This window comes from Lygodium microphyllum, chromosome 19, assembly GCF_053477565.2.
Source record: "Lygodium microphyllum isolate KBCC chromosome 19, Lygodium_microphyllum_v1.1.10, whole genome shotgun sequence".
Classification (NCBI taxonomy): domain Eukaryota; kingdom Viridiplantae; phylum Streptophyta; class Polypodiopsida; order Schizaeales; family Lygodiaceae; genus Lygodium; species Lygodium microphyllum.
Window position 1 is genome coordinate 103,500,566 of NC_141153.1, and position 144,179 is coordinate 103,644,744.

The following is a 144,179-nucleotide window of genomic DNA, read 5'->3' on the forward strand; positions in this document are numbered from 1 at the left end:
ATGACTTAATCATTACATGAGATGATGAAAATGAGATTGCAGAAATAAAGACATGTTTATAGGCTGAGTTTAAGGTCAAGGATCTTGGAGAGCTGAAATATTTTTTGGGGATTGAGGTTGTCTCTACACCTCAAGGCATATGGCTGCCACAGAAGCAGTATGCTCATGACATGTTACAGAAATATGTTATGGCTGATTGCAAGCCTATAGATACGCCTTTGGAGCAGAATGTCAAGCTGCAGATTGATGTTGGGACAGAGATTGAGAATGTTACTATGTACAGACAGATGGTAGGCAGCTTGATCTATCTCACGATCACTAGACCTGACTTGAGTTATGCTGTGGGGCTGATCAGTCAGTTCATGGAGAAGCCTCGCAAACCACACTTGGATGCAGTCAGAAGAATTCTAAGATATGTAAAGAGTACCACAGATCATGGGCTGTTTTATACATATGGGAAACCCCTTGACTTGATGGGGTACACTGATGTTGACTGGGCTGGTTACACGTATGACAAGAGGTCAACTAGTGGCTATGCATTTGGATTGGGTAGTAGCATGATTAGTTGGCAGAGTAAGAAACAGCCTATAGTTGCATTATCTAGTACGGAAGCAGAGTATCGTGGTGCGGCCTTAGCGGCCTGTGAAGCTAAGTGGTTACAAAAGTTGCTGAATGACTTGGGAGTACACTTGGACAGCAAAGTCAAGCTGTACTGTGACAATTTGAGCAGTGTTATGTTAGCAAGCAATCATGTTTATCATGCAAGATCAAAACACATTGAGGTTCACTACCATTTCATCAGGGAAATGGTTTTAGCAGATCAGATTGACTTGGAGCATGTGAAGACTGAAGACCAGGTAGCAGACATCTTTACCAAATCACTTGGTAAAGATAAGTTCGTTCACTTTAGACAGCTACTTGGAGTGATGCAGATGATTTGAGTTTTGTTTTTGAGCTTGAGGGGGAGTGTTAGAAATCAAGCTCACCGTCAGTATGTCTTCATCTATGACCGACATCTATGACAGCTAGTGTGTACAGCTGTCTACATGTGACTACATTAAATAAGTCGGGTTAGTAGTCAGTTAGTGACCTGACTAGAGTTAGTATGTCTAGTCTACATTTACACTAGGTCAGTTTATCTTGTAGGGTGTGTGCTTTTCAGTTTAGTGTGTGGAAATGAAGGAATGAGCTTGAGAGCCTGAAGGCTCATTCATATGGTGCTTTCCCTATCTCTCTCTCCTCTTTGAACAACTCTAGTAGTTCTAGCAAGTTTATTGGGGGCATCATGACCATTGGTGGTTCTGTAGCAATAGGAGATTCTCGATGGGGTGTTTCTAATTGCAATAGATGAATTTCCTTTAATTCTTTAATCTCATATTTCTTTTCCTCAAATGATGGACCAAGTCCTCCTTTGTTTGCTCTATAGACATCAAATCGATTTTATGGATCTTGTCTCCATGCTCTCCAAGTTTCCAAAAATTGATGTCATGGATCTTGTCCATGATCTCCAAGGTTCCAAAAATCAATTATATTTGAGTTTTGAGCTCCTTGAGATCTTCCATTTGTGGAATCTATATACTTCTAATTGGACCTTGCACTAACTTTCATGGTATAGTGCTACTCCTAATTTAGTCGATATCTTCATTAGGCTTCCTTTCTATAGCCTCCTCTTGGTCTCATTCTCTACTAGGCCCAAAGCTCCTACCATGCTAGTAGCTATGGTCTCCTGTAGGCCTAGATGTATAGCCTTCCATTGGCTTGCTAATGATCTTGGCTTTCTCTCTCACAAAAATATATTTTTGCCTTCTTTGGAGCAAGCTGGAGTGTGATGTCTATCAATTCATGATTTGTTTCTAATCGTTGTTTTCATAGCCCCTCCACTTCTTCCTACCTAGCCTTAAGTTCTAACTGGGATTGCAACTCTTGTACCTACTCATCAAATTCCACAATGAACTTCTTAACACCGTGAGTCTCATCCAATATTTCTTGAAGTTTCTATTTGATCTTTGTTATCTTTGCTTTATCCCTTTTGAGCTCTTCACAAAACTACTCCAAAGCTCCAAATCTACTAGAGCCATGTCCTGTGGGAGGCTCTGATGTACTCTTGGAGGATTTGTCAATGCCTTTTCTTTCTTCATGGTTTATAATGATGTCTTCTAGTGCAAGTTTAGTTTTAGTGAGCTCAACAATTTGTGCCCACATGTTCCCTATATAAGTCATTGGTTCAAATTTCCTCTCCCTATAGAAAAGAATGCAAGCTTCCAAGCTTGAGGACTTAGTTGAAGTGTATGCATGATTTTTCTAATTTTTAGTTGGTTTAAGGATGAGTGTTTTATTGCTATTTATAGTCAATGATTGTTTATTTATATATAATATTTGTTTTTAGAGACCCTTTAGTCATAGAAGTTAGGGTTATACTTGAGCTTAGTAAGAGTGTCTAGGTATGAAGCTTGAACCATGAGTACACATAGGTAAGTCATTATATTACTGTGAGCAATGAGGGACTATTAAAGTGATTGGTGATGTGTAGCTCCTCTTTTTAGTTATGACCCTATCTAGGAGCGAGTAATGAAGAAACTCTTTAAGTGCATCTAGTTGGTGGGATCGTAGCAAATCATAGCAAATAGTTTTATGAAAGTACCAAAGTTTGAGTTTAATAGCCCTTGAAACTACTAGGTAGATCCTAAAACTAATACCTCTAGTTAGTAGTCAATCATAGCAAATAGTTTTATGAAAGTACCAAAGGATGAGTTTCTTTTTTTAAGTACTCAGAGGTATTGGCATATGGTCTCTAATCCTAAAGGGGACACATCAGGATTTTGCTCAGCAACCAAACTACTTGGGTTCTGAGATGCATTATGATTGTTTTCTTGATGTGCTAGGACAATCAAGCCCGATTGTGAGAGTAGTGGGATGGCAATGCTATTTGGTCTCCTAGGCTTTCAAATCCTATCATGGTAGGCATCTCTTCCCAATGGGTTACTTTGGCCTAGTGCTCTCCTTGTTGAGAAGGGGCAAGCTCAACACATGCAGACATTGATGATGGACTGCATGGTTAGATGGGTCTATACATCTACACTTAGTACATCAATTGTCATTATAATCCTCATATGACCATTGACTTATAACTTATCATATTTGGTTAGATACACTTATCTACAATTAGAGTACCACAATCGATTAATATAGTCAATTATGCACTATTTGAATTAGTTGGCCACTTTCCTTATGTTGTATCTTATCTATACTTTGTGTACATTATGTTGTACGGGGAAGAAGAAACAAAACTAGCAAGAAAATATTTTGGCCTCCATATCTCTTCTTGGGTTCTTGAGTGAGCTTCCTCTTGTGTGTATGATGTGTGTTTGGTATAATAACTCAAGCAAGTCCCCGCACCATACAAATTGTGATATGGTGTGTGTGGTGTATGTTTGGTATAATAGCTCAAGCAAGTCCCTAAACCATATGAATTGTGAAATGGTATTCGAGCAGTGCCACTAAGAGAGACTAGTTTTGAAGGTTGAAATGAAGGAGAATGAGAAAGAATTCAAGTAATCAAGCAATCGATAAGAAGCTCTCCCATTATTTCTCTCTTTCTCTTGGATGGTGTGTGAGGAGACACAAGAAGGAGAGCAAAGAGATAGGGGCAACAAAGAACAGACAACTCTCAATGTTCTTATTCTTCATTAGTCACCACACTTTCTCTAACCGAATAACACACAGTACAATGTGCTACAACCTAAGTCAAGTCGTGTAAAGAGACTTAGTCTAATTTTCCTAGCTAAGTCTGACTGCCTTTATTACACATGCATGTCATCTAGCTAATCTACTGCTAGATAGAGTCGATAGGTTGTAGGTAGACTAAGCTTGCATATCTTAACACTCCCCCTCAAACTCAAGTCACTTCCTGTATCCCAAGCAATGATCTGAAATGAGTGAACTTATCTCTACCAAGGGATTTGGAAAGTTATCTTCCACTTCGTCTTCAGTCTCCACATGTATGAGGTATATCTTGCCTCCAAGCACCATTTCTCTGATAAAATGGTAATGTACCTCTATGTGCTTTGACCTGGCATGATAAACTGGATTGCTTTCCAGAAGCACACTACTCATGTTATCACAATATCGCTTGACCGGTTTATCCACACGAATCCTCAAGTCATTCATCAACTTAAGTAGCCAAGCTACCTCACATGCAGCCAATGCTACACCCCTATATTCTGCTTCTGTACTTGAGAGATCCACAGTAGGTTGTTTTGTACTACTCCAATTGACCATGCTCCTTCCAAGACCAAATACATATCCATTGGTTGATCTCCTATCATACAGAAAGCTAGCCCAATCTACATCACAATAACATGTAAGTTCAATAGGCTTACCATGCTCATAGAATAGTCCATAAGACAATGTACCCTTCACATATCTCAAAATCCTCCTCACAACATCTAGGTGTGCATAAAGTAGCTTATCAAACCAACTACATAACTCAAGTCTAGTCTAGTGATTGTGAGATAGATCAAACTACCAACCATCTGTCTATACATAGTCACATTCTCTATCACATTTCATGTATCAATAGCCAGCTTTACATTTTTCTCAAATGGTGTGTCCATGGGTTTGCATTCTAGCATGCCATACTTCTCCAACATATTTTGTGCATATTTTTTTTGTATCATCCATATCCCATGAGGTGTACGCATAACTTCAATGCCTAAGAAAAAATTTAGCTCTCCCAAGTCTATAATCTGAAATTCTTTTTGCAACATAGCTTTTATGGCATCAATGACATTATGTCATCAGCAGGTGATCACCAAATCATCTACATAAAACACCAAAATCACATAGCATGTCTCTGTATTCCTGGTAAATAGGCTGTGATCACCTTTTCCTAGCTGAAATCCAAGTGTCTATAAGTAGGAAGTAATCCTAGCATTTCAGGCTCATAGAGCTTGCTTTAAGCTATAGAATTATTTCTTCAATCTACATACATACAACGGATAGTCGGAATGCACATAGCCCTCTGGCTAATCCATATAAACTTCTTCTTCCAAATCACCATTTAAGAAAGCATTTTTAATGTCCATCTAATAAAGATTCCAGCATTTGGATACAACCAATGCTATAAAGTCCATACATTGCCATCTTCACAACAACTAGACTAAAGGTTTCCTCATAATCTAGCCCATACTACTAGGCATATCCTTTCACTACCAATCTGGTTTTGTACCTCTCTAGTGAGCCATCAGACTTACATTTTAATTTATAGATCCACTTGCATCCAATAGGCACTTTGCCCTCAGGAAACTCAACCAAATCCCATGTTCTATTTCTCAACAAAGCCTCATATTCATCATCCATAGCCTTGCACCAATTCTCATCCTTAATTGCTTCTACAAAAGGTGTAGGCTCAGTGCATTTCAGCACTTCTGTCATGTATGCATAGTGTCTCACATTGAGTATCCACTGTAGGTAAGCGTATCCACAGTCTTCCTTTCTCTCTGCGATCTCCACAATGGAGGTGAACTAGATTCTACTCTCTCATGAGGCGGGTACATATCTCTACTTAACTCTAGGTGTGACCACTGCAAGTATGCCAAACTCGCTATCAAGACTCTCACTAGAGTCATATCCTGAAATCAATGGACTTATAACAACATTAGAAACCTTCTCTTTTCTTATATCTCTCCCCCTCACTGACATATCCATGTTAGTGAATGGAGACTCGTGTGGCCTACATGTCTAAGGACTTACACTACAAATGCATCCTAAATAGATCCATTGATAGAAGAAGTGCTTTGCTGTCCATTTTTAGCATACATACCATGTGAAGTGTCATCATATACTGTAGCCTTCTTAGCACCATACCAAGATGCTAACTCATCAAATACAACATCACAGCTTAGCAATATCTCTCGTGTAGTCAGAATAATGCACTTATATGCCTTTCTTTCTTATGAGTCTCCAATGAAAACACACTTCACTGCTTTAGGGTCAAGCTTCTTCCATTTGTCATTGGGAACATGAACATAAATAATACGGCCAAATACTTTCAAATAGTGTATGTCAGACTTGTAGCCATATAGCTGCTCATAAGGTGTCTTTTCATATATTCTTGCAACAGGTATTCTATTCATAGCATAAAAAACTATAAGTGTTGCTTCAGTCGGCATATCCTTCTCATTTAACATGGCCCTGGTGGTTGCCTCCATAATCACCTTGTTCTTTCTTTCAGAAACTCCATTCTGTTATGGGGTATAGATGAAAGTCAATTGCATCCTAATCCCATGCTTCTCCTTTTGAGACATACTCTCCACCATTGTCAGATCATAAGCATAAGACATAATAGTTAAGATCTTTTTCAGCATGAGCTTTAAAAACCATAAAGTTGTCCACTAGCACCTCATCTTTATGCTTTAATATGTATATCCATGTGTACATGCTATAGTCATCCACAAATGTCACATAGTATCGAGACCCACCAAGTGATGCATTATGCACAAGCCACCAAACATCTGAGTGCACAAGTTGTAAAGGTTTGTTGCTATCCCATGTATTCTTGGCAAATGGAAACCTGGCTTATTTCCCAAACTAACATGCTAAGCATATATGTCCCAAATCAACATACTTAAACCTTGGCAGCCTTGTAACAACCTCCTCCCTTATGCAGCATATTTTTCATTTTTTGAGCATTTGTATGTCCAATCTATGTATGCCATATATCAATGTCTCTGATACTTGCCTCATCTTGAGCAGACATAGTAGCATTCAACTCAAGTATGTTTGCATCCAGTGTAAACATCCTGCCATGTCTCTAGCCTTTAGCAACCAATCTACATCCTCTACCATGCTTCTCTATGAAGCAACCATCTCTATTAAATTGTACCTACATGTTCTACTCAACCATTTGACCTACAGATAACAGATTCTTGGTAATTGATGGTACATGCAATACATCATGCAAGTGCTTTTTTTTGCCATCATGCATACCAAAGGAACAAGCCCTATGTGTGCTATGTTATGTTGAAAATCATCTCCAGTATATACATAGCCATTAGCACCTGATTTCAACTCAAAACAAACCACTCGCTATGTGGTGTCATGTGGTTTGAGGCACCAGAATCGATATATCAAACATCATCAAACTTTCCTTGCTACTTGCCTTTGTTACGTACATAAGTCATAGTAAACAGCCTCTCACCACTCTCAGGCTATGCATGACTAGAAGATGCATAGTGTCCCTATTGTCTACCCTTCTGATCAGATTGCTTTTTCCAGCACTCTTTTGCAATGTGGCTATGCTTACCACGGTAATGGTAATCTTTATCCTTATTAGCATTTTCATGAGTAGACTAAGTATGCCAAGATCATCTTCCCCTAGACTGAGATCTCCCCCTCGCACAAGAGTATCCATCACCTCTACCAACAAATCCCTGTTAACCTTGTCCATGCTAAGATGCATGCTACTGAGTTCCCCTGCCATGGCTAGAACCTCTACCACGATAACCATGGCCTCTTTGATTAGAGTAAAAAGCTACATCTTTGCTTTTAGAGCTACTCAAGCTTGTAGCCAAACCTAATTTCACTTCTTCATGGATAAGCAAGGATACAAGTTCATTAAAGTCAAGCATTTTAGCCCTGGGTGAAATTGACATATTGAAGGACTTGTATTCCGTCCATAGACCATTCAAGGTCACATCCACCAGATCCTCCATCATCTACCTCAATCCCCAATGGATGCTACTTGATTTGCAAATAGTCTTTATCTTAGTCTCATAGTCCTAAATGGACCATCCTTTCCTATCCATCTTGTTAAACTTTTGCTTCAGCTGTATTTTTCTGGCACTAGTGGTAGTACCATAGTATCTCATCAGAATATCCATGTATCCTTTAATGAGCTGCAATTCATTATTTACATAATCACAACATCAGAAATACATAGGGATAGCCAATGCAATACCCTATGAGCGCTCTCATCCCATGCTCAATGTGCCCTAAGCTGATCAAGAGTTGCATTCCTGTCGGGAAGTTTGGGTTCAGCCTTCACACCTGTAACTAAGTCCCAATATCCTTGAATAGCATAATTATTATTGTCTAAATTTTCACCCACTATTTGCATTATGTTATCAATCCTCTCCACATTTTCCATCTCTACAACTCTATGTATTCTATGCAGTCTGAATTAGACAGTGTCTAACTCCCTACAGACCAAGTAAACTATCTATGACAATTTCAAACCAAAAAATTTTGACAACAAAGCTATGCAATAATCAGTATATTTCAGCGCGCATACATGTCAAAAACATCCCGAAACATGTGGCAAAACATCTAGACATGATGGCATGTTCATGTAGACTTCATCTCCTGCATATCTTATATGCAACCAAGTTATGTAACATTAGACAAACAAGCAGTCTGTAATGACCAGCAGTCAACTCCCTATGCAAACTGATGTATTCTCAACCCAAAATATCCTCAAGAAATCATAGATATGTCCCATTACATTAGGGATTCAATACATGATCAGACAAGCATCAATGCTTGCTTAGTTTTTCATAACTGTAATAGAGATTTTTCAACCAATTCAATGCTTTAACCATCAATAAATTCTTTGTGTAATCTGAATTATCTTAAGCTCAAAACATCTCTAACATATACCATAACCTTGGGGGTTCAATGTAGTTGCATACAAGCATCAACAATGGTGTATATGACTAGTATAGCAATGCTAGGCAAGTTTCTTACATGCTATAAAAAGCCAGCCCACTATGTAACCAATAGTGAATTGAGTATAGATTTAAAGTATTTCCAACCCACAACATCCAAAGAACATTTCACATCACATCCCCAATACATGTGGAAAAGATTCGGGCTTTTGTAGGTACCAAACAAGCATCATAGCTCTTCAACTGTCAAGTATGATCTTTCATACATTCAATGACAGATTTCAGTCTACAATTTTAGATTTATAAAGCATTCTAGAACTAAATTCTCAGCCTCTTTAATCATGCCAAATGCATAAAGTCCAATGCATATACATTGCCAAACATATCATGTACTTGACTATGGCCAACACAAGCATTTCGAGGCTAAATACTTCCCACAATTCCACACAAGTACAATGACAATTTCAGCCTATTTACAATGGTTTCTGGGTTCAAATGGGGGTTGCTCCTACTATGATTAGTGATGCCAATAATGCTTGCTTTGATTAGCTCCTTAGTGAGCTACATAGCCTTCGTCATATCAATCCTTCAAGCTATCCCTACGTTTTTGGGTTTGCTACTATTCTTCCACTAAATGCTCATGCAACAAAGCTCATTTAAGTGGAAAAGAATCCTCTTGAAAAGCCTCAACAAGCCGTAGGCACCTCAGGCACAAGATACATACCAATGAACAAAGCTATGGCTATCATTACTGCAAGACATTTCAGGACAACTCTCTTTTCTCTTGTAGACCGCTTCAGATCTCTTTATTCCAGCTCGTAGCTTTGGAGTCGAGCTTCTGCAATGCTGATGCTGAGCTCCCACACTTCATAGAGTCATGGGGGTTCATGGCTCTGATACCATATTAGAAAGATGAGACAGAGATAGGAGCAACAAAGAGCAGACAACTCTCAATGTTCTTCTTCTTCATTATTCATCACACTTTCTCTAACTGAGTAAGACATAGTACAATGTACTACAATCTAAGTCAAGTAGTGTAAAGAGACTTAGTCTAACTATACTAGCTAAGTCTTGACCGACTTTTTTACACACACATGTCATCCAGCTGATCTCCTACTAGATAGAGTTGGTAGGTGGTAATAGGTAGACTAAGCTTGCATATCTCGACAATTTCAAATCAATAAGTTTTGAGATTTTTATCAAGAAGCCAATAAAAGTTTACTCTATGAATAGGTTGTAGATTATATGTATTATTGAGCAATCAGTAAAAGGTTTTCTGGTTTATTATTGCGTATATTTTGTGAAGGGTTGTAGAAGTTTTGCTTGTTTTTTGGTACTTAGTTATGTCATAATGACTAAGTGTTATAAGATCTGAGATACGCGCTTGACTTTCTTATATACTTAAAAAATATATGGCGAATATTATGCTGGCACAGAGGGAGAATAGATGAGAGACTAGAGAGAGAGAGATAGATAGAGAAATTGGCAACACACTAGGGACTGGAAGATGGGCCAGTCCCCCCCCTTATGGAGTTATATTATTGACAAGGCGCAAGCTCCTCTGTTACACATAAGGCAATTCTTACTTGTAGATCTTGGAAACAAGATCACGGTTCCTTGCACGGTATATAATCGGCTAACACTTGCATAACTTGGAAGTTGGCACCTTTGATCCTCCTTCTCTCCTACACAATATGTGTAGGGCTCTCCTCTTGGCGCTTGATTTCAGCAGAGCTTCCGCAGCACTTGCACCTTCTCTTCTCCTCTTGGAACTTGGTTTCAGCATAGCTTCCGTAGCACTTGATTTTCAGCAAAGCTTCTGCAGCACTTGCACCTTCTCTTCTCCTCTTGGAACTTGATTTTAGTAGAGCTTCCATGGCACTTGCACCTTCTCTTCTCCTCTTGGATGCATGCAAAGTGATGCTTCCCTTTTTTTTTCTCTCACGCCCAAGGAGAGCCTCCTCTTTTATAGGCTTTCAAGAACTTCTTTTCTTGGAGATAGACTTGAGTTGATCTTCATGCAAGATGTGGTTGTTCCAGAACCTACTCTGTAGCACCAATTTCAAGATATCTCTCTATATGTTACTCGGATGAAAAAACGTACAACACAAAAGTTGTATATCTCGTTGTTTTTAATAAGCCTAACAGCCCATTTTTAGAGATCGTCTTTCTATCGCGAGATATTTTAAAAATGGATTCACCATGTCTTTTTTAAAAAGAACAGCTTCTCAAACTGTACTCTTAACTTGTGGCCCATGCAACCACCTTAAGGAGAGTTCATTAAATTGCCTTGGGCCTCAACCTTAAGATTGACTTCCGCACAAACTCTTGTGTCTTTTTAGACCTTAGAAAGAGAAAATCACTTCCCTCCTCACTTCCAGAGGATCACTTCTCTTGTCTTTCTTAGTGAGAGAATTACCTCTCTTGTCTTTCTTAATGAAAGAAAAGACCTTAAACCTTGACTTGTAAGGGAGAGGCTGACCCCAAATAAATGCAATGCTCATTACACAAAAGTAAACATTCCCAAGTGTCCCCAGATGCACACATAAATACATATACACAATGCTAATGCACTTCCTCTTCTTCGAACTTATTCCATCTTCATTTACGTGTAACTCCTTGATTCTTGTGTACACTCTTACACTTGGCAGACACTTCTTTCCCCCTTCATAACTTGTACTGCTTGTACCAAATATCCCCATCATAGTGCTCTGATCATCCCATTAAGTGATACACTAGGAATATTGGTCTCTAAATGGCCTCATGGCCATGCTAGATCATCATCAACACTTAAAGAAAAGTGAGTCATTAATTTATTGACATGAATTTATTAAATAGAGAATGCATAATAAGCAATCAATTTAGTGACACTAAGAACAGTGGAAATCCAATTATTAAGAAGCCAGATAAGAATAGCTATCTATCATGGAAGTTTTGTGTGATAAACTTCCTTATTGGAAAATGTCTCTATGAGTCTATTTTAGAAGGTGAAAAAAAGGAACCAAAGCTAAGTGATCCTCTATGACTACAACAGAATTAAAGCCATGGAAAGAATGGAAGCCAAAAGACAAAAAGTTAACGTACTGGCTATCTGCAATCATTGATAACACTATTATGGGGCATATCAAAAATATAAAAAGTTTACATGCAACTTGGATAGCCTTTGAAAATATGTTTTCAATGAATATAAAGGTACAAAAGATTCAACTTAAGCAAGGATTGAATACTTTGAAGAAAGGAAAGACGTTTGTAAATGACTATGTTTTAAAGGTGAGGAGTATTGTAGATGGCTTAGTAGTTGTTGATGCAATGCTTGATGAGGATAATTTGGTCTAGTCTACATTGGGTGGCCTTAATAATGAGAAAGTATGAAAGCCTTTTATTACCTCTATGTGTGTATATAGAAGCCATTTCCCTATTTTGATGAGTTTATCTTTTTCATGATTACTGAACAGATCAATATGCAAAGTAAATCATTAGAAAAAAACAAATAAACATGTTTAATAATTTTACTCAAGTTCAAGAAGGGGATGTACAGATCCTCTTCAAGAGGCCATGGTATGGGTTGTGCTGGTGGTAATCAACAAAATAGGTTAAATCAATAATTTGGTAATATGTAGATTTCAAGAGGCCTTTGTAATTCTAGAGGTAGAGGGAACTCTAAAGGAAGAGGTGAATGGTAGAATAAAGGCTCTAATAATTCTAATATTGTTTATCATTTTTGTAGCCCATTGTTATGATAAGAAGAATTATATTTGCAGTGGCCAATTATAACAAGAAAATTATATATCAACTTCAAGATAAAATCATGATAAAATGAGTTTTTTATCATATTGTATCCCATTATTATGATAAGAAGAATTATATTTGCAATGGCCAATTATAACAAGAAAATTATATATCAACTTCAATGTAAAATTATGATAAAAATGAGTTTTTTTTTTGTCATGCAACATATGATGAAAAATGTTATGTGTGATGATGTATGGTATATTGTTTTGAGTGCATCTAATCATATGGCCAACCATGCTAAATGGTTTGAAGAGATTTAGGATTTACAAAGTCTAGGTTATGTAGACACATATGATGATTCATGTCATCCAATTTCACATATTGAAAAAGTTCATTTGTCTTTTCAAGATGGTTAGACAAAACATTTGTCAAATATTTTACATGTACCATCCATCACAAAGAATTGGTATTTGTTGGTCAAATGGTAGAGAAAGCAATGTCGGTTAGATTTAATGCAAAGGGTTGTTTTGTTGAAGACTTCAACAATAATAAGTGCAAGTTGTTTGTAAAAGAAAGTAGATTTGGTCGCATATTTACTTTGGATGCTTGAATTCTTGCTATAAATGTGCTATGTATCTCAAAGGAAAAGATGTGGCTACATACATTAAAATATGGCACAAATGTATTGGACATATAATTTTGCAAAGGCTGAAATTAATGAAGTATAAAGGGTGGTTGATTACAAGTTTATCTATATTCAGAGTTGCAAAATTACATAAAGTTTGTGAACTAAGTCAATTTGAGAAACATGTAAGGCATTCGTTTTCACATGACAAAGATGTAAGCAAGAATATACTTGATGTAGTGCAAAGGCTGAAATTAATTTTGCAAAGGCTGAAATTAATGAAGTATAAAGGGTGGTTGATTACAAGTTTATCTATATTCAGAGTTGCAAAATTACATAAAGTTTGTGAACCAAGTTAATTTGAGAAACATGTAAGGCAATCGTTTTCACATAACAAAGATGTAAGCAAGAATATACTTGATGTAGTGCAAAGGCTGAAATTAATTTTGCAAAGGCTAAAATTAATGAAGTATAAAGACTGAAATTAATTTTGCAAAGGCTGAAATTAATGAAGTATAAAGGGTGGTTGATTGCAAGTTTATCTATATTCAGAGTTGCAAAATTACATAAAGTTTGTGAGCCAAGTCAATTTGAGAAACATGTAAGGCAATCGTTTTCACATGACAAAGATGTAAGCAAGAATATACTTGATGTAGTGCATATAGACATCTAGGAGCCTACCCAAAATGTGACTCTTGATGGATGCAAGTATTTGATATATTCATTGATGATTGCTCTAGGAAACTCTATGTATATTTCATGGAGAAAAAGAGTGACGTGTTTGAGCACTTCAAAACTTTCACAGCTATTGTTGAAATAGAAACAAGCTTGAAAGTTAAGTGCTTGAGGTCAGGTGAAGGGGGAGAATACCTCTCTAATGAGTTCAGTGATTTTTTGGGGTCTCATGGGATAAAGCAATAGTTTACATTCAAGTATAGCCCATAAAAAAATGGAATTGTAGAAAGAAAAGGCAAATGTTTGTAAAATTTGCATGAGCATTGATGATGGCTTAAATGAATATGCCCAAGCATTTTTTGTATAAGACTATTCATATTACTGTCTACATTATGAACAAGTCTCCCACAACTGTGTTCATGGTATGACTACTAAAGAATGTTCTACAAGCAAGAAACCAACCGTATCACACTTGAAAATGCTTAGTTGTATTGCATATATTCATGTTCCTGATGAGTTAAGAAAAAAGTTTGATCTAGAGGCTGAAAAATGCATTTCTATTGGAGATACTACTAAGCAAAAAGGGTATCATTGTTATGACCTTATTAATGGTGAGTTTTAGAGGAGGGTGAGTAGGGATGTCATTTTTTATGAGGTGAGTAGTCAGTATGCATCTGGTGGAGATGCATTATTGGATGATGTTGATGATCATAATAGTCATGTGCAGATGAAAAAGTAAGAATCACAAACTCTTAGTAGACCAAAGACATCATTTAGTAGTAGATCTACAATCAATTCTTAATCTGGGAGACTAAGGATTAGTGTCACAACTTCAGGTGCATCTATTAGCGTTGCAAGTAATGACAAAGGAAAGAACAAAGTGCATATGGTAATAATACATCTAGTAATTGTGAAATTCTTGATAGGGATCCTAGTGGGTCAAAGAGTTTGGATGATGAGCTTGGTATTCCTTGAGCTAGGACACCATGTATATATAGAGCAAATGGTAATGTAAATACTCTTTTGAGTGATATCATGGTATGTAGATCTAATAGGGTGAGATATAGTATTAGAAGGTTTGGTTTTGAGAGTTATGGAGCTCACCATTGTGCTTATATGATAAAGGTAGTTGTGGATATTGAGCCCACTTGTTTTGAGGCCATTGTTGGTTATAGTCATTGGGATGCAGCAATGAATGAGAAGATGGTTGCATTAGAGGCTAACAAGACTTGGGATCTAATACCATTGCCCAACGGAAAGAAATCTATTGGTCGTAAGTGTATCTACAAAATAAAGCATAATGTAGATGGATCTATTTTCTCAAATCAAGTGATGCAGGGACTTACTTAAGCTGCTGCACCCCTAAATACCAATGATACACGGAAGGAGAAGCTTACTCAACAACATCCAAAGAGAGAGGGAGGCCAAAAAAAATTTTACTTGTTTCTTCTTTTTATTTTACACACTTTTCAATGTACACAAAGTATAGACAAGATACAACATGAAGGAAAGTGGCCTACTAAGTCAGATAGCACATAACAGACTATAGTAATCGACTACTGCTATAATTATGCTAGCTCTAGATAGGTGTAACAAACCAAATTTAATAAGAAGTAAGTCAATGGCCATGTATGAGTCATAATGACCATTGATATGCTAAGTATAGATGTGCAGACCCATCTAATCAGGTGGTCCATCATCAATGTCCACACATATTGACTTACTATCTCGACACTCCTCCTCAAGCTCAACTACATCTCTGTAACTCCAAGTAAGCTTCAAAACTTTCCAAACTTCTCTCCACCTAATGCCTTCATGAATATGTTCACTATTTGATCCTATGTGTTGACATATACCAAGTCGGGCGGTCTCACCTATAAGTACCTTCTCTCTCACAAAGTGATAATGCACTTCAATGTGTTTTATGCTAGCATGGAATATAGGGTTTCTAGCCAATTGTGTGCTACTCATGTTGTCACAATGAATAACAACTAGATGAGCTACTTGCACATCACCAAATAACTTCTACAACCATACCACCTCATACGCTGCCATAGCAGCACCACTATACTTAGCTTGTATACTCAATAAAGAAACTATAGGTTGCTTTTTGCTGCTCCATGTAACTGCTACACTAGTAAGGGAAAACATAAATCCATTAGTAGATCTTCTATCAAACATGCTACCAGCCCAATCTACATCTATATATCCACATACCTATATATCCATCTAACTGCATCCAAATGAGGCTTTCTAGACATCTGCGTAGATTGGCTAACATGGCCAATAGCATAGCTCAAGTCTCACCTTGTGATAGTCATGCAAATTAAAGTCCCTACTATCCTCGTGAACATAGTAGGGTAGATCTCATCCCTAACATTAGCACTCAACTTTACGTTTTGCTCCAACAATATTGAAATAAGTTTACATAGTGTCATACATACTTGGACAACATATCCAAGCCACATGGCTACTTTTGGGATAGCCATATACCATCATCATATCTGATCACCTCAACACCAAGAAAGTACCTCAGCTTACCCAAATCCTTTATCTCAAACTTCTTCTTCAAAAGGTCCTTGACATAAGCAATCTCACTATCAGTATCACCAGTAATAATCAAGTCATCCACATAGATGACTATGATGACCAAACTTACATCTCCCTTTCTCACATAAAGTGAGTGATCACTATTATTAGAAACATAAAAGCCAATATTGACAATATACTCTCCAAACAACTTGTCAAACTATGATGTAGGTGCTTGCTTTAGTCCATAGAGTGCCGACTTTAATCTACACACATATGTGGGATACTCTAAATCCTCATAACCTATTGGCTGCTCCATATACACCTCTTCTTGCAATTCACCATGCAAGAAGGTATTGTGATATTTTGACTTTCTCGACTTCTTGTAATTGGGATTTGAGGGTTTAAACCATTAGAAAGGGAGTCTCAAATAAAATAATCCATATTTCGTAACCTGACACCTTCCAGGACACCAATAAAATATGCGAACATCTTTCACGAAAATTGCCATACGCACGGTGGTCACATGATTCATAAGTCAAAAATTGACTAACCACATTTAAAAATTGGGAAAATAAGGAAGGAAGAAAGAAAAAAATCTTTAATCTTTAATAAAAATCTTATAAGGAAGGAGTCGACGAAACCCCCCCCCCCCCCCATTTTTTCCTGGGAAAAAAATGGCACATCCCTCTCTCTCTCTCTCTCTTCCCAAAATTGGACAAAGCTGAAAATAGGGAAAAAAGACTCAAGTCTCCTCCTCAATCTCAGCATAATACTCCAATAATCTCCTCCTTTTCTCAGTTTGACAAGAGGCCTACATTGGATCAAGATCACCCAAGAGCCAAGTGAATCAGTCATGACATTTCTCAAAACCTCTCTAGACCACCTAAAAGATCAGATCACCAGCATCATATTGCATCTTGAAAGCTTCCAGATAGCTAGATTGCCAAGATGCCCTTCACAAAGAACTCCTCTTCTTGGCCACAACCCATAAACCCCCTCTTCTTCAATTTAACTATAAATATGGGGCATGAGGAGCTGGGGGCAGCTTGAATTAAGAGAAGAGACTCTTCTCGAACCAAGAGAGAAGAGCAAGAGGGAGTAAGGTAAGAGGAGCACAATGAAGGAAATTCTTGTCACAAAGATAGGAGGATACTCTGTCAGCTCTTGGAATTGAATCCCATCTCTTCCACCTTCACTTCCCTATAGAATCAAGACTCTACTCGATTTTCTCTCAATTTCTAGTAATTGCCATCTCCATCAATCCAATTATGAGAACCCAAAGCTCTATTGCTGAAATCTTCTCTACAATCTCGTGATTAAAGGCCATGGCCCCAAAGAAGAAAATTATGAAGGTCACGAAGGTGGGAGCTATAATAACATTGCGGGTATGACCACTACAGACAAAATGGCAAGCACTGGGAATATAAACGAAGCTATGAATACCATCAACCAAGCACTCATCATAAATCCTCATGTACCATATTTGATTAATAATTTAAATATTAAAGAAAACAACAAATAAATCATCATCCTATGGGTTGGTAACAAAAAGCTACATTAGTAGAATATGACTTTTTTTTAATCTCCTACATAAAATAAAAAGAAAGTAATCCTAGAGAAATTCCTAACCACAAATTCTAAGGAATAATTTGGGTTTATACGAGATGTACAATGAATAAGTGCAAGGAATATATTGCACTTCCTGAAAGAGTTAAAATTTTGATTTGTATTGAACTAATGGAATCTCTGTGACTGATAAACACAAATGCTAATTATCTTTTTAAAAAAGTCTTCAGATGAAATTGTTAAAAATAATTTTCATAATAAAATTAACCAAGAATTTTTGAATTATTGCGGGACAAGGACCCATGGAACTTCATTGAGAAGAGAAAGAGACCATCCAAGAGTTGCTCTCAAAAATAGAATTCTTGTTTAGACTTAACTCGGGCTAGATCACAAATATTGCCACTTATGCTAAGTTTTGCCCTGATATTGTTATTTTAGAAAAAAGGTTTTTCTTGAAAATAAATTTGTTAAAAATTTGTGTATAATGCATTCAAAGTAAGATGTTTGTGATTGTAAGTTAGGTACTAATCTTTCCTAAAATTATTAGGTTAAAGGATGGATAATCGGGTACAAATCGTTGATTGAGGCAATGTTCTCTGATGGTGCTAGACCTCCCCAAGGCTAGCATGAATAAAATCTACTCCTCAGGGTTTTTTTTTCACATTAGTGAGTATAGACCAATCATGCCATGAAAGGTCTTATCATAGGGAACTCTAGTTGTTGGCAAGAGGAAGTGAGGATACCAAGGGGCTCTGGCCACAAACTCCTTAGATTCTTACGAATTGTCAATTACCCTTCAAACCCAGATAGTATTTTGAAAGTTACAATACTAGTCTAGGAACTAAACTTGGTGAAAATAATACCTTCGGGTTGACATCACGTCCAGCCAAGACAAAAAAACATTGTAAAAATATATTTTTCTTAAAGAAACTATTGAGAAGGAATTGCTTTACATTATTTTTGTGTCATGAAATAAAGGCTTGTAATGAATTTATGTTGTCGGGAGATAATCAAAGAAGCTATTTTTGTATATCGAACCTAAAGTGGTAGGTAATTAGGTAATTAAAAATACTCTATCGAGGGAAGCGGGAGGATAGATCTCCGATGGGGGTGGACTTGATAAGATGAGAGCTATTCTCAAAAGGAAAAATTTGTATTCATAAATAGGTAAATGAATGACCACTGGATATTAGGAAACCCGACTTGCATCGTTTAAGGGGGCTGGAATGGGATTTTGCCCCATGGGCAGAAGGGTCGAGGTGCCACCCTCCCATTCGTCTCCCATTCTCCTTGAACCAAGTGCAATGCAAGTTCACTTCAGTTCGAGTAATTCTATAAGTGGAAACTCGAATTATTGGCACTAACCAACAGTTAGTAGTAGGTGATTTGACCCATAATAGGAACCCAAAACTCAGGTCGACCCTCATGGGGGAACGGCTAAAATTTCCACTACAAGGTAGACTCAAGTGAGCCTAGATAGTAAACTCCGAGGCATTTCATGGAATCCCGAACAGCATTTTCTAGGATATCTCTTGATGGGCTACTAAGAACGTGCCGGCAAGGAAGCAGCTTAGGCATGCATGTTATAGTTGGTATCAGAGCCTACATTGATATGGGACACAACGAAAGTATTAAAACTAATAAAGATTTACAACTACAGTATAAGATGTCTTTTCCTTAAGTTGTAAATTCTTCTCTTGTAAATATATGTTTCTTGATTTCTACCAAAGAGACAAACCTTGGAAAATATTCTTGATTTTCCAAGTTATGTTTATGTCATCAATGCACTCCTCTAGTTTCAGCTGGAGAAACTAGATGATACGAATATTAGATCAGATATACAATCCTTCGCCCTTGTATTACAAAAGATGATGGATGCTAGGCAAAGGGTATTGTCACATCGACACAAATCATTAACTCCAAAACAATTTAAAGAGGCTAAGATGGATGGAAACCCTTAAGGTTGCCAAGATTTATCTATTCTATGAGGCTAGAGTAAACTCGAACATGTTCACTGGAGGACGACAAGTCAAATTAAACCGGTACATCTATGAGGAGGTTACAAAGGTTATATTGGCTAACAGAGTAATGGTTGTAGGATGCTCCAATTGCCATAAACTACAAAAAAGATGGATTAACTGATCTTTCCCTAAAATATAGATTTCTAGATATCCATTCCTAGAATCCTAATTACTTGTAATGGATATATCGCAATGCCTTGCCTAGGTTGTAGTAGTAGAGAATCCTCTTCCAAGAATAATATAAGCCTTTGAGCTTCTCAAATAATGTATTGCCTTCCTATTGACGTAAAGAATTATTTTTTATCCACCCGTTATAATCAAAACTAGTTGTCTCCTTGGTAATCAATAATAATGGAAAGATATTATCCGTTTGATGAAAAAAAATTTGAAGTTTGGATTGGTTAAACCCTAGAAGAACTAGAGTTAACTAATACAGGTGACAAAGTAAGAAGAAATTCCCTGCATTTCAAGCGTGTATATATCCACCATGCATTCATTACAAATGGCAAAATAATTTTATAACTATCTTATAATAATGATTATACGGTTCTTATCTCTCCTATCGAGAATGGCAATATGGAACGGATTGATACGTTGAGGCTAATCGCCCCGACTATACCAAAGATCAACCTTAGATGAATCCAATGGATGGAGAACTCAAAAGCTCATCGAACTATCCCTCTTTAATAACCCTCGACAGGATTCCATTTTTCATATTAATGACCGACTAGATCACTGGAATCATTGCATAAATAGAAAACCAACTAAGTTTGTCTCGATCGATGGAATTGCTATTCTAGGGAATAACCCTCATCATAAGGATATCTACACCTTCCCGCTAAAATATGAAATTATGGATATACACACCATAACTCTAACCGATGGGGTCTGCTAAGTTACCAAAGATCCACATGTAAGTCGAGATTATTTTTGATTGAGATTAAAACTCTCTTTTAATGTGTAAACCTTGATCATTATCAGAAAGACTGAGTAGTACATAATTCCCTTCCTAAATTAATGAGATAGATTAAGCAAGTTAACATCTTTTTGAATATTATTATTATTGGAGAAAAATTTGATCATGAAAATTACTTAAATCCCTAGGACATCACCTCGAACCTCAATTATTATAGAAGATCAAGAGAAGAAATTTCTTCTCAAGCAGTACAAGCCACTGGAATTTGATGGTAAGGAAAAGGATATTCCAACTGAGGCAGAAACATGGATGGAATCTATGGAAGACTATTTCATTGCTGCAACAAGGATTGCACCATCAAATCAAGCAATGATCACGAAACTAAAACTCACAAGAGATGCCCGCCATCTTTGGTGGAAACAATGGTTCAAGGACCAAAGAACATCTGAAATCGCTGCCACTTGGGACAAGCTTAAGGACTTGTATGTACGAGATACCTTCCACACACGTATCAAGCCCAAAAGATGAATGAATTTTCAACTTAAAGTAGTTAAGCCTAAGCCTAAAAGCTTACTAGTCCAAATACGTAACACTCTTAAAATATGCACCTACGAGTATCCAAATTTTACAATGGTCTAAATCTGCCCCTGAATATGCGCCTTGAGTCAATCAGACCATCATATTTACAAAATGCACTAATTTGAGCAACCCCAATAGTTCAGGAGATGGAACTAAGGCCAAGAAACACAAAAATTTGGAACAAAAACTATCAGAATAAGGGCAACTTCCAAGGATATGCAAAAAGAGCCCCAAGGACAATATCAACCAAATAGGACAAAGAGAGCCAAGTCAAATGCAGTGGGAAACTTTATACCCACAGGAAAAGGCAATGATGCTCCAAGGTGCTTCTATTGCAAGGAACCAAGACATTTCAAGAGGCAGTATCCAAAGGCTGGCCCCAAACAACCACCAAGGTCAATTTCGTAGGCAAAACCAAGCTGTCTGGGGCAAAGTTGCTAGAATAAACCGGAAAGAGATCAATAATGATAAAGATCCTACGATGAAATCCGATATGAAAAGAGCAAGAGTACATGACACCCTCAATAAGAAGGGTCCAAATCGCCAATTCTTAGTAATTCAGACACTAGCAAATTATCAAGGTAAACCCTTTCAAATTTTAATCGATTGTGGAAGTACCCACTCTTTCATTTCACCAAAATGTCCAAAAAGGCTACGCATAAACACTACTCCTGCACCTAGTTTTCTTGTGGAGTTAGCAAACAGCAAAGAAGTTCTTTCAACACAATAAACTAGCAAGGTAGAATTTATCTTGGGTGGTAGTTCTTCCAAAATAAGCTTCCAAATTATGAACCTTGGGGCTTATGAATGCCTACTAGGTATGGATTGGTTAATTCCAAATAATTCCCATGTCCATTGGTTGCAGAAAGGCTTTAATTACATTTCAAAACTCAAAGGGAGAACAAGTAACCACTCAAGGAGAAGTAAGGAATCCTAAGGTTCAGCTAGCTAAAGCTTCCCGAATAGTAAAAGGGCTGAAGAAAGTATTACTCGTCTATCTAATTAAGCTCAACAAGGCCGAGCAAGATAGTGAAGCCAAGGATCAACCATCTTGGCTAAGATATTATGTGATGTTTTTCCAGAAGACCTAATAGAGCTTCAACCAACAAGAGAAGTAGATCACGAAATCCAACTCATTCTAGGCACTGCCCCCACCGCCAAGCGGCGCTACCGGATGTCAATTTTTAAACCCATTGAACTAAAAGAACAACTCAATTAGCTATTAGACCAAGGATACATCTGACCAAGTACTTCACCATGGGGAGCCCCGGTATTATTTTAGAAAAAGAAAGACGGAACACTCTGCCTTTGTACTGATTATTGTGGATTAAACTAGGTGACAATGAAAAACAAATATCCAATCCCTAGGATAGACGAGTTGCTTGACGACTCCAGGGAGCAAAGATCTTTTCAAAGATCAATCAAGCTATTATCAAATAACAATCAAGGAGGAAGATATCCTTAAAACTGCTTTTAACACAAGGTACGGTCATTATGAGTTTATTGTGATGTCATTTGGATTAACAAATGCTCCTGCCACCTTGAATAAGTCAATGCAAGACATTTTCTGACCCTATATTGACGAGTTTGTCCTCATCTTCTTCGATGATATCTTAACATATCCCAACAAGAATGAAGAAGACCATGGATCACAGCTACCAATAGTTCTTGAAACAATGAGAACCCACAAGCCATAAGCTAAAAATAAGAAATGTGCCTTCTTCAAAAAGCAGATTGAATATCTAGGATTCATAGTATCAACAGAGGGCATTTCTGTGGATCTTACCAAAGTCCAAGATGTACAAGATTGGCCACCCCCCCAACAATGGTCAAAGAAGTGTGAAGCTTTCTAGGGCTAATAGGATGGTATAGAGTCTTCATTAAAGGCTATGCCTCGATCGTCATGCCTCTCATTGACCTGCTCAAGAAGCAAGTCTCCATTATATGGATGTCCGTCGAACAATCTAGCTTTGAAAAGCTTAAGCATAGTTTGGTAACCGCCTCTATTTTAAGGCTACCTAACCTAAGCAAGGAGTTCGAAGTCATAACTGATGCAAGCTCTCTTGCATTGGGTTGCATGCTTATGCAACAAGGACATCCACTACCCTATGCTTCAAGGAAATTAAAGATCCATGAAAGAAACTATGAAAGAAACTATGCCACACATGATCTAGAATTACTTGTTGTAATTCATGCCTTTAAATTATGGAGACATTATTTGCTCGGTAACAAGTTTTCTTTAGTCACTGATCATAAAAGCTTGAAGTGGATTTCTACTCAACCAAACCTCAATATGAGACAATGCAGATGGATTGAGATATTGCATGAATTTGACTTTGAAATCAAATATAGACCAGGCAAAGAAAATGTGATTGCAAATGCCCTAAGACATGAATCATTTCTTAATACTCTAATCCTAGAGGAACTCTCTAGGGCAGAAACTCTTGATACAATAATTTCAATGCCCAGTAACCCTATCATAGAAATGGCCAAAGCAGAAGCAATGCAGGATCCAAGCTATTAGAGAATGTTAAGAGAGATTCCCATCAAGGATTGAAGTCCAAAACTCAAGTCTAAGTATCAAGATTTTTCCATAAGTGAGGATCTTGTATATTTCAATATAAGGCTACATATTCCTACAAGCTAAGAACTCAAGAAGAAAATACTCTGGGAAGCTCACAATTCTCCTTTTTGGGTCATCCTAGATATGCTAAGACTCTTAATACAGTCAGAAGAAGCTTCTATCGGGAAAGACATAAGGATGACGTACTCAAGTATGTTACCGAATGCCTAAACTACCAGCGAATTAAGGCCAAATGTGTCAAATTGCTAGGAAATCTCCAGCCACTTGACATCCCTCAAATAAAATGGGAATATATCAGTATGGACTTCATAGTTGGATTACCCCTAGTACAAGGAGGATATAACTCCATAATGGTAGTCATTGATATGCTAACAGAAGTTACACACCTTATTCCTATAAAAACCAATTACAAGGCTTCCGATATCACCAGGCTTTTCATTAAATAAATTTTCAGAGTACATGGATTATCCCATAGAATCATCAATGACCGTGATTCTCTCTTCACATCAAACTTTTGGAAGAGTTTGTTCGAAGCTCTAAGAACCCAACTTTGCTTTAGTACTGCTTACCATCCCCAAAATGATGGTCAAATAGAACGGGTCAATCAAGTTATTGAAGACATACTTAGAGCTTATTGCAACAAGGATCCCAAGAAGTGGATCCAATACCTACCCTTAGTTAAATTTGCCTACAATGCATCATACCATCAAAGTATTCAAATGACTCCTTTTAAGGCACTATATAGGCAAGGTTGTCTTACACCACTAAATTTTATGATCCTACCCTATGGTAGAAGCATCTAAGTAAATGCTAGAAGAAATGGATCAGCAAAAAGGCTATAAGGCAAGATATTCAAGCCGCTAAGGATAGACATAATGCATATGTTGATCAACAAAGACAAAAAAGCATTTTCAAAGAAGGTGACATGGTTTTCATTCGAGTTTGCCCAAAGAAAAGTTCCTTATCTTTGGGAAAATTCAAGAAGCTAAGTCCCAAGTATTGTGGACCATATAAGGTGCTAAAGTATCTAGGACCCAATCCTTACAAGCTTCAGCTCCTTAATAACTTGAAAGTCCATAATGCATTTCATGTCAGTCTATTGAAAGCCTATGTTCCCAACCCGGACCATGTACTTAACCGCTAACAAATTGTGATGCCAAGTCAAGGAGTCCTCGAACTTCAACCAGAAAAGATACTTGATATGCAAGAGAAGACTCTAAGAATCAAAACCCTTAGGGAGAAGTTCATCCAATGGAAAGACTACCCTGAAGAGAATACCACTTGGCTTGACAAAAAATCACTATATAACCAGTATCCCTAGTTTCATTCGAGAGAGGACATCTCGATTCCTTTAAGGGGAAGAGGATGTGATATTTTGACTTTTGTTTTTGACTTTCTTAACTTCTCCTAATTAGGATTTGAGAGTTTAGACCATTAGAAAGGGAGTCTCGAATAAAATAATCCATATTTCGTAACCCGAGACCTTCCAAGACTGATAAAATCTGCAAACATCTTTCACAAAAATTGCCATACGCACAGTGGTCATGACTCATAAGTCAGAAATTGACTAACCACATTTAAAACTTGGGAAATTAAGGAAGAAAGAAAGAAAAAAATATTTAAGCTTTAATAAAAAGCTTAGAAGGAAGGAGGAATCGACGAACTAGCCAGCACCCTCCCCGCTTGTTTTTTGTGGAAAAAATACGGCGCATCCCTCTCTCTCCCTTCCCAAAATTGGATAAAGCTAAAAATAGGAAAAGAAGATTGAATTCTCCTTCTCAATATCAGCATAATACTTCAATAATCTCCCCCTTTTCTCAGATTAACAAGAGGCCTAGATTGGAGCAAGATCACCCGAGAGCTGGGCAAATCATTCATGACATCTCTGGCAACCTCTCTGGACCTCAAAGATCAGATCACCAGCATCAAATTGCATCTTGAAAGCTTTCAGATAGCTAGATTTCCAAGATTGTTGAGATATCGAGCTCCACTCGTGATATGCCAGGGTGACTGTTGTGCATTTATGTCACCGACGTGTCAGTTGCAGATGCGGTTGGTACACCGCCCATGAATAATAGCTACATGACAGCTATCCTTATCTACTCTAGTTCGTGGCTCAGTTAGTATGCCACCTTAGTTAGTTGAGTTTGGTTTGAGACCCATATATAGGGTTCTTCTATTTCTTTGTACTTGACTTCTTTTTGGCATACACAACTAAGAAGAGGAAAACTGTTTTCAGCCTCCACCCTTGTGTGTATTCCCCCATTGTGCAAGCAAGAAAGCTACAAGTGAGACTCCTTCCTTCTCTCCCACAATATTTACAAAGATGCCCTCCACAAATAACTCCTCTTCATGGCCACAACGCATAAACCCCCTCCTCTTCAATTTAACTATAAATATGGGGCATAAGGAGTCGTTGGAGGGGGCAGTCTGAACTAAGAGAAGAGACTCTTCTCGAACCAATAGAGAAGAGAAAGAGGGAATGAGGTAAGAGGAGTGCAAGGAAATTCTTTTCACGAAGATGAGGAGGATACTCCATCGGCTCTTGGAATCGAATCCCATCTCTTCTATCTTCACTTCCCTGTAGAATTCGATGAAGCTCTACTCGATTTTCTCTCAATTTCTAGTAATCACCATCTCCATCAATCCAATTGTGACAACCAAAAGCTCTATTGTTGAAATCTTCTCTACAATCTCGTGATTAAAATCCATGGCCCCGAAGAAGAAAATTATGAAGGTCACAAAGGCGCAAGCTACCAATAATGTTGCAAGTGTGACCACTACAAACAGAATGGCAAGTATTGGTATTACAAACAAAACTATGAATACCATCAACCAAGCACTTGTCATGAATCCCCATGTACCATATTTAATTAATAATTTAAATATTAAAGACAGTAAATAAATCATCATCCTATGGGTTGGTAACAAAAAGCTACATTAGTAGAATATGACTTTTTTCTAATCTCCTACATAAAATAAAAAGAAAGTAATCCTAGAAAATTTCCTAACCTCAAATTCCAAGGATTAATTTGGGTTTGTACGAGATGTACGATGAAAAAGTGAAAGGAAGATACTGCGCTTCCTGAAAGAGTTGAAATTTTGATTCATATTGAACTAATGGAACCTCTGATTACGCTAATTCTCTGGAAAAAAAAGTCTTGAGATAAACTGGTTAAAAATTCTTTTCATTATAAAAGTAACCATGAATTTTTGAATTATCATGGGACAAGGACCCAGACCGTCACAGTAGTTGCTCTCAAAAATAGAATTCTTGTTTAGATTTAACCCAAGCTAGATCCCAAGGGGAGAGTAATCGAGAGGATTATTCGAAGATATTGCCACTTATGCTAAGTTTTTCCCTGATATTATTATTTTAGAAAAAAAATTGTCTTGGAAATAAGTATGCTTAAAGTTTGTATATAATGCATTCAAAGTAAGATTTTTGTGATTGTAAGCTAGGTACTAATCTTTTCTAAAATGGTATGGCTAAAAGATGTATAATTGGGTATAGATCACCAATCAAGCCAGTATTCTGATGAGCACAGAATGCCAATTGAGGCAGTGTTCTCTAATGGTGCTAGACTCCCTAAGGCTAGCGTGAATAAAACCTACTCCAAGGGGTTTTTGTTTTCGTGTTAGTGAGTATAGACCAATCATGGCACAAAAGGTCTTATCGTAGGGGACTCTAGTTGGGAGGAGGAGGTGAGGATACTGTAACGTGTCCCCCTGTCCACTTGTAGGACACATCTTAACAGCCCATCGGGAAGAGAGTCTAGAAAGCGCCGCTCGACACTCATAAGGAATGTCACGGGGTTTGCGATCAAGGTCTTCCCAAGTCTGCCACGAAGCAGAAGCATCTGGCCACTCCGACTTAGGACCCGATCTGAATCAGGGTTTCCTAAATAGTCAAGTTTCTAGGAAGTAGCTAGCGTTGAGCCCCAGACGAACCACTTTGTGCAAAACATCAGGGTCGAAGCAGATTTATACTGCACTTGGTTCAAGGAGAAAGGGAAACGAGAGGGATGCGAAGCTCGACCTCTCTACCCGTAAGGCATAGTCCCATTCCATTTCCCTAAAACAGCATAAATCGGGACTCTAACTCTATTTCTTCTAGGTCATCGCTACTTCTCTATCAATTCCTTTGAGAAAAGTTCCCGGCCAACAGGGACCACCCTTCCATAGGACGGACCCAGAGTCACGTCCACTGCACTTTCCTTGGGTTGCTTAGTTATCTAATTACCTACCACATTTAGTTTGACAAGCAAAAACAACTTCCTTAATTAACCAATTTAACACTGGTTCCTTCACGTAACTTAAGCACTAACACAGAAAAACAATGACAAGCAAGTCCCTTTTTCAACATTTGATCTTTATTAATCTTAGTCTTTGGAATATATCAAATAACCTGCCCGAAGGCTATTCCAGCAATCCTCAAGGATCGCTATTCCAAGTTCCGCCCGTTGACTAGTATACGGGCCTCGAGATCCCATCTCGAATCACGTCGGCCTCTTGTGTAGGAACCAGAGGCAAGGAATTTACAGCCATAGCCTCCCCTAGCACCCAAGCGTCCTCCTGCTCCAAGTAGCACCCACGGAGAGACCTCTCGCGGCGGGATCGGTCCATGTACCCGGCGCAGCTAACAACCCCCTTAGATAGGGTCAAACAAACAGTCGCAGGTAACGGATACTGCCTCTCCCTCCAGGCTTTTAACCTAAAGCATTAGTTGTTTTTCTTGAATTAGTTCCTTGAGCAAAGAAGTACAAACAGTGCACCTAAGTGTACAATCATGAGTATTCCAGTGGTCGTTCGTACAGCCAACTGCTAAGGTGTGATTCCTTCTCCCCGAATACTTCCAGCATTCGATCCTGGATCAATCACGACTTGGCAAAATCCCAAGGGTTTCGTAAGCTGAGTTGCTTGTTTACCCTTTTTCCTTGGGTTAGGGTTTATACCCTGTTGACCCAAATTGTCTCTACCTTAGGTTTCCTTAAATTATAGTCAATAAAACTTGGGCAACCTCGTCGCCCTAACTTGGTTGGTCAATTGCTTTCTTGGAAATTCATTACTACCCTGGCTTGATAAATCAGTCTTCAAGAAAGAGTGTTGAAGCAGGATGACTACTCAATTCCTAGGAAAGTTAACTTGCAATTAGAACTCGCCAAACTTGATCTAAGGTGTAGGGTTCTATTCTGTGATTTAGACGCAAGAGCATATAACGTTACAGCTTGTTGCACGAGATAGGTGTCAGCACCTAACTTGTGGGATTATTTTTCTCATCACACGGTATTCCTTGATCAAGAATACCTTTGATCAAGATATAGGGCTTGGGAGTCCTATTGACCCAATCCAAAACCCTAGCCCTACTAGGCCGATAAACGTTTTGGCCCTAGGGTCCCTATATTCCTTACAGAGGTCTACCGTGTCTCCAAAATTTGAGAGCATGGATGACAGCCAACAGCTCCAGATCGTGGGTAGCATAGTTCCTTTCATGGCTCTTTAGTTTCCTTGAAGAGTGTGCTACGGGGTGACCTTCTTGTAAGAGCACACATCCTAAGGGAAGTGTGCTAGCATTAGTTATCACTTCAAACTCCTTACTAAGATCAGGAAGTTTCAGGATGGGTGATGATACCAAGCTTTGCTTTAGTTTGTCAAAGCTGGTCTGTTTAGCATGTGATCATACAATTGATACTTGCTTCTTTAATAGATCAGTCAGAGGTGTTGCAATCAAAGCATAGTTTTTTATAAAGACCCTGTACCATCCTATCAATCCAAGAAAACTACGTATTTCTTTGATAGAAGTTGGTGTTGGCCATTCCAAAACGTCTTTGACCTTGGCCAGATCTACTAAAATTCCTTCCGCTGATACAATGAATCCTAGATATTCGATCTGTCGCTTGAAAAATGCACACTTTTTTTCTTAGCATAAAGCTTGTGTGCTCTCATTGTTTCGAGGACAATGCGAAGCTGGGGTTCATGATCTTTTTCCTGCTTCGAGTAGACTAGGGTATCGTCAAAGAAAACAAGTACGAAGTCACCAAGATAGGGCCTAAAGATATCCTGCATTAACCTGTTGAAGGTAGCATGAGCATTTGTCAGCCCGAATGACATGACTTGGAATTCAAAGTGTCCATACCTTGTGTTGAATCCGGTCTTCAGGATATCTTCTTCCCTGACCCTTATCTGATAATATCCAGACCTGAGATCTATCTTGGAGAAGATCTTCGCACCTTGAAGATGGTCAAGAAGTTCATCTATTCTTGGAATGGGGTATTTGTTTTTAATGGTTGATTGATTCAACCCTCTGTAGTCAATGCATAGCCGAAGTGTTCCATCTTTCTTCTTCTGGAATAGCACTGGAGCTCCCCATGGCAAACTGCTAGGACGGATGTAGCCTTGGTTTAACAATTGCTTGAGTTGCTCCTTCAACTCAATCGCTTCCGGGATGGACATCCTATATGGTCTCTTTGCGAGACTGGTGCAGCTCCTGGCGCCAGCTTGATTTCGTGATTGACTTCTCTTTGAGGAGGAAGTCTAGTTAGCTCTTTAGGAAATACGTCTGCGTATTCCTTTAACCATGAAGATTCTTCCCTAGATTCCTGATTCTGATCTAGCTTATTTAGCTTAATCAAATAGACAGGTAGGCCCTTCCTAACTCCTTTTATTATCCGTGTTGCTTTTGCCAGCTGAATTTTTGGCTTGCCAGCCTCTCCTTGAGATGTAACTAGTTCCCCTTCAGAATTTCGAAAGGAGACTTGGCCCTTCCCACAGTGAATGTGGGCATCATTAGGTATTAGCCAATCCATTCCGAGCAAACATTCGTGGACACCTAGGTTCATTACCCTGAATCTGACCGAAGTCTACTTTCCACCTAGTAGGAATTTCACCTTAGCAGTTTGCCTTGTACAAGAGACCTCTTGACCATTCGCTAATTCCACAAGTAAGGTAGGTGCATCTATTGTGGCTATTCCTAATCTTTTTGCACAGGCTGGTGAAATGAAGGAATGTGTACTGACACATTCAATCAAGGTTTTGAAGCTTTTACCTTGATAATCCGATGGAGTTTGAATCACCGAGAATTGGCGATTCAGGCCTTTCTTGTGAAGAGCGGCATGAACTGTTGCCTTCTCAATGTCAGCTTCCATGGATGGATCTTCTTCATCACCTAGCTCCTTGTTGGCAACACTGGAGGTCCTCCCTCTGGCCATGACGGTGGCTCCTTGGCCATGGGCGGCTCCTTGGAATGGCCCTTGACATTGTCCTCTGCTAAGCTTGGGACACTGCCTTTTGAAGTGTCCAGGTTCATTGCAATGGAAGCAACGGAGATTGCGGCCATCACCTCATGTAGGAACGAAATTGTTGGCCTTGCACTCTCTTAGCTTGAGACCTATACATTTCCTTGTTTTGATCCTTATAATACCAAGTCTTATTATTCCTTGGCTTGGTCTGCACCTCCTATATTATGGGAGCAACTCGAATGAGTGTGTCTTGGAGGTCCGTTGGGTGCATTGATTCCAAGCGGGTGTTTATGGGTGGATTTAACCCAGCACAAAACTTTGACACCTGTTGTGCCATATCCATTTGTGGCGCATATTTTAAGAGAGAGACGAACTTTGAATAATATGCATCCAGGGATAGTCCAAGCTGCTTTAATTCATAGAATTCATTCATCTTCTGTGTGCGGTAGGCAGGTGGCAGATATCTCCCTCGCACAGATTTTTTAAGCTTCTCCCAAGTAACTGACCCTTCCGAAATCCCTTGGTCTCTGCACCATTGTTTCCATCAGAGTCTTGCTTTGTGCTAAGCTTCAGTTTGGCGAGCATGGCTTGGTTAGCGGGTGCAGTTCCTGCTGCCTCGAAATAATCCTCCATGGATTCAATCCAGACCTCGACGTCAGTTTGGATGGGGTCCTTCCCTTACCATCGAATTTAGGTGGCTTGATTTGTTTGAGAAGGAACTTCTTCTCTTGAATTATAGTTGTACTTAGTGCAGGGGTCGAACTAGAAATCTGCACTTGAGGTTGCGCCTGGGCAATAAGATTATTTACGTTAAAACTTACTAAACATTTCTCTCATTACATTAATATGCCCAGTTCAGCATTTAGCCAAGTTACCTAATCACTTAACTCCTTTACCAACACTTACAGCCATGACAGACAGTAATAAAAAATCTTATTCATTCATGTGGGCATAGCCGTTTTTAGTACATTTATTTTGGGAAGGTAAAACAAGCTGATTGGCACATCACTTTGGGGAAAATAGGATTGTGTTACATTCGGCTATGGGGACTGAGTAATAATATGGAGTGGGGTCATGGATTTTCAGAAATCGATAGGTCATAGGAAGCTTGGGGTATCCCTTCCTTTGATACCCATTCTTCTCATAACGTCCCAGCACCTTGATTTTGTCGGCAAGGATTATTCGAGTCACATCCTCGTACACATACTTGTTCTGCTTGATCTTTTGACCGTCAATATGCAAGCTTGTGTTTGCATGAGCCTCAACAAAGATGAACATCTTCACGATCTTTAAATCCTCCATTCACTTGATTCTCTTCAAGTTGGTCTGAAGGTACGCAAGTCGGTGTGCTGCTATGTAATATATCTCTGATTCACTCATCCATCTCTGTTCCATGTACAGGGGTGAAGGATTGTAGATGCGGTCTAGAATATTCATCATGCCTAGCCTCCGTCGATAATCCGAAGCATGCATTGTAGTCATAAACATAACCTGGAGTACCAAGAATTTGTTCCATGCTTCGTGACTCTACAGCCCAGCATCCATAAGTAAGTAAGGAAATGTTCTTAACGGCAACATTGCTCTACTTCCCCTCATTAAGTTCCCTTGTAAATATTAGATCTCGTTGGTTTACTCTGATACCAAATGTAACGTGTCCCACCGTCCACTTGTAAGACACGTCTTAACAGCCCATCGTGAAGAGAGTCCAGAAAGTGCCACCCGACACTCACAAGGAACGTCACGGGGTTTGCGATCAAGGTCTTCCGCTTCGTGGCAGACTCGGGAAGACCTTGATCGCAAATCCTGTGACATTCCTTGTGAGTGCCGGGTGGCGCTTTCTGGACTCTCTTCCCAATGGGCTACTAAGACGTGTCCTACAAGTGGACAAGGGGACACATTACAAATACCAAGGGGCTCTGATCACAAACTCCTTACACTCTTACAAACTGTCAATTACCCTTCTTGAAGTTTCAATATTAATCTAGGAATTGAACTTGGTGAGAATAATACCTTCGGGCTGACATCACATCCAATCAGGACAGAAAACATTGTAAAAAGATATTTTTCTTAAATGAACTATTGAAAAGGAATTGCTTTACAATGTTTTTGTGTCATGAAATAAAGGCGTGTAATGAATTTGTGTCAAGAGATAATCAAAGAAGTTATTTTTATATGTCAAAGCTAAAGTGGTAGGTAATTAGGTAATTAAAAATACTCTATCAAGGGAAGCGGGAGGATCAATCCCCAACAGGTCCAAACCTACGGTTGGGTGGACTCGATAAGCTGAGAGATTTTCTCAAAAGAAAAAATTTGCATTCATAAATATGTAAACAAATGACACTAGATATCAGGAAACCCGACTTGCATTGTTTCAGGGGGTTGGAATGGGATTTTGCCCCATGGACAGAAGGGTCAAGGTGCCACCCTCCCCTTCATTTCCCATTACTAGGTAAAATGCAAGGCTACTTCAGTTTGAGTAATTCTATAAGAAGTGGAAACTTGAATTACTGATTAGTAGGTGATTCGACCCATAATAGGAACCCAAAACTTAGGTCAATCCATCTAGGAAAATCTCCATGCATGTGAGTGATTCCATACTCATGCCATTATTGATATACTTCATTTTCCTTAGATTTTTCTTGTCTCTTAGGACAATGTGATGAAAACGCATCTTGGTTGTCTGCAATTTTAGTAAGCTATTGTCTCTCAAGGGCTAGATCATTACGTGCCCTCTTCCTTGCCCAATATCATGATTGGCACTGGCCTATAATCCATCAAGATGGGATGACCCTCTTCATCATAGCAAAGAAAACAAAGGGATTTGTACACTCCTCTTCTTCCCCTACTAATTCTTCAACATAATGGATAGGAGCATCACTAAGAGGGTGAGTAATGATTGCCCTTTGGCAGTCTACAAATACTTGAGGCGTTAATTTTATCGTTGCATTACCTATCTTTACTCGTAAGTATAAAAGCTAAGGGCAATGATAACTATAGTTGTCTTAGATAGTTAAGGCTACGATTGAATTTCAAATAGCTAAAATTTTGGTTAGGGCTAAGAGTCTTTGAGGAGCTCTACAATAAGTAGCTTCATGCTTGAAGCATCCACAATTAGTACAAGTGTGCACTAGCCCTTGAGTACTTCAAAGGGACTTTGATAATGGATTTGAATGGTTTACTTTTTATGAAAGTTGATGAAAGGAAAGCACTTTGGCATGAAGAAACAATCCCTAGATTTAGGATAGGTCAGTGTCTCATCAAGGCATCACACAAGACTTACTATCAAAAGGCATGCACAATTTTTGTTTGGATTGGTGCTTTCAAAGGTTCAATGTGTTTGTTTGGATGTACGCACGTGAAAGAGGGCAATGAGCATGCTGAAATTTGCATTTTCCACTTGTCGGGAAAGATTTGTTAAGGTGTAATATCAAGAGGACTATGTGCTTGAAGAAAGGTTTGAGATTGAGTAACCATTGAAAAGTAAGCCAATGTATTATAAGGCCTTGCAAACATTGTGAGATGATTGGCCTGGATACACACCTACAAACACAATTGGTCTTGTATCCTCACATGGACCAAATCAATGTCACCTGCAATCACTTTTTCTCTGATAAAGTGATAGTGTACCTCACCTTTATACTCTATCTCAGTACTAGAGAGTGCAATTGTAGGTTGCTTCTTACTGCTCCAGGTGACCATACTACTACCAAGGGAAAATACATACCCACTAGTAGATCTCTTGTCATAAGTACTTCCTACCCACTCAGCATCTATATATCCTGTAAGCTCCAAAGGCTTACCATGCTCATAGAATAGGCCATAATCTGATGTAGCCTTCACATATCTCAAGATCCTCCTCACTACATCCAAGTGTGGCTTCATAGACTTCTGCACTAATTGATTAATCAGTCCAACTGAATAGCTAAGATCTGGTCTAGTAATGGTAAGGTAAATCAAGCTACTCACCATTTGTCTATACTTAGTGCCATTTTCAATCTCATGTCCGATATCTGCAAGTAGCTTAACATTTTGCTCCAATGGAGTTCTCAAAGACTTGCAATCCAACATACCATACTTGGTTAACATGTCCTATGCATACAGATTGAACAACTAAGTACCATGAGGTGTAGAGACAACCTCAATCCCAAGGAAATACTTTAGTTCTCCCAAATCTTTGACCTGAAATTCAGCATGTAACATTTCCTTGATCTCTCCAATTCCCGTGACATCATCACCTACAATGATCAAGTCATCCACATAGATGACTAATATCACATAACTAGCCCTTGTCTTCTTTGAAAATAGGCTATGATCATCCTTGCCCATAGTGAAACCAAGTTTCTATAAGCATGCACTTATCTTAGCATTCCAAGCTCTAGGTGCTTGCTTCAGCCCATATAATGCTTTCTTCAATCTACACACATGTGTAGGAAAATTTGGATGTACATAGCCCTCGGGCTAATCCATGTATATTTCCTCAACTAAATCACGATTGAGAAAAGCATTCTTCACATCCATATGATACATACTCCATCCTTTAGATGCTGCCATATGTCCTCATGGTTGCCATTTTAGCAACAAGGCTCAATGTCTCCTCATAATCAAGACCATATTGTTGTGCATGCCCTTTTTCCCTGCCCAGCTGCTTAGCTGAAATGTTGTAGTCTGCGACCTCGCTGAATCACTAACAAGAAATATTACATTGGACTATTATGAGCTTTAGTTGACTCCTCCCTATATCTGTTGTCCATCAAACCAAATCATGAGGAAGAACAAGATTCATGCTAATGGATATATCGTGCATACACCAAAGGCTTATCAAACTGCGCCTCATTACTAAACATATATAAGCTTTGTGGAAAGGAGTGTGCAGGATCAAGGTGGAGTATTAGTTGCAGCATCAAGCAAGACGACTCTCTCCCTCCGTCTTCGCCATGGTAGGTCTCAAATCCTACACCGTGCATACGCGCAAGTTTGTGACTAACCCTTACTTTCCCACAATCAATTTATAGTGGATGTGCTTCATCCTGAGCGGCCAAATGTTTCAAAGGCAAAATTGAAAGAGAAGTTTGCTAAGCTGTACGAAGTCAGAGATCCTCAGACAGTCTTTGTCTTTGCGGAGGCTACTCCTGGTGCATAGGCAGTATTGCGGGCACACTTTGAAACCTTGCTAGCATTCCTCAGATTCGAGAAACTGTGGGTTGATGAAGATTCAATCTCTGCGCTAATTGGACTTGTTACATCATGAACACCCATTGCTCAATTACATGCCTATGATTGCCTGAAAAAACTTGTCATGCTCAAATGAATACATACGACAGGAAATCATCAGAGAAGGTTCCATTCAAGATCTGATACCATATTAGAAAATGAGAGAGAGAGATGGACAAAGGCACATGCAGGAAGGAGAGTAGACATGCTCCCTGTTCATTCCATTTCTTCAACACTCTCTAAAGTCAATTGTGTACTACACACATACAAAGATCAACAGACCTAGATCTAATCATGGTTAAGTCAGTGTGACTTAACCTTATTCAACTAAGGTAAGATTATGAGCTTGAATCTCAGCATGCTTGTAGATGGATAATGATTTGAGTAAAAGTGTATGCACAATCTTCTAGAACTTATGGTATTGTGAAATTTATTAAAGACCAAAAATCAAAAGATATTGCAAATTACCTAACAAGAGGTTGTGCAATTGGCTTGTGGCTCTAGATCGATTTGAGTATGTAATATCTCACCCATTCTTGCATCCTTATGATAGGAAGACTACCATTTTCATACAAATGTGGCACAAAGAATATTATGGAAATGAAAGAAAGAGTTTGATAGTGGTTGATATGTACATGGAAGTTACCCCTTTGTTGTGTTATATATCTACATATATATACTAGTATCATGAAATGGAAGAAAAGAGCAAGATAGCACATGATCTTTACATAGAGTTTAGCCCCCTTTTTGTGCTATGTACTTGCTCATATGTACTAGTATCATGCAACATTGTTTGCTTTTTTTCTATGTTGTAGCTATCAAACTATAGCCTGATCTCATGTCACATAAACTTTCCGTCATCAAACATGTCAAGTGAATACAAGTGTATGTATAAATTAATGAAAATGAGAGCTACTATGAAAATTTGTGTTCCATTAGAGGCCAATTAATGAAAATGGGAGTTGTTGGCACATTAGGAATACACGCCTTTTCTTGAAATGATCATGCATTAGTGCCAATACCATTCACAATGAGGATCACACATCATATGGCATCCTATTACAAATTTATTCAAATACGTCAATAGACATCTTATAGCACTTCATTCTTACATCAAACAATCAATTCCATTAGAAACTTGATGGCATGTACTAAATGTGTGTATACCAAAGCTTCTTCATGTCGATCCATTAATCTAAAAGAGACACCATCCACTTATTTGTACCAATGTCCTCTAATCACATAAGTATTTATAGCAATCTTATTTCCTTTCTTGTCTATCATTGCATTAGGGATATACTCTTTTGGTTAGATGCACTTCAACGATTGCAACAATTGCAATGTTGTCTCCGATCTCCAAAGCATCAAAAAGGATGTCATGATATCATTCATAAAATGGCTCATCATCCTCAAATTCAAATCCAATGTCTTCCAGCAAAGGCTCAAGTACATGATATGTTCAAAACCCAATTCACACTATCCCCATGACCCACTTACGCTTCTCTAATTGTCATAACTAGTTGTGACCATTATATCCATAGAATCACTCACTCTATACAAAACTAATGGAATTTCCCTATAATCATCTCCAAGTATCCATTTCCTCAATGCCAATAATTATTTCCATCATTGACTACAGAGGTACCTTGCTTTATGACTACATAACTACAAAAAACTACTAGAGCAATCTTCTAGCTAAATAATGCCTAAGTTCGCACATGCACATGTCTGCTCAATATACAACAACCTATGCATGATTTGGGTCCTCAAGCATAGGACAATACTCTAGCCTCACTTAAATCTTGACCCATCTCCCAAACCAATGATACATATCATGTGCACAAAAGAGAAGACTAGCACTTCTCTTAGGGAGAGAATGCATGAGAGATTTTCCATTAAAGATACAAAAGATTGCATAGATATTTGGCCATCACCTCTTTTTCAACATTGACTCTTCCTACTTCCACAACCTTCAATCCAGTATTATTATCCTTCACTAGTAATCCATATCAAAAAGTAGTAGTTAAGGATACCATAAGAATGCTATAATATTCAAGTAGCCTTGTCACCCACCACAACCTCAACCCATGACATAATGCATAGAGGACTCATAATGATTAGGAGGACATGAGCCTCTAGTAGAGCATCTCAAGCTTTTGACTAGGGTTCCTATACATCCTATCGTCTATGTCCAAGATCATGGTCCTGCATAACATGCAAATTATAGGCCCCTACAATCATTAACAACCTACAACCTATCTAAGCATGGCTAACTATATAGTTACAAGAAGCTCCTCTTGAAAGATTACATTGTGTACCTCAATCATGAGCTCTAGTTACTTATGCATCTTGCCCTCATAAAAGATAGCATCATGGTCGTAGATAACCTTTGGAGCCTGCAGATCCCAAAGACAATAGCCTATCTCACTTGCACCATCATATCTAAGAAAGATGCATTTGATGGACTTTGGATCTAGCACCAAGAGGCATCTTTCATCAACAACTACTAGAACTCCATCAAGGACAATACTCTCACATCCCGAGTATCCATATCTTTGGTGTAAGCTCAAGCATGCCAACTACAATAGTGAGTGCCATGGGATTGGCACTCATCTAGGAGGGGGATAATGTTAACCATACATATCAAGGAAGGATGTGAGTCAAGCAGAAGTGCAAGGTGCTAGTATTAAAATGGAAAGGATTATATTTCTTTTAGATTACATTACAATAATTTGGTTTCCATCATCTCCAATGTGCAAGGAAGTGGTTGCATTATTGTATTGTAATATTGATCTGAGAGCCACCGGCTCATGGCTGTGCAAATTGTATTAATTTTGACAAACTTCTAAGGTTAAAACAAAGTGTTCTATTCAACACGACGGTGGAACCCTAAAAAACTTGTATATAAGTGATAACAAAGAATAGAGCAAGCTATTTGTGACATACCTGAGTAAAGAGCTTTCAATGGCACAAATTTCTATAGTCCATGAAGAGATACTTCTAAGCGATGCCACCTAGGATTCCTTGGAATACAATGGAGTTTGTCACCTAGACTCACTTAAGTCCACCTTGCAGGGGAAGGTTTTGACTATTCCCACAAGGATCAACTTGAATCCAATACTTAAAAGAGCTAATGTCACCTAAAAATCTTCTAGTGCCGGTCTTCAAGCATTATTCTTTGCACTTGATTCAACAAAAGTGAGAAATGAGGGGAAGCACAATACATCAACCCCTCTACCCATAAGACATAGTCTCACTCAAGTCCCCTAAAATGACACAAAATTAGGGTTCTATGAGATTTCCTAATTGGGTCAACAAGGATTTCCTAACTAATGCAGCTTTGAAAAAAGCTCTTAGCCAACCAAGACCACTCAGCCTTAGGACACATCGAGGGTTCCATCTCCCACTTTCCTTTTTAGATGGGGCATTCTTTAGTTTTCTAATTACCTACCACAATTAAATGATCACATAAAATTAGCTTCTTTAATTATCATTTAGGCATTAGATTCGTTCACTTAAATTAAATCACAACACTCCAACAAGTAAAGCAATCCTTGTCAAACAGTACTTTATTTATCTTAAATGTTTATCTTATTACAATATCATATCCCTTCCATAAGGACGAACCTAAAGGTACAATCCACTAGGTTCTTGCCCCTAACTAGTATCAGGACCTTCCAACAAGAAGACCATCTTGGGATCATAGGGGTTAGCCAAAACCTAGGTGCGTAAGGAATTTGCGACCAGAGCCCCTATGGTACCCTTACCACCTCCTAATCTAACATCCTCCCTATAGAGAGACTTCTCGCAAGGGGGTGGTCCTAGCTCCCAATAAAGTCATACAAATCCCCTTGGTGTAGGGTTTTAACCACTAGCCTTGGGGGAGTCTTGGTGTGTATCTGAGAATCCGCCCATGTGGGCACAATATGTCTTTTCCAAAATACACAAACAAGGCAACCAACCTATCTTCTACTAGGAAACCTTCTCCTTTTCAAAGCAACAAGTATATCTTATAATCATTTCAATGAAGCCAAACAACTTCCTTTGAACATATTACAAGCAAAGATATGATCCACAACTTATTACTCCTAGAGTACAATCACATAAAGTGATACATGACAATTGCCCTAATGCTTAGGTTCTAAATCAAGATAACACACCTTGAGCCTATTATATAACCAATTTCTCTCCTTTAAAAAAAAGCTACAATGCTTAACCATGCATGATTACTCCCTCTTGGGAGCTCAAGAACCTTTTTCCCTCCTCTACGGCTATCCCTTCGGTAAGGTTTTTTACCAAGGTTTCTTTATAAACTTGTGCAAAGGTCCATCTTATTCTTTCAATGACTCTCATTAGGGGGATGGCATTTGGCTCTTGTTATTCTAGTGGCCCACTTTCATGTAATAAAATTTACCCATGAAAGAGGTTTTCCCTTAATCATTAGTATTCTAATCCTTAGGAGGATCCCTAGAGGATAGTTATTCTACATGTATGAGATTTGAGCAAGGTATTGTCCTTGAAAAAGGAATAAACATAATCCCAAGTATCTTATATGGAAGATTTATATCATGCCTTGAAGACAATATTTCTAACAAGAGTTACAATGTCCTGGCTGATTTTCTTAGTTAATCTAAGTTTATTCTTGCAAGGTAACGTCCATTAAATAAAATCCTTCGCTATTATAACTTATTTCTTTTTCTAAAATGAATATCAAAACATTCTTTTTCACTACAAGGGTTTATATACAATAGAAATGTTAGAAGATAGGCATAGGAGCCCACTGTAAGCAAGGGTATATGAGGGCAGATGAGTATGAGGGCAGATGAGTGTGAATAGCCTTAGGGGTAGGGGAAACCCTAACCCTAGCTTGGCAGAGGCTATATAAATAGCCTATGGGTCACCATCATGTGTGGGAGAGTGTACCCAAGTTGTACTTGTAAGCAACTAAGTAAACAATATATTATTCTCGTACGTTGAGCTCTCTTCTCCCTCTTGTGCACACATTTCAATGCTGCAACTCTACTTTCTCACATGGTATCAAAGCCTCTCTGATCCCCTCAGCTTCCTCAAATCTCAGCTCCACTAAGTGCACAAAAGAACTCCATCTTTCATCCATCTTCTTCACCTCCATAGCCTGTTTTTTGAACCCCCTGACCTTGGTGGACTTACTGCAAGCAAAGGAGGGCATTTCAGCTCCTGCCATCTTCTACAAACCTTCTCTCCACCTTAGGGCGTAGCTGTGTGGCACTTCAAAACATGACATTGGGCATCAACAAGCACGGTACTGCATTCTGTGTCAGAACAATGCAGTTCTGGGGTAGGCACCCAGTTCATACTATAGCGCGGGCAATGGGAGATGCAATGAAGGCGGCCACCATAGTGCCTTTGTAGCCCCCCCAGTGGGCCATCTCCTCCTAAGAGGGCTCTGGGAAATTTGACCTCTATTGGCTACTAGAAGCCAAACCCTAACTGACAGTTTCCTAGCAGCCATAGCCAGGAAGCTTCAAGCTTCTTCAACTTTCAAATTTCTCAATATCTGGTCATTAACAATGATTTTAATCACTGAGTTAACACCTTCTGAAGCACTAAGGGACATTGCTTAATCATCATTGCTTCTAATACTTACATAATCTGAATGTTTTCATCAGGAAATTAAAAAAACTAAGTACCTTGCTTCAAGTTGTAAGGCTATGTGTACAACTATAAACACATAGACCAGTATACACTAGAAGTGTATTGCATATCTTGAGTGATTTTTTCTTAAGTACATTGGTCAATGAAATTAGATGGATGAGTGTCATTGTACTCTCCTCAAAATCATCAACAAGTATTGAAATCAAAGACCGTCCTTGTCCAACACAAGGGTCATCCACTGAGCCGCCATACCACAAGGAGGAGCCTGAAGTCCAGTCTAGGTTCAAATCATTGAAGCCTAAAAAGACCATTAAACCTCGGAAGAAGATTGCTCATAAGAAAGGACCACCAAAGTCATATTTTGAAATATTACATATGTATGATTTTCAGCCTTTCTCCTCATTACAACTTTGATTTGCTTCCGCATTTAGTGGCAAAGCTTGTAAGGGACTAGACACTGCCCTTGTTCTAGCAAGTCGTAAGAACTTCCCAATGGCCACAACATATGCTGATGTCCATCCTCAAATTTGAAAATTTGATGGCAAAGATTTCCACCCATGGCAGGTACTTATCAAGTACAAGATGATGGAGAGAGGGTATTGGCCTCTCATTCAAGGCACTAGAGCTGTTAACTCTACAAATCTGGTTGATATAGAGGATGACCAAAGTGCCCAGGCAATCATCATGTTACACTTAGATGAGTCATTGATTCATCATGTTGATCAACTAAATACTGCTAAAGAAAAATGGGATGAGCTTGAAAAGCTCTATGGAGCTACTGGTAAAAATACTAAAATCTTCCTTAAAATTGAATTCTTTAGCTTGGAATATCGATTAGGAGAAGACTTGGGAAAATTCATCTCTCACATGAAGGGACTTATGGCACAGCTTGCCTCAGTACAAGCTCCAATACATGAAGAAGATGCTATTGCTATTCTCCTAAAAGCTATAAAAAAGGTATTTCCTACCCTTGTAACCACTCTTACCAACATTCCAAATCCTACATTGGCAAGTACCATCCAATCTTGTTTGGATGAAGAAAAGAGGAACCACAAAGAAGGCAGCACCAGTCAGGCATCTTCAACTTCCCGTGATCAAGTATCAGTACATACAGTTCTCACTAGATGTTCTTTCTATAAGAAAAAGGGACATCTTGTAAACAATTGTTGGAAGAAGTATCTCAAGAAAATGAAATGTAACAAATGCAAGAAGACAGGGCATATCACTAGTAGATGCCCCAACATTCTTGATGTACCCAAAGAACTGGTGGCCAATTATGCCTCCAATCCATCTGACTTTTTTGAGTTTTTAAACCATCTAGCTAAAAATACTCTTGTAGCCTGATTTATAAAGGCATCCCGGTTGTTTAAGGGGGGAGGGGAACATCTTACATGCCTTGTAATCCAATGCCACCCTGGCATTGAGGGGGGGTGTTAGAAGATAGGCATAGGAATCCACTATAAGCAAGGGTGTATGAGGGAAGATGGGTGTGAATAGCCTTAGGGGCAGGGGAAACCCTAACCCTAGCCTCGTAGAGACTATATAAACAACCTATGGGTCACTATCATGTGTGGGAGAGTGTACCCATGTTGTACTTGTAAGCAACTTAGTAAACAAGATATTATTCTTGTACTTTGAGCTCTCTTCTCCCTCTTTTGCACACATTCCAATGTTGCAACTCCGCTTTCTCAAAGAAAAGCCTAGGAGGTTTGCAACGTGGATTGGGTAGTCATTATAGCCTCAATCGTACTCTTTGAGCTCTCTTACACTTGAAATGCTTTTGTAGTTTGAATTATGCTCTCATGATCCTTCAAGATTCCAAAGCTTCAATCCTTGATTTATGGATCTCGAATATCCTTGTACCTTGTCCTTTTAATCCTCACTTACATTTTAACAAAGACTAAAAGTGATTTCTTCATGTTTATCAAGTTGACATGATGATGACAATCTCTTAGGTATCGTATGATAGGATCTAGGGCCATGGAGAGGGTATTAAGACCTCTCTCTCTCTCTCTCTCTCTCTCTCTCTCTCTCTCTCTCTCTCTCTCTCTCTCTCTCTCTCTCTCTCTCTCTCTCTCTCTCTCTCTCTCTCTCTCTCTGTGTGTGTGTGTGTGTGTGTGTGTGTGTGTGTGTGTGTGTGTGTGTGTGTGTGTGTGTGTGTGTGTGTGCGTGTGCGTGTGCGCGTGAGCATGGGCATGCATGCACACAATCGCATGACGAGGCTGTTAGATATGATCATTGCCCCACCCTCATTAGGTGCTACCAATGATCCATGGTGCTCAAAGTTGTAAGGCCCCCATTATGAGGAGAAGCCAAGTGTGAGCTCGGACATTGGTGGAGTCCTGACTTGTATATCAGATGAGGTCTATGTGATCGGATGGCAAAAAGGTGACCATTGTGGGTCTAATCTTTGGGTTAGACGGAGAGGTTAAGTTGGTAGCAACTCGAGGCACATTGCATTGAGTTGTGTGGTAAGGGAGTTAAAAGGGGCCCCTATTGTGGGGTCCGGGGGCCGCGGAAGCGGCCCCTGGCTGGGGGGTCCCAGGGGGGCCAGCGGCCCCCCTGGCGGGGGTCCGGGGGCAGCGGCCCCGGCCCGATGGTAAAGGGAATATTCCCTGGAATATTCCATGGCCGACTAGTGGAGGCTCATATGGTAGGTCGGGACCTAACGACCTTCGCGGGCTATAAAAGCTAAACCCCTTCGCAACCATCATTCACTCATCTTTCACCCAGTCAGAGTTGTTGTTCCAGCTAGCCTTAAGCTCTTCACCTATCTTCTGTCTAGATCGCCATCTAAGCTTCACACAGTGGAAGCGCACGGGTGGACAGAGCCATCTTTGTATCAGTTGTTTGGAGTTAAAGAATTTACTGATTCCCCTCTTATCTGTTGTGTACTCTCTATCTCTTTCTCAGATTCTGTTCGCTGCGCCGTGTAATATTTTACAGAGTCTCTCAGCTCTATGTAGATAGTAAGTTGGGGTGCGATGCTTAGGATGGGGGTGGTAATGACAACATGATGGCATTGGATGTGGGATAACAATAATGAGATCGGTTAAAAGGTAAGCTTTAAAACTAACCTTTTAAACTAATGTTTTTTTAACTTGTTATTAATTCCCTCAAAAAAGGTAAGCTTTAAAACTAACCTTCTAAACTTCTTTTGCCCTTGTTTGTTTGGGGAGAGGTTGGGATGTTACACTCTTCATGTGTGTGCAAACATTGAGTCTTCTTGTTCTTGCTTCACTTTTGCTTGCTTAGAGAGAGAGAGAGAGAGAGAGAGAGAGAGAGAGAGAGAGAGAGAGAGAGAGAGAGAGAGAGAGAGAGAGAGAGAGAGAGAGAGTGTGTGTGTGTGTGTGTGTGTGTGTGTGTGCGCGCGCGCGCACGCGCACATGTGTGTGTGAGGGAATGGGATACTACAAATGTGAAGCTCCCTCCATCTATTCTTCTTTTTATCCATCCCTTCTTGGTAAGAGGTGCAGTAGAGGGTGTGGGTGAGGTTCAATGAGAGAGAGTAAGGGACTTGAATGAAGCTCTTCTTGCTCATCTTCTCCCCTTCTCCATATTCTCCTATCCACATAGTATGTGAAGTTGGTGGCAAGTGCAAAGATGAATCGAGGAGAAGCAATTTGTGGATCATGGAGTAGGTGACAAGCCTTCAATTGAGACAAAAATGAAGAGGTAAGTCTTACTCATCACTACACTCGATATTGATTTTCATCTATCTTTTCTTGAGTAGAAATGATAGGAATAAGTAGAGTGAGTGTAGTGGCTATGTGCCATAATTTGATTCTTGATTTGTGCATGTTCCACACAAGAAGCACAACATCATGTGCCATAATTTCCAATCGTAAATGGGTGCCAATGCAATCACGATTCTAATTGTAACTATCTTAGCAATCAAACTAAATGTTTTGTCATAATCAAGGCCATAAATCTATGAATATCCCTTACCAACTAGCCTAGCTTTGTACCATTCAAGTGTACAGCATTTTGACACTTTATTATCTATTTGCATCCAATTTCTTTCTTTCCATGTGTAGCTTCAAAAGATCCCAAGTATGATTCTTTTTAAGTGCATTCATCTCTATACCCATAGCTTCTCTCCAATCCTTGTTTTCAACAACCTCTTTAAAATGAACAGGTTGCTCATGTTATAAATAAGACACAATTATGAATAATGCACATGCATATATCTATTATATGTCAACCTATTAGCTAGATGTCTAATTCTTTCTAATATTCTCAAATGTGGTATACCACTTGCTCATTTCCCTACCTTGCATGTGGGAGTATACACTTTCTTGTACTCTTAATTCCAAGTGCTTTGAATTGTGGTATGCCATAGTAATCATCCAATGACTCATTATTAAATCTACTTACCATGAGATTCTTGTCCTTCTCAATTTCAATTCTCTTTTGTTCATCCCTTGGACTTCCTAACGATGGGTTTACACTACCACTACTTTTTGCATGATCTAGCATATACTTTGCATTTAGTACATGAGTTTTTTTAGCTAAAATTTTTCCAATATCACCATAATCCTCATTACCTTTGTATGCATCCACATAACCATCATTATTTTCCTTGTACCATGATTTATACTCATTGAACTTCACATCCTTGCTTATATAAACTTCTCTTGAAATGGGATCATAGCATCTCCATCCTCTTCCTCAAATCACCTAGGACATGTACATAGAATATGCAACCAAATACCTTTAAAGCAAACATTTATTTTCTTCTATAAATTTTCTCTTAACATGACATCCTAGTTTTAACAATTATAGGTGTCCTTTTCATTATATGAATAGTTGTATGTACCGCTTTAGCCCAATAAGTAAGTGGCACATGCATTTGAGTCATAATTGTCCTCACAACTTCAACAATAATCATATGCTTCCTTTTTGCACCCCATTCTATTGAGGTGTGTATCTGCTAATAGTCTACGTGTTGATTCTGTTATCCCTTTAGTCATTAAATTAGTGTGAGATGTACTCACCCCCATTATCTAATCTCAAACATTTCACAAGTATCCCAAATTTCTTTTTTGCCATAGCTTTGAACTCTAGAAACTTTTCAAAACCCTCACTTTTATATTGCAAGAAAGATAGCCAAGTCATCCTACTAAAATCATCAACAATGAAAGCGATATAATACTTTCTACGACTTCTCAATGGAACACTCTCGCATGATCTCCACATATCTATATATACTATTTACAAAGGATGGATACTAATCTTCCCCTCTTTGGAAATGGCAAGATACACTACTTTCCAAATTGGCGAGTCTCATAACCATGATTATAGTACACATCCAAACTATGATAGAACATTAACAGTCTACCTTGTTTGCATTTGTCTTGGCCTTTGCAAGTTTACATATCTAATCTTCTATACCATACTTCCACATTCTTGTTTCGTTCATGGCCTTAATAAACATGCATGTTTGATTGAACCATTAGAGATTCTACATCCAGTGCAATAATCCCTTTCTTGTGGCTTCTATGAATTGCTATGTTTGGCTTCCCATTATGAAACTCCTTGATGAATAAGCAAACCTATTAAATCATACTTGCAATCCTTGATCATCCAATTAGACCAACTAATGCAATATTATTTGTGATTGTGGGCATATATAGCACATCATCGAGCTTATTTTCTATACCATACTTTATAAGAAATGCCACATTCCCAACATGCATAATCGTAAGCATCATATCATCCCCAATGGTTACATACTCATTAGTTCTCATCTTGTATTTTGTATTGAATAACTATGCGTGATGTGTCATATGATTCAAGATGTCCGAGTCCAAAAACCAATCATTATCATGAGATCACTATGCCATGCACCAAGTACATGTTGCATCACAAAAATATGATCTCTAGGAGATGATCCACCTCTCTATGTATAACCATCACTGTGTAAGTGCATAAATATGTTCTTTCTCTTCCTCTATTCACATCACATTGCTTATGAATTCTCTCTCGAAATGTCCATACTTCCACAGTAGTAGCATTGACGATCTCTTGGTGAATGAGTAGCACGTCCATGACCACAAAATTATGCTTTCTCCCTACTTCTAGGGATATAAATTTGTAGTACCACGATCATGAGCACAAGTCTCTCTATTATACATATATGAGCCTCCACCTCTAGAGGCATTACCATGTCTAAACTAATGATAGAAAACTGAATAAGTTGATTGCTTGCTACTAGTAGTATTCAAACCAACCTTTATCTCCTTTGACAAATATAGAGAAATCAACTCCTCAAAATTTGGCATGGAGCCCCATCAACAACTTGAGCATTAATAGAAGTCTTATGATATTTGCTAATTTTTTGTTACACACTCACTTACGCACTTTTCTCTCATAATGCTTAAGATATATATTTCATGCTTCTAAACATATGTCATATTTTCTCTACCCATGATTCCCTACATCTACTAGCTTTCTTGATATCAAGGTCTCTAAAATACATAACATCCAATAGGACATGTTCCTTGACTTTCCAACCCAATCCTTACATGCTTTCTTGTGCTCTTTAGTAGGGTTAACTTCTAGCAATTTGTACACCCTTGCCCATTAAGAAAGTCTCCAATCTACAACCATACACTATAGTTATCCTTGGTCAATTTCTCACTCACAATTTTCATAATATTTGTAGTTACTAACATGATTTCACCTCAGAATAGCAGTGTATTACTCATGGGTCTAGGTCCTACATGTGTGCCGTGTTAGTGAGGGGGATGCAAAAGGTCACAAGGTTGAGGATCTCAATGTTCATCATATTGTCATATATGTGCATCTTATTTGCATCACAAAAAGCTCTGTGTGTGTGTGTGTGTGTGTGTGTGTGTGTGTGTGTGTGTGTGTCGTCAACATGTGTTAATTTCATGCTAGAGCTAGGGCCCCAGCCCCAAAAACCACCCATGGAAAAAATTAGAGATAACATGGAACATGGTGTAATGGTTGACCACACTACGAGACTTTTGGCTCCATTCTTGAACATGAACTCAATCATTGGACTCGAGCATGTGGACATATGATAGAAGAGATTAATTTCAAGTTACTCTACACTAAGCATATCCTCAAATTACAAGCTGGTAGTGATGTGTGGACTTTTGCAAAGCATTTGATATTACAAGCTAGATTTAGGGATTACAACTTAATGCTAGGAGTACCCAAAGATTCCATGGAACTCAATATAATGGCCATAATAGTTGGCCATAAATTGGGGTCACAACTTAATGCTATGAGTGTGCCAATGTCAAGCTTTTTGTTCCCCTCACCCCTTTTTTCCACACAATGCAAATCACATTATACTCAATCAATTCACTAGAGAGACTATATAAGAGATGGATGCCCGATAGGTTTTGTGCACAAGGAGGATCTCACGATGAACCTTTGAAAAGACAAGCAATTTCATTAACTCATCTAATTGGGCAACCAACCATGCACCACAACTCACATAAAACGACACGGGCAAATTTGGCATCCAGTTTTCCATTAGGAAAACCATTGAAGCATGATTGACACACGGCCTTATTGCTTTAACTATGTTAGAGGAACTCTACACAAATTCAATATCAAGAGACAAGGGGAAGGTATGTTTGTTAGACACTCTTACTACGTTGATACCTCCCAAGGACTTAGCCAATATAATGGGGAAAAAAAAATGGAGACCAACACACATTAAAAAATTATTGCCAAATTAGAGCAAAATTGTTCACTATAGCCACAAGTTTTAAGGCCCGTTTCAAGACAATCATATGGACTTCAGTCATCATTTCCCATCATCATAGGGCTTTTGCATAGAGATGGTAGGGAACTCCAGAGTTCATGACACATGGATTAACAAACCTTTACTAGTTGCTCCCTTGATTTTTGCACTTTTTTCCAGGCTTTTATTATAGTAGTTTCAAGTTCCTCAAGAGAACCTTCTCCTAGTGCAGCACAGACCGTTTCAGGGTGGTTTGAAAGGCCTTAATAGAAACCAAACACAACCTGTAAGAGAACTTGCATAGGACAATGTTCAAGTGCATCCAGATGTGGTGGCTTAAAAGGCCTCAATTGAGACCCAAAACTTCTCTAAAGAACTTGCAATAAATTGTTCAGGTGCACCTTTATTTAGATGAAAATGAAATATTTGACCATTTGCAAATCAAAGCAATCTTTTGTACTCGTACATTGAATTATCAGATATGGCAACTCTGAAGGAGAGAAATAGACACAAAGAAAACTAGTTATACAAAATGAAGATTCTGAACTGATTTCCAAAATTGATTCAAAAAGAATGTTTAGGAGCTGTTTGCCATTGCTGACAACTGATCTACAAAATTGATCCAAAATTGATTCAAAAAGAATGTTCAGGAGCTGTTTGCCATTGCTGACAACTGATCTACAAAGAGTGAACTGTATGAGAGGGACCTTGCAGTGTCAAAAAAGTGAGAAACGCTCTCTTCTGGAGTTCCCACAAGGACTCCATGCCCCAGGTTGAGAATATGCCTTTGCCTGCCAGCTTTTCTAACAACTCTGAAATTTAAACAAACCAGTTAGCAAATTTGCAGGTACATGTTATGTTTGAGTGCTTCCACGAGTGTATTTTACCAGAATAGGTTCATGATTACTAAGTTACTGGACAATTCTTTAGAGTAAAATATTTCACTGGACCATCAACTTCCTCACACAACACTACATAAAAAATCAATCCCTGAGTTCCTAGTCAGCTGTCTTTAGTTGACATGGACCATGGAAGTTAAACTAAGTTGTAGTATACGTTTTCCCTTCTATGACTTCAATGAACACAGGATTGACATCATGGGCTTCAAACAAATTTCATGCATAGATGAGAAAATGGTCCAAATTAATTGCCCAAATTTCAAAACACTAAATGGAATGCATTTTTCCCCACACAAGACCACAAACAAAAATCCTTAAGACTTTCTGTACAACAGTGCAACTCTAAGCAGACCCAATAACTTAGTGTATGCAGCTTTTGTCCTCTTGCTTTCAATTGAAGGTTTCTACATAATCAGTGATAATCAACAATGTAGCCACAGATTTTTGTAAAATTTACCCTACCTATATATACATCAGGATGATCAAATGCTGTCAGTAAGAGAAGTACATTACCTCTCTATCTCCTCAGTTATTGCAGTTGATGGTGCAAACAAAAGAGCAGGATCCACATTGCCTTGAACACCTATCGATTTATTTAGACGCCTTCGTCCATCAGCCATATCTACAGTCCAATCGAGTCCAATAACATCCACACCAGTTTCTTGCATCCGTTCCAGTAGTCCTCCATTTCCATTGATGTAAAGCACCAGTGGTACACCAGGATATGCCTCCTTAACTACTCTGACAGCCTGCAAAAAGACACTCCAGCACATTGTCAAGGAATGTAGATAACTCCAGAGAATGGCCAATTAAGGCACACAGACAAAGTGGTTAACTATATTCATGTGCATCCAAGTTTTACTAAGAAAAAATGAAAGACGCTACATGCTATACTGAGAAAGAGACAGACAGCAGCAGACACGCCAACACAATCCTTGTTTATTTTTAAATTTTGGTATTGGTCTGACCTAATTTCAGCACAGGCTTGCCAACTTTCACATCTTATATAACTAGTTGTTATGCACGTATATCGCAACCCTCACTTTGCATGGAGACACATAACCCACCATCACAAAATGTCAACTTCTTCAAGTAGCCATTCTGAAGATGAGGCAGGGGCAACCCGCCCACTGATTGAGGGGTGGAGGAGACAAAAAGATAATGTTTGTTGCAAGCCTTTTTGGCACACAGAGCAAGAACAGAATAGATTGCATAAAATACCTGCTGAATATATGGCTTAGACCACAAATCCCACTGCTCAGGTGTGAGCTGACCACCCCATGAATCGAAAATCTGTACACACTGAGCCCCAGACTCTATTTGATAAATCATGTAGTTGGCAATTTCTTGAGCCAGATGACTGAGCAAGCCATGAAGTAACTTAGGAGATTGGTGGCACATGGTCTTGATTATTTTATAAGTGCGCGTAGTTGCTCCCTCAACAATGTAAGTACCTAATGTCCAAGGTGCACCAACAAAACCTAAAACAGCAGCACCATTACCAACCTACATTGCACAAATAAGCAAGAAAGCCATCAGTCAGTCACATTAGTATAGTTGCTTAGACGATAACCAGACATAGACTGATACTGTTGTGACTTCCTCTAGATTACAGATACAAAGACCAATCACCATAAAAAAAATATCATCTTAACAGCAAAGCACCAAAAGAATCAAGCTCAGTACATTACAGCCCAATTGAGAGTGCTTCAGGTGAGCTGGAATGGATTTTGCCTTCGGATACAGCAGTTCTTTGGGGTAAAAAGTTGGCAGCATGACAGCATGATGATTCTTGAAATGAAAACCACAGTCACCACATTTGAAAAGACAACTTTCACTCCCACCATAATAGAAGAGCAGAATCTTCAAAAACACTGCTCACTACAACAGAACTGGAGAGGGACACTGGTTATTGAGCTGAATCGTACTTGTAAAGGCAAGCTTCCCTCAGGAAGAGCAGAAACTTGAGGAGGAGCTTTCAAGTACCTTTGGGGGCAGACATCTTTGTTTTTTGTACAGAGGTTACCCCTTTCTTAAATCAAAATGACTTGCTCTCGTAGCCCTTGTAATTACTCCCCAAAGCTGATTTAGAAGCAGATGACCATGCACTTGCGGCACAAGTTATGATAATCTCTCCCTCGGGCCTCCACACCTCTAAAAACCATCCTCAAAGCTCTCTGTAAAATCCACTATGTTGGGGAATATTCCCAGATGTGATGACACTAAGTTTCCTACTGGAACATGGCCTCTTGCAAGCAAAATGCCTAGAAAGTCACCTTCCAAGGCCTGAAACCGTCCTAGAGTCTCTTCTGGAATAGCCAAGAAAATCTGAAAAAATGCATAACAGTGAAGGTATGCCTTTTGTTCTCGCCATCTGTATCCTCTAAAAGAGAGGAAGAAAGAAGTATTTGGAGAATCTGGTAGCAGAATGAATGCCTCGCTGAAGCCTGCAAAGAGGTCTCCTCTCCCACCAGTAAAGGCTTAGAGTCAATGGCGAGACCTGCTACGGTGTCGTATGACCTAATCCTGTCCAGCTAGCCCCTAAACTCCATATCCAGTGGCTACCTCTAAAGTCAACCATCACTTGTAACATGACGGTAGCCTGCTGCTCTTGCTGTGAAAGAAGACTATGCCACTCTAAAAGAATAGCCTGCTCAATATCTCCAATCTCAAATGACTCTAATTGAGCCAGAACTGAGGTCCCCACAAGATACAGGCTTGGACCTGTCACCCTATCACATGAACTGTCCATAGCTCAAATGCAACACTGACTTCATGTGAATTTAATACTAAGTTTAGCATAGAGGAGTGTAGAGAGGGTAGAGATGGACAAGATGAGGGTAGAGAGTGTTAGAGATTGGCATTCCCTGGACAGGCAGTTTCATTTGCGAGCAGTTTTCTGCAATTGCAACAGGCAGGACACATGGCAGACTGACCGTACACGTGACATCAGCAGGACAGCAGGCGGCGCAAGTGCCACGTAGCACAGCAGGTGCAGTCGGTCAGCTGCTGGGCAGTCAGCTGCATTTAATGCAGCCAACCTGCATTATTTATTGCATTTCTTTTATGCTATTTATTTGGCCCAGCCTCCACACACTTAACACAGTTCAGATCTCAGGTTTCCAGACTGCTGATCGTGGAGACTGCCCTCGAGGTTCACAGAGAGAGAGATCTTTGACGTGGAGACATATGCAGACATACACTCTACGCTCGTGTACATATCTGCATCCTTATACAGCATTCTTCATTGCAGATTTTCTGCATTCCACTCTCTTTCTCTCTCTCTCGCACTCTCTTCTCTCTCTATTCACTCTTTGTCTTGGTCATACCCTTCTACACTGCTTCACTCTGACATGGTCTCAAAGCATTGAAGGACTGACCTACCTAAAGAGGAGATTTCAGCCCGACACAAGGCTGCATTTTGAACGTTCAAGGGCAAGCAAGAGGGCTGTGCATCAGAACAAGGCTGAGGTGAGCATGGGCGTGCGAGAAAGGAGCAGATTTGTTGAAGCTGCTGCTGATTTTTGTTGTTTGAGAAGAAAGAAAGCTGCATTTTGGGCCTTCAAGTGCAGATTTTACCTTTTCATCGCCTCCGATGGGTGGAGTGGGACGAGCAGCAAAGAGCCATAGCAAGCTGCATTCACACAGTCAAAGGGGGCTACTTTTTTATGTTCTGTGCAAGCATTGTAGGTGAAGATGTCTTCTAAGGCTGAGACAAAGTTTCAGGCGATCATGGACTGGAAGGTGCTCGTGTTACCGGCTCTTCCATTAGTTCAAAAGCTCGATGGCGAGAACTACCGCATTTGGCGGGTTATGATGCTTGCCATTTTGGAGTCCTATGATTTGGCGGAGCTTGTTCATAGACTATTCATATTCTTCTTCACGTGACGAGTCCAGACTCTCTTCAAGTGATAAGCTGGAGTTGGCAAATGCTCAACCACATTGGGACAAACTAAATGCTCGCATCCACTCATTTTTATTTCTCCCATGCACTACAACTGTGATCTGTCATATCAAGCATTTGATGGTGGCCAGGGAGATATGGCTAGAGCTTGATCAAATATATAATCGCATGATCGTCACGAAACGAGTTTCTTTGGAAGTACAAATGAGAACCATGAGTGTCAACAAGTCATCTTCTATACGAGGGCATATTAACAAGCTAAGAGAGCTTTAGATACAAGTACAAAATGTTGGGAAGGTGATCACTTCTGAAGACATGGCGATAATTCTTCTTTCACAATTACCGCCCCATTTCAGTGGCTTTTATTCTGCCTTGATTGCTTCAAGGAGGTCTGAGACTCTTCAGTGGGAGGAGTTGGTACCTATGGTCTTGGACCAAAAGGAACAGTTGAAACGGACCAATGCTTCTAAATCTGAGGCCTTGGTAGGTCAATCCTCTCAAAAAAAGAGAAAGGACCAAAAGAAGGAGGACAAATCAAAGAAGGACAAGGAAAAAAAAAACCCACTTGTCACATCTGTGGCAAGACAAGTCACTAGAAGAAGGATTGCCCTAACAAGGAGAAGAAGGAAAAAGACGAGAAAAAAACTTCGAAGGATTCCGAAGCAGTGGCTGCTCCCTCATCAACTGCTTTCCTCCACTTAGAGGTGGTTGAGGCATTGAACCTCAAGGCCTCTGATGATGCGTTGATGGCTCCATACACTCAGGAATGGATTGTTGACAATGCGCCTCATGGCACATGGCTCCTTCTTCAGCAGGTCTTGCTCATTTGTGGCCTTCACAAGGACAAATTCTCATTGGTGATAGTTCTTCTATCCCTATTCAAGGATGAGGTAACATCCATCTTATTCCAGATGGACAAGGTGGTGCCCATATATCCAAGGTGCTTTATGTGCCAGCCTTGGGGTACCATCTACTTTCAGAGCACAAGATTTGTGCCCTCAGCCTCTTGGTCGACTTTGATGTGGATTTTTTTCGGATTCTTGATCGTGGATGAAGAAGGTCCTTGCTTCACATTATGAGGAGAATGGCATCTATAGGTTGCGGTCTTCCTCTACCTGAACTTCTCTTCTTCTTACCTCTCAAACACAATCTGAGCTTTGGCATGCTCAGTTTGGCCACCTCGACTATGATTACCTTCGGAAGGTATCTAAGGGATAGCTTGTTTGCCGGATATTGTGGTGAGCCAACAGTCTTGTGTATCCTACATCCGTGGGAAGCAAACTCGGATGCTATTCCCAGCAAGGCTTCGAGGCGGTCTTCAGTACCCTTGGAGCTTGTTTCTACCGATCTTTGTGGACCAATGAGGACGGAGTCTCTAAGAGAGAGCTTGTATTTCAAACTCATTGTGGATGATTACAATAGGATGACATGGTCTTATTTCTTGAAGTTGAAGTTGAAGGCTTTTTCCAACTTTAAGGATTGGTTGCTCTTTGAGGAGAACCAATTGGGCCAGAAACTAAAGACCTTACAATCAAATAAGGGAAGAGAATTTGTTTCTAATGAGCTTGCTCGTTTTTGTGCAGATCGTGGTATCCACTAGGAGTTTGCCAACACAAACACCCCTCAGGAGAATGGCATCTTGGAGCAAAGAATCACAGTGTGATCGAGATGGCCCGTACTATGATGGAACATCAACAAACACCTCAGTGTCTATGGACTAAGGTTGTGGCTACTGCAGTCCACATTCTTAATTGATCCCCTACTTCCGTTGTTGTTGATATGGCCCCTTGTGAGATGTGTTTTGGATCTAAGACAAATGTTTCTTATTTTAGGGTTTTGGGTGCAACATCTATATTCACATCCTAAAAACACCACAAGACAAATTTGAAGCAGCTTCCAAAAGCCAAGTGTTTATGGGCTACAGCTCGTAGTCTCAAGGTTACCATTTGTATGATCCTATTAAGTGAGATGTCTACACGAGCCGTGATGTTCGGTTCGTGGAAGTTCCAAACTCCGAGAAGAGATGAGAAACGCCTCATTCTTGGAGATCCTAGTGATAGCTGGGCACCAACAACTGTCCCTCTAGAGCCGATGCCTCTTGAGAACTCTTCTTCGAATGAGGAGCTTAGTTTAGCCATACCCAACTCACCGATTGAGCCCCAGCACAATTGGTGGACCTTTCAAAGACTTCAGCAAACAAAGAGCAATGAGGAGAGATCCATCCTCCTCATTGGGCTCGCAACACTCTTCGTGATGCAAGGATTGAGAGGGTCCCTAAGGAGTGGCAGCGACACAAGATGGCCCACGGCATTATCGGAGAAACCAAGCACACCACACCGAGCTTATGTACACTAATTACTGTTTGATGACTCGTGCAATGCAAGATCACGAGCCCACCTCTGTGAAGGAGGGTTTACAATATGATCATTGGCGGAGAGCGATGCAGCAAGAGCTGGAGTTGATTGAGAGGAATAGCACTTGGTACCTTGTGCCTAAGCCTTCTCATAAGAAGATCATTGAAGTAAAATGGGTCTTCAAGACCAAGTGTTGCACTGATGGCACGTTGGACAAGCACAAGGCCCACCTTGTTGCTAAAGGTTATGCACACCGCCCACGCATTGATTTCCATGATACTTTTGCCCCTACAGCTCAGATGGCTACTATTAGTGTAATTCTTGTCTTGGCTAGCCATAGAAGATGGCTAGTCTATTAGCTAGATGTGAAGCTTGCCTTCTTGGATGAAGAGTTGAAGAAGGAGATCTATGTTGAGCAGCCTCCAAGCTTCGGTTCTTTTAATGGTAAGGTGTACAGGTTGAGGAAGGCTCTCTATGGCCTTAAGCAAGCTCCTCGTGCTTGAAACGAGAAGATTAACTCATTCCTCCAAGAGAGATTGGGGTATCAATGTTCCAAGGCCGATCCCCAGATTTATGTTCACACCTTAGGTGGAGGCATAGTTACCAGGAACGGGGAACGGGACCCCCTGGAACGGGGGGAAAGCCCAAAGTGAGGGAACGGTGTATATATATATATATATATATATATATAGAGAGAGAGAGAGAGAGAGTCAACACTTGTCTTAGAATCTAGAGAGAGAGATCATATCAACCATAATTCATGAAATTAGACTCTAGAGACATAATAATCAAGTTTCAACAATAATAAAGATTCAACACATTGTAACCAGCAATGGATTGTCGCATTCATAATTCAACATTGTAATCAACAATGTTGCATAAGTCCAACTGGCAACAAGTGTGCATTGCAAAAACACAAAATATGCACTAAACTTTAAAGCCTAAATAGTAAAGATCCAAGTTACAAGAGCTCCAATTTCCAAGTCAATACTCTAAAGTTCCAAAAGGCTAGCTACTAAGTGCTCTGGTTCATGGAAGATGGCTCCACTGTGCCTGAATGCTCATCCTGCTGAACAACATCCTGCCCATCATCATCATCGTCGTCATCTTTTTCCCAACATATAAAAGAATCAGCCTTTGCAACTGATGTACGAGCTAGCAAGCGAAGATTGGAGCTCACATAAACTAGGTCATTCGTCTTCATTGTACCAAGACGATTTCTCTTCTTTGAGTAAATGTGATTGAATGAGCTCCATAGTTGCTCTAAACAAGAAGAGCTAATTGTTTGGCTAAGAATACGAATAGCCAAACTCTGCAACTCTGGAGCTTCTGCCCCGTAGTCCTCCCACCATAAAGCAGCCCCAATATTTGTCATGTCCTCTAGTGCATCCTCTGTACCAAACATCCCTAATGTTTGCCGATATACAAAGAGCTGATTTTTAATTTTGCGTTGCATTTCACGGCTGGGATAAAGCCTTGCAAGCAATGTGTTCCAAGCCTTGACCACCTCAAGGTCTCTTTCTTGCATCTTTCCTTGAAACTCAGGATCAAGCACATATGCTGCAGCATGCATAGGACAGTCATACTCATTCCATCTACTGATGCATAACTCCTTGATCTGCTCATACCTATCTGCATTTGGTTCCAAACTCTCCAACCTCTCAATCATGCAATCCATACCTTCATAGATCTTCCCAATGCATGGATCCATGCCATCTGCAAGCCTCAACATGTGCATAATAGGATCAACCATTTGGTTGGTGGGATTAACCTCATCCCAAAAATCTCTATCAGAAACATATGCATTACATAACACAGCAGTAGCAGTGGCAGCCCCAGTCCAATTTTCATACTCATCACTAGCAAATAGCTCCCTAATTGCACCTTTGCAATAGTGCAATCGACCAAGCATAAGAAAGTTATATGCAAATCGTGTATCCGAGTATTTAAGAAGTTCTTTGTCACTTCTCTTACGAAACTCAGCATGCAAGTACTGATGATTACATATAAATGTGATAATCTTGTTGCCTTTCGCAACAAGAGATGCAATCCATGGCAAGTCCCCAATATCCTTCAACAAGTTATTCAAGCAATGTGCCATGCATGGACTAAAGGTGATATGTGGATACATTGCCATTAAAATGTTTCCTGCTGCCCTGTTTGTAGGTTCACCATCTGCCACAAACTGCACTACATTTTCTGCCCCAACAGTCTGCACTGCCTCGCACCACTCGAATGCCAATACATCTGCACTCTTTCCAGTCTCTAAAACATCATGACTACCAATGAAGTATACATCTCCACGAGAATATGCAACAACACCATGTATGGACCTATGGCGTGTGTCACTCCATTCATCTGCTATCAATGTCACTCCATTACTTGCCCATTGATTGCGAATATTTGCTGTTGCAATCTCTATGGCTACTTTCTCCTTTTGAAGCAATGTAGTCCTGATAGTTTCTGATGAAGGGGGCTTATATGTGAGTCCATACTCTGCAATCTTTGTCACCATATTTAAAAAATAAGGTAACCTGGCTGATTTGAATGCAATATGGTCATGGTAAAAAAAGCGTACCACTGCTGCATCTGTTTCCTCTTTTTTCTTTGGTTCCCATGAAGTGTGCAATGAACTCTGTTTAACACCACGACCTGTTGCCATTGATGGCCCACGAGAAGGCTGCGTAGCCACTAATCCTGGTGGTCTTCTGCATGAAGCACCATGTCCTGCTGGCCTTGGAGTCCATGTTGTTGGATCCACTGCTATATTTGGCGTCCTCCTGGCATGGTAATTCCCCATAGAAGTGGCTATGCGGTCAAGTAACTCCTGCCTTTTCTCAATTGATACATTGGTGCAAAAATGCACCTCTTTCCCCTCCTCATGTAGAAGATGGGCTCTCACTTTATCAGCCCCACTAGTGCGAGCATAAGGGCAAAGTTTGCATTTCCAAGGGCGAGCCCCTCCACCTCTCAATGGCACCCCTACATCTACCTCATCCCACCATGACCAAGTAGTGCTTCGACTTCGTACAGTTGTTGACAAAGTACCTATTGAGGATGATGAAGATCCCATAGATGTCAATGCTGCCATCTATATAGAAGTGACAAATAATCAGTAAACTTCAATGAAATTATAGAAATTTGCAGCCAACATTTCAACATCCATGCGTCAAAGTTCAATGAAATTGCAAAAATTTCAACCAAAGTTGAAAGTCCAATGAAATTGCAGAAATTTCGGCCAAAATTTCAGCATGTGTATCGAGAATCTAGATTCCTCGAACCTCACCTAATCGCGGGCGGGAGTCAGGCCAAGCAATCAATAGAGGTGTACCGTGTGCCGCACGCGACGTAGGCGGGAGAGGCAGGTGGGAGAGTCAGGTGGGCAAAAGTAGGCACGCCCACGGCCTTGGCGAGGTAGGTGTGGCAGGTGGAGCAGCCTACAGGTGAGTGAAGCGGGAGCAGGCGGAGGAGCAGGAGCAGGCGGAGCAGGAGAAGCACGCAGGAGCGGGCGACAGGCGGGAGCGTGGAGAAGCAAGCGACAGGCCGGCGACTAGCGGGCAACAGGCGGGCGTGTGGAGAAGCAGGCGGGCGACACACGCAGGCGGGAGAGTAGCGGGCGACAACAGGCAGGAGCAGCGGGCTGCCGACTTTTTTTTTTAAATTTAAAAATTACATTGGCTGGAACGCCGTTCCAAACAGGGAACGGCCAGGGAACGGCTAGGGAACGGGCGGGAACGGGCCAAGGAATGGAAGGAAACGTTTCACCAGCGTTTCCTAGGCTCGTACCTCCCGGAACGTGTTAATCCGTTCCTATGCGCCGAAACGGGCATTCCCTGTCTCTATGGGTGGAGGTTGCGTATTGTTAATTCTTTATGTGGACGACTTAATTGTGACAAGTGACCATGCCACGATGGTCAAACACACCAAGGCAGCACTTCATGAGAAGTTTGAGATGACGGATATGAAACTTCTTCATTTCTTTCTAGGTCATGAGATCTATTAGACTTTGAGGGGGATCTTTATTTTCCAATAGCGGTATGTGTAGGCGCTCTTGACTTTGTGTGAGATGGAGGGTTGCAAGTCTCTTATGACTCCTATGGACCTCAATCGAAAGGCTACAGCTCATTTCAATTCTCCTTTGACAGATGGTACCTATTATAGATAGTTGGTTAGCTCCTTGATCTAGCTTCTCAATACTTGTGTTGACTTATGTTATGTTATAGGTGTGCTAGCCAAGTTCATGAGTGAACCTAAGATGGTACATTGGCACACTGCTTAGAGGATTTTGCGGTTTTTACAGGGGATCTTGGGATCTGTTATCCAACAGGTATAGGTGATGCAAACTTGGTATTTATTACAAGATGGAGTGATTTAGATTGGGCCGGTGATATGGATCATCGGAGGTCTACGACAGATTATTGTTTTACCTTGGGTGCCGGGGCTGTTTCATGGAGCAACAAGAAGCAACCCACAATTGCTCTATCTTTGACTAAGGCAAAGTATCAAGCAACATGTTCTACTACATGTGAGACAATGTGGCTTCGCAAGCTCTTGGAGAAGCTTGGCTACCCGCAAACAGGTCCTACTATTCTTCAATGTGACAATAAGAGTTGCATTGCCTTGGCCTGAAACCCTATAATTCCATGCTAAGACAAAGCACATTGAGATCCAGTACCGTTTCATTTAGGAGAAGATTCTGGATGAGACTATTGCTCTGGTTTACTACAAGACAAGACAATCTTGCCAACTTGTTTACGAAGGCACTTTCTCAGGCTTTACTTTGACACCACTCCAAATCCCTCAGCCTTTTGCCCTGTCCAAAATCTGAGAGGGGGTGTTAGAGATTGGCATTCCTTGGACAAGCAATTTCATTTGTGAGCAGTTTTCTACAGTCACAACAGGTAGGACACATGGCAGACTGACTGTACACGTGAGTCAATAGGTGACAAGCAGCCCACATGCCACGTGGCACAACAGGTGTAGTCGGTGGGCAATAGGCTGCATTTAATGCAGTCGACCTGCATTATTTGTAGCATTTCTTTTATGCTATTTATTTGGCCCCGTCTCCACACACTTACACAATTCAAATCCCAAGTTTCTAAACCATAGATCATGGAGACTGCCCTCGGGGTTCACAAAGAATGAGATCTTCGAGGTGGAGACATACACTGTGCCCTCGTGTACATACACTGTGCATCCTTATACAGCATTCTTCATTGCAAATTTTCTGCATTCCATTGTCTCTTTCTCTCACTCTCTTCTCTCTTTGTTCACTCTTTGTCTCGGTCATACACTTCCGCACTACTTGACAGAGAGGTGAGGGTAGATCCATTTGGAAGTAGAAAGCTTGAAAGTGGAGTTAGAGAGCTTGAGAGCTTGAGGAAGTAGAGTGCTTGGGAGCTTCAGAATGTAAACTCACTAGTTATGGAGTGTTAAATAGTATGAAAGAGAGAGAGAGAGAGAGAGAGAGAGAGAGAGAGAGAGAGGATTTATGGAAAAAAAAGAGAGAGAGAGAGAGAGGAGAGCTTGAAATTTAAATGATAGAGGAAAGAGAATATGGTGAGAGAGAGAGAGAGAGAGCACATATTGGGGTTTGTGTTTTTTGGGAGCATGTGGGGGGGAAGAGATAGAGGGTACTATGGGAGAGAGGTATTGTGGGAGAGAGCCCTCAGCCAGCCCAAAACAATCCCCCAAAACAAAGAGTTCAGTGACTCGTGTGCCTATGAATAGGGCGTGGACATTAGTCATTGCACATCCATCCTCGCTCCATCTTATTCATTCCTTATCAGTTCATTCACTCCATCATACTTTCAGCCTCAGCCCTCTACCACTGCTGCCCACACCCCTATCATGGTGGATATCTCAGTTTGCAGTGCTGTCCAACAGATCACAACACCATACCAATAGGTGACTTCATTCTGGAGGTCTTCTTCACATTGCCATCAGCTCCACACAGTCCAAATTACTGTGTTTTGAGTCCACAAATGGGCAACCTGTTCTTTGTTGTTTTCACTGCTGTGCTTGCTGACTTCACTCCTCCCTGGACTGGTACAGCAGATCATCTTCATCTTTATTGCGTGTTTCCAGCTCCTGCTGCCACCCCAGCACCCACCCAGCCATCAGCCACCTTTTGGAGACTGCATTTGCAGCAGATTCAGGTCATCTGCAGGAATCTGCACCCTCTTCATCAACCCGGCATTAGACACCTGCACTTTTGCATTTTCTCCTATCCAAGAGGGCTGCCCAGCAGTCGTCTGTATGCAGCCACTTACACAAAGAGATCTTCATCAGACATTCTTGAGTTTTCTTCTCTCCTTGGCTGCCTAGCAAACACCCTGACAACAACTATCATCTCAGAGAGATTTGAGCATGTTCTTAATCTCCGACATCTTCTAAGAACTGAGTTTCACTCCCTCTACTGCTGTCCATCATCTTCAGTGTATATTCCAACATTCTACTATCAAAAGGACCACATTTTGCTCCCCCCATAGAGCAGTTATTTTCCTCATCATCAACACCTCTGCCCAAAGGACTATGTTTCATTCACTTCACACTGCAGATCCCTTCCAAAGCTGCAGCCAAATCAACCAGGATAATGCAATTATCTCTAAGCTTAGCTCCATTGTATAAGCATAATTCATCCAACATGATTCAATGTTCATCATTCTTCATTCTTCTTCTCTATTTTTGAGTTTTCTTTGTCATAGTGTTTGGCATACACTATGTTTCTTCCCTCAAACACTATTGTTTCTCAACATGGTAGCTCATCTCTCTCCCCAATCCTTCACAGGCACAGAGTTCAAGGTTTAGTATTCACTCTACATGGTATGTTTACAGCATTGAGCATTGTATCCATTCATTATTCATTCATCTTTTGTGTTCACTGTCTTTGAGTTCTATCATTACCCCCTACTTTGTCATACATTCGTGTTTATGTTTTGTGTTCAAGTGTTTCTTTACACCTCCACCTAATCCACCATGATGAACAAGGTCTGCAACACATAAATGGATGGTGGACAAACACAGTGATAGAGCTCCCAAAGTCCTCATCTGACTAAGACTAAGGCTCACAAGCAATAGATGTACTCAAAAGAAAACAATGTGAACCATCTTTGCTAACACACCCTCCTCAAATCCTTGGTGTGACCAAAAGTGAAAGAACAAAAAACTCGATGGAAGATCGAACCATTTGGATGTCAATGACGTCTGTTGATGAAGTCCAGCTGTGAAGCATCATCCTCTCTACAAATGAAAACCTACTCCTAAAAGTGGAGAGGCCTCAAGCGAGTCACACCGAAAGTATCCAGCCGAAAATGGACGAGCCACATCCCTGATCTGATCAAAAGATCATCACCACGAGTTGTTGAAGTCATAGTACAGCACACCTATCAAACAAAGATATTACAAAGAGGATAACACAAGTTGGGCAAGGAAGGATGGCTCAGAGAAGAGGGAAAGTTCAAAGGAGTCGTTGCACAGTGTAAGAGCCTTGAGATAAGGTGCACCCTTGAAAGACATCCTCAAGTTCCTAAAATCTCCCTCTCAAACCAAAAGCAAGGCTATGGAATCCACAACCTCGTCGTCAATACCGATGCCCCCTCTAAAAGCAATAGAGGGTGTCACTAGTACATAAACATTTAACTTAATGTTTTTTGGACACTTAAGTTGTGCACGTGAGGTACACACATAGGATTAAGTTGAATGTATGTCACAATGACAAGTAATCCTAGCCTTTGCAATGGAGAATATTGGTAGTAGTTATTGATAGATGCGAGTGGAGTACACGAGTCAGATCTTAGTCATGGACATTAAATTTCCCCTTGGAGATGACTTTTGGTGTCATGGGGATTAGAGATAATGTTCTAGACTAAGGTTCGTAGAAAGTTTCAATACTTTTAGGTTCAAAAAGGTTAGGAATTCAAAATTGAGACTAGGTAACATTAAATGTTACTAAAAACAAGGGGAAGGACAAAGGGCTATGTAGCTCGAATTTGCATGAAGCCCCAATTGTTGAGAAACCACTTCTGTGGTTCATGGCTACCTTCCACCTTCTTCACCCTCTACTTCAGACGCTCTATTTCCATGGTCAAATCTTGCCTTTGGAGCTCTCCCAGTTTGGCGTCAACATCTACAACATTGGCATCAACTTCTTCCTCATCAAGCGTCAATTTGGATTTGCATGTGCTTGTCTAAAGGCCTTTCCCTTTACTTGGCGTCACCTCCTCTAGCTTGGCGTCAACATCCTTGCACTTAGCGACCATCCTTGGCATCAACTGTCGGCATTTGGGTTGATCCTTCCTTGCGTTTGAGAGCTCACACACTTCTAGGATTTGCATTTGCTTCCCAAGTCATCTCCCCGACATCTGAGGCCTACGTTTCGCTCCCTCGACAATTGGTGATCATCTTCCTCATCTCCAACGGCATCAAAAGACTGTGGTTTGTTGTGAGAAGAGCACAGCTAAGAGAGATGGGAGTTGAGCAAAAGTGAGCGTGAGAGTGTGACGGCTAGAGAGAGAGTGAGCGGAGTGAAAGTACGAATCAATAAGAGTATACCAACAATGTGTTGGTACACAAAGAATAAAATGTATTTATACTTAGGGCACGTAAAGGGTGCATTCACATGTACAATGTGCGTGTACTATATATGTGGGGTTTAAACCGGCCCTTTATCCCAACAACCTCCCACTTAAATGTTCGATGTGAACCTCTAGCTAACCAACTCCCACTAGTCGTATGCAATGCTCGAGATGAGCTTTTCTTAGACTTTTAGTGAAAACATTTGCAGGGTTGTCTTGTGTTTTAATCTTAGTCAATGTGAATTGACCATCTTCCAAAATCTGTCTAATGAAATGATATCACACATCTATATGCTTTGTGCGTGAATGATACATGGCATTCTTAGCCAGATATAAAGCACTCTAGCTATCACATCCCAAAACTGCAGTACCCATAAACATACCAAGATCTTCTGCAAGTCTGCTCAACCATATAACTTCCTTAGAAGCTTCAGTAGCTGATATGTATTCAGCTTCAGTGGTACTCAGTGCAACGATGTTCTACAACCTGGAACACCAAGAAACAGCTCCACCAACAATTGTGAAGACATACCCGCTAGTGGACCTACTAGTGTTCAAGTCACCTGCCATGCCCGCATCACAATAACCCTACAAACTAAGTGCACCCTGCCCAAAGCAAATGCTTTTTCTTTGTGTACCTTCCAATGTGCTTTGCCAAGATTTGACATAAACCTACTAACAACTCCCACTGCATGAGCAATGTCTGGACGAGTAGCAACCATAGCATACATAAGAGAGCCACAAGTTGAGGCATGAGGAACTTCCTTCATAGCATTTGCTTCCACGTCATCTTTTGGGCTGTTGGCTTTGCTAAGCTTAAGATAAGGAGATAAGGGTACCCCAAAAGCCTTAGCTTCAACCATGTTAAATCTATCCAGTACCTTTTCAATGTACTTTTCTTGAGATAAAAACACCAATTTCTGCATTCTATCTCTGCGAATCCTCATGCCCAAAATATTATCTGCATTCCCCAAATCTTTCATGGAGAAGGCTGATTTCAGCTGATTTTTGAGAGCATCCAAGCTAGTCTTTCTTTTCCCAGCTAGCAACTTATCATCCACATACAATACAAGTATGATGGGGCCACCATCTATATCATTTTTCATGTACAAGCAATGATCTGCATGGCTGCGTGTAAACTCATGAAATAGCATAAAAGTGTCAAACTTTTTATACCACTGCCGTGGTACTTGCTTCAGCCCATACAGGCTGCATTTTAGCTTACACACCATCTGCTCTTTTCCAGGAACTACAAAGTTCTCGAGCTATTTCATGTAGATTTGCTTATCAATGTCACCATGCAAAAAAGTTGTTTTTACATCCATTTGATACAGCTCTAAGTCCAATACAGCAATAAGAGTAAAAAGCACACGTAGAGTGGTCATCTTCACAACAGGTGAGAAGACCTCTTGGAAGTCAATCCCTTCCTTCTATGCATACCCTTTGGCAACCAATCTTACCTTGTACTTGGGTTTCCCATCAACTGTCTTTACTTTGTACACCCATTTGTTTGGAAGTGGCTTCCTTCCCTTGGGCAATGACACAAGATCCCAAGTATCATTTGCATATAGGGATTTAATCTCTTCCTGCATAGCTAGCTCCCACTTACTGCTGAACTCACATGACTTGGTCTCTTTGTATGTAAGAGGCTCACCCTCATCTTTAAGCATCACATAATGCAAGCAAGGGTCAAACCTATGTGGTTTCCTTCTTACACATGTAGACCTGTGTACCCAATGATCAACATTTTCAAGAATTGGGTCTACATCAGGAGGTATATTATTTTCAGCATTTATTGGCTGCTGTAAGCCATTTTCAGCATGCTGTTCATGCTGTACAGCACCTTCATTTTCATTACCAGCACCTGCATTTTCATAATCAGCAAGCCTATCTTGCTGTCCATGACCTCCTTGTGCTCCTATTTGCTGTCCATCATTATCCGGCTCAAAAATAACCGGCTGATCATCAGTTTCAGCCCGTGATACAGCACCATGAGGCTCATTTTCTGAAGTAATAGGTGGCTGCAAACTCTGAAATTTCACCTTTTTCATATATTCATTAGAGGCTAAAGTACCTTTCAGCAATTTTGCCTCATTAAACACAACATTATGGCTGCGAATAATTTTCTTGGATTGAGATAACCACACTCTGTAGCCAAATTCACCCTCATCACCATAGCCCATGAAAATGCCTTTGGTGGATTTTGGGTCAAGTTTGTTCCTCAGCTCATCCCTAACATGCACAAAAGCATCACAACCAAATATGCGTAAATGGTCATATGAGGCCGATTTGCCAGACCAAACCTCCTCAAGGATGCCATTATTTAAGGACTTGTTTGGAGAGCGGTTGCAAATGTGAACCGCAATTTTGAGTGCCTCTCCCCAAAATTCATGAGGGAGATTAGCAATGGACAGCATGCACCGCACTCTTTCACATAAAGTCCTATTATATCTTTCAGCCACTCCATTTGAAGAAGGGTTGTAAGGGGTTGTAAGCTCCCTCTTAATACCATGCAAGTTACAAAAGGACTTGAATTCAGTCGATGTGAACTCAACCCCATTATCACTTCTCAAGCATTTCAGCTTTCTACCTATCCTATCTGAGTGGTCACAAATGCATGAAAAGTTTTAAAAACAGCAAACACTTCACTTTTCTTTTTCAGCAAGTACACCCAAATCTTCTTGAAACAGTCATCAATAAAGGAGATAAAATATACATCACCACCTAACAATTTCACGGGCACACTACATACATCAGAATGCACTAAGTCGAAGACTTTGGACTTACGAGAGACACCAAAGTAAAAGGAATTTTTTATTTGCTTTCCAAACTAACACTCATTACAAAAATCAAGTTTAGAGGCTTTTCCATCAACCCTCTTCAGAGAGGTAAGGACATCAAGTCCTTTTTGGCTCATATGGCCTAATCTCTTATGCCATAACTCCAAGTGGCTGCAAATTTCAGCAACTGCAAGAAACTTGCCATTCAAGGCTTTACAATGCAAACAATACAAAGTGCCCTTCTTGGTTCCTTTTGCAATCAACATGGAACACTTTTTTACTTTCCACAAACCACCACCAAACAGTGTGGCGTAGCCATGCAAGTCAAAATAACCAACAAATAGTAAACTCTTTTTAATGCCAGGCACATATCTGATATCTTTCAACACAAGCTCTTGACCATTGTCTAAAGACAAGTGTACTGTGTCAATCCCATCAATGTTGCAAGCATGGTTATTTCCAAGATACACCTTTCCATAACTGCCTGCATTGACCATAGCAAAACACTCCCAAGCAAGGAGTTACATGGAAAGAGGCACCAAAGTCTATAATCCACATCTGAGTGACAACATCATCAACTGACAAGAGTGCATCAATCACATCAGCTTTGGTAATTTGCATATCCTACATGTGACATACAAGGGCATCATAATCAACTGCACATAATGCATCAGCCTCCGTATCTAAAAGCTCTTCTATGACCACACTAGAGGCCACATTGACCTTTTCTTTGCCTTTGGTTGTCTCCAATGCATCTATCTTATCTTCCTTCTTCTTTTTATCTCCTGCATTCTTCTTTCTCTCTTGTTCCTTCTTGTAATACCTACAATCAGGTTTCTTATGGCCCTTCCAACCACAGTGATGTCACTCTTATCCTTTCCTTTGCTCTTGCTCATGTTTCTTTGTCCTGCATTTGCATTTTTCTTTTCAGCCCTACCTCTTACATTGTAAGCTGAGTTGTTGCCTTCTCCACTAGACATACGTCTAATTTCTTCATTCAAGATAGAAACCCTCACCCCACCATATGAGAGATTGGGTTTATTGCTGAGTAAAACCACCAAGGTCCCCCAAGAGTCGGGCAGTGTCATGATCAAAAAGATCGCCCTCAACTTATCAATCAAAGTCCAAATTTGCATCTTTGACCTGATTTAGAATCCCTGTAAATGCACTCAAGTGCTCAGCTGCAGGCTTTGACTCATCCACTCGCATATTCACCAACTTGCACATTAAATGTACCTGATTAACAGGTGTGGTGATCTCATAAGTAGTTTTCAGCTTCTCTCATATTGCATAACCTATATCTAAACCCTTCATGTCTATTAGAATGTCATCAGTGATACCCATCTTTATGTAAGCCACAGCCTTTTTATTTAATCTGGCCCAATCTGCATCAGACATTAGTGCGGGTTTATCTTCCTACAATCCGCCACCCCAAAGACAATGATTGTTGGATATCGTCCCCTCGACAAACTACTCCCTCAAGAGACAGTGGCTGTTCGACACCTTCCATAACCTCGACTTCGCAATCCACTCCATTGGGAGCCATCGATTGTTGCCCACCCTTGGCTCAACATGAGCCTTACCTTTTCCCACCCTTGACTACTCAGGTTCAAGAGGGCACCTTTGGGAGTTCTTCGACATTTATGACACCCCAAATACCTTCTTTGACACAACCAACAACACTTCCTTTGTCATTAGATGATTCAGAAATCCATGATCCATGAGTTTTTAGATTCCCTATCTATCACAAAGGGGGATTCAAAGGGTGATGTCCACTCTTTGTCCTCAGTGGGGGCTCCTATTTCTTCGGCTTCAAAGGGGACCCTTGCGTCTCCAACCTCAGATGAGGCACCTACTCATCATGTAGTTCTTTTCTACCATTTACTCTTTGGGGATGGCTGTCTTAAGCAATCATTTCTCCTATTGATACCAAAGATCTTCATGTACCACTTACATCAAAGCCTTGGAGGTTCAATCGTGACTTGGTAATGAGGCATTCAGTGTAAATGATAGATATACTAGGGTGGATCCTAGCATTAACTATAAAGACCCTAAGGCCTAGGAACCCTAGCCTCCTAGTGTAGCCAATCCCACATTCCAAATCCATGTGTTAGATGGGAATGGGTGTAAACCTAATGGGGGAAGCATAGTGCTTAAGCAACCCATCAGTGGTCTAAGTTTGAAACAAAATCATGTCAATGAGATAACGCCCTAAAACATAGATGATATATGCTACCATGTGGAGCTTGTGTCAACCATTGAGAACCAATGTAATAGGGAACCTAGGATTTACAATGGCAAAGATCCACCCAGAGTTGAATCTAGTAGAAGGATCTACTTCAAGGGAAGTGATAGGCAACAAGCGAGCCAAGATAGATCGGTCACTATGGAAGATCACACAAATAGAAGGAGTGGTGGCAACCAATCAAGCCATGCAAAGATTAGAAGAAGCTAGGTTTGGAGGCCCAAAAGAGTTCCAAATGGACATACCATGGTCAATTCCCAAGTGGATGAGACCAGCGGCCTTAATAAAATTTTGCTCCCTTCACCTGTGCAAATTCTCCATAGGTACTACCGCCTAAGTCATACAAGACAATGCAATCATCTTTTGAGCTTCGGTTGTGCTATATCTCCTTTTCTTCACATAGCATGATTCAGTGCATCTTCATTGTGTTCTTGAATTTCTAAGTTTTTCTTTACTCTCTGTGCTTGCCGTACACACAGTGTTTCTCCCCGTAAACGCTACTGTCTCTCTGCACCATCGCATATCTTGACATGGGATCACGACATACATGTTATCTTGACACCAGTTGAGCTAAAAAAACATTACAAACTTAAAACATTTTATTAGCTCTTTAAAGCAATCCCTAAACATGCAATTACTAAACTTTTCATTGAATTACCAAACTTTCCTAGAGAGTACCTGTGTCCTATAAGCCAAACACTATTTTCAAAGGATCCACATCTATAAATGGAAGGCTACCCACCACTCAATATTGATCCTTTTCTAGCAGACTATTGGTGCCTCTCCAAGCAGCTACCTCAATTTGTGATGTTGTCCACCAGCCACATGTCTACATTCAGTGTCATGAGGACATGTATTTTTGAAACCTCACTTAACATGTGGATTAATTTTTAATCACATGATTAAATAAATGTTGCACATGTGAGGCGCAACTAGGGTTAGAGTAAATTTACGAGCATGTCAAAGGCAAAAGTTGCTATAAGTTATATTGCACAGGTACTTGGTGGTATTTGGAATCAATTGTTGGTCTAGGTCATTCATTTGGCCCTAAGTGTCAGTTTGGTGACACTAGAGATGTGGTGTTTAATGGTACCTAATGCCGATCTAATGGTCAAAGATGGCATAGAGAGACTTGTGAGTGTAAGATGCCTAGCCAATTTAATTATTGGCCAGTCATATTATTTTTCTAGACACTGAAATAATTATTAGATTAATTTTCTATAATTACAGGCTGAAAATTAAATTTTAATGATGAATAATGTTGGAAAAACCATTTGGGAAGGCTACCACTTGGAAACTTGCCCATACAGGCTGGTAAAACGCTGAACAAGAGGAAAAACGAGATGATTCTTGCTGTAGCAAATGTGGGAGAGCTGTGAGTAACCATGGCCAACCTATTTTCAACCATTGCAGCCATTGTAAATCAATTTCTTCTTCAATAAAGCTAAAGAAATACCGAAAGGGGTGCCAATTTTGGGGCCAATCGGGTGTGCATTGTCCAAGATTAGTAGGTAAATTTGTATTTTCAGATTTGCATTTATAGTTTACTGCTGTAATTAAGTTGTAATCAAGGATTTACCACCCATCCACAGAAGAAAGGTTGGTTTCATGGTTCCATTGCCGGGATACCATCGAATCCTTTGAATTGGTGGGCCCGTGGTACTTGATTGCAACTTCGTACTATTGCATTATTACTGAAATTGTTCTCAGCAGTGAATTACAGCAAGCATGTCTTCACATGGTGATACGGGATCAGGTGGAGAGGATGCATCACTCCTTGGTCAATCACATGGTGAAGGGGGAAACGCAATGACTGATGTTGGGCATGATTCTCAACGTGGACAACATGCTGAAAATGTGGGAAATGACCCAAATGTTGGCACTTGAATGCATAAAGAGGCTGATGACCAGCAAGGGGCTGAAGAATTTGATGATAGCTTTAAGGATCGAATGCGTACAGCAGCAAATCTTTTTGTTGAATTGGCAAAGAATCCCCAGTTTACTAGATTCTTGAATGCGCCAAAGAAGAACAGCAAAGGCAAAGAGAAAAAGACACCTTCTACAACTTCGGAACAGCCACAAGAAGCGAAGGAAATGCCTAAGCCTTCTTTAGAAAAGCCCAAAATGTCTGATGAGCACAAGCAATTGGTATCCATGGGGCAGCAAGTGCAAATGCATGGCCAACTTGGTAGTGCCAATCCATGGGAACATGGGCAGCAAGGCACTTATGCATATGCAAGCATGGGACAGCAAGGATACTTTGGTGGTGGTACCATTTTTCATGCTATGGTTGGACAGGCACCGCATACGGGAATGTATGGCACAAATCCCTATGGTATGCAGCAGCCAATGCATGGCTCACAACACCCAATGTATCCGGGTAATGCAAATGGAATGCCTAACCCCATGTATGGCAACGTAGGCATGATGCCTAGGGCACAAAGCAGGCCATATGGATATGTATCGGCACCCCCAAGAAGAATTGGAGCACAAGGATTTGGTGCTGGTCATGTAGGTGCTTCAGATAGTGCTGGTTTTTATGCAAATACAACCAATGCACCCTTTTTGCAGCAGCCCATTTATGATAACTTGACTCCCATAGGTTCACTAAAGAACTAAGATGAAGGTGGCAAAAGCGTGAAGTTTGAACCTTTCAATGGTGCACAAGATAGGCTGAAAGCACTTGTTTTTATTCAGCAGTTTGATGCAGCCTATTCTGGAGACAACTCCACAAAGGCACCTAAGATACGTAGGGCAAGCACAATTTTGAAGGGAAATGCATTGCAGTGGTGGTCTACACTTCTTATTCAAGGGAAGTCACCTACCACTTGGGTCCAATTCAAGCAAATGTTTGCTTCAAATTGGTTGACAAGTACCTTTGAAGTAGACATTATGAAAGCTTGGAATCAATAGAATTCCAAAGACTGCAAGAACTTGGATCAGTATAATAAGAAGTTTTGGGATGCATTGCTGCTAGTTACTTCTTATCGCACACTACCCCTCCATGAGCAGGTGGAGAAGTATATTTGTGGTTTGCCAAAGGGTATTCAAGATTTTTGCATTAAGTCCATTGTTTCCAACATGTGAGGCTTATAGAAACTGCTACTACAGCCGAAACATTGCTGCATGGAAAGGATGCAAGGTTCCACAATGATGATGCCAAGTCACATGTCAAAGAGGCAAGGCTCTGAAAAAGGGTAAATGTGAAAATAAAGCTGAAAATCAGGGCAGATCTGAAAATAGAGCTGGAAAGAGGAACATATCACAAAAAAAGAGTGGGAAAAGTAATGCACGACGTAAGGAGCTAATGGCTGCAAATAAATGCTATATTTGTGAACACGAAGGGCATATGGCACGCAATTGTCCTAATAAACAGCAAGCTGAAAAGGATGATAATAAGGGAAAGAAAGGCAAAACCACTGCTGGTTTAGTGCTTGATGTAGTGGCAAATCAACCTAATCAAGATAGTACTGAACTTTGCAAGACATGGGGCAAAATCAGAGATCAACATGCATTGATTTTTATTGATCCAAGGGCATGGTCAAATCTCATCTCCCTTGATATGGCAGCCCGTTCAAGTATCAGAGAGGATGAGATGGGGCCCATGGGTGAGATTGGTACGGCATGCAAGGGACATGCAGAGCTGGTCACTCCTATCATTGGAAAGTTTCATTTGCACATTCAAAGTTATGTGGACAGCGAAGAGTTCTTTATTGCTCCATTGGAAGGATATGATGTCTTGCTTGGTATGCCTTGGTGTCATCGTGTGCACGCAATGATTGATACTCATGATAAGATTGTGACCCCCTTCCATAGAGGCAAAGTTCATACTTTGGATGTGAAATTAAAAGGGGAATCTTTCCCTGTTGTATCTCCTTTTGCTATTTCCAAAGTAATGAAAAATCATCTTTCAGCTTAGTTTTCACTAAGGATAAAAGTGATAATGGAAATGTTGGGAATGTGACTACTTGGATAAAGATCGCATGCCATTTTTGCAAATGTATGCTAATTGCTTTTCTCAATCACTTCCACAACACTTGCCACCTGAAAGGCCTGAGGATCATAACATAGATTTGATCCTTGGTATTAACACACCTAATAAGCCACCTTACAGGGTTAGTGTATCCCAATAGGAGGAGATTATGAGCCAAGTAAATGAGTTGTTAGAGAAAGAGATGATTCAGCCCAATTCATCTCCGTTTTGCTCTCCAATGCTTCTAGTGCAAAAGAGTGCATTGACTATCGTGCTTTGAACAAAATCACGATCAAGAATAGATTTCCGATCCCTAGGATCGATGATATTTTGGATAGATTGCAAGGGGCAACCATTTTCAGCCGTATAGATTTGAAAAGTGGTTACCACCAAATTTGGATTAGGCCTGAGGATGTATCCAAGACAGCCTTCCGAACATCTTTTGGTTTGTACGAGTTTCTTGTCATGCCATTTGGACTTACGAATGCTCCTACCACGTTTAATAGAATGATGGGTCGCATCTTTCAACAACATAGGGAATTTGTGGGCACTTTCTTTGATGACATGATTGTCTTTTCAAAGAATGAGGTCAAGCATTGCAAGCATTTCGCCATAGTATTCAATGAGATGCTCAAGCACCAATTGTTGACTAATGACAAAAAAAATGAATTATTTTTCCATGAAATTCACTTTTTGGGCCACATTGTATCAGCTGATGGCATTCGTATGGATCCTGCTAAAGTTGAAGCAATTTGCTCATGGCCACATCTTCGAAATGTTCATGAGATCCGTAGCTTTATGGGTCTATGTTCGTACTACAGGAAGTATGTACGGAACTTTGCTGAATTTACTTCTCCATTGCATGCATTGCAAAAGAAAAATGTGTCATTCAGATGGACAGCAGTGGAAATTTCAGCATTGCATGCATTGCAAAAGAAGAAAGTGCCATTCAGATGGACAGCAGTGGAAATTTCAGCAATAAAAGAAAAGATGACTTCAGATCCTGTGCTTGTATTGCCCGATATCAATAAGTCATTTGTTGCGCAGTGTGATGCATGTGGAAACAACATTGGGGCTGTTTTAATGCAAGATGGCTGTGTGGTTGCTTATAAGAGCCATATTCTCCATGGTGCAAAGAGGAATTTGCAGGTCTATGAGAAAGAGGACTTGGCTGTAATTCATGCACTTTCCACATGGAAACACCATCTCTTAAGGGGGGCTGATTTCACAATGCAGACAGACCACTAGACTTTGCACTACTTTTTGACTCAGACGAAGTTATCTAAGAAGCACATGCGGTGGGCAAACTTTTTCTCTATGTTTCACTTTCAGATTGTGTACATAGATGGCAAAAAGAATGTAGTGGCTAATGCACTATCACGTAAACCTCAATTGTCGGCTGTCAGTACGGTTTATCACACTAATTTGGATGCCATGAAGGATCAATATGCTGCCAATTCTGACTCTGGAAATGTCTATGATCAACTTTGCAATGGCCAGAGGCATGATCATTTCGTACTTCGAGAGGGCTTTTTGATGATGCATGGATAATTGTGTGTCACAAAGCAGTTGAGGGCCTAGGTGATGACTGAGAGTCATGCTCCTCCTTATGCGGGTCATAGGAGTATTGATACCACAGTTACGGCAGTTGAGCACTTCTTTTATAGGCCAACTTTGAGGCATGATGTTGAGCAATTTGTCAAGACATGCATAGTATGCCAAAAAGTTAAGTATGATAGGCAAAAGATGCCGAGTTTATTGCAACCCTTGCATATTCCCCTGATAGGCCTTGGCAGAGCATTGCTATGGATTTTATCTTTAAGCTTCCACGCACACCTACACGGAATGATGGGATATGGACTATCATATGCAAGTTCAATAAGCAAGCCCACTTCATTCCAGTGAGGAAAAAAATAAAGGTTGATCATATGGCACGGTTTTTTATGCAGCGTGTGTTTAAGTATCATGGTATGCCAGAGTCGATCATTAGTGATCGTGACCCACGAATGCCAAGTTTGTTTAGGAAAGGATTGTTTGAGAACATGGGCACAACGCTGAAATTCTCTTCATCCTTCCATCGACAAACTGATGGTCTGTTTGAGGAGGCAAAATCCACAATGTTAGATCTTTTGAAGTGCTATGTATCAAACCACAAAGCACAATGGGAACAGTATTCGTCATTGGTTGAGTTTGCACACAGCAACACAGTCCATAGTTCCATTGGTAAGGCTCCTTTTGAGGTGGTAGAGGGTGGTAAGAAAGTATCCCCTATTTTGCACACAAAAGATAAGATCTTTGAGACTGATCGCTATGTGGAAAGCATGGATGCAGCTTATCAAATGTTAAGATCACAGGATAAGCAAAAGAGAGCAGATGATCGTCATAGGCGTACTTTGCACTTTACAGAGATCGATTATGTATTGCTACGATTTGAAAAGGCACGGCTGAAAAAAATGAAGGGCAAAGAGCGATTATATCCAAAGCTGTCTATGAGATACTATGGGCCATTTCAAGTGTTGGAGAGGATCAGTGATGCATGCTATAGGCTGAAATTGCCTCCAGACTGGCGGATACACAATGCCTTTCATGTCAATTTGTTGAGGCCTTTTCATGGAGATGTGCCAGTGGATATATCTATTGAAATTCAGTCGAAGGTTGAAGAGCTCGATGAAATACTAATAACAAAGCAAATTTTGGCACACAAAGAGAGGGAGGTCAAGGGTAAGGGTTCCAAAAGGTACTTGGTAGTAAACTTTCAGAATTATTCACCAATGGATGCCAAATGGATGAAGAAGGATGACTTGGCAGACCATCCTCAGTTGTTGCAGCTTTACCTTGATGCTTTCCAGTTAGAGCCGACTTTAGTTCAGACTCAATCAGGTTCAATAGAGCAGAGGTCCAGAGTATTATGTGATGCTTGTGAGGGAGCTAGCACCTCCACACCTCATTAATGGACAGCTCTAGAAGTAGTGAATCTCGAATGTATTCAGCATACATTCAGGGTATTATAGTTGAACAGTATGTTTGTCAAGAGATCACTATTCTGTGCACTAGTCACTATGTTTGGTATGCAGATCGGTATGGTTTTCATTGCAGCTCTGAAACTATACATTTGCATCCGTTATGCTCGGTGTGTAATCAATTATGCTTGGTATGGCATTGGTTATGCTTGGTGTAGCATCAATAATGATCATCAAGGGGCTAATTATCGAATGTTGGTTTTTAGCATATGATCATTAATATTCAAAGGTATTCATCTGGTTTTGTGGACAGCAACATGTCTTATGATGCCATTGATGTTTCAGCCATGGTTTATGCTTAATTTTCACTATACTATAGTTTGGTTCTGCTAGGTGAGTTGAGCTCATGAGAAATGGACATGTCACATGATAATCTGGCAATGTTTTTGAGATTCTTTGTAAGTCTTATGTTATATTGGCTGGTAATTTTCAACATACGTTGGGCATATGGAATGGTTGAACAACAGTACGCAATGTTGTATTGACTATGATGCCCTAAGGAAATTCCAATGTAGTACTTTGCTTTTGATGCATTTGGCAGTGCAATCAAGGACAATTGCAAGGATTCAAGGGAAGGGCTGTCATAAGGACATGTATTTTTCAAACCTCACTTAACATGTGGATTAATTTTTAATCATGTTGCACATGTGAGGTGCAATTGGTATTAGAGTAAATTTCCAAGTCCGAGACCTAAGAAAATCAAGAGATGTCAAAAGCAACAGTTGCTATAAGTTATGTTGCACAAGTACTTCGTGGTATCTCGTGTCAATTGTTGACCTAGGTCATTCATTTGGCCATAAGTGTCAGTTGTTGACACTAGAGATGTAGCGTTTAATGGTACCTAACACCGATCTAATGATCAAAGATGGCACAGAGAGACTCGGGAGTAGAAGATGCCTAGCCAATTTAATTATTAGCCAATCAGATTATTTTTCTGGGCACCGAAATAATTATTAGATTAATTTTTAGTAATTAAAGGCTAAAATTTAATATTTAATGATGAATAATGTTGGGAAAACCATTTGGAAAGGCTGCCACTCGGCAAACTTGCCCATATAAGCTGGTAAAAGGTTGAACAAGAGAAAAAACGAGATGATTCTTGCTGTAGCAAATGTGGGAGAGCTGTGAGCAACCATGGCCAACCATTGTAACCAGCCACGAGTGAGTTTTAAGAAGGCGATTGCAAATTCGAACCCTCCACAGCTAGGAGATTGCATCCAGGTACAAGGTGACAACTGATTTGGATATCTCAACTGTAGACGAAAGCATTTAATGCTGTTGTGGCAAAGCAGTAGTTGCATTTGACTGATTTTCAATCATTCTTCGCGACAAAACTCTGAATTTTCTCTCTCTACAACTTTCTCTCTCATCTTCCAACCATTTCACACTCTTGCACCGAAGATCTCAGCATTTGGACCCTTGGAGACTAATAAATTGTAAATTTCTCTGCTATAACCCTAATTTACAGCAAAAATTAGGGTTTAGTAGCAACCTCGAGAAGCATGCTAGAAATTGGAAGCTCCAAGACTTGGATTTTTCAAGGCTAAAGGTGAATTTCAACTAAATTCAAGTGGAGGACTAGCCAACCATTGAATTTGGGGCATTTCCATCGTCTATGAAGTGAGTGAAGGCCCATTAAGTGCCTAAATCAAGGGGCAAAACATATTGAAGACTTGCTTATTACTTTGGACAACAAGGGGAGTTTGGATTGCGAAGGCTTCTTCAATAAAGCTAAAGAGATACCTAAAGGGAGCGCCAATTTTGGGGCCAATCAAGTGTGCATTGTCCAAGATCAGAAGGTAAATTTGTATTTTCAGATTTGCATTTATTGTTTGCTGCTGTAATTAAGTTGTAATCAAGGATTTACCACCCATCTAGGGAAGGAAGGCTGGTTTCATTCAGCCTCCATTCTTGTTGCATTACTTAGTTCCTCCATCGCCAACAAGTCTAGCTAGGCGCCACCCAAACAGGCTGCATTTTGCAGTCTGCCCACATCGTACAACTATGACATCATCATACAAGCTGCATTTTACTGTCTAGGCACTCCGTAAAGCTACCAAGTCATCAGTGCTCCTTTCAGAACCTAGGCCTTGATCTAACAACTCAACATCAAAATTACAAACTCTCAAAGAAAATATGACTTCAAACACATCTTCACCACTTCAATCTCTAGAACAACCTATGCTAGGAACCAAACAGGAGTGGGTCTCAGAGCTTACTCCTTGAGATTCTAACACTGGTGGAGAAACATCTAACTATTGTGGCTCTTATCAACCATTCCAGATCTCACGAGCTGAGTATGACTAGATTCCTGTGCATCGAGTCCTACAAGCCATTGAAAGTAAAATTTAAATATGGCTATTTCCCTTTAGATGTTGCACATAGATCTAAAGATATTACAAGATTGTTGGAGCCTCCATTTCCCTTCAGATGTTGTGCATGAATCTAAAGATATTACAAGATCGTCAGAGCCTCCACTTGGGATGGCCCCCCTATTAGATAAAGAAATGCAGAGTATGTTTCATTCTTTCAACCTGATCCATCTACTGCAGCACAAGGTACACAAATTTCTACTTTTGCTCCTCCTACACAAGATTCTGGAAAGGTAAAGAAACTTCTTTGGTTAATTTACACAAGCCAAAACTTGGATTCTTAATTTCATTGCTTAATCCGTATTTTCATGCACCAAAAATGTCTCATCGAGCTAAGTGTAAGGCCATTTCATGCCCCATGAACCCTAAATCCAAGATGGTGACTACCAGAGATTCCCCTTCCAAATGCTACTCGATACAAGTGCCTTGTTGGACATCAAAATTAGCATATAAATTAAATACAAATTTTATATATATGTGCAATAAAATTTAGCTATACTTAATTGATCACATAGAAGTTTCAATAATTGCTCCTTTCAATAATGAGAAAAGTGATATATACTAACGATGCTTAACGCAAACAATTATGCTAAAGTATAACTATTGCTCAATATCAAAAAAATAGATACGAAATGTATATAACAATCCTCTCTTTTGTGGCAACATTATTGTCTTCTTTTATGAAGTTTCCTAATCATGCTCATTGGAGAGCTACTTGTGAAGAGACTACTAGGTTTTGCACTAAGGAAACACAAAAGCACAAACAATAATGTGCAAAACTCAAAAACCTAAACGCAAAACACAAAACTCAAAACTCAAAATGCAAAAATACAAACACAAACAAAAAGAGAAAGTGAACTCTAAACTGAATGTATCAATGCAATAAATGAATGTAAGAGTGTATAGAATGCTTAAGGGGAGAGCAGTAGATTGTTGGAGTGTGTCATCCATAGAAGACAAATCCCACTCAAGAAATATCACATATAACAAAGTTCTTTTTTAATAAAATATTATGACATATAAGGAGGGGAATATAATTTCCTTCTATTCAAATTATTATGAAGCTTTTAGTCTATCTTTTCCATTGACTCTAAGAAATTAGGGTTAAGCATAGAAAGTAGGTGATGAGCATTGTGCAATCTCTTGCACATCATTTTGTACTCTCAAGTTTGAGGAGCTATCTTGGAGCTCGCACCATACATGAGGGTACATACTCATGACCACCTAGCATGAGCACATAGTTGCCAAGATACCCATTTCATAAGGTTAGAAAACTCGTTTCATACCTAGGCGTTTCATAAATGTAGAAAACACATATTTTAAACTTTCACAAATGTCATACCCTAAATATCTTTAGACTTTTGTAATCATCGTTTATCATGGATTCATTTAACACCTTGGCAAGGATATTGGCATTAATTATTGGAGTTTTATTTGGAGTTGTTATCCATGATGATTGCATATATTAATGGCTCCTTTTACAAATACAGTTAATCTTAGGCATGGATAGTAGACCATGATGTATGCAAATATTGATGTTATGTTGAACGTTTGCATTGTATAGAATAATGAATAATGTCAATTTGTGTTTTCTACGTCACATGAGTCATATAGTATATGTATATAGAACTTTCATACTTTTTTCCATCTCTAATGAAACCTGTTTCTAACATTTTACAAAACTCGTATGAAACCTATGAAAACCATTTCATACCACTCGTTTCAAAAACCCTTGGTAACTATGCATGGGCATGAGTATTCATGCATTTTCCATTGCAAATATCTTTCTTGATTTTAGTTATGGCTATCTTGTGCCATGAGTATTATATTAATATGAGATATTATTATGACATGGCTATGGCTTCTAGGTTAGTTCTTGGCATTTGTCTTGAGTATTAAATTTCAATTTCAATTAGGAGAGTTCTTCATTTCAATTGGTATTAGAGTATGGTCTTTGATCCATGTGTAGTGTCATTTTTAGTGAAAAGTTCCATTCATACACAAGACGGCATGTACAATTTGGTTACAATGATATTTCTATAGCTAGCATGCTTTTCATAGCTAATTAGGGTTACCTAGAGCCATTTGAAGGAAATATGGACATAAATGGTAGGATGCTTTGCATCATCAATGGAGGAGCCTGAGGAAGCTAACGATGGGGCTGAAACTACGAAATACAACAGAAAAAGTGTCGACTAGAGTTAGCAATGGCTTCTGTCTGGGGCCAAACGCAATAGTACAAGGAGCGCCACGCAACATAGGTGGCAACTAGAAGGGCAGCCACCAAGAGATGGAGCAGCAAATGGAGTGGTGGTAGAACCGCAAAGGCTAACAACCACGTGGAGAAAGGCTAATGGCAAAGATCTGCACACGAACATGAGAAACATGCACAGAAGGCATGGGCTGAATGGTGGGAAGCTTGTCTATTTATAGATGTGGATGGACCCTCCCTAATTAGGGTTTGCACAAAAACTCTCTCAATGCATGGAGAAAGCCACTCTTGCTAGATGAAGCAACTCACATTGGCGGGTGATGTGAAGTCTAGACGCTCCACTAGAGGTTTTGTCCTTCGATCAAGAGCTATCTCATGGAGTAGTAAGAAGCAGCCTATCATGGCCTTATCTTCTACGGAGGCTACGTACTGTACACTTTGTTCTATAGCTCAAGAGGCAATTTGGCTCCATCACTTGTTGGCAAAGATTAACTTTCCACATTCAAGACCCACACAATTGCGCATGGATAACCAGAGTGCCTTAGCTCTAGCAAAGAACCTTGTGTTTCATACTCACACAAAGCACATAAAGATTCATATGGGAGCGGTTCGTAGATTCCAAGTTTGCAGTGGCCTATTGTCCCACAAAGGATAATGTGGCAAATCTCTTCACGAAGCCTCTTCCACAGGCCTCTATACTTCATCTATCAGAAGTGAAGCAACAATGAAAGCGTAAATATATACTATAATAAACTGCTAAAACACAAGACAAAAGAGAAAGGGTCTTCAAATACTCCCAAGATCTGAGAGGGCTATTAGCATGCCATTTTGTCAGTGAGTGATCTCTTGGTTGTGAGCTCCGTCAAAGTCTAACAAAGACATTGGAGCTCTGAGTATTCTAACTCATTTAGTTTGGATGCATTTCTTTTTCAACAAGTGTCATGTGTATTTACATTGTGTATACAAACAATTATCCAACTTTATCAATGGCTAGACAACATGCATATTTGCGATTATGATCAAGCGGGCCAATTATGATGCTTGCATCAACATTTTCACCTCCAAGATAGCTTGGTCAGCTAGTTTTTAATTGATCGATTGTACTATTTTGGCCTATTTCTACAGATCAACCAATTTTGGGAGAATTTGACTATTTATAGCCAATCCACTATTGGCGCAAATCATTATTTTTATGTCTTGAAGATTGCACACTTCAACATCAGCTTCTCCGTCTCCAATGTTATCATCGCCATCAGCTTGATTTGGTGCCCTCACTGATGCTCTGGACTGCATGTAAGGACTAATGAGTCTGCCATTGTATTCAACATTCATTTAAGATTAGTGCAAAGTATCACTTCATTATCTTCTCTTCCTATTGTCTCTCTCTTATCTTTTCTCTCCGTGTTTGCGTTTCTATTCCATTGCACTTTCACACTAGCAAGCACTCAATGATAGCTAAGGATGATACCTACTACACGAGACTAGAATACTACAAAATAGAGTTGAAGAAAGAGGGTTAAATGTTGTGACTATGCATGGGCCACTTATTTATCAAAATGCAAAAATAGAAGCACTAGATCATTCACATCTACATTAGAAAATAGACTAATCTATGGACTCATTAGAAACTTGCATAAGCTGAAAAAACGCATGAATTGGTACTACATATGACTACCCACAACTAAAAAGAGACAACAAAGTGTCATAAATATCCTGTGACTAAAAATTTGTCTCATGTGTAAATGCTAGTAAGTGTTACACATCATCTTTCACAAACATGACATCACAACTTGTAAAGAAATACCCTTAACCAGAAAACATAAACGGAAACCATATGACAAAGCACAGATTGATAAAAGAACACGATTAGGATTAGAGTAACTCAGAGACAATGAACACAGTAAATAAATGAAGTGATATAACTATTGAATAATACGATACTCATGCAACAAACACACTATGCAGTGAATGAATACTCAACCTCAAACTCCTGTATCTCAAGGATCAGGGCAGGGGTAATGAGCTAGAGAGTGTGTCGTATTCCGAATGGATCCCGAATCCCAGCAAGGCAGCCTCCAAACATCGAACACCAACAACCGCAACAGTCAGAAGCTGGATCTGATGCAGACAGCAATGAGGAGAGAGAAAGACTAAAAACGCAGGCAGCATGTGAGAGAAAGACTAAAAACGCAACAGGACAACCTACAAGAGAGAGAAAGACTAAAAACGTAGGCAACAAGTGAGAGAAAGACTAAAAACGCAGGCAGGACAGTCTGCAAGGAGAGAAAGACTAAAAACGTAGGCAGTACAGCCTATAAAAGAGAGAAAGATAAAAAACGCAAGCAACAGGACTATGATGACGTGGCAGGTTGTACGGCAACAAGTTTGCACAGGAACAACAGTAGCCTGGCTGGAACCAGCTCCAAACTGCATGAAGAGGACTGAAAATCAGGCACCAACTGATGGAGACAGCAATGGACAGCTTCGGCTGAGATATCCTCCGCGAACGGGGTGTGGGCAGCAAGCTGAAACACCTGAAATTTACAAAAACGAGATTAGAGAAGAGTGGAGGGCTAGCTGCCTATTTATAGAAAATTAGGATTCTAGAACCTCTCCCACTTAACTCTCTCGATCCGCTCCCCATTTTAGGGTTTTGGCTAAAATAAGCATATTTTGGGGTTGTTTATATAGCTGCATTCTTGGCACACCACTCCCTCTCAAGTCCAAAATAGGGCTAGAAAAGTAGGCCAGCCTAAATTTTAATTTACCCCAAAGCGTCCCATCCCAAAGCAACTAGGGCATCGGACAAAGGGTGCACATCGGCTGCCCAGTGGCCTACCAAGACTATAGAGGCGATGGTTATCTTACCAAGGGAGCCCAAGTGATTACCCCAAGGAGGCCAGGGCATCGGACCAAAGGTGCTTGATGGTTGCCCAAGGGCCTACCAAGTCCTACAAAGGCAGATGGAAACAACAATAGACTTGTTTGTTTTGTTTTTTGTGGTTGTTTGAAAAGTATTTTGAAAATACATAAGCAATATAGAGACAGCGGCCGATTAAGTGACAGATAGAAAAAGATAAAGAGAGTTTTAAACCCAAGTGATTCACAAAACTAGCAAGCCAATCCCTCAAACTGACTAGGATAAGTGACTACCTAAGGATAATAAAAGTGTGTGTGTGTGTCAATCATGTGGTGAGTATGGGGAGAGGCAAAAAAGATGATGGTGGGCTTAGCAAGACAAGCAAGCAAGGGTAGGGAAGCTGCCTTTAGGAGAACTGCCATGTGTTATGCCACGAATATGGTGGATCCTAGAGTCAACCACTCCAAAAGACAGAAGAGGGATAAATACGCACAGATGCATGTTTACATGAACAGAATGCCAATGCACGGGATAATGCAAAGGGAGATGCAAGATGTCATGCTCATGCAATATGCTATGCAATGGTGCCACGTGGACAATGCCCTCGCAGGGGAATTGTTCACTTGTCCAAGTGCCCTTTTACAATCGGGTCATCCTGACACTACGGATAAAGTTACAAATGTCCATAATACAATACAAAAGAATAAATGAATGTAATGTCTAAAAAAAGTAAACATCATCATTGTCACGATCAAGAATAGAAGCCGCCCCTCTCAAATTGGAAGAGAAAGCAAGAGGAAAGCATCCTCTCCCCGTCAAGCTGAAGAAATAGGGAAGGGTATACCCAAGCCAATCTTGGGAAGCATGTACTGAAGAATCAATCGGTTGACTGCTTTGGTCAAAATGTCTGCAAAATTATCTGATGAAGGCACAAACTCTAGGCAAATAGTGCCTAGCTGAACCTACTCTCGAAAAAAGTGAAAGTGGACTCCCACATGCCGCATCTGTGGTGTGATGATCGAATTGCCCGCAAGGGCAATGGCACTCTGGTTGTCGCAGTAGACAACTATGGGAGAGACACAAGGAAAATGAAGTGTTGCCAATAAACTCCTCAAATAGATGGCCTCAATGGTGCCATCGAAGAGAGCCCAGTACTCAACCTCGACCGTGGAAGCCGCCACCATCTCTTGCTTACGGCCGGCAGACCAAGAAATGGGAGCTGTGCCCAAGGTAAAGAGGTAGCCGCCATGGAAACATCGGGTGTCAGGATCTCCTACTCAATCAGAATCAGTGTACCCCTGCAAACATAAACCAGAACCATATGTCAAGCCATAAGAACAAGTACACCGCAAATAATGCAACACATGAAGACATGCAATCCAATGTGACATCCTAGGTGCTCTGAAATACTGACTTGAGTATGCTAACTAAGTAAGCTAAATCTGGCCTAGTGTAAATTAACCAAAGAAGTTTTTCTACAACAAAGCCATAGATACGTACATGTGCCATTTCCATGACTGTCCGGTTTCTACGCTCTACGACTCCATTCTAAGAGGGGGAATTAGTAGAGATGAGCTAGCAAGAGATACCATGCTTCTGTAGAAACTCGGAAAACTTGTGGGAGATGAACTCACCACCGGTATCACTCCTCATACAACCGACACAACGACCAGTCTGGTTATGAACCAGCAGCACCCAAGCAAAAAAATATGTGAAAGCATCTGACTTATGCTTCAAAAAGTACACCCACATGTTGTTAGAGAGATCACAGCCAGGCAAGAGGTTTCAGCCTGGTGCAGTCGGACTGCCACGTGGCAGTCCGACCCCGACTGGGCATTTCTGGCGCCCTATTTCCAGGCAATTGTCGGCTATAAATACCCGACATTCTCAGCAGTCTGACTCTGCTCGCAGATTACAGACCGGTGACGCGCAGATTCCGTCTCTGTTCGCAGATTTCAGACAGGAGACAGTGCAGACTGCAGCAGACTTCGAGGTGAACAACAGGTTGCATCGTCGAGGTGGAGACACGCAGTCCAGCGCACTGCGCCCGTGTATATATCTGCATATCTTTGTATTCAGCACTCTTTATACAGCAGATCTTCATCTTCCACTGTCTCTTTCTCTCTCTTCTCTCTCTGCGTTCTCTCTCTCAGTCCTACGCTTCCGCACCGCTGCACTCTGACATGGTATCAGAGCAGTGTTAGAGGGCTGACTGAGCACAGAATCAACCTGAAGAGGAGTTTCCATCGCGACACAAATTTGCGTTTTTTGCGTTTAAGGGCAGATTGGAGGGCTGTGCCTTGGAACAAGGCTGAAACGAGTGTGGGCGCGCAAGAAAGGAGTCCAGGTGGTGGATTTGCTGCTGTTTACTACTGTTTGACGCGGAGGAAGTTTGAGTTTTCAGCCTACAAGTGCATGTTTTGCTTTTTCATCGCCTCCGGCGGGTGAAGAAGGTTCAGGACACGGAAGAGCCTTAGCAGGCTGAGTTTTCCCAATCAAAGGGGGCTGCTTTTGCGTTTGTGAAGGCATTACAGGTGAAGATGTCTACAGAGATTGACTTGGAGTTCCAGGCGATTATGGACCGGAAGGTGCCTGTCTTACCGGCTCTTCCTGCAGATCAGAAGCTCGACGGCGACAACTACCGCATTTGGCGCGTCATGATGTTGGCCATCCTTGAGTCCTATGATTTGGCGGAGCTGATCCAAGAGGAGATCGACCGGCCCTCGGTAAGAGATGAGTCCAAACTCTCTTCCGATGCTCGTGCGGAGCTGGCCAAGGCCCAGTCTCATTGGGACAAACTGAATGCCAGGATTCGTTCCTTTCTCTTTCTATCATGTACTACAGCCGTGATTGCTCACATCGAGTACTTGACGGTGGCTCGGGAGATATGACTGGAGCTTGATCAGATGTACAATCGGATGACCCTTATGAAGCGGGTTTCTTTGGAGGTGCAGATGCAGACCTTGTCCGTAAATAAGTCTTCTTCGCTGCGGGAGCACATTAATAAGCTAAGGCAGCTTCAGATGCAGGTTCAGAATGCGGGGAAGCCGATTTCCTCCGAAGACATGGCGATTACACTTTTGTCCCAGTTGCCGCCACGATTCGGTACATTTTATTCTGCCCTTATTGCTTCGGGGCGAGAGTCTACTCTTCGGTGGGAAGAGTTGGTTCCTATGGTCTTGGACCAAGAGGAACATTTAAAGGGACATAATGCTTCCAAGTCGGAGACGCTGACAGGTCAAGCCTCTCAGAAGAAGGGGAAGGACCAAAAGAAGAAGAAGGGGGATAACAAGTCCAAGAAGGACAAGGACAAGGACAAGGACAAAGACTCCACATGCCATATTTGTGGAAAGACTGGCCATTGGAAGAAGGATTGCCCTGACAAAGACACGAAGGACACCAAGAAGAAGGACACCAAGGATTCTGGAGCGGTGGCTGCACCCTCATCAGCTGCATTTCTTCATCTAGCTGTCATTGAGAACGCTTCACCGAATGCTTCTGATGCTGCGATGACGGCTCCCCAGGCTCGAGAGTGGATCGTTGATAGTGGTGCCTCACGGCACATGACTCCTTCATCAGATGGTGTTGCCCAGTTGCGACCCTCGCGTGGGCAGATTCTCATTGGAGACAGCTCTTCAGTATCTATTGCAGGTCGGGGTAAGATGCAGCTTATTCCCGATGGACGAGGTGGTACCCATACCTCAGAGGTTTTGCATGTACCAGGCTTAGGGTACCATCTCCTTTCAGTTCATAAGATTTGCTCCCTTGGCCTTTTGGTGGAGTTTGACAGTACTACGGTGCGAGTCCTTGATCGTGGATCGAGGAAGGTTCTCTCATCCGGATATGAGGAGAACGGCATTTATAAACTGAAGTCTTCCACCGCCCTCTCTACTCTTCTTCTTACCTCTCAGTCACAGTCAGAGTTATGGCATGCACGGTTTGGTCACCTGAACTATGATTATCTTCGGAGGGCGTCACGTGGACAGCTTGTTCGAGGGTTGCCGGATATAGTGGTGAGCCAGCAGCCATGTGTCTCCTGCATTCGGGGGAAGCAGCATAGGGATGCCATTCCCCACACAACTTCACGGCGGTCTACTTCACCATTGGAGCTAGTATCTACGGATCTATGTGGCCCTATGAGGAATGAGTCCTTGCGTGGGAGCTCGTACTTCATGCTGATCGTGGATGACTACAGCAGGATGACATGGGCCTACTTTTTGGCATTAAAGTCAGAAGCTTTCTCACACTTCAAGGATTAGCTTCTCTTTGAGGAGAACCGATTGGGCTGGAAGTTGAAGACCTTGCGATCCGACAAGGGCGGTGAATTTGTTTCTAATGAGTTTGCTCGGTTTTGTGCAGATAAAGGAATTCACCAGGAGTTTGCCAATACCAACACTCCTCAAGAAAATGGCATTCTTGAACGGAAGAACCGCAGTGTAATCGAGATGGCGTGCACCATGATGGAGCACCGACAGACCCCTCAGGTTCTATGGGCCGAGGCTGTGGCTACTGCAGTCCACATCCTTAATCGATCCCCTACTTCGGCCGTGGAAGGGATGACCCCATTTGAGGCTTATTTTGGGACGAAGCCAGATGTTTCTTACTTTCGGGTCTTTGGGTGTGATGCCTATGTTCACATTCCCAAGGCTCACCGTGATAAATTTGAAGCAGCTTCCCGAAAACAGGTATTTGTTGGCTACAGCTCCCAGTCCCAAGGCTACCGACTGTATGATCCCGTCAAGCGGGATGTGTACACTAGTCGCGATGTTTGGTTTGTGGAGGTTCCGACTACTTCAACGGGTGAGGAGCATCCCGTTCTTGGAGATCCAGGGGAGAGTTGGGCTCCTTCGACAGTTCCACTGGAGCCCGTGCCTTTTGATTATGATTATGTTTCTGACACACAGTCTACTGTTCCACCGGTCACCTCTGAGGAGTTACCACCGGTGGATGTTCCAGAGTCTTCTGCTCATGGAGAACGACGAGGGGAGGTTCGGCCTCCTCCTCGCTGGGCCCGTGACACCCTCCGTGATTCAGGGATCGAGAGGGTTCCTGAGGAGTGGGGACCGCAGGATGATCCGCGGCGGTCACGGCGGCACCAGGCACATTCTACGGAGCTTGTTTGCTCGAACTATTGTTTGATGACCCGTGTTATGCAGGATCGAGAGCCCACCTCCGTGAGGGAGGCTTTACAGTCCGCACCATGGAAGAAAGCTATGGAAGCCGAGTTGGAGGCTATTGAGAGGAATGGCACTTGGTCACTCGTGCCCCGCCCCCCGAATAAGAAGGTGATTCGAGTCAAGTGGGTCTTCAAGACCAAATACCTTAGCGACGGTTCTTTGGATAAGCACAAGGCTCGCCTTGTTGCTAAAGGTTTTGCACAGCGCCCAGGGATTGACTGTCATGATACTTTTGCCCCCATAGCTCGTATGGCGACCATTAGAGCTGTTCTTGCTTTGGCTGGCCATAGGAGATGGCATGTTTACCAGTTGGATGTGAAGTCGGCCCTCCTCAATCGTGATTTGAAGGAGGAGATCTATGTTGAACAGCCTCCTGGCTTTGGATCTTCAGATGGGAAAGTCTACAGGTTGAAGAAGGCCTTGTATGGCCTCAAGCACGCTCCGCGTGCATGGAACGAGAAGATTGATTCGTTTCTCCAATCTCAGTTGGGATATCGGCGTTCCAAGGCCGATCCGCAACTTTATGTTCACACTTCCGCGGATGGTTGTGTGCTTTTTGTCTTATATGTTGATGATTTGATTGTCACAGGTGATGATGCACAGCAGGTCCAGGAGACGAAGTCAGCTTTACATCGGACGTTTGAGATGACGGACTTCGGTCTACTCCATTTCTTTTTAGGCCATGAGATTTATCAGTGTCAGAGGGGGATCTTTATCTCTCAACAGAGATATGTACAGGAGCTCTTGGTGTCTTTTGAGATGGAGGATTGTCGGGCCCTATCTACTCCTATGGATCCGAACTGGAAGGCCACTTCCCATTCCGCTTCTCCTTTGGCGGATGCTTCCCGCTATCGTCAGTTGATTGGGTCTTTGATTTGGCTTCTCAACACTAGGGTTGATCTATGTTTTGCTGTTGGGCTCTTGGCAGGGTTCATGAGTGAACCTAAGACGGTGCATTGGCAGGCTGCTCAGAGGATACTTCGGTATTTGAGGGGGACGTCTGATTTAGGGATTCATTACCCCGCAGGGACAAATGGTTCAGATCTTGTACTTGCAGGTTGGAGCGACTCGGATTGGGCCGGTGATGTGGACCACAGGCGGTCTACTACAGGTTACTGTTTTACCTTGGGTGCAGGTGTTATTTCATGGAGTAGCAAGAAGCAGCCCACGGTAGCCCTTTCGTCTACTGAGGCGGAGTATCGGGCCGCGTCTTCCACCACATGTGAGGCTGTGTGGCTTCGGAGATTATTGGAGGAGCTTGGGTGCCCCCAGACTCATCCTACTTTGCTACGATGTGACAATGAGAGTTGCATTGCCTTGGCACGGAACCCTGTTTTTCATGCCCGGACGAAGCACATAGAGATCCAGTACCACTTCATCCGAGAGAAGCTTCTGGATGAGACCATCACTGTGGAGTATTGCAAGACAGAGGACAATCTTGCGGATTTGTTTACGAAGGCCCTTCCCCAGGCTCTACTTCGGAGACATTCCAGATCCCTCAGGCTTCTGCCCTGCCCAGGCTCTGAGAGGGGGTGTTAGAGAGATCACAGCCAGACAGGAGGTTTCAGCCTGGTGCAGTCGGACTGCACAGTCGGACTGCCACGTGGCAGTCTGACCCACTGCAGGCAGTCGGCTGCATTTAATGCAGCCGACTGGGCATTTCTGGCGCCCTATTTCCAGGCAGTTGTCGGCTATAAATACCCGACATTCTCAGCAGTCTGACACACTTCTCTGCTTGCAGATTACAGACCGGTGACGCGCGCAGATTCCGTCTCTGTTCGCAGATTTCAGACAGGAGACAGTGCAGACTGCAGCAGACTTCGAGGTGAACAGCAGGTTGCATCGTCGAGGTGGAGACACGCAGTCCAGCGCACTGCGCCCGTGTATATATCTGCATATCTTTGTATTCAGCACTCTTTATACAGCAGATCTTCATCTTCCACTATCTCTCTCTCTCTCCTCTCTCTGCGTTCTCTCTCTCTCAGTCCTACGCTTCCGCACCGCTGCACTCTGACACATGTATCTTGAATGATCATCCACTATCAAAAAGAAGTACAGTGCGCCATTCAAGGCAGCCGTGGATTTCGGCCCACAAAGCTCAACATGAATCAATCTAAGAGGCGCCTCAACTCTATGTGAGGCCTGCTGAGGAAATGGAATACGGTGCTGCTTCCCGAGCTAACAAGTGTTACAGACATCTCGAGCTAGCTTCAGGCGTGGAAGGCCCTCAACCAGCTCACGGCGCGACAACTCATAAAGTGAGTCATAACCAAGATGCCCTAAGCGAAAATGTCAAAGACACTCATTGTTCGTAGACTCCTGAGATGTGGCTAAGGCCTGAAAGCTATGGAACGCGGAGCCCTCGGCTATCGGCTCGGTCAAAAAGTGAGTCATGTGGTATAGGCCATTAGGTTGTGCCTCACCACAAGCAATCACTAAACCAATCTGAGAGTCAAGCATCTTGACTGTGGTCGCTGTAAAGAAAACCACTCGCCCCGACCGGCAAAGCTGCTGAACAGATAACAAGTTCACCCCAAGCTGAGGGACATTATATACATTGTCCAACGTAGCCAGATCCAGACTCTTGTCAGTGGCAAAATTGACGCAACCTTGAGCCTGTCCAAGGAGTTGTTTCCTACGTAGACCCGTCCGGCTGCAGGGGCTCGAGAACGGAAAATGTTCACTATAGGAGTCATATAATGTGTAGCTCCATTGTCCAAAATCCAAACAGGAGCTGAAGTGCTTGGTTGTGACGAGTGGACCTCTGCGGTAACCTCATCAAGAGGCAACTCACAGATGTGAACAAGACTCGCATCTAATGTCTCTATGGAGACGATGTGGGCCTCTAAAGACCAGTGAGACTAGCCCTCTGGAGTTGAGAATGTTGTCGACTAAGATGGTTGAGTGGTGGCAATATGAGTCTGACCTTTAAACTGCCCCTTGCCATCACCTTGCCTCCCTTGCTAGGGTTACCGACTGAGGATAGGGGGTCTGAGACTCAAGTTTTGGTGCTGTGCCTCTTGCCTTTGATCGATACTCGTCGTCAAAATGGCCAATCTTTTGACAGTGTTGACAATACCTATTCTTCTTAGGTACATTCTCTCACCCAGGTTTGAGAGATTGGGATCTTCCTTGTGATTCCTTGGATGGATTTTGCTTTTGATTTTTATTTTGATTTTGAGTGCAAGTTTGGTTTTGTTTTCCCTTCCCTTATTGCCCTTTCTGAGAATGAGCAATAAGAGCCTCCTTTGAAGAGGAATTCATATAAAACTAATCGAACAACCGTACGCAACACAATAGCTGACACTCAAATTCATAGAATGTAAGCATGGTAGGTTTTGAAACTATGCCTTCCACAAAATTAAAGTATTTCCTGGGGAGTTTGTTTAGGAACAATGTGACCTGATCGTCAGAGAACTTAGGAGTTCCCGTAGTGGAGAATTCAGCGAGGAGACGCCGATACTCAGTCAACTTGACTTTCAAGTCATCCCGGTCAATGATTTTGAAAAGCTGAAGCTCATGGTCAAGATTAATACGACGGATCCTATCCCGAGTCACATAGCGGTCGGTCAAGTGTGCCCATCGCTCTGAAGCTAAGTCAAAATGCTGAAGCTGAGAATGAAACACAGGCAATAAGCCTTGCATCAGCTCGACAATAGCAGAGGCATTCTTAGCCTTCCATGAGCGGACAACTTCGTATGGAACAAATGTGGGATCGGATTGGGATTGCAACCCTTGCATAAGATCCCATAGGTTCTGGGAGTCAAGAATATGTCTCATCAAGTTCGACCAAGTAGTAAAGTTTGACCTATTAAAACGAGAATTGTCATTAAATGCATGCTTAACAAAAGATGAGCTAGAACCATGAGGTGTTGAGTAGGTAGGGTAAGATGGATGTGGGGGATAAGATTGTGGAAGATAAGATGGTGGATGTGGATGTGTCTAATAAGAAAGAGGAGGAAAAAAAGATTGGTAGACAAAAGTAGGCTGAGTGTCCAATGAGTGCCAATTGAGACAGAGGCACTTGAACATGAATGTTTCCATAAGGTATCCGTGTAGATGGAGACACTGGGACACGGAAGCCTTGTCCAAAGTGAGGTTGGGACACAGCAATATGACCAAAAGGTCCACCAGGTAAAGCCATGGAGGCAAACTGTGGAGTCAACTGATCCACACTCGGGAGAGACTGGGGGGGATACCCAGACTGCAATGATTCCGAAAGTGTGTGTGAAGTAGATGAAACACCACTCGGCAAAGGTAAGGATGAGATCCTAAAGGATGTGCCTATGTTTCCATAACCCCCCGATGTGATGTGCGGTGCGATATAAGGTGTCTGAAATGGAAAAGTAAATGGTGTAATGGAAGTGCAAAAGCAACGGATGAATGTGGTGGGATGGATGGGTTTTAAAAATGAGGTCTATGAGATGCAAATGCATTTTGTTCATTTTTATCATTTAATGATTGAAAATAAAAATGTGAAGATGATAATGCACCATACAATGAAGAAAAAGAAACACCAAATTCATTCTCGTTTTGTGAAGTAGACGAAAAAGAAGGAAGGGTAGAAGAAGAGGTACCTGGCTTTTTCTTATAATCCCCACGACATGTGTTAACGTACAAGAATTGGTCCTCAAGAGAACCTTTTCTGTAGTCAAGAGACTGGACTCTTTCTTCCACATGATCTCTACCATAATATTGCAAAACAGAAGAGGTAAAAGAAGAACAAAAGACGAATCTAAAGTACCTTACACCAGAGTGGAAGAAAGAGGATGAAAAAAAGGAATATACTCCAGGTCTTATTCTCCAAGGGAGAGGCCCATTTCTAACGGAGGTCTCAACGGCCCTACAATATCATCAAATTTACGTGCAACATTTAAAGAGAGAAATTCATGCATACCTTCATTTAGAAGCTTTTCTTGAAGGGCAATCCTTCGATCAAGCTCCTCAATCTTCTTTCGTCTATAAGCTATGATCAGTTTGTATTCTTCAGAGGTTAGCTTATCTAGCTTTTCTTCCATGTAATCAGAAGTGTCTTCCGCCATATCGGAACTTTGTGAAGCATGGAGACTGAATCGGTGTTGTGTTCAAAGTCATTTGATCCTACTATAGGTCTTGCTTCTTGTGTAGAGCTTTCGGATCAAAGGCCTAGGTTTCTCAAAGAGTACTAAGTTCTGATACCATGTAAAGAAATGCCCTAGCACAGAAACATAAATGAAAATCATACAACAAAGCACAGACTAATAAAAGAACATAGTTAGGGTTAGGGTAACTCAAAGATAATGAACACAGTAAATAAATGAAGTGATATAACTACTGAATAATATGATGCTCATGTAGCAAACACACTATGCAGTGAATGAATACTGAACCTCGAACTCTTGTATCTCAAGGATCACTCTTGTATCTCAAGGATCAGAGCAGGGGTAATGAGCTGGAGAGTGTGTCATACTTTAAACAGATCTCGAATCAAAGCAAGGCAGCCTCCGAATGTTGAATACCAGCAAACGCAACAGTGAGAAGCTGGATCTGATGCAGACAACAGTGAGGAGAGAGAAAGCCTAAAAACGCAGGCAACAGGTTAGAGAAAGACTAAAAACGCAGGCAAGACAGCTTACAGGAGAGAAAGACTAAAAACATAGGTAACAGGTGAGAGAAAGACTAAAAACGCAGGCAGGATAGCTTGCAAGGAGACTAAAAACGTAGGCAGTACAACCTACAGGAGAGAGGAAGACTAAAAACGCAAGCAGCAGGACTGTGATGACGTGGCAGGCTGTACGGCAACAGGTCTGCACACGAACAGCAGTCCCCTGGCTGGAATCAGCTCTAAACTGCGTGAAGAGGGTTGAAAATCAAGCACCAACTGATAGAGACAGCAATGGACAACTTCGGCTGAGATGTCCTCCGCGAACGAGATGTGGGCAGCAAGCTGAAACACCTGAAATTTGCAAAAACGAGATTCAAGAAGAGTGGAGGGCTGGCTGCCTATTTATAGAAAATTAGGGTTCTAGATCCTCTCCCACTTAACTCTCTCGATCCGCTTCCCATTTTAGGGTTTTGGCTAAAATAAGCCTAAAATAAGCATGTTTTGGAGCTGTTTAAGTGGCTAAGTGCATTTCTTAGCACAACACAACTAACTAAAATATGCCTAACTAATGGAGGAATAACTTGTAACATTTGCTTTTAGAATTATAGCCAACAAAGATACATTTGATAGCCTTATGATTCAATTTTTTGAGATATTACATATATAGTAATGCATAAGCTAAGGAACCAAAATATGCAAGTTAGCAACGCATAGCATTTTTCTAACCGATACAAACTTCAATGCTTGGTGGGCTGCTTGTTTAATACATAAGCTGCACACAACATAATCTCAAGCCAAAAACCATGTGGCAAGGCTTGACTTTTGATCACATTTCGTGCCGTCTCTATGAGATGTCTATCCTTTCTCTTAAATACATCATTTTGTTGAGATGTATACGATACTATACTTTGATACTATATCCCACATTCAACTAGAAATACATTGAAATCTTTAGACATATACTCCCCCCTCAATCAAAACAAAGAATGTCCACTTAAGATCTTGGCAAGTTTCAACCATTCAAATTGTTTAAAGCAAATAAATACTTCAAACTTAGCTTTCAGAGAATCCACCCATGTATACTTGAATAATCATCACTAAAGTCACAAAATATAGATAATTGTCAAAATATATTGTGTTTATCAAACCACAAATATTATTGTATACAAGCTATATTTTGCATACAACTCTCACTCAACCATCTTTTTGGGAAGAAAATATGCTATATTTTACCAAGTATACACCCCTTGCAAATGTGTTTTACAAGTGCCTTAAGAGTAGACAATAAAGACACCACGTCAAATTTCTACAAGTATAGTCAACTAACAAACTTCAAATGACCAATACATACCAAAGTTTTGCATCTAAAACAACCCGAATCTAAAATTGCATATACCATATATTCTATGCATTTCCCATAATTATTGAGCTTGTATAATCCACAACATAATAAACAAGATACAATAATTGTATCAACACATAAAAACTCGTAAATAGAACATTTTGCATCTATAAATTTGACAATCAAGCCAATCTTGGCAAGTATAGCTGGTCACAATCGGTTGGGATGAAGATACCAACATGAAGAGTGCCTCCAAGATGCAAAACGTAGATGTGGCAATGATCTCGAAAATCAAGTAAATTACTGAGCATGTATAATCCACAACGTAATGAACAAGATGCAATAATTGTATCACCACATGAAAACTCATAAATAGAACATTTGTCGTCTATAAATTTGACAATCAAGTCAATCTTGGCAAGTGTAGCTGGTCACAATCAGCTAGGATGAAGAAACCAGGATGAAGAGTGCCTCCAAGATGCAAAACATAGATGTGGCAATGATCTTAGATGTCATGGACAACGGGATGGCCACTAGCACAATAAAATGCAACATAAATCGATATTGCCAATTGATAGAAAACCTCCAAGACAAGTCATGGCTGGCTAGGGAGTCTCCGGATGTGCGGCAATAATGGTAGAAGATCAAGGCACCAGCTCCATAAGATGCATAACCACCTAATGGAGAGGAGAGAGAATAAGTGAGATGTAGAAGAATGATCTTCCAAAATGAGGAATAAGAGCAAGGGACATGAATGCCACAACTTGTTCTTCTATAAGAGGTTTTTTTACATTTGTTCTAGTATGTAAAATAAAAGGCACAAATACAAATAAAGCTTTTTTGGGATTGTTAATGAAGAGCAAAACCAAACATCGATGCACTAAAATTTGTTGTTGATGCATACCGTGATTTTGGTTTCTCAACACACCTTTAGTGTGAGTTCCTTGACTCTTTCAACTTCTTATTCCTTAATAGGCACTCAGAGGGAGTGTTGAGACTCCGTCTAGGTCCATATCCACAAGCCCTTTACATGGGCAATGCCCAATCAAGCACACATTTAGCCATGTGTCACCATGAGCTTCTACATACACCCACCAATGTTTGCAAGCGAACTACAACCAATTTTGCTATTACAAGGAAAAGAAAGGCATATCACCATGGGATTGTAACATACATTCTGTAAACACAACTTTGTTATTGGTTATGGAGGCGTGATCTGGATAGAAGGCCTAACCTAGAATCAAAATCAACAACATCAAGAGGTCTTTTATGAGTCTTTGACATTAGAAGGAAGCATCACAATCGGGCTTACTATATTTGTGATACTTTATGGCATTCGTGGTGCTGCAATTAAAAACCAACCAATGATTTCTCTCATACACAACCTATTTATAAGCAGCCAGTGTACATACTTCATTCATACATTCAGTATGTATACACCTGGGTTTAAACCTTGGGCCATTCACCGCTCTTTGTCATCTTCGTATTTTTTTCATCTTCTTTAGCATCTTTATTTCCATCATCCCACACCTTTATATCTTAAACGATCATTAGCCACCTCACTGGCATGGATTTTGCCACTTCTGCAAACCCATAACAAATGACTTGCTCCAATGAGACAACCACCAAATTTGAATTCTATTAGGGTATATAATGCTATCAAGGTGTAGCCAATGCGGAAACGTATAGACAAGACTTAAAGACAATGAACACGAGAGAAGAGGGAGAGAGAAAAGAGACAGTAGAAAGAAAAAATCTGCAGTCAATGAATGCTGAAATGAAGAAGGCAGATATACAAACTGCCTGTCGAAGGATCTCCACAAGCCAATCTCTCTCACCACTTGAAATACAAGTGAGTTGTGGACTGAATGAGACTGGGCATGAATAGCAAAAAAATAGCCCATGGATTTTAAAATGACCAGGTCAGCCAGCTAAAACTGGTCAACCAGCTGCTAAACTAGCTGATAGCACCTAAATAGTGCCTAAAATCAGTGATCTGCAGCCAAACTGCCACGTGGCACTGCCACCTGCCCCCAAACTATCCAACCTGCCCAATAAAAGGTGCCCACCCCTGGTGACTGCTGAAAATGCCCAAAACTGACGGGAAATAAGTAATTGTGCCTGAGAGAACTAATTGTACAACTGTAGCCGGACAATGCCAGTCCATGTGATGACTAAATCTCTAACAAATGCATCGCATTGCCAAACTCTAGCCAAAACAACTAAACAGATTGAACATGAACTATGGAGAATGACAATTTAGTACTTCAATGCATGGAATCTTCCAAGTGCCCTCAAGATTGGGAAACTTCTAGCCAACTCTTGATATTTTAAGCAACTGAGACAACAAATAAAGAGACGTCATTGTGAATAGTAATAGATCACCAATAAGAGACCAAGGCTGTGACACCAACTCAATTCGGATAGTGGGTAGATCACCATTAGGAGACCAAGGATGTGACAAACAACTCAAACCTCGGGTTACACTCCTCCCACCTACTTGCTGAAGATTCAAGACATACTCTAGCAGCATATTTCTCCCTTCCAAGGCTAGTAGACTTATCTTACTAACTATGCAAGAGAGGAGGATCAAAATGAAACAACCTTTTAAGTATCTAAATTCCTTTTTAAAGATATGCCTTATTACACAAAATCTTGTGGGAGCATTGTAACACTTTTTGTCTCATTAGTATGTAGACTTTTACATATGCCAATGGATCTTTCCCTCCCTCTATCTCTCTCTCAAAATCAACTTACCTCTGTTCTTAATAAGCGTAATGACTCCCCCACAAATTGCAGCTTTTCAAGGTCAATCCTATGTAGGGATGACAACCTTTCTTCTGCTTGAATTGGATGCTCGATTATTGGACCTTTGTTCTCATCAATTTCAAAATCTATCCCAAGTGCAGGCAAGGGGGTTAGTATATCTGAGAATATGATCACTCCATCTGGCTGAAATGCTCTCCATGGCTGAAGAGAGATTTCCACAATTAAGTCTACTGTTTCTGACCTCTCCCGAAAACTTGGATGCTTCTTTGCCAACTTTCTGTAGGCAGCCATATACCGCCCTGCCTGCCGCATCATCCAAGCTGGTGGGCGATTGACAATTTCCCCTTTTGCAGCCCGCACCAGTAATGGATCTGCCAAGACCATATCTCAGAGCTAAGGCATGAAACATAGCACAAGATGCAAGACAGGTTGCCATGCTGCAAGACCACACAGGCTGCAGCCTGAGACATCAGACAGCAGATGCACAATGACTAAGTGGTTGAGCTTATCAAATTTTGTGCTACAATCATTGTAGCATATGCAGTTGGATAGATATGCCAGTAAATCTTGTGAAACTACAGAAAAGCATACAAAAAGGTGACAACGCAAAGGTGGTGTACAAAGCAATCAATGGTGAAATAAAAATTTCAGCATGCATAGGCGGCAAAGATAAACTAAACATACACCCGTTTATGCAAGCACGCATAAATGTACGCACGTATGCATCAAATGAAGCCGCGATAGAGGCAAAGGCCTTACCGTTTGAGGGCTGGGAAGCGTGAATTGAAAGCCGACCATTATAGGAGCAAGAGCGAGACAAATGTGAGCTTGAAGACCCCAGCCTTTCACCATTGATACTGCTCGATAGGCTTCCAAGCCCTGGACATGGCCTGTTCTAGGTTGGACAACCACAGGAGCTTCAGAACAGCGCAGCCCAGGCTTGACACATACCCTAGAATGAGAAGCGTGCAAAGAGAAAGAACCAGCGAGGGAAGCAAATTTTTACTGACCTGCAGAGTGCTGTGGCTGACGCCATAGAATGAAATTCAAACTACGTAGGAATGGATAAGCACCTTCGGAGTCCACTTTGGCTGCCCATTTCCGTTGGCCCCCGTCTACCCGAGTCATGTACACCCAGCATGCACTTATTGAAATTGGGTGCAGACACCCTTACATGCTAAAAGGATACAGTTTGTAAAGATTTTGAAAAATATTAAATATATAATTTTTTTATTGGTTGCATATGTAAAAAGTGCATCTTTGTCAGTCACTTTGCAAAGTGGGTAAGGGACATTTCTGGTCCAAAAGTAGGCGGCGGGGAATTCACCTATTTAGTAGGTCAATAATCGGTCATATCCTCTCCATTGCTCCAATGTGTAAAGGAGTGCGAGCGCATAACCGCTAAATAAGTATTTTGATTGGTTAAAACTTACAAAGTAGGTGTCTATTATTTGGTGTTGTAACCAACCTCGGTCAATGTTGTCTCATCTCATGGATTATCAAATTGAAGAAAAATAGTTTCTCAATTTCAAAAGCTAGGCCCATTTTCTTCATTTTATGGTAAATAATTTGGGGAGAAAAAAATATAAAAATAGTCCAATGTTAAGGATTTTTACATCGGGCCTCGACTTTGAAAATTGTTTTTCATATGAAAATTGTGCATCATAATACACTTGTATTTGCATTAAGTCATAATATACTTGCATTACCTTTAGCAATTGTTCCATGTGTAGGTTGATTGACCTATGTGGTAGACTTTAACCATATATCATGTTTCTAAGTCGACATGCATATAGTGCACTTGAACCCATATCTCATGTTTTTGTCCATGTATGGGTGTAGACATGTAATGGGACCATCAAACAATGAAATTACATGGCACAATGAAAAGAATCTAAGTAAATAATAGAGTACACAACCAATTAGAAAAAAAATGATATTTCTTTAATTTCAAACAAAGTAATTAAATGATGGCTCTGTTGATCCATGCGCTAACACAATAAAGCTGGGATGGTGATGTAGACAAATTCTAAATGAATAGCATAAACCTCATTAGATGAACTTTGACTGTGAATAAATAAAGGTAGTTTTGCGAGAGTCTCATTTTTATAACATGCAAAGGTGGTAGATTGGTATAACCAATTTGCCCTATTATTATTTTTCGCTAATCAATCCATGAATATCATTGTTTGGTAGAAAGCGTTGTCCTAAAAAACCCTTGCTAGCCGCCTTGGGACCCCCCAACTAGCAACCCCTACGACCCAAAATAAGAGCTCCTAATAACTCCCCACACCCCACAACTCAATATATTCAGCAGCATGGATCATTGGTGGAACCTTATGAGGATGAGGCATTGAGCATATCTAACACAAGCAAAAAGCAAAGGAATGAGATCCTCAAATTTTAGGAAGAAACTAGATCTTGCAATTTTTAGTGAGACACATGCACGCAATTAGTTTTAGGATACTTTATTAAGCAGGAGTTGCCTCAAATATTTCATGTTGCAAGTGAAGACGTCCTTTCATACTTCACCATAGCCACTATAGAGTCTTCATTGACATGTGGTATGGATCTAAACTGGTTATATGAGTCAAGACTGTAGGGGGGTAAAGGCGCCTCTACCTAGTCGCCTGTGTATTACTACACCGAGATAGTACTCGCACCTGCACATTGTAGGCGGTGTTAACCTCAGTTCAAGATGACGGAAAAATAAAGCAAAAAGCAAAAAAAGAACAGAAAAAGAGCAAGGGCACAAAGGCGGCCCTTAAAAGACAAGCGGAGGCGAAAGCACAATTTTAAAGAGAAGGCGCCTCAAAAAACTCTAAAAACTCTTGTAAAAGAGCGCTAAGCTTTATTTTAAGAGTGTCGGACTCTCACCCGTGCAATTTGTAAAGGTAGATGGGCGGTAGGAAGGAAGTTAGGAAGATAGGAGGACAATGGGAAAAAGGGCGACGGCGACCATGTAAAAAGGATGGGTGCCCATGGAAATTTAGGGCTTGTATATATAAAGTTCAAAAAGTGAATGGAAGCTCTTTTTTTTTTTTTTGTGGCAACAAGAGACCTCTCTTCTTCCTTTATTCCCTTCTATTTGCTTGTGTGTGTGTGTGCTCTTGAGGGAGGGAGTGTGAGAGTGTGGGAGTGAGGGATCAAGAGGGTGAAGCTCTTCACCGTCTCCACTTCTCTTCTTCTCCTCTCTTCTCCTTGCTCGTGCAAGTACGGCCATGGTGGATGGAGCTTGATGGAGGAGGCTTGAGGGTTCTTGAGCTAGCATCAAGGATCGTGGAGCTACCGATGTGCGTGAAGGAGGAGGCAACTCATTTCGGCATTGAGATAAGCTCACTACATTCGTAGGTTTAAAGGTGCGTCGGCTATGTGAGAGGTAGCCATTAGAGCTCGCTTGGAATGCTTGGAGCAATAAGTAGTCTGTAGGTCTTAGCGGTTGAGCGAGAGCTTCCCACATTTTGGTTCCATTGCTGGGACCAACAGATTCAAGCTTGAGCACTCGTGCGCCTCATATCGAGCTTCAAAGTAAGGGATTCATCCCCGAACCAGAGCTTGAGATAGGTAGGAAGTTGGGGCTTTTGATCTTCGATACAAGTAAGTATTCTGGTTATTTGGGTTGTTAAATGATTGGGAAAGAAGGGGAGATCCTTTCAGTGATTTGCTTTTGATTCTAGTTGCGTTTAACATAGGATAGGATTACGAAATTGGTTTGGAGAAGCATAGGGTTACTGCTATAAAACAGGGCAAAACAGGCACAGATAGGGGTGAATGGGAAAAAAGAGTGGTTAGAACGATTAATACCGGCAAGGAAGTGATTGGGGATGGCAAAACCCTACTCAGGAAGGGGTTTAAGGGCTAGGGGACTATAGAGGAGCTCATTTTTCACCATAGCACAGAGAGAGAGAGAGAGAGACAGAGAGTTTCCAGCATTGATTCGATTTGACCTTGCCATTGGGGAGTTATTTGCACGATTCAGGTACATTAGAACCTCCCTGCTGTGTATTTATTGTGATTTGGAAGGTGGCGTGCTTTGTGTTTGTGCGGATCGTTAGATTCAACGAGATCATCCCCGGCGCGGCAGTCATCGCGCACGGCTGGGCCTGTCGGAGTGGATTGGGTTTGGGCCGAGTCCCTGAATTGAACCATTCGGCTCTCGGCCCACTCGAATACTAAGCTCTCGGCCAACCCACTCGGATAGGTTACCATTCGGCCCTCGGCCGAATCAACCACTCGGCCCATTATACTTGGACGCCCTTCGCTTGGCCCGTCCAAATCAAGCATTTGGACCAACTTTTCATTCGGCCCTCGACCCGGTGTCCTGTATTCGGCCCTTGGCCCATTGGAGATTTGACGCTAAGTGAGCTTCTCACGAAGTGATTGCTAGACAACATAGCAGCAAAGCAGAGCGTTGCAGCATTGGCCACATCACTACTAGCGGGGTTGGGGGTGAACCAAGGCTCCAAAGGCTAGCCTAAGATACCAGTGGTCGCGAAACAGCTCGATAACTACCAGGCCCAAGACGATCCGTACGGCTCTATAGAGTAGTTCGAGTAGGTCTGCGAGACCAACGGTCTCACCGACTTGACTCAACGCTCTCAAGCATTCAGGCTTTGCTTGGGAGACAAGGGTCGGACTTGGTACACAAGTCTAGATGCCGCAGAGTGAGTAAACTTCAATGGATTGAAAAACCTCTTCATTAAGAGATTTTCCGAGCCCGAATACTCAGAAAACCTGCTAGTACGCCTTATGAATGTCAAGCAGAAGGAAAAAGAGGACATATGTGACTAGGTGACCCATGTAAGAAGTCTCTTCAAGAGAATCCTGACGGGTGAACAACCGACCGAAAGATCAGTATTGACGGTATTTATTAGTGGGATATGAAATGAAAAGTTGTATATAGCCCTAGCAGGCAACTCGAGCTTGCAGCTATCAAGGTGTTCGAAGAGGCCATTCGGGTCGACAACCAATTGAAGGAGAGGAGCTCTAGGAACTTGACCCAAGACGAGAACCACTTGAGAAGTTTGGAGAGAGCTTCAGCATCCGGCGAGCGATCAGGCACAAGCACCCAAGATAAGGGAAAGGCTGCAGACACCAACCAAGAATTGGCTGACATGAAAATGGAAATAGCCAAGATGCAGGAAATGCTAAGATGACCAATGCAACCACATGTCCAATGCGTGTATTATGCCGGGAACCACTTGCCGGTCGAGTGTCAAGACCCCAAGTCGTGGCCTTGTGCTAACTGCGATAGGTTTGGTCACGATAGTGCGCATTGTAGATTGCCTAGAAGACTTCTGTACTCACAAGCGTACAATTAGCCGTACCTAGCAAGCAGGCCGCAACAACTCTTCGGAAGGGGAGCGCCATTGGCCCTTCCCGCGCCAAACGATGCTAAGCCGACTGTCCTAGAATGAATATAAATCCTACTGGCATACCCTAACGACCGGGCCCCTATGTGACACATCCGCCAAGCGACGCACCAATCCAGTACGTGGAAGAGCCAAACGAGGAGGAGCCTTACCTATACCCTTACATCTCGCACGACGATGAGGGCAATGCAGTCCTTATGGACTATCGACCAATATCGGTGATGGCGCTAGGTAGGGGACGAGGTAGAGGCCTAGAAGGGCAGACCCAGGAACCAATCATGTGTTGGACTTGTGGCCACCCGGGACACATCTCTTCACGCTATCTCGAAAGAGAGCAACAAAATAGAGACAAGGCTGACCTAAGGTGTCCTAAGTGCATAATCACTCATCTCTTCGTTGACTGTCCAAATTGAAAAACACCCTCAAACTTAGCTAATGTGCCATCCATCCCATTGGGGCTATTTGGTGTTGAGAATTTCGACGGTGAAGCTACACCTATACCATTGCATGTCATGACCCATGCCCAAAAGAAGTAGGCCGGCATATCATTGCCAGGTCCTAGCAATCTTGACGTAACCTCAATAGGGAAGAAGAGCCATAGGCAGAGGAAGAAGAGACTCCAAGCTAAAATCACGTTGAAAACTAAGAGTGCCACAACACTACTTACTGGAAAGAAAGTCACTGATGAAACAGAGACATCAGCCCTGAAGACTACTGGAAAGGAAAGCGCTAAGGTAGGGAGTACCCCGACCCGAAGCGCCAACTAGAGACCATTGAGAAGGTGAAGGAGTGGTGGGTAAAGGAGGCTTAAGAACACCTAAAAGATGCGGAGCCCATCTTGGAGGACGATATCGAGGATCTCTCTAACATCAGCATCCCCCTCCGCCGAAACCGAGGGATGCGGCAATGCTGCCAAAAGCAGTACCTCTTAGGCAAGGCCTTGACTCTACGGGCCAGCAACCCATCCAGGGGTGCTAGCCAGGATGATCCGGAACAGGAGAAGGACGGGCAGCCAACGACCTCCTTACCACTCTAGTGACCACCCCGTTGACAGTAACCCTGGGAAATCTGCTTAGGCAACAACTGAGTCAATGGCAGGACTTGAGGTAGCGGATTGAAGGGTCACAAGAGCAAGCTGCTACAGGCCTACAAGAACATGATGCAGAGACGCAAATACCGAGTTTGACGTTACACTCCGTGGATAATTCCTTTCACATTAACACTTTTTGGGAAGGCATCGAGAAACACATAGTCTTGCCAATCTGAGCCCTAGGCGACATAACAAGAAGGGGGATTGTAGACACAGGGGCGGGAGTCAGTGTACTGAGTCATGCAGTGCTCCTGACTTGGGGCAACCCACCTATCAAGACTGGTAGGTTCAACGTTACATTAGCTAACGGAATGAAAGTGAAGCCATTTGGGGTGCTAAAAAACTGGCTGGTAAGAATTGCTAGAATCCAATTCTTGGTTGACTTTATAGTCATGAAGGGAGTGGACTATGATGTCCTATTGGGTCGACCCTGGATGCCCAACGCTAGAGTGATAGAAGATTGGGGGAATGGTCTCATCTTCCTAGGCAATAGAACAACGACCGCCGTGAGGGTAGAAATGGACTCTTGGGAAACTAACCAGTTGACCTTGATGCCATCTTCGCGGTGCTCAAGGGTGGTACCCAGATTAGGAAATCCTATGGATCCCTAACTAAGTAGTATTCCATGTCCTAAAGACGAGCAAGACTAGATGCATGTCCTTGCTACCATCGATCTGCCGTTCTCGGACGATGAGGAGTATGAACACGCCCTTAAGATGATCGGCGAATCCAATAATGCACCCTCAGTGTCAATCTGCATGATGGCAGGAAACCTTCATGAAAGGCCCAACCCTGCCACCTTTCAAGTGCCAACCAACTAGAGGGAGCTCCAGGGGGTTGTAGAGTATTTGAGCGGCAAGCTAGCAGGCAATCCAACAGCAAACTTCAAGCCACTCCAAGATCTCTTGAATGAACCAAGGTAGCCATGGGCTAGGGTGCATGACCTAAACCTCAGGTACAATTAGGCCCCGATTCCCAGACAACAACACAAAACAGACCAAGACCTAGGAGACGACGAGCGGTTAGATGAAGATAATTTCAATGACGAATGCAAGGACCGCCATTGCTTCAATAACGAGGGTGAGGATGAGGTAGACACCATAGAATACGACAATTGAAGGACGAGTGATAGAAAATATATGGGTAGACTCCAGGCCGAAGAGAAAGAATACCTTCATGATGGAGCAAGGGATCATGCACGTGGATTGTGACCGCGCTTGGTTGGAACATGTAAGAGCCATAGATCTGGAATAAGCAGGCCTAACCCAACTAGGGAACACACTAGTGCTTAAAACAGAGTCACCCTCCGAGTTGCGACCACCGGGGGAGACTACCTCACCTAGCAAGGGCGGAGAATTCAATTCCGAGTCTGAAGTAAGCTCAAAAAGCGACCCAGAAATACCGAGGCATCCCAAGACTAGGCGTATCAAGGGGGACCTGCCCGTCCACCTGAGGCGCGGACGCTTGAAAGAAGAAAGGGCAGACCGGTCTAAGGATGCAAGAGCGGACAAACAACGAAAACCACATGACCTCCCCAAAAGGTTTACGAGATTCAAAAAGGGTGATAGGGTAGTGATCCTGCTGGGTGCTAAACGTCAAGGGCAAACAAGTGAACCCATTGAAGGGCCCGCCAAGGTCAAGGAGGTGAACCTATCCCTGGATGGGGAGACACCCCAACCTGCCTTCATTGCCAATGACCTAACGGATAAGGAGGAAACACGTCTCGTTTCCCTCTTACGAGAGTATGTAGACGTATTCGCCTAGTCCTTAGAAGAACTCAAGGGGGTAGATCCAAGTGTAGAACTCACAACATATCCATGACTCCAGATGCAATGCCAGCCAAGCAGCGACGACCGTATCCCATGAATCCCAAACACGCTCATGCGTTCAAAGAAGAGATCGACAAGCCGATGAGAGCAGGGTTCATCTAAGAAATTGAGCACACAGACTGGGTATCACTTATAGTCATTATAATGAAGAAGAACGGTAAGATTAGGGTATGCGTCAATTACAAGAAGGTGAATGCTGCAACAAAGAGGGACAACTACCCATTCCCGTACACCAAGCACATGCTCGAGAGAGTGGCGGGCAAGGAGGCCTACAGTTTTTTGGACGGCTTCTCTGGATACAATCAAGTGCAGGTGCATCCCGACGATAGGCATAAGACTGCATTCGCTACTGAATGGGGGGTCTTCGCCTACATAGTCATGCCCTTCGGGATAACAAACGCTCCAGCCACCTTTCAATGCCTTATGTGCACTATATTTAAAGGCATGCTCAGGAAAGGGTTGGAGGTCTTCGTAGATGACTTGTGTGTTCACTCGACCTAGAGAGAACATTTAGATAGACTCCGAGTGGTCTTTGAATAGTGTCACTTATATCGCCTCTCCCTGAACCCTTTAAAGTGCCAGTTCTGGGTAAAGCATAGATGTATCCTAGGGCATGTGGTGTCAAAGAACGGCATCACCACGAACTTTTTGAAAGTCAGGGTCATTATTGATCTTCCACCCCTGACCAACTATAAGGGAGTGCAATGCTTTTTAGGTCATACGGGGTATTATCGACGGTTTGTGCTGAATTATGCATTGATTGCTAGACCTTTGTATAAGCTATCGATTTGTATTCAAATGGACTGAAGAGTGCCAACACGCGTATGAGGAGCTAAAAAAAACCTTGACCACAACAACGATTCTGCGAGCCCCAGATTGGACCATTACCTTCCACGTGCATATTGATGCTTCTAAATTCGTTGTAGGGGCAGTGTTGTGCCAACCGGACGAACACAATCTCGACTATCCAGTAAGCTTTGCCAGCAAACAACTCACTGAGACTAAGATGAATTATTCAACACAACAGAAAGAGAAGGTCTGGCCATGGTGTTTGCCGTGAAGAAATTTCGGCATTATTTGTTGGCCACTCCTTTCACCTTCTTTGTGGATCATCAAGCCTTGCTATATTCAGTAAACAAACCTTGTACCACAGGCCGCATAGCCCGATGGCTCCTTCTGCTTCTAGAATTCGACTTCTCCATGGTTGTATGAAAAGGGAAACAACACTAGATGGCCGAACACATGTCACGCATCCCCACAAGAGAGGCCGTTGGACAAGGCATCATAGATGATTTGCCAGACGTGCACTTGTTTAGCTTGTCTAGTGAGAGAGAGTTATTTCGAGCCAACTTGATGCCATATTGGGCAGATGACATAGTCCAAGTGCTTGAGAATGGACTACCTCAATGACCAATGGAGAAAGCTCGACTTAGATGGCTCATCCTTAACATCCAACCCTATCAGTTGATAGCAGGTCAACTGTATAGGCTAGGGCAAGACAGCTTGTTGCGCAAATGTGTATGTGAATACAAGATGCAAGAAGTGCTCTCAGAAGCACACAGTGGAATTGCGGGAGGACACTTTAGCCGAGAGACAATAGCTCGGAAGGTGTTGCAGTCTCAACTATGGTGGCCCACACTTTTCTGCGATGTAGCGCTGTACGTTAAGCACTGAGACGAATGTCAATGAACAAAGGTCCCAATTCGCAAGGATCAGATGGAGCTAACCCCATTGATAGCACGACGACCCTTCGAGAAATGGGGAGTTGACTTCATAGGACCCATTAGTCATGCGGCATAATACTCTCAAGCCAAGTATATCATTGTAGCCACCACTGACTATCTAATGAAATGGGTACAAGCACGGGCTGCGCGAAAGAATGACGCGAGAACGACTACCAAGTTCCTATGGGAGCAAATAATCTCACGATTCGGCTGCCCCATCGAATTGGTTAGCGACCAAGGCACACACTTCATTAATGAAGTGATCACACATCTTCTAGCCACCTTTCTGATTATCCATCGAAAATCCTCGCCATACTACCCTCAGGCGAATGGCCAAGTGGAATCCACCAATAAAATTTTGATCAACGTCCTTACCAAGGTGGTCTCTACGTTGCACAACGACTGGGATAACAAGTTGATGGTAGCCTTGTGGGCTTACCGCACATCCTACAAAACAGTCGTAGGCCAGACACCTTTTAGGTTGACCTATGGAATGGAAGCAATTATACATGTAGAGTTCTTCATTCCTAGCCTGAGAATCACACTTAACGAAAGATGGGAAGGAAAGGAAGCATGAACGCAACATCTAATTGAACTCGAACGCCTCTCAGAAACACGCCTCCTAGCTACCCATGCACTCATATGCGAGAAATCATGGTGCAAAAGCTGGTTTGATAAGCATGTCAAGCAGCGCGACTTCGAATAAGGTGACTTAGTGCTCCTGTATTCCGTTAAGGGACATAAACAGAAAATGAAGTTTAGAGGTCTAGGGACCTTCAAGGTTCATGCCATCAACCGAACCGGTAATGTCGAACTCAAGACTTTGGAAGGCAAGGGTGTAGGCTTCTTTAATGGCAGTCGCATCAAGAAGTATTATCCCCCCACTCACCCCTTGCCCGGTTAACCCACGATCATTGGACCCATACCAAGCCACAACTACATCCCACTACTGCCAAACTGAGCCCGTATGGGGGGCCCTCATATACACTCCTAGAGAAATGCAGGGTCGCTATTTCTATCGATTCTGCGAGCATACCAATGACATTTTATGTGTTGCCAAGCACAAAAAATACAGGCACAGAATCTATGTTGGGTCGAACCTTTAAAAAGCAAGCTCACTACAATGTCGATTATGAGTCGCAACGTATCCACTTAGCCATTGGCAATGTTCGCATAGTGGCAGCCTTCAATAAGGGCCGCGCGACCCCCACCAGACCCACAACACCACTGGTAAACACACAGCCAGCCAAGTCCAAGGAGGAGTGTTGCGATTTGCCATACCCTTCCAGACCTCTATGCCATCAACTAACTGAAACCACAGTCAATGCCCATGAACATCACTTAAGGTGGGTGCCTAAACTTCAGACCCTACCACCCAAACGTAATCGGCCATGCCTTCGCAAGGCTCACAACATAGCCCTAAAACCTAGAAGGCCAAAACAAAGCTACACACAATGACGGGAAGTCAAGCCACGATGGGTTCCTAAGACCCTATTGCAAGCACAAGGTTATTATGAGGGTAATGCCCGGATATGGATCCCTAAGTCTAAAGCAGCCTAGAGCACCAATCAAGTGCCACTCCCACGAGTAACCGTACCCCACCATGCAACGGGTCAAGGCCTAATGCTGCAAAGGACTCGAGTCACCAAGCACGTTGACTCGCAATGGATTATGCATACGCAGACCGACCAAATCTATCAGCCCAAACTTCAGCTTGCTGTTCCCAAACCAGTCTCATGTGACTTAATCAAGATGAAGAAGGCCACACCCCCAAGTAGGGACGTCCCAATCCAGTCATCTGAGCCCACCGGGCAAGCAACCCAACCACAATCTCAGGAACAATCGAGCCTGCAACTATTTGCTACCCAATTCTCTAGTTACCTTAACCACCCACAGGCCTTAGACCCTCCTATGAGCAGAAATCATTCTTGTCATTGGCCAGGGATCTAGCCAAGGACACGGGGGATGACATCATTGCTTGCCTCAGATGCTTAGATGCCACATTCATGTCGTTGGCTCTGAGTTATGACCGCTTGGACTTGAACCTCTTGCAAGAGCCCTTTGCAACAAAAATTTGTACAATGCCTTATTCATGGGACACACTGGAATTTGCATTTGTCAAAGCACCCCACTCAGCTGTAGAGTTGCTCCGCACTGAGATATCTACAGAGCAAGCCATCAAACAATGGCTCATCACGTCATACGATAAGTGAGCCTCTTCTGCCATCACTGATCGAGAATTAGAGGAGTTAAAAAGGCTTGCTGAGACCGAATCCCCATTCCTACGGAGCTAGTACGCCCTTCGATTGCAATGGAAACTCAAGGGATGCCAAATAATGACCAACGTTGAGCAGCACCGAGCCATCAAGACGTTGGAATATGACCCAAATTATGTCGCTCCCACCTCATATAGGGTGTTAATCACTATTCATGACTGACCCCTAGAAGAGCACATCAAAGGACACCCTTACCTTGACCGCCTCTTGATAGAGGAAGAGTTACATATTGTGAAAATCTCAGTCAACATTTAAACACGGGAAGAAAATGAATATATTAGTTTGCGGGTGAGGAAAAATGTCACGAAAAAGTTGAATTAAAGTGCGAAAAAGTCTAAAAGGAAAGTTTATGTTGGAGCTTAAATGTTTTCATTCAACGAACACAAAGCCTTTCTTTTCAACAAGTAACTCTTTCGTAAGCACTAATGGAAATAATGATTTGTGATAGGAATGAAAGATGTCGCGGCAAGATTGCGCTCATTGACTCCCTTTCACGGAGGAAGAGAGAGCGCAATACGACATTAGCCTAGAAAATCGGGCTGTAGTCAGCTAAAATTCCGCAGCATTCACAACCTTGAGAAGGTGGTGGCCAAGGAGCAGGCCGCAAGGAGAATAGTGGAATAGTGTAACCTCCACAAGTACCTAGAGAATTTTGCGCAGGAACTTGACCACACTCTAAGAATACGGAGAGAAAGAAACCTTCCTCGAAAGCCTCCTTCATCGGGTATGGAAGCGTGCAGATGGCCATCATCAAGGAGGCTGTGAAAGAAGCCCAACAAGGAAACGAAGGAGCGGATGAGACCCTAGACAGGTCACCGATCCACCATCAAAAGGACGAGCAATCAAGCGATAGGACAGAAACCGAGACAGAGAAGGAGGAGCGGGAGACTTAACCCAGAAGAAGAAAAGCAAAGGAGTCCATTGGGAAGGTAATTGGCCTTGGCCATGTCTTCATCCTCCTTTCTTCCCAGCTCCTCAGCCTCTTCTTCTACTCTTCTTTTTCTCTCCTCCTCAACTCTCTGTGATTTTTCTCTTGCCCTCTTCATTTATTCCTCCTCTTTTCTCCTTCATTCTTCTTCCGCTCTTTTGGATTCTCTTTGGGCTCTTTTTAGTTCAGCCCATTCTTCTTTCATCATCTCCTACCTCCTTTGTTGCTGGGGCTTCGTGGCCTTCTTCTTCCCATGTGCCCTGGCCTCCTTTTGGGTAGTCTGCACTTCCTGCTCCTCGGCCACATTGATGGTTCTCTTGTTGGATTGCTCTACATCAAGGCGCGTCGACTACTGGGGTGTCTCTCCTACCTCCTCTTCAACTCCTGCCTCCTTTATGGCCTCTTGGATGATGGCCATTAAGACTCCACCAAATCTGATTGTGGATGCCTTAGAAGCAGGCTTCTTTCGTGTTGATCTGGCCATTGAGGCTGGGGATTCCTCTCCTACTCGTGCTGCACTTGTGGCTAGGACGACGTGAGTTCTTGATGGTTTTTAGTCCACTTCTTCAGGGGACCCTGCGGGTATGCTCTCTAGTAGCGGCATGCCAATTCTATTCATCAATGCATTGTACCTGTATCTCGAGAAGTGGACATGGACCATCTTCTCTTGCATCCTTACTTCTAGATTTGGGATATCTGCCAAACTTATCCTATCCACCATGTGCACATCATGCTTATTCACTCCTAGCATGGCATATACATCTCTCTGAGGGTGTCTTTCTTTCTTGACAGCCAAGCCTAGGGCCTTCTTGATCATTGCAATACTTAGTGGTGATGTTCTTCTTCTCCTGTCCTGACGGCTATTGTGCCGCAATTCCTTGCATCATCAAAACTTCTCAGGAACTCTATTCACATGTCGTAGCCCAACACTTGCCCTACTTTCTCCATGTACTTCTGGAGGGCACACTTGTCCACTAGCTACTTCACAGCTGGCTCCTCCAGGATGGCCTCGTCCAGGTTCCGACATGTGCTTGAAGGTGAATCGACTGAAGCCCTAACTGAAGCCCCTTGTCTCGACACTCGGGCCATACCTAGTTTGCTCTTCTTCTATGAAAAAGAGCTTGCCATCTTTATCTTGGCCTGCCATTGTGGATACCTGTTATTTACCATAGTCCAACATTAGTATCCCTCATATGGCTTCTCACCTTCCCTTGCCAAGTTGACTTCCTTGACCTTGGCGGTTTCCTCGATCAGCTCACTTGTTTGTCCTTTTCTTTTCGCCCCTAGCAAGATCACTACCCTGCCACATTTCTTAAACTTCGTGAAACATTTTGGTAGGACTTGCGGTTTCTTTTGATGTTCTGCCTCCAATTCCTTGGTCCATCCTCTCCTTTCTTCCTTCAATTGTCTATGCCTTAGGTGGACTAGCAGGTCCCCCTTGGTGCGTTTGGTCCTAGGAGGTCGAGATATCTCTGGGTCACTCTCCATATTGACCTCCGATTTGGAATTAAACTCACAATCCTCCCTAGAGGAGGGAGTCTCCCCTGGTGGTAGTATCTCAGTGGGTTCATCCGTCCTAAGCAAGGGCACTACCGATGGTTGGGCTATCCTTGCATGTGCATAATCTATTGCTACCACATTCTCCAACCAAGAGCGATCACACTCCATCCACATGACTCCTCTCTCTATCTTGTAAGCACTCCCTTCCTGAGGCTTGGAGTCCACTCTTATCTGCTTTATCATGCTTTCTTCAGTGTCGTGCTCTATGGTGTCTATCTCTTCTCTCTCCTTGCTAATAGAGAGGCAATCCTCGTACTCATTGTTAGAAGCATCATCTTTTGACTGCTCATCATCCCCTAGACTCTCATCTCTAGCTTCTCCCCTCGGTGGCTATAGGCCCAATTGTACAGTAAGTTCAGATCGTGTACTTTAGTCCATTTCCACTTAGGTTCGTCCAATAGATCTCTGAGGGGCTTGAGATTAGTAGCGGGGTTACTAGACAATTTGCTTGTTAGGTATTCCAAGATCTTGTGAAGTTCCAACCTATTGCTAGGGATATAGAAAGAGATAGGCCTTGGTTGGCTGCTTGAGCTCTTGGCCATCATGTAGAGTGGCATTGTGGGCTCCTTCTTTGGCATGCTCACAGTTTTTGCAGCCTATTTGTATGTCTCCTCTTCATCCAAGAATGGGAGATCGATGGTCGCTAAGATATACAAACAGGCTCATAGTTTTTGCAGCCTATTTATACGAGCATCCAATCTCGGTCATCCTCAAGGCAAGGGATGTACTTGGTTAATGGCCCGTACGATTTCTTTACTAGCACATCACCCTTGAGCATGGCAGAGATGGCATCTAAGTCGACGGGGCTGGTCTTCCAAGTGTCCATATCGAGCCTTACTACTTCTGTTTAGTTTCCTAAGAAGATTAGACCGTTGCCCCAGTCTTTGACAACTCGAGCGTTCCTCATCCAGGGTTGGCCTAGCAGAATGTCGTAATCCACTCCCTTCACGACGATGAAGTTCACAAAGAACTGGACACCCTTGATCTTCACTGGCCAATTCTTCAAGCCTCCAAATGGCCTAACTTTCATTCCGTTAGCTAGAGTGATGTTGAACCTAGCGGTTTCGACAGGCGGGTTTTCCCAAGCCTACACAGTATGGCTCAAGACACTCACTCCTGCCCCAGTATCTATGATTCCCTTCTGTGTTACGTTGTCAATCGATTTTTTGAAAACTGAAAAGCCCTAGTCAATTTGTAGTTAGGTTTGATTTTTTCTAGCTTACACTACAAGAGAGAGGCCCTATAGACACGCACTATACACGCGAAATAGCGGGCACGTTTATCAGCACGTCTATTGGTGCTAGTATATAGACGTGAAAAATGAGTCTATATACCCGCGTTCTTAAACGCACTTATAGATGCGAAAATAAACGCATAGATTTTTCATTTCTCATAAAGTCCCTAAATATGATCAAACATCTTAACAGCTAGTATTTTTTAGAATACATTACCAACTTTACTTCTTTATGGTCTAATATAGCTTACCCAATTGTACTTCTTTGTGCATCTTGGTGCATTGTTCTTTGGATGTGCGCATTCAATTCTAATACTATAACACAACAAACGTTATATGTATCACAAAAGTAAACAGCTCTTAATTGATATGTTAGTTGTTTTTGAGTATTACAAATATACATCCAATCATTCAAAGCTAATTATATGCTACAATGAATTATCAATCTCATCTTCAATGAGATCGGCCCTTGCTAGACTATCTACCTCTAGGTCTATGTTACCAATAGGCAATGAAACAAATAAGTCTATCCCACTGTCAGATGTATTGCTATGCTCAATTTCTTCATCATCATCTGCAACCATATTGTTATCCTCTTCTGCGTTTCCTTAAACATCCTTGCGAGGATCATCTTGCATTGCATCATGTATATCATCGATCATGGCATCATCATGTACATCATCATTGATTGTTGGATTGTGATCAACTATCTCTATGTTGGTAGCATTGCCATATATTGGTTTTGAATGACGTGCCACCATCGGTTATCGTTTACCATTGGGTGATACACAACCTGCATTTAAAAAACAAAAAGTAAGCAACTTAGATATTTATTGTATTTTGAGAATGTATCAAGAAGTAATATATATGAAAATAAATAGTTTCTAATATACCTGCTCGCATTGTTGAGGTAGTACGAATGCGTCATTCTTGCCTTGGTGAAATTTTGTAGAGTCAATCACTACAAAACCACTTGGATGACATCTAATTGTACAATGCTCACCTGTTGTTACTACTACTTTAAACCACTTCACATCTAGTACATATATAAAAAATCGCCTAAAGTCAAGCTTCAAAATATCTTGGATCAAGCCACAATAAGCTTCCATGGTGCCATTGGTATCCTAGAAGTTTACAAGGATACCATAATCCTGGGTATTTCTCTTATCATCTATACGTTGAGTTCGAAAATTTTTGCCTTCAGACCAAATAGCATTGAATAATGTGCACTAGTAGTACATTGTTGAGATCGTATTAATGATTTAGTTAAAGATGAAACATGTGAAATTATTATATCATATATAACTAAAGATAATTTAATTATAAGTATGTCTCACCTTTGATAAGCAACCTCGTGCGTATTCCCACTCCTCTTGCGATATATCCATCGCCTCCTCTTTTTCCATCTTCTCCATTTCTTCATGTAGCCAATCTATATCAATATGACGTGGAAGCGCACTTAAATGTTCTGGATATGGGACATTACGTCCATGTCTAGTACAAAATGCTTGCCTTTCGCTTACTCTTCTTGCCCTTGCTTCTTTATATAGTGTCACCCATTTGCTCATTACTTCGTTGTTAAGCACACAAAATACATTTAACTTACGAAGTTCCTCTTTCATTAGCACTTTGCTCCTTCCTTTTCCTTGAGGTATTATAGAGGTCATCCTCAAATCTTCATCATCTTTCCATAGTCGTAGTAAAGAGCGATCCACTTTAGTAAGATATTCAGAGATTTGTACAAGGGATGATTCCACTAACCAACCTCAGCCATGCTTCCCTCGAGCCATGCATTTTGCCTTACAAAATCTTTTAGGGTTTTCATAAAGCGCTCTAGAAAAAACATCCACCTTGCATGAACTACTCCACAAATTGTGATCTCATCAATTAGACGTACGAGTAAGTATACTTGAGTAGTCAAAATGGAGCGAGGAAAAGTTTCCTCCACCAAACAAACCACCTCAATGGACAATACTTGAGCCTCTTGCAATGTATTTGGATTGATTTCCTTCAAACTCACAAATCTACCAATATGCAATTGAGAACGATGATTAGTTTTGTCCATAAATTCAAGCGGGTTTACTATGTGATGTACGTAATATGTAAACTAAAAAATAAGTATAATGTATACATACCTCGCGAGCTCACCCATCTTGTAAATGATATCACACGCATCTTTCGAAACACAATGGGATATGCTAGTAGGAAGGATGACGTGTATGTAAATATTCATACATTGTTAATTAGTCTACATAGTTACTCCACTAATTAATATATTTATGGCTATGAAAATCCTTACCTGAATCATTTTGTGCCAATCACGAGACTTCAAACCGGATAGTTGCTCCACACCTCTTTTCTTTTTCTTTATGAAGGCTCCCTTGAGGCATCTCATATATCTTGTGGGAGTTCGAAAGCTACATATTTACTGCTTCACCATCTTTTCTTCTATCTTCAACAACATCCAAGGTGCACGCAGTAACTCGATCTTTCTTGTGGGTCTGATGTGTAGCCAAGCTTGTCTCATACGTCCAATGCTACGTAAATCCTCCCTTACATTGACAGAATCATGAGCCCCGATTAAGTGATCCCATAATGTAGAGGTAACATTCTTGAATATATGCATGGGATCCAACAGGTGATTGATCTTGAGTTTAGTTCAACATGGGAGACGAAAAAATATAGAGAATCTAAGGCACAAACAATATATTATTTCTCGTTCTCATAATGGAGTGTACTTTAAAGACAAACAAAAGAAGTAAACTAATTACCGACTCATGCCGAGTGGAGGATGATCATTGGCGTGTGCCCAAGTGTCCTTCCAATCTTGAATGGTCAGAGATTGTGGAGTTCTTCCATTAGTAGGGGGTGCATATTTGGGGTGGTCAATAGGAAGAAAACGATGATGATTGTCATAGATAACCTTCTTTAAGCGTGTCGGTCTAGAAGAAACCAGAGAGGGACCACAAATTGGACATGCATGATATCTTGATGTAGTTAAACCTGTAGAAATAAGTGGGTTAATGATGACATATATTTGATTAAGGGTAAGAATGAATAAAATAGAGTACGCAACTACCTGAACACTCTCCATAGCCTGGAAAGTCATGCATGGTCCACAACAACATGCCCTTTAAAGTGAAATCTCTAGAGGACAACGATGCACTCACATCTTGCACCTTAATACCTCTCCATAGCATTTCTAGCTCCTCAATCAAAGGCTCTAAGTAAACGTCCATGTTTTTTACTTTGTGTTTTCCAGGAATCAAAAGGGACAACATTACATGTCCTTTTTTTATTGCCATGGATGGAGGGATATTATAGTCCACCAATACCACTGGCCATACACTATATGAGGTGCTTTTGATGCCAAATGGATTTATTCCATCTAATCCTAAACCAAATCTCAAATTTCTAGGCTCTTCTTTGAAAGTAGGCCACAAATTGTCTACATGTTGCCAAGCTGGTGTGTCAAAAGGAATTCTCCACTTTCCATCACTTGAATGGTGATTGGCATGCCATTACATGAGTCGCAATAGATTCACACTTAAACATAAGTTGAATACGTGGAATAATAGGAAAATGTCACAAAACCTTACGAGGCACATCCATTGATTTCATCTTCTGGTTGTATCTTAGTTCACCACAAATAGGACACTGTCGTGCAGATGCATGATCCCCATGAAACAAGATTCAATCATTAACGCATACATGGATTTTAATGTAATTGAGACCTCCAAGAGATGTCAAGAAATGCCTTGCTTGCTCCCTTCTAGTTGGTAATTTATTTCCATTTGGAAGCATTTGTGACAATAACCTACATATATTGTGCAAATAGAGTTAATAAACCACGAATATTGTCTAGAAGCATTTATGAATTGATATCAAATGATGCATACTTCAATAATGCATTCAAGCTAGCATTACTCCATCCATAAATGGTTTGTAAGTTCAGTATCTCAAGAGATGCACGTAGAACGGAGTATGTGCAACCTTTGTACAATGGAGTTTTTGACGCTATGTGTAGTGGGTCATCTGTCTCTCTAGTGGCGCCCTCCCCCTAAACCTCATGGAAAAATAAATCGTGCAACATGTTGTCCAAAATCTCTTCCTCCAAAACTTGATGGGGCATTTGAAGAGGGCTGCTATTGTCGCCATCAGTCTCTACTCTTCTTGAGGACTCTGCCTCCTCGCGTCGATGCTTTGCAGCCTCTCGACGCCCTGGAGGGACCATTTGAGGATATGGTACCGCATCCTGCTCAATTAAAAAAAGGAGTTTTTATTTAGTGGTGAAGACGCAACATAGACCAATAATATTTGTGCAAATAAAGTAGTAAAAATTACTGGGTCTTTTTCTTGGTCCCACTCTCCATACATGTTGAGGTGTGACATTGTGATTCGACGTGCTCGAAAAAAACATCCTCGACAATGATCACACATACATTTGATTTTTCGTCGTAGCCAAGTGTCTCGATTGTGAAGATGCAATGTCTCGTCCTCACTAGAAGATGTACTATTTGTTGACTCAGCATGTTCTATACTAGTAGAAGATGACGACATAATTACACCTGAATCATAAGGACATATATGATTTCATTTGGCATATATGTCATATTTCCTTAAAAATTTTGATACTTACAACATGGAGACAAACATTTTGATATTGAAAGACTAGGAAAGTCATATTGATCCAAAAACAACCATAAGCTAGCATTTTAATAAGTTTAATTGTAATTGCGTTTATCAGTGCGTGTAATATCTTTTATTTGCGCATATAGACACACAATTACACGCACTTACAGACGCGCCATGCGAATATAATTTTTTTTTAAAAAAATTGTGGCTTTCTTTTCAAACCAGTGCTTCCCTGCATTTTTTGTGCGTTTTCTACAGTTCGATCTCGACATCACTAATCATGTCTATCTATCACTTCATGAAGACAAGGAGGGAAGGAAATAAGAGTAAAAAGAGGAGGAAGAAAAAGCCAGAGAGTAAAGAACAAGAGCCAAATAGCAAGGAAGAGAAGAAGAATCAAGCAACCTACCAAGGGAAGGGAGTAGGAGGACAAGGAGCTTGTAGCTAGCCACCACCTGTCGGAACAAGCAAAGAAGGTGAGTTCTTCTCTCTCTCAATCTTCTTTGCTTTCTCTTTATATATATATATATATATATATATATATATATATATATATATATATATATATATATATATATATATATATATATATATATATATATATATATCTCTTTACATGCTTCAGATAATCTATGGAGGCTTTACGCCGTTTTTTATAACAGTTTTTAAAAATATGGTTCGACTTTGCGCGTCTATAGTAGGTGCGTCTGGCTGACAATCTAGATGCGTTTTTAGACGCATATATAGACACGCTAACAGATGAGGGTATAGATGCATGTATAGATGCATGTATAGACACAGGTAGTAATGGATTTTTGCTTGTGTAGATGTGGAATCCTGGATCTTGTAGTACTGATCCTGATTTGGAACGCATGAACAACACGTTAGTGGAGTTTTCTAGAGGTGTTTATAGTTTTTTTAGAGGTTTTCCGAACAAGGAGTAATTCATGGGGAGATGACCAGTTATCTTGGTTGCCCTCCCACTACAGAGGAGGTTTTTAGTGTCATGTCTGAGACACCTATCACATCTTTGCCTAGCACTATCGCACAAACACCAAACCTCGGCACACCAAACCTTGGTACACCTCTAACAGGTACTCCACGCACTATGCATACACATAGATCAATTGATGCATAGGGATCAGCTAAAGTACATGGATCAGCCGAAGCACGTGCATCTGCAGAAGCACGTGCATCGAGTGAGGTAGAGGGTAGTGCCCGTCGAGGGAGGAGGGAGAGTCATGTGGAAGGACGAGGAGGTCAAGGGCTTTGTGGGGGTTGCCTAGGAGGTGGCTCTCGATCACCCTCACGAGGAAATGAGAGAGGTGAGCCTCCACAAATGTACTACTCTGTCACAGATGTTGGTGGTATTTTGCATAACCCTCAGGGGAGGGAAGTGATAACCTACTTGAGGAGTGTCGTGCATGCCACATACAAAGATTGTATGATTCCCTTCAAGCACCAAAAAAGTGATTTGTGGCAAGAGGTGCTAAGGGCAGTACATAGAAGGTACCCTAATCCCAAGAATTTACGATTCTCAGATAACTGGGGACGGTCAAAGGTGAGAGACGCGCTTCATAATAAGAGGTCTCACCTTATGACGTGCGCCAAGGAGTCACTGTAGAGACAAGAACAGGGGCGCCCTAGATATGGCCAACCACCCAATTGCCACCGCAGGGAGTGGAAAGAGGCCAAGAAGAGAGCAACAGAGAAAAGGACAAATCGCCAAAATGTAGAGGCGCGACGTATCCAGATGGCAACCATGGGATCGTCGCATTATGGATTAGGTGGCAAGGAGTCATGGGAGGCTGAGTTTGTAAGTATTATTTAATTTCTTTTTTTAAATTAAATTTTGTAATTTGTTTCAATTCATTATGTGTGTGTTCTAATACGTTGTATGTTAAAATTGTTTTGTAGTATCATATCGTTGGTAGGATGCCTACTCCTAGAGAGATAGCCTACCATCGAGGTCATAATCAGACATCCACTTGGTAGCATTTCTACGAGGAGGGACTAATCACAGAGGAGCAATACAATTGTACCATGAGGATTCCACAGCCAGAAGAGGTATGTTTTATTTTTTACATGAAAAGTATAAGTAACTCTAATTTATTATTTGTAATGGTATTTATATACCTTAATCCTTTGTGTAGGCGAACCCTGATGCAGTCGAGGATAGCGAAGGGGGGACTAGCAGTAGCGGTGGCGGCAGCGGTGGTGGTAGCGACGATGATGCCTCTTCTGAGGAGATGTAGAGGAGCCCCGTGCACGCATGCCTTCCCTTGGCCTTGTAGTTTTCATTTTTGATATATATTACTTTCAGCTAGTGCTTGCGACCATGACCATGCTTGAGGTCACAAGCACTAGAACTCGTCATGTAAAAACATTTCATATTTATATATGAAATTTTGTATTCTACATTGTTTCTTTTCAGTACAAAAATCTTCGAAATATGTACAAATGTTTTTTCCCCCATACAAATTTTGAATAAAAAAACCCTAATGTAAATTTTACATGAGGTGCATTTATAAACCCCTAATTGCTTTCCTCTCCTCCTCCAGGCTTGCCACTACCTCCTCTACTGGCCTACCATGGATTACTGTCCTAGTTTGCAGGTCATATTCATTGACCATGTCTTGGACTGCAACTAGGAATTCACCCAAGTCTAGCTGGTCATCTCCCGAGTTTGTGTTCTCTCTTGATATCATCTCTGCTTCCCGCTCCACAAGGTTATCGATCAGTCCAAGTAGCTATGGTAGCACTTTGCCCTCAATCTTGCTGTCCTTTCAGTCCTCCTGTTGTCTTAGAGGGTCCTATCAATGGGGCTCTCGAGCATCTATTTATGTCTTGGGGTCTTCTCATATTGGTGGGTTCCTTCGAGTAATTAAGTTTGAGTGTGTGGTGGCTTCTTGCTAGAAAAGAAGAAACTAAGGAACGTTGGAGCGAAAATGAAAGCGAGCGTCAAAAAAGGATTAAGTGTCGCCTTGCGAGGGCTTGGTAGGTTCTTGGGTACCGAGACAGGTCCTGAGGCCAATGCCCTGTTCTCCTTGGGTCACTACGCTCAGCTCCCTCCTTTTTACATACCCGAGTATGAAACCTAAAACCCTACAAGAAGAAATGTACTAAAAGAAAATACTTCTTGATCAGGCTATAGGAGTCCTCGCCTAGTAGGAGCTCCTAGTTGTGTTGTCCTTAGTTAGGTAAGTAGTTCAAACCACCACTTAGGGCAACCTCTTTGATAGTTCTTTTTAGTTTGGACGTGTTGGAGCAGTCAGTTAGTGACTAGCTTTGGATCTTCTATCAGATTATGCTAGGCCTACTCCTTTTGGATGTCATGCCTTGGTTCTGTCAGGGGGTAGAAACATTCCTCAACTTATGTACATTCCGTACTGGTGCTTTGTGTGCACGGTGCAAAATTAGGCTTTCCATTCTTTTGGTGCACTTGTGTAAAAGAAATCACTATGGGGTGTGCAAACAAAACAAAACAATCATACAAGTATGGCTACCCCCTTGGCTTGTCTATGACCTAGTATGGCTTTAACTGCAGTCTCTGGTCACCCCTAAGGATTGTCGGGGTCTATGCTGCTCCCTCTATGCTCTATCAAATCTAGGTTACCATATAAAGGTTGATTTTTGGCTCTAAGTAAAGTCGGCTTGGCCAAGCTACTAGAGGTCACTTCTAGATTAAACAATTGCGATTTTCTTTGGTTTTTTGCTTCGACGAGTCGGGTCAGGTTTCTAGGGGTGCACTGGCATGTACAATGACCGATCTTGAGCTGGACAAGTGGTCCTGGTTTAGTGTTTTTGTGTTCTTCCCTGGTGGTCTGATTCCCAGAATCAAACTATCCGATTTTGGGAGTTGAATGGTCCGAGTCTTGGCGCATCTAATCGGACCGACTTGAGTTTTTTGGGTCTAATTGAAGTTTTCTCCAACTATGGTGTAGGTCCGACTACAGTTTTTGGTCCGATCGGACTAGGTGATCCGATGAGGCAAGTCTGATTGGACAAGTTGTCCGATCGGTTAGTGGGGAGTTTGATCGGACGAGGTCCGACTAGACCCGTCGGACAGTCCGACTAGACAGGCGGTCCGCCGATCGAACCAAGGGGTATGGTCCACCAACTCTCGTAGTCAAAAGGTCCAACTCTCCTAGTGGGACGGCCCGACTTTCCCATTCAGATGGTCCAACTGCTCGATTTTGAGAGTCGGGACCAAGACACAGTGGATACCGATTTGTGAGCCCGAAGGTGCAACGCGATGATTTTTGGTCGATTTCTCCCCGCAGTGGTTATGGCTGTCCACAGGACTTTCCAAATAGCAACAATGGCATACAAGGAAGGATTGCATATACCTGAATCAAAAGAACAGCTCCAAAATCGAGTGCCCCAATCTCTTCTACTCAGCAGGTTTCTCTCTCTCTCTCTCTCTCTCTCTCTCTCTCTCTTAATCAACCCTAAATCTCTTTTGGGCAGTCATCCCCTTTTTACATGGCCGGCTAGGCCCTTTTTCCCTTTGCCCTAACTTCTTAGCTTAGTCCTACCGCCCGTCCATGGTTACAAATTGCACAGGAGGGAGCCTGGCGTTCTTTTACAAAGATTTTGGCTGCACCTTTATATTTAGAGATGCACCTTCTCGCTTTTGGCTCTTTTGTAGCTTCCATGGTTGTGCCTTGAACTCCTGCTGGTTGTTCCCATGCTTTTGGATTTTTTTTGAGCATGTTCCCTTGTGAGGCACCTTTTTCTTTTTTCTACCTTGCGATTTTCTTCTTGATGCCTCTTTTTCTGCTTTCTCTACTATGCAGTAAACACTATTTTATTAGAGTTTTATTTAAAAGTGAGAAAATTTTGTATTCTACACAATTCTTAAGTTTTTCCTTTCTTTTTTAAGAAAAATATATAGACACACATAGCCACAACTCTTTGTGCAATAAACAATAAGGGTTGGATTGATGTGTCTTATGCATGCTATAGATGTGTAGAAATCCGACCGATCCAACTGCTCAATACAAAGCCTTTCTCTCTCTCTCTCCAATAAAAAAAGAAAGAAATGCTCTTGCATGCAATAGTATGCCCTTGTTTTAAAATATGTAATTTAAAAAAATAATAATCAGCACACAATCAAATTCATATAATATTTGACTACATGCTTATTATAACAATCAATATTGAAATGGGTTGTAGATTACATCATGCCCTTATTTTACAATGCATATGCATGTGATACGCATGCATATATTGAAATAAAACCCAGAAAAATACCCATACACTAACATACATTCACATGTGCAACATATGTAGATTTACATACATCCACACTCAATCTGCCATACATGTAAGTGGACTGTCATGTTGCATGAAGTGTTCCAATTTATTTTTTGTGAGCAAAGGGAATAAGTCACAAAAAAACAAATATAGGCTAGTTATACAGACAAACATTTTGGAGCCATTCTACACGCAGGTAGAAACTACATGTATGGGTGACTACGGTGGCTACTATGAGTGAAGTGTGGATGGAGGTCTTTGAAAGGTGAGAAGGATCGAGCAAGAGAGCACAGAGGTGAGAGCAATGGCAGATGAAGCAAGAGCAAGAAAGAGTGTGGGAACTCGAGCAGCCACAATGTGGGCCTTCCCTTTATTCAAATGTCACTAAAAGAATAAAGAGTGAAGTGATAATGATGGGTGCTCGCCGCCTGCAATGTGCAGGTGCGGGTATTGTCAATGTAATAATACATGGGTGGCAAGGTGGAGGTGCCTTTACCCCCAATAACCTCCCACTTAAAGGAAAATTTGCCTCAGTGAGGAGTGAGAACAGTACAACATGTACATAGATACAAGAGGATGAGGAAAGACATCATCCCATCCAACACCCATCAACTTCCTAAGGAAGGCAAAGCGCTCTATAGAGAGGCTTTTCATAAGTAAGTCTGCAGGATTCTAGTAAGTTGAGATCTTGACAAGGTCAATAGACTTGTCCTCAACGACCCCACGAATGAAGTGATACCTCGCCTCAATGTGTTTTGTCTTCGCATGGAAGACCGAATTCTTGGCTAACTGGATAGCACTCATAGAATCCAAATGCAGTGTAGGGATAGAATTTGCAATACCAAGGTCAGCAACCAAACGACCCAACCAAATGGCCTCCTTACAAGCCTTAGTGATTGCAACATACTCGGCCTCTGCAATAGAAAGAGCCATGTATTTTTGCACCCTAGACATCCATGAAACATCACCTCCAGCAAAAGTGAACACATAGCCAGAGATGGACTTCCTACTTTCTGTATGTCCTGCATAGTTAGAGTAAGTGTATCCCACAACCCCTGTATTCTAGCTGCCATAACATATGCACATATCAACAATGCCCTTCAGGTACCTCATGATACCCTTCATGGCATCCTAATACCTCTTGCCAGGTATAGCCATATAACATACCACAATAGCAACTACAAAAGCAATATCTTGACGGTTGGCTATCATGGCATACATAAGACTGTCCATTGCTAATACATATGGAATCTTGGCCATCTCAACCCTCTGCTCATCTGTCTACACATAATCGGCCCATGATAGCTTCACATGAGAAGGCAATGGATAGCCAATAGGCTTTACATCCTGCATACGAAAGCGCTCAAGGACTTTATGAATGTACTCTCTCTATGATAGAGTAGTTCCCGATGCCTATCACGCATAATGCGCATACCAAGAATATGAGAGGTCTGTCTCAAATATTTCATCTCAAAGCTCTTCTTGAGCTGAGCCATAAGAGCATCTAGCTCATCATGAGCTTTCCCTACCAAAAGCATGTCATCCACATAGAGTATCAAAATCAATAAAAGATCCATCACAGGCTTTCTTTTTGTACAAGCATGGATCCATAGCACTACAATTGTAGCCCTGTGACTACATAAATGCATCGAACTTATGATACCATTCCCTAGGTGCTTGCTTCAAGCCATAAAGACTTTTCCTCAATCTGCATACTAGGTGTTCCCTACCAGGCTCTGCAAAGCACTTAGGCTGCTCCATGTAAATATCATCATGCAAGTCCCCGTGTAAGAAAGTCGTATTGATATCCAATTGATATAAGTCTAAGTCAATGGGTGCAGCCAAAGCCAAGACTAAGCATAGGGTAGCCATCTTAACCACACGAGATAATACCTCATCAAAGTCAACACCATGCTTCTGCTTAAAACCCTTTGCTACCAATTTGGCCTTGTATGCCAGCCTGGGGTATCTAGTCAGCCCTCCTGCTACTAGGCAAGGAAACCAAATCCCACATATGATTCTTATGCAATGATTCTTATGCAGTGAGTCAATCAATCTCAGACTGCATAGCCCTCTCCCAGGAGTGACTATCACCCTTGCACATAGCCTCATCATAGGTGAGAGGCTCTCCTACATATGTAACCAAGACATAATTTATGGAGGGCTCATAGTGGCAATCAGGAGGTCATCTATCTCTAGTAGAACACCTCAATGTAGGCTTTGCTACCTATCCAATACCCTGTGTAACATCCTGTCTAACATCCTAGCCATGAGGATCAACTGCTGTGTAGGATGTTTAGCTACCTGTGCGGGAGTAGGGGGCTCCTCTTGAAAGATAACCCTTCGTATCTCAACAACTTTTTCAACTTGCACTTTTAGGATCCAACTTATTGCGTTTATCCTTGGACACATGGCAAAAGGCCTCACATCCAAAGACACCCGAATGAGCATATAAGGGAGGCTCCTGTCCTCCATATCTTTCCTACAACGTGGAAGTTAATACCATTGCAAGGTGACCTATTAATGAGATGCATGGCAGTAGAGACTACCTCAACCCAAAAATGTCGTGGTAAGCCTGCTTGGCTAAGCATATTGCCGACCCGCTCTTAGATAGTCCTATTCATATGCTCAGCCATACCATTCTAGGGAGGGGTGTAAGGGGCAGTCAACTCATGCTTAATACCCCGCTCGTCACAAAACTGCTCAAAGGCACACAAGACGTACTCATCCCCATTATCGATCCTTAGGCATTTAAGACTATGCCTAGATTGATTCTTTGCTAAAGCAAGCCAACGCTGAAAGACGACCAAGACATCAGATTTCTACTTTATGGGATAAGCGCGAACCTTGCATGAATAATCGTCAATAAATGTGACAAAGTACTTCGCACCCCCTAATGACTGACATGGCATGGGTCCACATACATCTAAATGCACAAGAGCCAAAGGCTCACCTATGCATGGAATACCAGACTTTTTATGCGAATTCCTAGTCTACCTACCATATAATCAATGATCACATGACTCAAAATGCGAGTAGTCAAAGGGCGAAAGGTACAACAAAGCACTAAGCATTTTCATTCCCTTAAGTGTGACATATGCCTGAGATGACCAGACTAGAGAGATACATGTGGGATAGAACCCACTGACAAAACATGGTCAATAGTACCAGATACAACCAAAGGGTAGAGGTGCCAAGTTTGGCACCTCTTGCAAGAACAAGCCTGCCATGAGTTATCTTCCATACAGAATCACCAAAGCATATATGATAACCTGCATTATCAAGCTACCCAGCAAACATAAGGCTTTTAGTTAGTGTGGGTACATGACATACATTATGCAAAATAAAAGTGCTACCAGAGGGAAAATGTAGAGTGAGATCACCAATGCCAACAATAGCAAGAGACCGATCATCACCAAAGCACACAATACCATATACACATCGATAGGTATGAAACCACTCACAGTAGGGGGTCACATGAAAAGATGAACTCGAATTCAAGAGCCAACACTATGCATGAATAGACTAAGCCTCGGTCAGCTGAGAGGCAATGAAGAGGTTGCTAAGATGTAGTCACCATCAGACTCCTCAGGTACATGACATTTATCTCCTCAATCTTTACATTGGACTTTGCACGTATAATGCTACGATCCTTGGATTTCTCTTGCACTTTTTCTTTTCCCTTTTCTTTACACTTGTCATCGTACATCTTATGGCACTGCAGCCGTATGTATCCCGCTTTTCCACAATAATGGCATGTAATATGATAGAATGAAATTGGCTAAAGTGAGCAAACAATGGGGTCCCCTCCTTCCTGGGGGGGTCACCTTATAGAAGCCCTCTATATAACGTGCGTTCAAAGGATACTTTAAAAACCCCTTTTTAAAAAATTTTCACCATTTTATATACCCCTTTTGTGAATTTTGAAGGCAATAGTTATACCCCCTCTATAAATCTAAAATTCAAATCGAATGTGCATTTTCATGACCCCTTCTGTATAATTCAAATCACAACATAATACTACAATATTTTAGCCATGGAATTCTCACAATGATCCAAGATGGATATCCAAACACGATGTTAATATTATGAAACTTTTACAATAGCACTGCAACATAGAGCTATACACAAAAGACTCCAAGATCCACATGTCCAAAGCATGTCTTATACATTTGGATTGTGTAGTATGATAAAGGTTGTATATTATAAAAAAGAATAATACATAAGTATGTTGACTTCATTGCTTCCATGGCTAGCCATCTCCATGCAATATGCTGCTTGAGAATCCCAAAAGATCAAAACGCCACAAAATTGGTTTGAAATCAAAACAAAAACAAATTTCCTCTCGTCAAGCACTCACACATCAATAGTGTGTGCAAAGTATATAGTATAACTAAAATCAAAAGAAAAGGATCAGATATTACTTACAATATATGCACCATATTTCAACCATGATACAATAGTGAAACATCACCTTAATACTTCAACTACAAACTTCTATCAATGTAGCACATTGCCATATGACTAGTTTGAAGATATCTCAAAAGAACTCTTCGGTTGCAATACTTCAGCTGCAAAGAGTATACCCCAATGTTGCCAAGTTCTAGCTTGAACGTCCATTACCTACAAGAAAGAAGACACTACAATAAAGGTAATGACCTTATTTAGAAAGGCAATACAAAGCTTATGATAGATTAAAATCACTTACTTTGAGCATGAAAACGATTACTCAGCGCGCTTGAGAAAGTCATTAAATATCTTGTAATCATTCTCATATAGTTGGTATCTATCATTTGATGCATTGTATGTTAAATTTGCCAATGCGATGACTGGCTCAATAGCAATCATATTCAAGTCACTTAAGTCATACGTGAACATGCGTTGTCCTTTTACCCTTTGGTACCAACCAAGCTGAACTTCTATCCCTTGAGGTCGATTTGTCAAATCAAAGCCCCGTTTATAATCCACATATCTACGTCCTACTTTCTTCCTCATATTTTGGACTCGGCCAAGATACCATGTGCCACGAGACTTATCCATTTCATTTAAGCTTGTGGCTTTTCCATCTCTCTTTGGATGCTTGCTACTACCTTGATCTTGTGTGTCATACACAAAATATACAACACAATCACAACCTATCCCAAATAAATTCACATTGCTTGATGATTGTGTTTTTGATTCATGAATGAAATAGACACCTTGCCTCACTCTTGTCAATCGATCTTTTGACAATGTTGAATTCCCATTTAATTGGCTAACCAATGTGGACTTAAAGATATACTTTCCATCAACTTCTACTGTTGGGTTGATCTTCTGTCTCTTTGCAATAGTGCCGAGTCATGAACTTCATCCAAGAGCCCATCGATTTCATGTCGAATCTCAGTAAGAGCAATGATCTCATCATCCCCATCTGGAACCTCTTGTAATTGCTAGTCATCACTGCTTGGTTGTGCAAAGTCATCATACTCATCAGCCTCCCCCATCTCAACATCTAGTTTTGACCATGTCAAATCTGTATCCTCCCAAGGGTGTAACCACCAATTCAAGTTATATCTACTTTGCTAGGTTTCAATCCCAATGACTGACACAACATTTATGCTTGATGCAAGCCCTCTTTCAAGGCATCCACTATTACATCATCTAAAGACACACATTCATAGTTGCCTAAATCTACTTCTACAATTCCATCTTTTTTATTCAAGCACTTCCATATATGCTCTTGTTTTTTATGAGCCCTTGAGAAAACTAGCCCATCTGAACTACATTCATGCATGGCAATGTTATTCAAAGTACCAACACTATGCAACAAATCTCCAAAGTCAAAGGTTCTCTCTTGTCCCACCATACCTCCAATTTTACTAAAATAAATTTTAGTTGCATCTGATCCAGTGAGATGCAATGGACACTTGAGAGTAGGATAAAAGTTACGAAAAACCTTTATGAGAAGCACAACAAAATGGCATGAGAGTTGAATATCTGTGTAGGCCTCTCTACTTATGAAATTTATCTTCAAGTTTTACGTTGCATGTTGATGTATCCACAACCTCCAAAGCTTGAAGAAGAAACTAACCTTAGCTGCCATCACCACACGATCCTTCAAGTTTAGATACGGTGATAGGAAAACATCAATGTAATCAGCCACAATATGCAAATATGCCACAATTCCTTGCATACTTCTCTCTTTCTTCTGTAATTGTCTCATACAACATTGCACTTGTTTGCTTGCAATCCTTTGGGCAGCTGCACAATTTTGACGATCATTTCTTTGTACATCTCCATCCTGTAGCTTGTGTTTATCAATGGAAAATGAGTTATAGACCATTACAACATGATTGAGTGTAATCCAAACTTTACCAATCGCAAGTTGTCGAGTAGGGTTATCAAGTGGACTAACAAGCTTTTTTCCACAATGTACAAAGTCTTGATCATGTAAATCATACACATGCCCTTCCACTGTTCTCCCTCTTAATTTCCATCCACACCAATTAATAAAGAATTGGTCGTTATGCTCTCCAAGGTAATCTTCAAGCATGAGCTTGCGTAGTCTACTATCTCCATCTAAAGAATGCCCAATTATTGGACCTATTGTATCCTTTAGCTTTGCACTCCATAAATGCTCCACAAGATTCCATTGATTTCTAATAAAAACACTATCAAAGTGATTACATGTGACTTGCACTACCAAAGCTAGTTGTGGAAGACTCTCATGAAGAGGGTTTACTATCAAAAGTCTTGCATAATTTCCCACCACATGATTTTGAAAGGCATCCACTATCGTATTATAACCATGTGACCCCTCTCCTACAATAATTTTGTCGTTTGTAAGGCATTGGTGACGTTCTCCTTTACTTCCACAGAATCCAATAAGAGTGTCATCCTTTGCATTCCACCTGCATAAAAAAAAGTTTGCTTTAACTTTCAATATCTTACAAACTTCCTTTACATGATTGAAAGTAAGAAACATTGCAAACTACAAGACATTAGATCTATTAAGCTCACCTTATGCGATGTTGATGGCAATCTCATCTTCAACAATGATAATCGGCACCATTGACATTACTCCATGTTTACTTTTTGCATCCATGTATATCTTACCCACTGCCTCAAATATATACTCATGCTCTCCAGGCATGAAGTGAATTGCTTTCTTCCCTTGCCTTCTTGTAGTGCACATGGACGGCCCTCCAAGGTTAGTACTCATAAATTCATGCAAGCGTGGCCTGCCCCAAAGCTTAATGAGCTCAAACATGTTCTTTGTGGACTCATTGAATCATTGTGCTTGTTTTGTTCGTACTATATTCTTTGCTACATCTTGAAAAAAGTCCCACAAAGCTTGTTTACCTCCAAATTTACCTTGTCGATGGGCCTCAACTATATTATTACAAAAGCACCGCACATCCTTCCTATTAAAGCATTCAAAGTTTGCTTCTTTCAAGGACCTAATCCTCACAGAAAACACAACAATTCTTGCTTCTAACCACCATAGCTTTCTCTTGGATTCTTTCAAGTATTTCTTGGACTTAATTGTCACATTTTTCAACTCTTCACTGCTAAGATAATCTAATCGCCTTCCTCCTCCTGTATTCCTAACCCCTCTCTTCTCAATAACAGTACTCTCTTTGTATACTCTCATGCGAAAATCATCATAAGTGGGAATTTTTTTACAATACTCACAAGTAAAACTTTCAAAGGGATTTCCACCACATGAAATACGAAGGCAATTTATGTGCCTGTAGCATCCATCTACCTTAATTTCAAGAGATCCATCATATAAGATAGCTTTTGTATATGGCTCTGGATACCATTCCTTTCCTATTTTAAGGTCATGTAGAATAGATTTTATGTTGATGTCACATGCTTTGTAAGGCATAGTCTTTTGCCATAATCCCCAATAGAGCAAATTTAAATCATAAGAAGAAGGCATATATGGGTCACCCGTACAAGTAGAAGGTCCTTCTGAATTTGTTGATACGGTACTTTCTTTGGTTGGGTAAAGAAAAGAGCTCAACGACTTTTGTTGTGGATCTGCATGAAAGAGCTTCTTTGGTCGCCCTCTAGCATTTGTCAAAACTACATGGTTGGTACATGTTTTTTTGGATATAGCCATGATGTGAGACTTTTACTTGGTATGCTCTGTGAGAATCGTATGCAAGTCCGATCTTGAAGGGCACAAATGCAACCATTTCTTATCATACTTGCATACAACTCTTACTCTCCCTTTATCTTTGTAGTCATTCAATGTTGCCTCAATAAGCTCAAAATCAGATCCTGTGTGATTTCAAGTCAAGACTCACAAATTAATCTCTAAAATGATTAGAAATTAGCCCTAAGATACATATACAAAAGTGATTTTAAAACAAACCCCAACCTTACTAAAGCTCAACTCTTTCATAAACCGGTAATTGTCGTATATGAAAATAACATTTTATGGGAGGTTTCAATGGTTAAAAAGATGTCACTTGCCTTCATGAATGCTATTAAAAATATCCATCTCCTCTACTGCAGCTAAAACTGCAACCATATTATCTTCATTGCTTTCTTCTACTTCTTTTGAGCTAGATGTCGCTCCCACCTTCAACCCTTGATTTGTCAAATATCTTATTTGATGCGCTTGGCCTTCTAATATATGGGTTCTCATGAAATTAGAAAGACACGAGTAAGCAGTTTGCTTGCCAATGACTCCCGATCCATAAGGAGCTTCACATTCATGGGACCATACTCGAGCCAAGGGTGCACCATTAAGATCTTCTGTGGCAAGCTCAAACCTATCATCTCTTGGTGGGTTTCGCTCCCTCAACTTCTTGCGCGTCTTCTCACATTAGTTTAGCCAACTTTCAAGACTAGACTTTGAAATCAATGTGCTCTTGAGCATGCTTTTAACATGCTTTAGGTTGTCACCTGACTTGTGCAAACTATGATCACCTTCATCGCTTGCATTGAAGTTAGTGTCCTCGAGAGTATCCTTCAAGCCTTCACATATGTGTTTTCTAGGCCTGCCCTCGTCCCCAACCTTATCTACCATGCTTGAATCTCTCTTTATACCAATAAACTTGACATTCTCTACATGCCAACGTTCTTCTTGTACTGGGTTTAGGGTGCAACCACTGTCATCATCTTCATCTTCAATTATGAATTTAAAGGGACCAGATATAAGCTCATCTTGTGTAATCTCTTGTCGTATTGCATTATATGTGGAATCAACCATAACTCGGACATAACGCAAAAGTTTCTTCTCGCTAGACCCATAATCAAAGACCTTCATGCGAGTTGTTGAAGCCATGAATGATCAACCTTATAACCAAATACAAAAAAAATAAAAAATTAGTAACTTCTCATATATAAAAAATACACTAATATTTAAAAAATAAATTAGAAGTGTTTCCATCACATAATACAAGCATCAATTTCTACTCAATGGAAAATACACCCCACGTTTTTAGCTTGTAACTATTAAGGCAATGCATTTATTAAAGACTTACGTATTTATCTAATAAAGCCTATCCATAGAAAATAAAGTACATAGCATTAGAAATGATAACAATATATAAAATTCACCAATACATTCTGAGCACTTGATCACGTTGATGACTAAGCTTACAAAACTAGGGTATTTCTCACAGGAGAATGTTTACTTGCACTAGTGGAGGTGACAAGTTATTGTATCACTTCAAAAGCAATAGTTTGTCGAGGAAAGTTTAAGAGGTTTGGTATCATCTATAATTGCTAGGTACACTTGGTCATTAGTTTTTTAATCATTCATTTATAATGTATTATTATTTTATAATCATTAATAATTTAAAATGCAATATGGATACGATGTGAAAATCATAACTTTTTAAACCATTGAAGTAGTTCTCTTTCTTGCACGCTTGTGTGTTTACAACAACAATATATCTCTTTGGCAACTTTAAAAAATCACATGTATACAAGACTCCACTTGCACAATCATATTTAGCAAAGAAAATAAGAGAGATTGAAACTTTGTATATGCATTAAATGGTTCGTTAATGTTTCACGTATTCTATCTAGAGACTATTTATAGATATAAAATTTACACCATGATACTAAATATGAAACAATGTGGTTATTAAATTTCAAAACTTGAGAAAGTCAACCGTGCAAATTGCTGACAAGACACATAAAGACACAAAATCTTGAAATAATTGCTCTTGAATACGTACATCCACATAACTAACTTAATCTTAAAGCACAAATTATAAGCTATATTCTATAGAGCATATAGCTTTACAAAAAATATACAACTATCCTTGGTTTCATGAGTCATAGAGACTCCAAAAATTGATAGGTTGTTTTACAAAATACAAGGAGAGATTACAAGAGGTGGGTTGTTCAAAAAGGGTGAGCTAGAATAGGGCCAAGCTCTACAAGTGATCTTTGTGCCTTTGTAGGATCAGTGCTGCAGTGTGCTCTCAAAAAGTCATCAAGATCTGCAAAGGACATTCGCATGGCCTTATCATCTAACAACATGTGATCCCTTGCCTTGAACTCTATTAAGTGCATGATGAATTCATCTGGGGTATCTCTCGGCTCCATACACAACCATAGACGTTGGCCTAAGCGCCAGAACTCAACGAGACAGACGATGAGCCAACCAACTGCGTATATATCTGACTCCTTGTTGTAAGCAGACTCACACAATGGATCATAGATCTCAAGAGCAATCCATGGCCTTCTTTTCCTTTCCAACACTCCTTTCCGTCAGCACTCATCTACGATGTGCATGGGCTCATTTGGTCCCCTAGATGGGAAGTTGAGAGCTCGTCTTTTCATACCAAAAATAAGCATGAGACCCCAATCTATGATGCCCACCCTGGGGGTGTTATCTCTGGTGAAATCCAACACCATGTTCTTGGCATGTAAGTCCGAATGGATGATACTAGCACTATGTACGGCCTTCATCCCAGGCCTTCATCCCATCCACCAATGCATGAATAATGTTTGGCATATTATTGATGACGCCCACGATCCTAGCCCTCTCCTCTGCAGAAGGCACCCTGTCAGGATCAGGTCTGAACCCCATTGATGGCTTGTGGAGGTGCTCGATGGTTCTCCTATATTTACATTTTTGAAAAGGGCCCCACATCAATATATCGTCTATTGTACCACCATTGAAAAAGGGAAAGACTGTAACCCAAGGGGGCTCATAAGTAAAGGCAATGCATCGTACAATGGATGCATTGACCTTTTGCATCCCACACTCCACTTGGAATTGCTGCAGCTTAACATTGTTGAAGCCCTTGTACATTTTGGTGCAATATGTTAAATCTAAAGGAAAATAAGTAATATTATCAATAGTAACTTGGACACACTATCCAAAGGAACCTTCACCAATGACTCTACCTAGCTTGATGGCATCAAAGGGAATGCCAATCGTTGGTGCGCATTGGTGATTCCTCAATGTGTGCAATGTAGTTCCTGCCCCTGATGGATTCTCTCTCTGCCTTGCGGGACTAAAACTGGGACTTGCATTTATAGTGGTCTTTAGATGCTTTGGTAGAGAGGTTGTCCCAGACAAGTCCTTTGCTCGCTTTAAGCATGCCACCTCTTCTCTCCACTTCATGTTCCAAAAGACTAACCTCTCCTTCAATGCAGACACTAGTGCTAACTCCTAAAGATCTTCAACCATCTTGGGTGCATTCCCAAGCAGTGTACAACAAAGATGCAAGTTCTTCTCGGGATCCCAAAGTGCATCAGTGACTAGGTGCGAAAGCCCTTGCTGCTGCAACATGGTCTGCATGGATGTACATGCTGAATTGCAAAAAGTAACAAAGACAATTTCATTACTATTGATGAGTGATATCTGCTCTTCTGTGCTGGATGATATAGCCTTTATCAAGCAAATGCGTAGTGCTTTGGCAACGTTCAAGGCCATCTTCACAAATTGTAAACTCTCTACAATAAAGAAAAGAAGTGTATAAGCATAATGGCCAAGGCTTAAGCTACCAATTGTAAGCTAAGCTACATAACTTTAATATAAATGTATGACATATAATCTTTGATTAAGAATACAATTGTATGATATCAATCTTAATTTATATTTGTGTTGCATATGAACTTCAATTGCATGATACCATCTAAATATTGAAAAGGTAACACAAATTACATCAAGTCATAACTTATTAAAAACATAAAAATGCAAGAACATGATAGATTTTAAAAAAACTACACATAGATCAGGACATTTTTTGGCCGAATAGACGACCTAAATGCCCATCCCATCGAACAATAGCAAACAATTAGTGTATCAAGACATTAAGAAACCGAATACACAATCAAATGCCCATCACTTATTTTATGTGTAGCTTGTCAAGACACTATTTAGCCGAATTCATGACCAAATGCCCATCTACACCCAGGGGGGAAGGGAGGGTATCACAACCAAAGTGACACCTCTATGCCAAGTTCACGACACAGTGCCAAGTCAATTGTGACATACTTATCAAAAGACACTCACTTGCAGAGTTCGCGACTAAGTGCCTATTTAACAAGCACCTTTTGGCCCTACGAACTCATCACAAGACAAACATATCATGATGCACTCATCCCCCAAGACGCACTCATCCCTTGAGACCCTTGTACATAGTGATGATTCTAATCATGTGTGCGTACCTATGTTATGCATTCAAGGAGGCAAGGGAGCATTAAGTGTTAATCATAGAAGTATATATACATAAATACATAAATCTATTAAGATAGAAGTACATATACATAAATACATACATATATCTATTAAGATATTGGTACATAAGAAATCTTTTAAATTATACACGTTACTTTGCACATTTGTCATAAAATTCTTTTTCACAATTCTCTTCTTATCCCCCCTTTCTCTTAATCAAAGGGATTCTCATTACAATTTTGAAGCTTTTAAATCATTTTGTAGGTCCTAGGGAGGGTCTAAGCAATAATATCTTATCCTATTTTCAATATCGCAGAATTAAATCTCCATTCATGCTAATTCAACCAAAATAGGAGAGGTGCACGCTGAATAGAAAGATCAAAACACCAGTATGAGAAAACCATCTATGTTGGAAAGCATTTCTCTGTGACATATAATGGACTGAGCATCTCAAAGTAGATGTCTTAATTATTCTTAAAATAAAAACACAAAGTTGGATTGTTGAAACTGTATATATCTCTTAAAGGGTTTCAAGCATGCCAAGCACACAAAATTTCCCACAGGTTGTGGATAGAAGGGCGTGTTCTACTAGCATTGACATTACAAAGCAGGGTTGCAGACATTTTTGCTACCAACATACATCCAGCTGCCCGCATAGGAAAATGTATTTTGTTAGATCATGCCATAGGGGTTGTTATTGGAGAGACAACATTTGTGGGTTGTCAATGTGGCTATTCTACATCATGCAACCTTAGGTGGGACAGGTAAAGTTGGTGGGGACAGGCATCCTAAGATAGGGGGGATGGGGCCAAAATTGGAGCTGGTGTAGTGGTACTCATGGAAGTGCCACAAAGGACTATTGCAGTCAGTTGCCCAGCAAGGCTGGTAGGCCTGAAGCACCAGCCTACTCTCCTCAAGGAGATGCCTAGTTATACCATGGATCAGACATGGTCTGATTATGTGATTTAAGCTGCTCAAAAATGCATTTTTCAACTAAATAAATCTTTATCTTACAAGATAATCATGGTGTACCTGCAAGCTGTTGATTATGTCGATTTATTCTGCACGGAGAGACAATAGCTGTGGGTGACAATGAGGCTACGATGGATAGCATCGACAGAGCAGGCAACATCAAACAACATTGACAGAATCATTGATAGCATTGATGGACATCATCGACAGGTGGTAGCATCGAACGTGGGAGGAGGCATCGAATTACGTGGAAGGAAGCAGCATCGTTGGACAGCATCGATAGGAGGTGGCATCGACATGAGGGATCAAGGACAACACGTGGGAGGAGTCATTGATGGACACCATTGATAGGAGGCAGCATCCACAGGAGGCATCATCGCCCCAGCACGTGGGAGGAGACATCCATGGACAGCATCGAACGTCAACATCGAACAGCATCATCGATAGTATCGAACGTCAGCATCATTGACAGCATCGAACGTCAGCATCGAACAACATCGACGTGGGAGGAGGCAACATTGAACATCGTCAGTAGCAACATCTAACAGCATCAGCAACATCATCGAACAACATCAGCATCTCTCTCTCTCTCGACTCCAGGTAGGAGGCAACATTGACTGCAGCATCTACAGGAGCATCGACAGCAGGTAGGAAGGCGGGAGTAGGTAGGAAGGCATGAGAGAGTGAGAGAGAGAGAGAGAGAGAGAGAGAGAGAGAGAGAGAGAGAGAGAGAGAGAGAGAGAGAGAGAGAGAGAGAGAGAGAGAGAGAGAGAGAGAGAGAGAGAGAGAGGAGCCAATGGGTAATTATAAAGAGTGGGCAATTATGAGAGAAAGAGAAGGTGGGCATTTATGACAAAAACATCCACATGCATAGGCATACTTTTATGCAGGTGAACTTTTAGGATCAAACATTGAAACAAAATGTGATATGCAAAGAACAAAGGGAATCAAAAGCTAGAGCACAAAAGCCAAGGGAGGCAAAAGGTAACACTCATTTGGACAAGTGAAACAACATTGATTGACTTATTCTTTGATTATCTAGTGTGTTATAAATTGCTTGATTGATGAATTCAAAAGTTGTTGAAAAAGAGCTATAGTTTTCTTACATTCTAAGCACTTGAATGTGCTTGGAATTAAGGAAATGTGCAATCATTGCTTATGATGGTCCATGTATGTTTTGAAAATTGTCACAAAATTCATTGAACTTGATTAGCTAGCAACAAAAAGAATGAGACTTAGAAAGCAAAGATAAGAATAGACTAAAAGACCGAAAAACACTCAAATTATAACAAGAAGGTCTAGCACTTAAAACCCTCATTCTAGATTCAAAATATTTCCCCCCATTGAGAGAAAATACCTAGCCTTAGAAGGAAGCCTTAACCTTCTTCAACACATTGTACAATTGAATATCTCTATTATGACCGAAGAAGCTATGGAACATAACATCATAGAGTTGGAGCATGAAGGTCCAAATCAATTTGCAAATATCAATGATGATACATAGCAATAGCTTGCACACATATAAGCTATGATGTCCAACCTCCAAAAATCATTTTGAATGTAGAAGCATTAGGGTTTTTGCGAGATTTGCTTTCAAATCTAGGTAGGACACATGAAACTCAAAACCACAAGAATGAAGCCACAAAATGATTTTGTAATTGTTGAGGAAAACTAACTTATTGTTGTAATTGTCCTGCCACAACGAGGGATCTTTAAACTACTGTGTCCATAACGACTCCATCTTCACTTTCTTGATATTTGATTGAATGCAAAGGGCTCGCAAAGGGGAGCTACCAATTGCTAGGCCACCTCTCTTACTGAGACTTGTATTGTATTATTATTAATGGTGTCAAAAAAGAATCTCTGGGTTACAAAATTGGAAGTCATTTGGCTAGCTAACTTAGCTCATTATTGCTAAAGCGATTCTCCTTACAAAGTCCCCTAAGATATCACAAAACTTTTGGCCATATTGCAGCCTAGACAACTTGCCCATCTCCTTCTCCTAAGAGAGGAGTTTAATGTGTGGCTACCATATCTCACGTAGTGTAAATCACCTAGTTATGTTAACAACAAAAGTTTGTGGGCTGGGATATAGGATTTTGGGTTGTGAATAGTTAATCCCCATTGACTCAATTTGGGAAGAACCTCCCTCCAAATATGGGGGCATGGAAACCATCCCAGAATAAGTGTGAAGGCGTTTCACTCCTCCACAGACACATAGACCATCTAAAATGCCTTTGTTCTTTAATTTTTAATGTATAAAAAGAGCACCCGAAATGAGTTTTCAGTTAAATACTCTATCTCTAAGAGGAGCCCTAATGTTCCAAAGATGAACAAGTGCCTCCTCAATCTCAACATCTGACAATTCAATGCCCTAGATTCTGCAAATGTGGCTAAAATCAAGTCAGCACCTTAACAATAGCTTCCTAACATGAGTGGAAGACAATGATTGGCTGATCTTCTTGCCTTCTATGTAGAGGGGGGGTGTTATCCATACTAAGATGCGATTTACTATTACACCATTGTACCACTTCTATTTTGACCACTATCCATGATAGTTTACAAGGTTGAGTGAGTTGAGCAACCTCTTGATTGCCCTCCTCCAACACTTCTAATCTGCCTTGATGTAGCCAATGCCTAATTTTAAGGACTTCTTTTTTTCCAAGATCCACAACTCTTAAATCATAAATTGGGCCACTTTACTCAAGATAGTGAGCCAGTTAACTTGAGTTAAGTGTGGCTAATTTTTTGGAGCCATGCACTACCTTGCCATACATCATTTTACTAGCATATTCCCTAAAGGGAAATGCTAATAAAATTGCAAGGAGAGGGAACAACTATGGATGCTTTGCCTCATCCGACAAAGGCACATGTGTTGTCTCTGTGTTGCCTATAATCCTCAAACTTTGAAGTTGTCTAGATCTTAATGTGAATTGATGAAAAGCTATGATAGAATCCGTCCCCCCTCCCCCATGCTAGTTGTAAATATTTGTCTCATGAGAACATATATGCATTTAAGTATTGATTCCCCTCCCCCCATCTTCCCCCCACCCATCCCCTTCCCATCCCACACACACCCCCCTGTTCCCCCCCTCCCCCCTCTTGATTGCCTAAAAAAGTGTGCTTCTAAATTTTTTTGAATAAAAAAACCCTAATGTAAATTTTACATGAGGTGCATTTATAAACCCCTAATTGCTTTCCTCTCCTCCTCTAGGCTTGCCACTACCTCCTCTACTGGCCTACCATGGATTACTGTCCTAGTTTGCAGGTCATATTCATTGACCATGTCTTGGACCGCAACTAGGAATTCACCCAAGTCTAGCTAGTCATCTCCCGAGTTTGTGTTCTCTCCTGACATCATCTCTGCTTCCCGCTCCACAAGGTTATTGATCAGTCCAAGTAGCTATGGTAGCACTTTGCCCTCAATCTTGCTATCCTTTCAGTCCTCCTGTTGTCTTAGAGGGTCCTATCAATGGGGCTCTCGAGCATCTATTTATGTCTTGGGGTCTTCTCCTATTGGTGGGTTCCTTCGAGTAATTAAGTTTGAGCGTGTTTCTTGGTACTGAAAACATTCCTCAACTTATGTACACTCCGTACTGGTGCTTTGTTTGCACAGTGCAAAATTAAGCTTTCCATTCTTTTGGTGCACTTGTGTAAAAGAAATCACTATGGGGTGTGCAAACAAAACAAAACAATCATACAAGTATGGCTACCCCCTTGGCTTGTCTATGACCTAGTATGGCTTTAACCGTGGTCTCTGGTCATCCCTAAGGATTGTCCGGGGTCTATGCTGCTCCCTCTATGCTCTATCAAATCTAGGTTACCATATAAAGGTTGATTTTTGGCTCTAAGTAAAGTCGGCTTGGCCAGGCTACTAGAGGTCGCTTCTAGATTGTACAATTGCGATTTTCTTTGGTTTTTTGCTTCGACGAGCCGGGTCGGGTTTCTAGGGGTGCATTGGGATGTACAATGACCGATCTTGAGCTGGACAAGTGGTCCTGGTTTAGTGTTTTTGTGTTTTGCCCTGTTGGTCTGATTCCCAGAATCAAACTGTCCAATATTGGGAGTTGAATGGTTCGAGCCTTGGCGCATCTAATCGGACCGACTTGAGTTTTTTGGGTCTAATTGAAGTTTTGTCCAACTATGGTGTAGGTTCGACTACGATTTTTGGTCCGATCAGACTAGGTGATCCGATCGAGGCAGGTCCGATTGGACAAGTTGTCCGACCGGTTAGTGGGGAGTCCGATCCGACGAAGTCCGACTAGACCCGTCGGACCGTCCGACTAGACAGGCGGTCCCTCGATCGGACCAAGGGGTATGGTCCACCAACTCTCGTAGTCGAAAGGTCCAACTCTCCTAGTGGGACGGCCCGACTCTCCCATTCGGATGGTCCAACTACCCGATTTTGAGAGTCGGGACCAGGACACAGCGGATACCGATTTGTGAGCCCGATGGCACAACGCGATGATTTTTGGTCAATTTCTCCCCGCAGTGGTTATGGCTGTCTACAGGACTTTCCAAATAGCAACAATGGCATACAAGGAAGGATTGCATATACCTGAATCAAAAGAACAGCTCCAAAATCGAGTGCCCCAATCTCTTCTACTCAGCAGGTTTCTCTCTCTCTCTCTCTCTCTCTCTCTCTCTCTCTTTCTCTTTCTCTCTCTCTCCTTAATCTCTCAAATGCAAAATGAGGTCTCCTTTGCCACTCCTGGCCTCTTATTACCCTACTCAGGTCTGCAATCACCTTAATCTTACTTCTCTGGCCAGCATTTAACCCAAGATTTCATTTTTTGCCCTTCTTTCCCTTGTTTTACCCTAGTATACAGTAGCAAAAATCCTAATGTGTGCTCACATTGTTTTGCTCCTATTCTGCCTAAATGCAAACAAAAAT

The 144,179-nt window shown here is 41.2% G+C and overlaps 1 protein-coding gene across 1 annotated transcript; it reads right to left on the minus strand.

Moving 5' to 3' along the window:
• Positions 1 to 50,245: 50,245 nt before the first annotated feature.
• Positions 50,246 to 100,903, minus strand: LOC148020231 (uroporphyrinogen decarboxylase 1, chloroplastic-like). The gene is made up of 6 exons (XM_087700555.1): positions 100,777 to 100,903; positions 100,526 to 100,656; positions 99,755 to 100,137; positions 51,820 to 52,104; positions 51,112 to 51,347; positions 50,246 to 50,511 (listed from the first exon to the last, which is right to left on the minus strand). Exons 1-6 carry the CDS (start codon positions 100,800 to 100,802, stop codon positions 50,346 to 50,348), a joined length of 1,227 nt encoding a protein of 408 aa, XP_087556681.1. The 5' UTR covers positions 100,803 to 100,903; the 3' UTR covers positions 50,246 to 50,345.
• Between the last annotated feature and the right edge of the window lie 43,276 nt (positions 100,904 to 144,179).

Excerpts from the sequence above, each read along its gene's own strand:
- LOC148020231 (XM_087700555.1), bottom strand. The coding sequence starts at position 100,802 with ATGGCGTCAGCCACAGCACTCTGCAG. Across the intron at positions 100,657-100,776 it reads TCAGCCACAGCACTCTGCAG|GCCATGTCCAGGGCTTGGAA; the intron begins GTCAGTAAAAAT and ends AACCTAGAACAG. Across the intron at positions 51,348-51,819 it reads CTAAGCCATATATTCAGCAG|GCTGTCAGAGTAGTTAAGGA; the intron begins GTATTTTATGCA and ends GTCTTTTTGCAG.